Source organism: Caloenas nicobarica, chromosome 2, assembly GCF_036013445.1.
Source record: "Caloenas nicobarica isolate bCalNic1 chromosome 2, bCalNic1.hap1, whole genome shotgun sequence".
Lineage (NCBI taxonomy): Eukaryota > Metazoa > Chordata > Aves > Columbiformes > Columbidae > Caloenas > Caloenas nicobarica.
In genome coordinates, this window is record NC_088246.1 from 165,713,463 (window position 1) to 165,851,849 (window position 138,387).

A 138,387-nucleotide genomic window follows, 5' to 3' on the forward strand; every position below is an offset into this window, starting at 1 on the left:
GAACTGTGAGGGGAATGAAACAGGCAGTGAGACTTCTTCAATGTCTGTCAGCAAAGAAAGGTTGAAAAATCAAAGACTGGAGACTTACAAATTCTTCAGTGATATACAAAGCATGCGTTCACCGCATAAAAAATAACTTCGCTGCTGAGTGCCAGTTACTACCTGGGAATTCTTGATACTGAGTTGAAATAAAACCAGGCAGATCTTGCTAAACAACTTCAGACTACAAAGACAGAAGGGAGAAAGTGCGGCTGCACTTAACCCGGAGAACGTAATATATACAAATAAAGTATCCGGAACAGATCGAAACCAGAAGCGTCAGAAATGATTAGTCACAGATGTTAAGTCAAAAGGAGCATTCACCACCTTCTCTTCCATTATAACAGAGTCTGGGGGATCTGAAATGCAAAAGTAAGCGACTCAAAGAACAGGATGAGTTCCTGTTCTGCGGGTCCCAGGTCACTCGGGCTTTGTCTTGTGTCGTCTTTGGGGTCGATACCGGATCTGTGTGCGGCTTTGTCTTGTGTCGTCTTTGGGGTCGATACCGGATCTGTGTGCGGCTTTGTCTCGTGTCGTCTTTGGATCTGTGTGCACTGTGGGTGATCGCAGAGGGACAGCTGCTCTTGGATGGCTGGGGAGCCAGCGGCCAAGCGCCACGACGCGGCCTCACCAGCGCCCAGGCCACGGGACCAGGGCGGAGCGGCGGCAGTGGCAGACGGGGCCGGGTGAGAGTCCAGACCCCCAGACAGGCGCAGATCTGGGGGCAAGCCGGCAGGTCAACCCAGCGGCCAGGGCCGGGCCCAGTGGTGCTGCCCGGGCTCAGACCGGGGCCGGCCCACGACGCCCGGGGGTGAGATGGCGCCGGGCCGCCAGCCCCGGGCCGGGCCCAGCGCTGAGGGCCACGGCAGGCACAGGCGCGGCCGCTGCCGGGCTGCACACCAGGACCGGTGCCGCTCAAGCAGGACAGAAGGCCCAGGTTCGAGGTGGAATGCAGATCCGGGCCCGTGGGCGGAAGATACGGCTTAAGGCCACGGGAGATGCTGGTGAGGGCCATTGGTGCCCATCCGTGCACCCAAAGCCTGGATATTTACACTGGATGTTCATCAGTCCACTGTTCTCCTGTGTTGCTCCTTTGGATATTGTATGAAAAATGTCCTTCCCATCTGAGAATTATTCCATCGTCATTGCTCTCCATTTATAAAATAATGAGATCTGTGAGGTTCTGATTTTAACTCTGATATGGGTATGGTTAAATAGTTTTAGAGAAATGAAAAAATTTGAAGGAAGGCAATCAAGCATGACGCACCATGCAGAGCAGAATCACACACCATCTAGAAATACAAACTAGTGGATTCATTTTGTTCAGGGCAAAACACAAGTCCCTGCTACAGGTCACCTTTAGTCAGTGTTCAGAAAATAAAGATCTTCTCAGCTAGTCCAAAATCATGAAACTGTAGGGCCTATTCCATCGTAGGCTCTAAAACACCGACAATCTCCAAACTTTCCTTCTTTCCAGTTTCTCTTCCAGGAAAACTGTTTATTCCCCACAGCTAGAAACATCCTACCAAGCAGCATCCTGCTGTAGGCCCCTGGCAACTGTCTTTTCAGAAGGACGAACGCTAACCGCTTTGCTTTGAACAATGGCACAGATAATACCTTCAAATAAACCAAAGACAATTCAATTACAGAGAAAAAGAGAAGGGAAACATTGAATAAGTTAATGACAACAGTACTATGAATAAAACTAATGCCTTTCCAGTTTCTACTGCCCTTCTAACTTGCTAACAACAGTTTTCGGCCGGGACAGGCAGCGGACAAAATAAAGAGAGAGCTGCCAGGTCCCGCACCAAGGGAGTGGGGACATGAGAACAGACAAGCTCCTGTCAGGACACGTTTCCATGGTGCGATCCAGCCAGATAAATCACTGGTGAGAATGGTTCTGCCTAACTGGCTTCCTGACCACAGACTGCACCTCGGTCAGGCAGAGGCAGCAGTGCTTCCAAGCACAGCTCTCGTTTTCTCCCAGTCCTTTGTGATTTCCAAAGGAAAAGGACGAGCATTAATACCCTAGAGGCAGGTGCTGATGTCTTCCTCATGCATTTTGGCCAGATTCATCTACGTGGTACGCCAACAAAAATCTAGAATTGGACTGACAACAAGACAGCCTTGGACATGCGTTCCCATGTTATAATTTGCTTCTTTCCTTTCCTGCCAGGTGTGGCAATGCACTCGTTATTATCTGAACTGGATCAGGAAAGAATTCAGAGCTTTTAAAAGTTTTAAATAAAAATTTTATTTAACAAGAGGCAGATGTATCGGTGCAGGTGTTAGAAACAAAAAATTCCAATGAAATACAAGATGCAATCCAGTGCACAACAGCACAGAGCATTTTATTACTGTGGACCACTCAAGGAAAACCAGTAACATTTTTCATGGAATAATTGTACTTTAAGCAGCTTTTTCAAATTCTGAATGAATTATTTCTGTCTTCCAGAAATGGAAGCTTTGTGGCTCCATGGACTCTTTAACTGTATGGCTTATGTGCATAAGATAGTGGAATGTTTTTATGTATGTTAATTTAACAATTACAAAGAAATAACTTAATGTAACTTCACCGACATAACTTGATGCCTCAGCATCACATTCATGCTTCTTGTCACAACTGCTGTTAACTCGTGAAGGTGAATGTGTGTGCAATTTACTGGACATACTTATTCCTTTGCGGATCAGAAGCCTGAATGTCCCTAAGCGAAAAGGAAAACAGAGTCACTGCCAAATAAGCACAAACTTTAAAGATCCAAGTGTCAATTTTGTGGCACTTCAAAACACAAATTTGTGCACGACCCTCCTAAAAGCTGCTAGGATCCCTAATAGTACCTCTGTTCAGGCTATTGCCAAAAATAGAGCTCACATATATACTCCAGCACGCACCTGATCAACAACTTCGTGTGCTGTGTTGCTTCCTTAAAAGAGCAATGCAGCAAAGCTCTCCTGGCTGTTCCACAGCGTTTTCCACCCGTTCTTACATTTGCCATCACAGAGACACTACCGGCATCGCTGATGGGCTCAGCTTTGGCCAGCGGCGGGTCCCTGGAGCCGTCTGGATCTGGCACCATCGGACACAGGGGCAGCACCTGGTGTCTTCCCAGAGAAGCCGCCCCTGCAGCCCCAGACACAAAAACCTTGCCGGGTAAACCCAGCACAACATTACTGGTCACGGTTTGTGATACACGTTAGGCTCAGCTCAGTGCATCATTACTGGTCACACACAGGTTTTGTCACGTGTTAGGCTCAGCCCAGTGCACCACTACTGGTCACACACAGGTTTTGTCACGTGTTAGGCTCAGCTCAGTGCACCATTACTGGTCACACACAGGTTTTGTCATGCATTAGGCTCAGCCCAGTGCACCACTACTGGTCACACACAGGTTTTGTCATGCGTTAGGCTCAGCTCAGTGCACCACTACTGGTCACACACAGGTTTTGTCACGCGTTAGGCTCAGCTCAGTGCACCACTACTGGTCACACACAGGTTTTGTCACGCGTTAGGCTCAGCTCAGTGCACCACTACTGGTCACACACAGGTTTTGTCACGCGTTAGGCTCAGCCCAGTGCACCCCCAGGCAGCAGAGCAGCCCCCAGACTCAGCTCTCCAGGACAGCGTGGAGCTCGGGCTGGTGAGACCGAAGGCGGTGGCCCGGGCACCTTCCCCGAGTGTCCCGTCGGTGACATGTGCTGCTCAGCCACAGTGCCGGAGCCCAGCAGCTGTCGCCACTGCTGCAATCTGAAATCGGCTCGCTCATTTCCCATCACCTCTTTGCTTTATCCCCCCATCGCATTGTGTCATTAACCCAGATTATAAGCAATCTGGGGCAGCAAATGTCTCTTTACCACCGTCTCTTTGTTTGAAGGCAGTTAGCATAAAAGAGCCCTGGTAAGGACATTAGTTACAAATAGTAATTATCTAGATGCATTACTAAACTAATCCGGTATAGGAATGCATACGTACATTATAATTAGTAAAAAAAGCAAACAAAATTTACAAATGAATGCAATGGCTGGGGATTCTTTAAAAATAACCAATATTATATTGGAAATAACAAAGAAAGATAAACACAACCAACCTTCAGAATAAAATTAGTAAAATTTCACAACTAATTACCAGCTGGAAAGATGTGGGTAACACCATCATGTTACAGTGTGATCATGAGGGCCTTTCCAGACCATTAGGAATACTCTTCTTGAAATCAGCATTCTAGATAATTTTGACTCAAAAGTACAACGGAAACTGGCTCAGGAAACATCAAACCTACTCACGTTTATAGACCTTGGAACAGCACTATAGTTTTGCTGATGTATTTGTGTATACAGCAATAGTGAACCTGCAAGTAATAATAAGTGTCTAGCTTGAAAATCAAATTATTAAATTAGTTAGTTGAAAAGCTGGAGTAAAAAGGTTCACAAATACAGTTTAAAGGATAGGGGGAAAGAGAAAAAGAGATATTTAAATGTTCACTTTATTTAATAAGTTAAAGAGAAGATTGAAAAGTGATCTGTTTATTTTAGTTACACTACTGAGAAATATTTCAGTCAAATATAGGTTATCAGACTCAATGCAAAATTAACTAATTAAACTCTATGTATGGTATGACATAGAAGGCTGAAACAGAAGAGTGATAGAGTTTGTTTTGACCATAAACTCCGTGAAGGCAAATGCCATTACACTGGCATTTTCCTCATGTAAGAAATATCCAAAAAGAATAATTCAAATAGGACCTTGCTTGCTGACAGAATCTAGAGCCAAAGTTCGCATGGATTTCAAGTTCATTTATAGATCATTTTAGACTCTTTTAAAAGGAATAAAAGGTTTGAAAAGCCACACACCGAAACCTTGTAGAAATTTTTTGTGAAACAGTCCAGATTTGACCTTCTGGGGGATTTCAACATTCATATATCAATATCATACAGGGAAAACCCCCAAATCCGTATTGAAACTTGCTTTCCTTACAGTCATCTTCCCTTCAACCCCCTCTGGATCTCGGCTTCAGCCTGGGAGTGCTATTTATCCGATCTGGATTGAGGTCTCTATACCTGAGATGGATGGTTCGGCTCCCTCTGTACTCAGTGGGGTTTAGTCGCAGTTCATCTTTCTGGTTTTGAAGGTCTGATTGCATCCATGGACATTTTGACAAGCCCTCCAAAGCCCATGAAACGAGCGTGGGATGACTCACCCTTGTGCAGTCACCAATGTTCCGTCTGATAAATTCTGCCTTAACCATCCATATCATAACCAAGACACTACCAGGAACATAATCACTTATTTGGGCCTCAAAAAAGATCCTTTGCAGTTTTCTGACCCCAGAAAAGATACATTATCTCATAGATTTAAATAATCAAATAAAATACTTCATTCTATTAGAGATCAAAAATCCTCTGTCCACAGGGAGAGAAGCCAAAAGAACTGATGAATTGTTACCTCAGCAGATCTGCCTCATAGAACCACAAAATCATTAGGTTGGAAAAGATCTTTAAGATCGTCAAGTCCAACCGTTAACACTGCCCAGTCCACCACTGCCCCGTGTCCTGAGAACCTCATGTCCGTCTGTCCAACCCCTCCAGGGACGGTGACTCCAGCACTGCCCTGGGCAGCCTGTTCCAATGCCCCACAGCCCTTTGGGGAAGAAATTGTTCCCCAGATCCAACCTCAACCTCCCCTGGCGCAACTTGAGGCCGTTTCCTCTGGTCCTGGCGCTTGTTCCTGGGGAGCAGAGCCCGACCCCCCTGGCTCCAAGCTCCTTTCAGGCAGGTCAGAGATCAGAAGGTCTCCCCTCAGCTCCTGTTCTCCAGCTGAACCCCCAGCTCCCTCAGCCGCTCCCATCACACTTGTGCTCCAGCCCCTCACCAGCTCCGTTCCTTTCTCTCAACTCGCTCCAGCACCTCAAGGCCTTTCTTGGCGTGAGGGGCCCAGAACTGCCCCCGGGATTCGGGTTTGGCCTCCCCATTCCCAGCACAGGCCGGTCACGGCCCTGGTCCCGCTGGCCACACCAGGGCTGGTACCGGCCAGGATCCGGTGGCCTCTTGGCCCCCTGGGCACACGCTGGCTCATGTTCCGCCGCTGGCACCAGCACCCCCAGGGCCTTTTCTTTTCCAGCCGCTCTTCCCCAGCCTGCAGCGTTCGTGGGGTTGTTGTGGCCCAAGTGCAGGACCCGGCACTTGGCCTCGGTGACCCTCAGACAACTGGCCCCAGCCCATCGACCCAGCCGGTCCAGACCCCTCTGTATGGCCATCCCACCCTGCAGCAGGTCAACACTCCACCCAACCTGGTGTCATCCGCAAACTGAGGGTGCACTCGATCCCCTCGTCCCGACCATTGATAGATTAAACCGGCCCCAGTACTGAGTTCTGAGGACACCGCTCCTGACTGGCCGCCAGCTGGATTGAACTCCACTCGCCACAACTCCTCGGGCCCAGCCACCCTGCGCATTCTTTACTCAGTGAAGCATACACTCATCCAAGCCGTGAGCAGCCAGTTTCTCTGGGAGAATGTTGTGGGAAACGGTGCCAATGGTTTACTAATATCCAGGTAGACAACATCCGCAGCCTTTCCCTCATGCACTAAGCAGGTCACCTTGTCATAGAAGGAGATCAGGTTGGTCAAGCAAGACCTGCCTTTAACAAACCCGTGCTGCCTGGGCCTGATCGCCTGGTTGTCCTGTCCGTGCTGTGTGATGGCACTCAAGATGATCTGCTCTATGACCTTCCCCAGCACCGAGGTCAACTGACAGGCCTGTAACCCCCCAGACCCTCCTTCTGGCCCTTTTTGTAGATGGGCATCACATCTGCCGACCTCCGGTCACCTGGGACCTCCCCAGGGAGCCAGGACTGCTGACGAATTACTGAAAGTGGCTTGGTGATCACCTCCGCCAGCTCCCTTGGGTGGATCCCATCTGTCCGCATAGACTTGTGTGCATCTAAGCGAAGTAGCAGGTTGTTAACCATTTCCCCTCGGATTACGGAAGCTTCGTTCTGCTCCCTGTCCCCTTTTCCAGCTCAGAGGGCTGGGTACCCAGAGCACAACTGGTCTTACTATTAAAGACTGAGGCAAAGAAGCCACTAAGTACCTCAGCCTTTCCCTCATCTGTCACCGTGTTTCCCTTGGCATCCAATAAAAGATGGAGATTCTCCTCAGCCCTCCTTTTGTCGCTCATGTATTTATAGAAATGTTTTTATTGTCTTATACGTCAGTAGCCAGACTAAGTTCTAGTTGGGTTTTGCCCCTTCTCATTTTCTCCCTGCATAACCTCATGACATCCTTGCAGTTCTCCCAAGTTGTCTGCCCCTTCTTCCAAAGGTCAAAAATTACCTTTTTTTTTATTTTCCTGAGTTCCAGACAAAGCTCTTTGTTCGGCCAGGCCAGTCTTCCCCGCTGGCTCGTCTTCGGGCAGACGGGACAGCCTGCTCACCTATGACTGTTAGCCTTCAGGTAGTTCCCTCCCGCCCGACTCCATGCATCTCCATTTTCTAGCATCCTGCAGCAGATCAATACAAAGGAGAAGAAATTGGATACTCAGTGGCTGAATAAAACAAAATAGATCTATGCAGGAGCTGTACTGCAGGCCTGAAGCCTTCCAGTCAGCTTTCAAGTGCTCTGAAGCAAATTTCAGACCCAAGTATCCAAAACTCAAGTGTAGTTATCTGTTCAGTCAACCAGGAGACCTAATTACCACAAAAACTAGCCAAAGGTGAAGATTTAAGCACAAAACTCTGCATTTTAAGACAGACAAAAAAACCCCAACATAATCATAATACCTGGAGTACGACTTTGAAAAATATTTTCTGCATAGGAAAGATGGAAACGAAGGTAAAGATCACAGGGCAGAAATTATATGTGCAAGTGCATGATGTAAAGAAACCAAATAATAGATAGCGCCATCTCTTCAGATGCATGTAAATCTGAGGAAAAAAGTCTACCAGGAGTTTGCAAACAGCATCAAAAGGAGGAATAATGCTACCGAGAGTTATGAAAATCTTTAACTTCCCAGACACAGCTCAGAAAACAGACGGTATAGCAACAATGGCTGGGTCTGAGCAGTCACACAGGTGATCACCAACCGCTCCCTCACAGAATAACCCCAGAACCAGCAGAAAGAGATATACTTTAAAACTTTGTTTTGCTAAGTAAGGGAGATTTTATTGCAGCTCTTACCATAAAAAAGCGCACACCTCCATTTGAATGTTGATTCAGTTTAAATTAAATGGAAGGAAGAATAAAAACAGGCCTGTATCTAAGCTGCTCACTTATTAAAGGGAGAAATTCTGACAAAGTAAGAGACGAGTGTAACTAGTCAGACTTAATGAATTTAATATGAAAGAACCTTGAAATTTCTTTAAGACAAAGGTGCTAAATCTGCTTTTTTAGCACGGGCAGCAGAGAACCGGGTAACTCGGGACGTGTGTCCGAGGCTGTGCTCCCGTCTGCGAGTCTGACGCACATCCCTCGTCGCTCCGGAGCTGCCGCGTTGCAACTGTGGTGCCAGCTGTGCCCGAACTGCTGCTAACCTGTCAGGGGAGGAACCACCGGCACCTCTGACACCGACCGCTCACCTACAGCGTCTGTGTTCTTTGTACTCGGGGAAAATGGTCAGATGACACAAAGACGAGCAGCACGCAGTGACACGCACAGCCCTGCCTGTCTTTTGCCACCACCTGGCACATCATCAGGACAGCACAGGAGGTTCAGATCAGCTCATGGAGGAAAAACTGTTAGTCACAGCAGAACCTGAGCAAGAAACTGGTTATAAAGTCAGGTAAATTATTTTGGAAAGCTTTCTATCACGTGTACACTTCTTTGGCTGAAGTTACACACAATTGGAGCAGTCGGTGTGTAGTTTACACGTATTATCAGACTCTCAGACATAAGCAGCTTTAAAGAAAACTCCCATTAAATATTAGGGAAAAAAAAATCACTGTGAGGGTGTCAAGCATGGGAAGAGGAGCCCACAGCGCCTGTGGGACCTCTGTCCTCGGACATACTCACAAAACAAACAAGCAATGCACTGAATAACTCGATCTAATGACTTCTGCGTGGAGTAGGGGTGTTGGCTCAGATGGCTCCCAAGAGATCCTTCCAACAAAAATTATTCTGACTTTATTCTGTCATTTCTTTCTTAAGCTATACTCTCAGATAACAGCAACAATGAATAACACTCTCCTAGAGGGTTCAGTCCTATGCCAGTGGATGATGACTTGGATTAAGCAATAAGGCCCTAACTTTACAGAATCCTGCAGAGCATTTCCTCAGCAGTCTTCTAACCACAAGAACATCAAACTGACCAAGTACTCTTTGCACTGGCTTCTCTTCGGACAAACACCCAAATTCAAAGTTGGGTGCACACAAAATCATCTGATGTTCTAAACTGTGATACTGTCATCATCATCCCAATGGCACAACAGAACTTTCTATCAGTGCAAATTCGCTAATGCTTACTTGTATTTCAAAACACGCTACTTTGATCTTGCCTTTTCTAATACAGATAGCAACCTGCACATTAAAAATAAGGACAGAACATAAAAGGCCTATCAAAGAAAAATACTCCAGGACATACATGATTATATGCGAGAGGAAGCTAAAAGAACAAGGCAGAGAAGACATTAGTCACACAATAATGTGCCACTGGAAAGCAGGTACTCGAGGCTGAAACCACTGGAAAAAAAAAAAATTACAGAATTAAGATTGTCTTATGTGCATAGATGGCCATCCAACCTGCATTACTTATATCCCTGACTGCTAGAGACCCTAAAAGGTGTGATTCTTGAAACCTTGAACTCATTACTGAGTAGAGCATTTTAAATGTAATATTGCTGTGCTAGTTCCTTTCCTGCAAAATAGGGATAATCACACCATCACGGGCCAATTGAGCACTGAGAAGTTAATTGATGTTTGTGAGGCATTCCGGTAGGATACTGATGAACAGCATGGCAACATCTACGTGGAAGTTAATAACTCCATTCAATGTGGTGTTTAAGTGGCATGTGGTGGTGAATAATGCCCAAGGCAACACAGTGAGGCATGATTAAAAGTAATATTGACTGGTTACCTCCTCACTTGCTGCTCTCCATCCTTCACACTGAGTCAAATAAGTTCTTCTAGAAAAAAACAGCCCACAAATATGTAATTGGAGCCTGTATCATCACGCTTATTTCCAAATTCTGAGGACGCCCCATCTTATCTTGGCACCTTAATATTAAACTACCTTTTTATAACACAGTAAATTACCACACACGGCCCCATGGAAGGCAGCAGCACCGGGAGTGGAGCCCGGGCCGTGTGGAGGCGCACCGGCTGCGCTGCGCGGCCCCGGGACCCGAACCGGAGCGGCCCCGGCCCCCCAGCCTGAGCGGCCCCGGGACCCCAACCGGAGCGGCCCCGGCCCCCGAACCGGAGCGGCCCCGGCCCCCCAGCCTGAGCGGCCCGGGGACCCGAACCGGAGCGGCCCCGGGACCCCAACCGGAGCGGCCCCGGCCCCCGAACCGGAGCGGCCCCGGCCCCCCAGCCTGAGCGGCCCCGGGACCCCAACCGGAGCGGCCCCGGCCCCCGAACCGGAGCGGCCCCGGGACCCGAACCGGAGCGGCCCCGGGACCCCAACCGGAGCGGCCCCGGGACCCCAGCCTGAGCGGCCCCGGGACCCCAACCGGAGCGGCCCCGGGACCCCAACCGGAGCGGCCCCGGCCCCCGAACCGGAGCGGCCCCGGCCCCCCAGCCTGAGCGGCCCCGGCCCCCCAGCCTGAGCGGCCCCGGGACCCGAACCGGAGCGGCCCCGGGACCCCAACCGGAGCGGCCCCGGGACCCCAACCGGAGCGGCCCCGCCGCCCCAGCGCTGCCGCGCCGCTGTCCGGCCCCGCTGCCGCCGCCCGGGCCGGCCGCGCCCTGCGAGCGCCGAGCGGCGCCGCCTCCCCCGCTGCCGCAACACGGCGCCCGTGGCGTGCCGGCCCCGCCAGAACCGGGCGGCCGGGCCTGAGTCACCGCCGCCTCCCGCGGAGCCGCCCCCGCCGCGCCCTCCCGCCGCCCGGGCACCGCCCGGCACACGGCGGCCGCGGCGGTTGCCAGGCTGAATAAGATACAACATGAAAGGCGAAATAACAGGAGCTGCCACGCCCGGGGCTGCGGGGAATCTCGCTTAACCCTTCTCCGCCTGTGCCTGCAGCCGGGCCGGCTCCAGGAGAGGCCCCTGTCAGCGGGTCGGGGTGTGACAGTTTGTGGGGCAGCAGGGAGGCGGGGGCACCGGTGCGGCTCAGGTACCCTTCGCATGGCACCCCAGGACATGGGGGCACCGGTGCGGCTCAGGTACCCTTTGCACAGCACCCCAGGACATGGGGGCACCGGTACGGCTCAGGTACCCTTTGCACAGCACCCCAGGACATGGGGGCACCGGTACGGCTCAGGTACCCTTTGCACAGCACCCCAGGACATGGGGGCACCGGTACGACTCAGGTACCCTTCACATGGCACCCCAGGACATGGGGGCGCAGGTGCGGCTCAGGTACCCTTCGCATGGCACCCCAGGACATGGGGGCACCGGTACGGCTCAGGTACCCTTTGCACAGCACCCCAGGACATGGGGGCACCGGTACGGCTCAGGTACCCTTTGCACAGCACCCCAGGACATGGGGGCACCGGTACGGCTCAGGTACCCTTTGCACAGCACCCCAGGACATGGGGGCACCGGTACGGCTCAGGTACCCTTTGCACAGCACCCCAGGACATGGGGGCACCGGTACGGCTCAGGTACCCTTTGCACAGCACCCCAGGACATGGGGGCACCGGTACGACTCAGGTACCCTTCGCATGGCACCCCAGGACATGGGGGCACCGGTAGGGCTCAGGTACCCTTTGCACAGCACCCCAGGACATGGGGGCACCGGTACGGCTCAGGTACCCTTTGCACAGCACCCCAGGACATGGGGGCACCGGTACGACTCAGGTACCCTTCGCATGGCACCTCAGGACATGGGGGCACCGGTTCCCCTCGCAGGCTCGCCAGCACACTTCTGTGGAAGAGGAAGGCACAGGGCCCAGCGCCCAGAGCACTCCTGCTGCAATGGTGCCATGGCCCAGGAGCTCCTGCCGCAGCACGCCGCTGTCTCCCCATAGCGGACCCTGGAGCAGTCCCTGACGAGCCCAAGCCGTCCTGGCCGGGCTGTGCCGGGCTGTGCTGGGCCGGGCCGGGCTGTGCCGGCCGGGCAGTCCTGGCCGGGCTGTGCCGGGCTGTGCCGGGCCGTGCCGGGCCGGGCCGTGCTGGCCGGGGCCTGCCCGGCCGCCTGCGCTGCGCCTGCTGACGGGCCGCTCGCAGCCAGGCCCGAGCTGGTCTGACAGGCTCCGGGCAGACGGGAAGGGAGAGGCCGCCTGAGGCTCAGGAATGTGCAGCCCTTATCTCTGGCTCCCCTGCAATCCTGGGGAGGGAATAACTCTCCGGAGTTTGCCTTTCTCTCGCTCTTACTCACCCTCTGCCCTGGGTGGAGCTTTGTTCTCGCTGCTCCGAGGTGCCCGTGAATCAGGCTGCAGGCACGTCCAGGGAGCGGAGCGGAGAGCGCGGCCCACCTGCCCTGGCTCACCGGGGAAGGTAGGAGAAGCTCGGGCACCTCCTGGGGTACCCGAATGGCTGCGTGAGGCGACGGGCAGGGGCCTGGAGGTCCCGTCCTGCTCCTCCGCACGGGGCTGGGCGCCCGGGATCCGGGGCAGCGACTTCGCGGGCGGTCACGGGCAGGAGATGGCTGCTCCAGCATGGCAAGGCTCCGGCAGCCGGAGCTCCCAGCCGCACCACGGCTGCCCCGTGGGCGAAGGGAGCGTGGCAGCAGGAGACGGGCGGGAGGGGCGAGGAGAGGGAGAGTGTCCCAGCACAGGCGGTGGGCATTGTGGCTGGTGAGGGAACAGACCTGCCGGTCCTCAGGTAGCCTGATCAAACCTGCCTAGTGAACGCTTTCCCGAGCTTGCGTCCCTTCTCCTTGAGAAGGCCCCAAGGAGTGGATATTTCCAAACTTATCCCTGTCTTCAGGAAGAGATCCGCCAGCCTATCTCGGCTTCCCATGGTAAGCCGGAGCCGGCCTTCTCCTCGGATAGGAGACGCTGTAGGAATGTGTGGTCAAGAGGCTGGGACAAAGAGGACTTCAGTGGCAGTAGCGCCGGAAAGGCCGAGGTCTGCAGCAGCAGGACGCAGCTCCTGCGGCCCACTGCGCTTCTCCCTGCCGTGCCCTCGCTCTGCGCATGGGTGTGTAGCCGCCCGTCTGCCGACACGGCCCGCGAGCAGCGGCACAGACGTTCGTGCACGTACATGCAAAGGCAGACGGGTGCATGCGGACACATGCGTGCACAGGCAGACGTGCGTACACTCAATGTTGTTTTCCACCGACGTGAGCTGTCTAACAGACCTCAGGTTTGGTGTGCGAGCAGAGTGGAAGGGGAAGGGCTTGTGTTCCCGTCCCACTAAACTGACTAAGGTCAGTAGGGGTCAATTATGGCTTTTGTCTGGCCTGAGGACCTGGGTTCTCCATCTTCTAAAACAGTTAGAGGGGGAGGAGACACTTGTAAAAGGACAGAAGTGCCTATAGCATCCGTCTTGTGCTAAAAACATCTAAATCGTGAAAGTTGCAATAAGCTCAGCTGTGGCGGAGGCCAAACACACATGAGTAACAACTCTAGACAACAAACCAGCCCCCGAACAGAGCAGCGACAGATACGGCAGCGTAGGACACTGGTGGCCCGGGATCCCCGCGCACAGCCGACGTGAGCACGCGTTTGCATTGCATGAAGTGGCAAGCGACAGAAAAACCAGCCTGCCTGCACCCTGTTGTAAGGCCACAGAAAGGCTGCGGTGTGGGGAGAGAAATTTGTCTCATTGTGGCCTAACTCACATTTTCTGAGGGGCTTCAGCGTTGTATTTGAGGCATTGAGAGTTGAATTTGCTGTCACCTGGCAGTGGAAGTAGTAGTATTCCGAGGAAAAAAATGTTACATTATTGTTGTGCTTTTAGGGAAAATTGCATGTCAGAGGAAAAAGTGAAGATGTCATGTACCACAGTCTGGTGTGATTGTGCCCAATTAGTGTCATGGCTGAGGACAGAGACGTCTGTGTTCTATAAATAATTTTTTCAGGAAATCACAACTTTCCAAGCAACTGAAATTCACCTCTGAACCTTGCAGGATTGGACTTCTTTGTATTTTATGGTTAAATGGGACACTTTTGGACTGCTTATCAGGTCCCACTTGGCTGGATTTTTGTAGCCCTAATGAGGAAGAGGAGTTTCATGAATGTATTTCTAAAATCAGGATGTGGGGAAAGTAAAAGTCAAGGCCAGTGTGCAGCTCTGCTTCTCCAAATTATACCTCATACTGTTGGACCTTTTCTTGAAGTTCTGTGTTTTAGACTTCCTTGTATCCGTTACCTAGTAAATAAAAATCCAAGGAAAGGGATCGATTGAGAGTAAGCTTGGCATGAGCATTGCTATCGCAGACGTGGTGCTTAGGGACATGGTTTAGCGGTGGACTTGGCAGTGTTTGGTTAACAGTTGGACTTGATCACCTGAACGGTCTTTTCCAACCTAAATGGTTCTATGATTCTATCTCTTCAGGTAATCTGCTCTCTGTAAAAGGCCCCTTTTGCACGCAGGATCACATTTCATTTTTCAGTAGCTGTAAACATCAGGGTTTGCCCTAGTGACTCCCGACAGATTGGATTTACACGTGTCACTCCATACCTTTTATTGCATAGGACAGGTAAGATTGACATGCTGACATGCTGCCTCAACAACCACTTCCCCAGGAAAATTACGACATGTAATTTTTCTGCTACTTTTCCTTTCGTCTGGCCTGTAGGAAGATCCCCTGAACATTCTGAATGTCTGGCTGATTCGCTGTTCTCCAGCAAAAAATACTTTGTGGGATCCCTTGCACTGACTAATAAGCAGAGGTGAGTGGGAGTCCAGTAGCTGTTCCGAGGTGCTGACCTGGCTCCCCGTTCTACTGCAGCACACGCCTGGAGCATTCAGGACATTTACATCTCGCCTTAGAGACAGATTTTATTATGCCAGTTCATAGGGTCAGCTGACAAATGTATGTAATATGTAAGATAAAGTTATAATCTCTGAAAGCTCAGTGAATGAATTGATTAAATTAATTGAAGCAGTTTCTCTTCAGCAGGCAGACATAACATTTTTTTTTAAATGATGACTGAGATCCATGCAACACCAGCTAGAATAAAGAATGGGATGACATTCACTCAGGTGCTTTAACGTAGGGTGATAGACCAGTAGAGGCGAAAAAGAAAAGGCCTGGGTGTTGTATATGTGACATTTTAACAGGAATAACAAATTCCATATTTTCATCTTCCAAACAGAAACTTTAACCCAGGCTTTGAGCCTGCAGCCTGAAACTGAGAGAACATTGAGAATGAGAACACAGAGAGGCTTCAACAGAAAATACAGAAAGGAAAATCAAAAAGGGAAAAATAATTGCTGTGAGGACTTCGCAGGCACAGTCGTGGCTGAGAAAGGGTCTAATTCAGCCTGTTACCCACATTTCACCACGCAGTTCTTGGGAACACGTCTGAGCCTTGCCTGGTGAGAAGAGCAGTTAACAGGAAAGTATCCAGCATCCTTTGCTATAGCACTTGTAAAATTTCCATGGCAAAGTATGATAGCTAAACCAGAAAATTCTGGAGTACACTCAGAAACAAAAAGTGCTCCAGGCACATCACTGTGAGACTGGCAAGTCTCAAACCGAGAGATCCTTTCTGACAGTCCAGTCCTCAGCACAGAACTAGCACAGGTAGGAGCAGCGTCTGGAGGGGCTGAGCGGATCCGTCATTGTCGACGGAGGTTGTTCAGTCTGGTGCAGCAGGATTAGAAGTCACGAGTTGTCCCTCGACCACACAATGCAGACTTAAAAATAAAACACGCCTTAAACCATATTCCAGGAGACAGGCCCCTCTCAAAGTCATTTACCTAGTACAACATTTTATTGAGAGCAAACCAACATTTTCCATGTTTTATTGTCCTGATGTCTGCTCAGATAGTTTTACCTTAGGCATTACTGTCCTCTCATAAAACTGTCCCTTCCAGAATATCAGCAACCTATTTTCATATAATGTTTTCTATTTTATCAGGCCAAATAGATATTTTTAAATAATTTATTTAAAACCTTTGGGGGTTCTAGACAGTTTGGAAACCTGAACATTTTTCACAGTCCACCGTAAGAGATGTGAGTGGTGCCACCGAACGTGGTGCCTGGGCCAGCTGCTGGACCACTGTTTGGAAATTGCTGCTTTACATTTTTCTCCTGGATGTACCATTTACTGCTTCTCTGACTCTCAAAAACGCCTTGATTCATCTCTTGACCAGGGTTTGGAAGTTCTTTGGACGTTCATAGCACTGAGGGGGGTCGCGGCTGTCTGTGGAGCTCAGCGGGCCAAAGTAAATTCTTCTGTGTTGCCGTCGCCTCCTTGCTGGTAGCCAGGGCAACGCAGAGCTGGGGCGCTCCAGCCCAGCCAGGTGAGCCTGTGTGTGCTCGTGGGGTCCCGGGCAGCGGCGGCCCCGGGATCGCTGTCCCGCGGGGCGACGGTTGCGCGGACCCGGCACGGCCCCGCTGGGAGTGTCCCGAAGCGGAGGAGCAGGTCCGGCGGGGCCGTCACCTGCGAGAGGCAGCCCGGGAACTTGCTGTGCAGGCAAAACGCGTCACAACAAGCACTGGAGTCAGCATGGGAAGGGAGATAGAGCCAGCCCCAGGTGCTGAGACATCAGGCGGCAGCAGATGAGAGAGAAAGGAAACACGGAGCCGGTTTCCTTCTGCTTAGACCGGGTAAATACAGCCCATGGCTCTTGGTTCACACCTGGCACAAAGAATCAGGAAAAGTGCAGGTCCTTTTATTTATTTATTTATTTTAATCTGCAGGGCTTTGTGGTGATCACCTCGTCAGCATAGCTGAAACTAGAATTTCGTGCCACTCTTTTAGAAGAAAACCAGTTAAAGTCCATTGAAATGGAACATAATATGGACAGGCAGTAAATGATGCACAGGCCAACAGTTCTATACTTTTTCCAATTTCTGCTTTTACTGTTAATCTAGAGGTAAAGGGAGAATATTCCACCTAGCTTCATCTGTCAGGTACTTTTCCCTGCTGTGCCTACATGAAATATTTTCCTTATGGTTGAACATTTTTCTGTGCAGAGATAGTTGCAGAGTGTGATCACATCACTGCCGACTCTTTCCAGTATTAAGAGGGTCTGACGGTTTTTGCGGATCACAAAAACCGAATGCTTGTGCAGGTGTCAGGGCTTGTGAGGTCGCTCCCGATTGCACCAGCGCGAACAGCAGCAGACCGCAGGCCAAGCCAAAGGGCAATTCCTGTTGGAGATTCCCTTCTCAAAGAAAGCTCTGGGTGATTGCGCATGGACGGCTGCATCTCCTTTCTCTCCTCCTCATTCTCCCCCGCTGATGTTTTTTGGGCTGAGGAGGCAGTGATTTGTACAGCGGGCACTGGCACGGCAGCAACCAGCCCAGTGTCTTTGGGACAGCCCCAGCGACGGGTGGAGGAGACGTTTGAGCCCTGCCTCTCATCAGCCCATTAGATCAGCATTCATCTCCCACTTGTTAGGTTTTCAACAAGCTCCTTCGTGCTGTATCCACTGCCCCTGAGCATGGGAGGAGTTACTCACACACACCTACAAAGCCGACCTTCTTTTTCTGCTTCAGCTTCCTGCTGAAGAAAACCCAACTATCCCATATTAGCATGCTAAAAAGTAAGTTCTAAAGAGCCAGTGTGCTGAATACTCATTTCTTTCTGTAGCCTTCTCTATGCCTGGCTGTGTTCATCATTGTCCCATCTGCTACACTTAGAGGAAGGATTTCTTGGGAAGGGGCTACATTTTGTAGTTTTGGTTCACTCTCTATCTAATGTGGTAGGGTTCTGATGATGACTGCTGTTATCAAAACTTCTAAATTTATAAACATGATTTTATGAAATTATTGCTTAGGGTAGCAGGGAACTGCATGAAATGCCAAATAATGATAACAGCCTTCTAGAATGCATGGAGGGAAGACACTGTATCAGTGCTTTTTTTCCTGACTTCATGAAATACCAATTCTGAGTGACTGCAACATCAGAGGAACAGTAAATGTAAAGTACTGCAGGGCTTGTATGGAGATGGGAGACAGTGCAGTGACTTGTCAAACGAGGAACGATGGTGGCACGCATGGACCAAGTACCTGGTTCTTTAGCAGACTTTATCTGTCTGATGCCAGTTACTTTGCCTGTCCTTTGGGCACAGCAATGGTTCTCCCATACTTCTCCTTAAGAAACTGCATCAAAAATTCATTTTTCAAATGTCCCTATAGGAGCTTTCTGTGGTACAATGCCTATAGACCGCTTAATTCCACAGCTGATTGCATGTACAGTTGTAAATTTGCACATCTCCCAGTTATTCCTTTGTACCTCTGGGCTCATTTTTCTCTTTCACTTGTTTATCATGTCTAATCAGGCCTAGATTATGAGACCTTCTTACGCAATAACCGATTTAATATTGCTGGTGCTCCGTCTTGTACAATGGGATTCTGACTCTTCATCAGTCTTCTACTGTAAATTCCACCAAACCAGCAAGGCTGTTTGCCTGTAGCCTCTTGGGATTCAGGAAAATCAACTGGTTGTCACTGGGGCAGTTCAGCAACAGCAGAACTAAAAGAAAAAAACACAAAGCATAGTAATCCTATCCTACAAATCAGCAGGACGCTCAAAAAGCCAATGGCAAATTAAGAAAGGAACAGAATGTAAACACTGTCTATAAAACCATATTTCACTTCCATCTTGAAGCTCCAGTGCCACCATCTCAGAAAATAATACAGGAGAGTGAAACAAATTCAGAGAAGAGAACAGACCAGGGGATCATCAGGGACAGAGAACAGTTTCCGTATGGGCAACGGTTTCCATATAGGGAACAGTTGAAAAAGGTTGGGTTCTCCATCTCGAAAGGTGATGAGCAACAGGAAGGTTGACCTGTATAAAATCAGAGTGGCACGACAAGGGTCAATAGATGTTGATTTTCCTATCCAAAGCAAAAAAAAGTTCAAGCAGCAGATTCAAAAGAGAAGGAGACTGTTGGTGACTGTATTGCTGAGCTGTAGAACTTGCCTCTGGCTGTTGTACATGTTGAACTTTATACGGGTCTAGGGAAACTCTGAGGTTATGATAGCAAAATCCTTTGCAGCTATCTACAGTCATTAAAGCATATCTAGGTGAGGAGGTTCTTGAGCCTCAAGTGGCTAAACTTGGCCTAAAGAACCTGGTGAAGCATCGTAAATACTTGGCCTGTCTCCACATGTTTTCCACATCATCTGCTCTTAGTCCCATGGAGGTTGGTTTTTTCTTGGCTTGGTACACAGAGCACCTTGGATCCCTTGGTAAACTGGTGCATCACAGTTACGACATGTACTAAGAATCCATTCTATACGTACAAGGACACGTATCCTCAGAGCCATTGCAGGAACTGACGGTATCGTGGTCGCCGGCGAGCTCAGTGCGATGCCGTGGCCACGTCCCGGAGCTGCGGGCGGGAGGGGACGCAGCCGCGTCTCAAACACAGCGAGGACCGCCGGAACGCTGGTGTCAGCCCAGCGGCCCGCACCGGAAAATGGACCTGGAACAGGGTACGAAAGAACTGTCAGCGCGCTCCGATGGCTCGCAGAATGTTGTAGGATTCGTCAGCCTTGATGTGGGTGTCTAGTTTAGTGCGAGACAATTACTGACTGCACCGTATTGACTAGATTTTGGTGGCTGGTAATAGTGATATGGGCATCAGATGTCCATGGAGATGTTCTGCAGTGAAGATGCCTGGAACTGACTGAGACTGATTGCCCTACTGTAGAAGCTATGTGTGAAAATACAACTGAAAAGGTAAAAAAACTGCTCCAATTTCATTATTAGCCATTTAAAGACTTAAATTCTGGAACCACCCATCTCCTAGGCATGTTCTGGCATAAGGTATAGGATGGATTGTATAACAGGATAAAGGTAATCTTGGAGTTAACAAAATTGAAGACAGCACTGAAGCTTTGGAAATCTGATTTGTTAATGTCTCTGGGAGAAAGATTAAGAGAAGACCTGGCCAAATATAAGAATCTATATTAGAAGATTAATCTCATCCCATACGGCTTTGATTTTGTTCCCTTATTCTCCAACAGCTATGAAGGGGAACAGAAGGCAATCAGCTTGCACGTAGGCATGTTAGAGACCTGCGTTTAGTTAATGAATCTGACCCTTGAGGAGCAATCCTGGTTCCTAAACTTAGGTGTTTAGTGTCATTTTAGGTGCCTTGGGGTATCTGAAACACAGCAGATGTGGCACGAGCGCTACGCGACTCGCGCCCTCTCGACCAGCAGCTGGAGCGCGGGCGAGACCTTCGGGCATCTCCAGTGACACCAAACACCTGTGTGTAGACACCTGAATTGCTCCCCTGGTTACAGTTTGCACTTTATTTATATTTAATTTACCCAAGGCTTAAGAGCTAGTTGCTGGGAAGAAAGTAGAAGTTTTCCTCGCTACCTAATTTGGCTTCTGGAATTTTTCTTTCAGCTTCCTCTAACAAGAGGGACTGGACAGCACGATGAGTAGTGGCATATGCCAGTATACCCAGTGGTCTTAAAGAACTTTTCAGGTCCCATATTGGTGTGTTCTGCTCATGAAATCAAGTTTAAAACAATGAGTGGATTTTTTTCCCAGGCCGTATTGGCAGGATGCAATAGGAGTCCGTAGCTGTCTGTACGATGCAGGGGTGTCCTCCTCCTGGGACGCTTCTCCCGACAAAGCTGCAGCTGCTGCGGCTGTGGAGGACACGGGTGATGTGCCTGAGCTTTCCTGTTCCCTTCTGGTGGTACCTTGTAGGTTTTATGGCTCTGGGGCTTGTGTACCAAGAGTCTTCAGGGTCTTGCTTTTTCAGTACTTGTCAATGGACAGAAGGATGTTCAGTGGTTCCTTTTGGACTGATCATATGTCATATAGCTGCTCACAACTGCAGATCTGGATTTATGTGATCTCATCCTATAACCATATACAATTCAGTTCCTGAACTATACCTGGGCTACAGAATATCTTATTACCCTTTATATAGACCCTCAAGGGCAATGGGGTGGTGCCACGTATTATTCTTTTTAGCATCTTCATTTTTCACTAGCATCTTTCATTTTCCCCATAGCTTGTGTCATAAAAATTTGTAAACTGTGACTAGCAATTAAAATAAAATTCCTAATTAAATAAAATAAACAAGCATATAAATAAGTAAAATTCTGTATTAACCAGCAGTTGCACGCTTCTGTATACATTAGGTATATTTTCAGTTTGTGACTTACTTTGCCAGTTATAGTGGTTTGGATTTCTAAAAATAAGATGTCTGTCTTTTTCTGGGGTGAATGAAGCTGCAGAAAACAGGTTTGCAGGTGAATTTCAAGCAAGGAGGCAACCCCTTCTTGGAGTTCCTCTGCTGTTTTAGATGCCACCATAATCTAGGAAAATTCAGCAAGAATGCTCATAAATCATGTGTGCCTAATCTTCTGTCAGTCTGAACTGAGGAAATGTGACAATGCATTTGGTGTATTCCTGTTAAAGGAACCAAGGCAGAAAAGCAAAGAATTGCTGTCTAGTGAGAGCTTTTGACAATCGATCCTAAGAACATAAGGGCCCACATGGGCTGTGCATGTCACGCAGCTCTCGCCCAAATTTTGCTGCTTCTGCCAAATATTTCCGTCATTTTGCTCTTCCAGGCCTCCTACATAACAACTGTCGAAGGTTTAAGAGAGAACGAGAAGGTACTTACCTGCCTCTCCTGGCATTATACATTTTGAGTACTCTGCAGAATAAACAGAATACACAGTTCTAGTCAAACAACAAGGCAGCACGGCATATTTAGTAATATATCGCATCTTCTCTAAGGCACATGAATTGGTACTCCACAAAATTCAGGATTTCACTGTGATAACTGACACATTTGAATGGATCAAAACTAGTTAACACAGATGTTAAGAGACAGTAGTTTAAAAAAAACAATTACATCTTAGAAACCTCACTATGGCAAACAGCTACTAGCCATATGGTATGCTATAATTTTCAGCTAATTTGTAGGGGAATTACTTATCAAATAGTGAACAGAGACACAGCCTTGCAGTTGGCAGCTTAACAACATCACATTTGAACCAGCATCTCAAAGTTCTGCCAGTTGCAGATAGCTATTCCTCAGAGTTGTAAATTTGCAAAAAAACCACCAAACCAAACCAAAACCACACACACAAAACCCCCAAACAAAACAAAACAGAAACACAAAAGGAAACAAACAAACAAACAAACAAATCAACAACAACCACCCAACCAACCCCAGCATCAACTCAGTGCGGATGCAGGTGAACCCCACAGCAGGGGCAACGGCAGGATTGCACCTGCGCGGACGGCACGCGACGGAGCCCAACGGCTTCGCGGTGAACTGGCATTCCCAGCAGTGAATGCCCAGGAGACACCTCCAGCACTTCTGTGAAGTTTTATTTACTCATTGATCAGCTCACACCATAGTTTTAAAAGATAACGACATTCGAGGTTCCAGTTAACTCCTCCCTTTCTGCTTAAATTGACAGAGCGGCAGTGTAAAAGACTACTGAAACAGTATCAATCAATTTGTGCATCTCTTATCATGCAAAGTGTGGAATATATTCATTGTAGATAGCAGCATGTGAGAAGCTGGAGGGAGATTATTGGGATGATGCCAACGCGACATGTTCCTGAGAGATTTCTTCACAGAAATTGCCCATGCTTTTTAGGGCTTACAAATGGTGTAATGCGAATACACCATATCAATTATATGTATATAAATAGACACCTATATAAAATGACATTCTTCATGCAAGCTGAGAAGTCATCAGCCTAGTATTGTTCTTGTTGCAGATCAGGGAATTAAGCATGCCAAACAATAGAATCATAGAGTCACAGAATGTTTGTGTTGGACAGGACCTTCAAAGACGATCCAGTGCAGCCCTCCTGCGGTGTCGGGGCATGTCCCACCAGCCCAGGCTGCTCAGCGCCGTCCGGCCTGACCCTGAGCGCTCCCGATACCGGGGCACCCGCAGCTGCCCTGAGCGACCTCCCCGGAGCGGCTTGGAGCCGTTCCCGGGCGCCTGCCCCTGGATCCCAGGGAGAAGGGTCTCAGCACCTTCTCCACGTCCCCTCAGGACGCTGCAGAGCCATGGGCTCGTCCTGCAGCCCCTTCCTCCAAACGAGACAAACGCAGAGTCCTCAGCTGCTCCTCACAGGACATGCTGTCTAGCCCTTCACTGGTTTTGTTCCCCTCTTCTGGATGCATTTGAGTCACTGAACACCCTTCTTACATTGTGGGGTGCAGATCTGCAGCCAGTACTGACGGTGAGGCCACACCAACACTGAATACAAGGGGACAATCCCCTCTTCTGTCCAGCCGGTCGTGCTGTGTTTGATGCCCCAGGATGGCATTTGCCCCCTGGTGCCTGGGCCACTGCCGGCTCCTCTTGAGCTGCTGCCACCAGCACCTGGATCCCTCTGCAGGGCTGCTCTCCAGTTACTCTGTCCCACGTGGAGAATCTGGCATTTGTGCTTCTTAAATTTCATGCCATTAATGATCACCCAATGTTCCAATCTCTGTAGATCCCTCTGCAAGGCCTCATGTCTCTTGAGAGAGTGACCACCTCCCAGTTCAGTGTTATCAGCAAACTTGCGAATGGTGCATTCAGCTCCTGCATCCAGATCATCGATAAAATATGGAGCAGCACTGGCCCAGGATTGAGCCCTAGGAACACGGCTGGTGACCGGTCACCAGTCACATGTAGCCCCTTTCACTGTGACCCTTCAAGCCCTGCTGTCCAGCCAGTGCTTCACCCAGGACACCGTGTACCTGCTCATCCCACAACTGGACAACTTCTCCAGAAGGATGCTGTGAGGGACAGCATCAGAAGCCTTACTAAAATCCAGAAAAACTACATCTATTGCCTTCCCCTCATCCACTGAGGCATGACCTTAGAAGGATATTAGTTAAAGCATCAGTTAAGTATTGAAAGCCCCTGCCGAGCCTTCTCCAGGCTGAACCCCCAGCTGTCTCAGCCTTTCTCCCCAGAGCTGTTCAGCCCTCGGCCCATTCCCGTGTCCCTCCTCTGTCCCGCTCCCACAGCTCCGTGTCCGGCTGGTGCCGGGACCCCGGGGCTGGACGCAGAGCTCAGGGGGTCACAGCAGAGCAGGGGGGAGAATCGCTTCCCTCCACACGCTGGACACGCTGCTCCTGGTGCAGCCCAGGATGCAGTTTGGCTCTCTGGGCTGCAAGCGCACATCGCTGGCTCCTGTTGAGCTTCTCCTCTCCTCCCTGCAGATGCTCTCCGGTGCGTGCACAGAGTGCAGTCTGTGTGGGCGGCTGGAATTGCTGCTCTTGCTTACTTGTGCTATCCACGCAGCCGTCACAAGTGTCACGCGTGTGTCGGCCTCGCTGCAGACACGATTTCTGCCCAGCGCTGCTGCTCGGGCGCTGCCCGGGGACACCGAGCTCCTGGGGACCCGCCGTGGGGTTCTCGTGGACACGCTGCCCGCTTGGGCAACAACTGCTGCTGTGAATCCAGACAAAGCTGTGACATGTCCAGATTCTTCCTGAACTTCATTTCTGAAATAAAAATGAGGATCTATTCAGGGGAATCAGAGCACATGGCAGCTATACTTTAAAAGTGAGCAAACTCTAGATAATTGCCTTACACTTAGGCTCAGCCTAATCTAGGGTATTCTTAGGGGAAAAGGATACTTTTTTACAGTTTTCGTGCCTTTCCTTGGGAACAGTGTAATGGTCAAACACCCCTGTAGCTGCTCGTGTTAGGCACTTGTTCTTATATCCTTGCAGGTCATGAGTTACTTAGGCTCGCGGTGGCAGAACCGTAATTTCTGTTTTCTGTTTCACCGTTGTCAGATTTCTGCGTCTATTTTGGAAGGAATTAAAACCACCTGAGGGAAGTGAGGAGGCCTAAGGAGCTGCGCGCCGAGCCGCCGGGCCCGGCCGTGCTGATGGGCCATGCTCCTGCCGCCGTTCTGCGCCGGGACCGGGACCGGGACGCTGCGTGTCCGCAGCGCTGTCGGCCAGAGCGCTGCTGAGATCCAGTTCAGGTGTTCGCGGCGGCCCCGGGACCTGTCGTGGCAGGTGGCGGTGACGAGGCCGCCCCGCCCGGCGGCTCCCGGGGCGCACCCGGCCCTGGGCCCGGCGCTGCTTGAGCAGCAGGGCCTGCGGAGGCTCCGCGGGCGGCTCCGGGGGAGCTGGGCCGAGCCGGGCGGTCCCCGGGCCGGTGACCCGACAGACACCCCGGGCCGGGGGCCGACAGACACCCCGGGCCGGGGGCCGACAGACACCCCGGGCCGGGGGCCGACAGACCTGGCTGAGCCATCACCCGCACAGCGGAATGGCGGCGCTGGGGCCGGGGCCGAGAGGGCCCGTGTCCCTGAGGGGCCGTGTCTGTGAGGGCCCGTGTCCCTGAGGGCCCGTGTCCCTGAGGGGCCGTGTCGTGAGGGGCCGTGTCTCCGAGAGGCTATTCGTGGGCCCGTGTCCCTGAGGGGCCGTTCGTGGGGCCATGTCTCCAAGGGGCCGTTCGTGGGGCCGTGTCTCAGGGGCCATGTCTCCGAGGGGCCGTTCGTGGGGCCATGTCTCCGAGGGGCTGTTGGTTCGTTGGTGTCCGCGGCGCCCTGGGCGGTGTCTGCAGGCCCCGCTGCCCCTGGGCACCCCTGGCAGGGCCCTGAGCCCCCGAGCCCAGCCGTCCCGTCCCCCCGTGGCCACGGTGTTCGGTCACCCTGCGGTCCCTCCAGTGCTGTCTTTGGTCCTTCTCAGTGGCTTTGAGAAAACCACGAGGCTCATTTTGCGTTCGCGTCAAATGTGTTTCTTCACTGGTACCATTTTTCCTGCTTATTCATTAATCTATTGATTATCATAAATCATTAGGGAACTAAAGTGACTCCTCTTACTGAACAGACCACCCCTCGTAGCGCTGCCCCTTTTCCTGACCCACCGCAAGCCATGGGGCGGTGGACGGGTGTTGGACAAGGTGCTGTGTGCCTGTCCTGTTGGGACATGCTCCTGCAACCCCCCCGAAACATCCTGCGGGAAGTTCTGCAGAGTAAGTACAACCGAGAAAAAGTATTTCTTGGTGTTGGATCTGAGCCTGCTGGTTTGATCTCAGGCACCTTTAGGTCTTGAAGCGGAGGAGAAAATGGACAGCTGTCCCTGGTCAGGTTTGTAGATGTCTTCTCTAGGCTAAAGGATCAGAGTTCAGATTTACAATAGGCTTTTTGAAGATGTGAGGAGTGAGACTTTCATATTCACAACATATTCAGGTTTTGGGTTCCCTCTGAATCTGTGTAGTGGCGTTATTTCCTCTGTTCCTTACCTAATAATGCTTTGCATTAGCTGGCTACTTGAAAGGTCTGTGTTCTGCTTGATTTAAACCAGTATTGAAACAATTGTATTGATCAATAAAATATAAAACTAAGGTTGTTTCACCACTTTATCATTGTTATATTCCCTCTGACACTTTGATTGTCCAGTCAGTATCATAAGGTTCTTCTGCTTCTTTGCTTTTTGTTTCTGTAGTTGGCTCCCATCATTACTATTCTGAGTAAGCATTATGAGCAGTTCGCTGTCTGCATGACCGTTCATCCCCTTTATTGGTTATATCTGAATATGTTGAGTATGTTGGTCTTATATCCAAGAACGAATGGAACTCCGGGAGCATTTCCTTAAAATGAAAGGCTCAAGACACTTCTAAACCAGTTAAACACAGGTATGTACGTGACTTGAACACACCAAAATGGAAGTATACAGTGGACTGCGTTTTAAGAGAAAAGGATAGAATGAGAATTAGAGTGGGAAGATAAATCTAGACAATTCAGACTACAAGTAAGTCTGTATGTGTAGACTATAAAGATGATTATTGGAGTACTTCACAGAGCGACCTGTTAGATTCAGTTGCTATCTTTAAATTAAGACCATATTTTTTCCTGTTGTATCGTGCAGCTCTACTAGGAGTTAGTTTGAAGGAGGAGTAACTTGTGGGAGTTTGAGGCAGCAGTAACGTAGTACTGACCATGCTATGCAGGTAGTCAGATAAGAAAGTCCACTCAGGCTTTATCTTGAAATGATTCTAGCATATACTTAGGGCAGTTAACGACAGCGATAGTATGGGCCCAAGGTCTCCCACACGCATGGCAATCGTTGCAGTGTGGGAGCAGAAGTGCTGGATGGCAGTGCCAGCAGCCACTGTCACCTGCACTCGCACTCCTGTAGTGTCACTGTGCGTGTCAAGCGCGGCCACGCTCTGGTTTCTGGTGCTGAGCAGCCTCTGTCAGTGCTGGGCCCAGGGGAGACACGTCCAGGCATCCGGTTCATTGCGGGTCAGGAGCCAGAGTGCTTTGGAGTTCTTTGCAGATCAGTAGGATATTATTTATTGAGTTGTATTTGTGGCACAACAAGCTTTTCTTCCAAATATTGGTTAGAATCAAGTTTGTCTTTAGTCTCAAATAATAGGTTCCCAACAGACAATTGTCAAATATTGAATATGAGCCCCTTCAACTCATACTTTTCCTAACATCAAGAGACTGAAGAAGGAATCTTACGTCCCTTGTGTTTTATTTCTTCACAGATCTCATGAAGACTTGTCTGACTTTTGACCATGTTAAAACAGCAGGATAGCCTTATACGTGCCTGCGTTCCACTGCTTCAATTCATATGCTCAATTTATAAGGATTTAGAGGGCATTTATAAGGATTCAGAGGGTGCATTTGCATACATGCATATGCTTTTTGGTTTAGTGCCGTATTACAGGCAGTAAATTTTGTAGCATTTGGAGATGTTTTAATGGAGCCCAAATAATAACCAGCAGCATTATTCTTTGGGGAGGGGTGGGGGGGGGAAAGGTAGCTTTAAAACAAAAGACAAAATTAAACTTAGCAGTCGGCAGGCTGAAAAAAGAAAGGTGGGCATTCTGTTTGATGTATCATCCTTGTTCATCACAATGCTGCCCAGTTTCATTTGTTCCTTATTTTGCCCAAAACTGTTTAACTGTTAAAGTAATGCTTTAAATGATTACCACCTTTTCCTAATTTCAGGTTCCCCATCTATTCAGAATGAACTTTCTCCAGCATTACTCTGTGTGCTTTAAATCTCCTCCCTTCTGATTTTGCCATTGTGAACCCCCAGCTGTCACCATTGATGACAATGGATGTGTCGCTGGAGTGAACTTGCTCTCATTGTTGATTATTCTTTTCTTTTCTTACAGCTCTCCATCCCCTCATGGCTCGTCGGTCTCAAAGCTCCTCACAGGGGGACAACCCCCTTGACCCGAACTATCTCCCCCCCCACTACAAGGAGTATTACCGCTTGGCTCTGGATGTGCTTACTGAAGAGGGCAAAGAAAGTTACCAGCGCTTCCTGGCAGAGGAAGGAGCCCCCGATTTTCTTTGCGGCTCAGAGGTGGATCACATCATACAGAATCTCCAGAAACCCCAGTACGCCAACCAGGAAGGCAGCACAGACACCAGTGGCGACAATGACATGGATGGATCCTCTGGGACTTACTGGCCCATGAACTCAGACCTTGCTGTTCCTGAGCTTGACCTGGGCTGGCCAATGGTCTTTGGCTTCAGGGGGACAGAAGTGACAACCCTCGTGCAACCACCACCCCCGGACAATCCCAGCATTAAGGAGGAGGCTCGCAGAATGATTCGAGCAGCTCAACAGGTAAGATACTGAAGAGCCCAACTAGAGTAGAGATAAAATTGTTTGTGTGTGAAAGATGAGTCAGAATGCACCAGGTCCTCTGCTAATTCCATTAATTTTGCTCCCAGGACCTGAGAGAGGGGAAGGATGATTCTAAACCTACCATTTACTGCATCAAAGCTTGCCTCTGCTCTCTGGTTGCATGCAAAAGTGTGTAAGGCCAGGCTAAAATACACCAACAGTTCACAGAATGATTGAGCCTGAAAGGGATTTCTGGAGGCGGTCTGGTCCAGCCCCCCTGCTCAAAGCAGGGTGGATTACAGAAGGTCACTTAGGACATGTCCTTGAGTATCCCCAAGGATGGAGACTCCACAGCCTTTGTGGGCAACCTGTTCCACTGTTCAATTACACTTACTGTAAAAGAGGTTTTTCTTATGTTTAACTGGAATTTCCTATATTTCAATTTGTGTCTTGTGTCTTGTCCTTTCACTGGGTACTGCCGAGAAGAGTTTGGCTCCATCTTTCTTACACCCTTCCATCAGGTATTTGTACTCACCGATAAAATAAGAGTTGGGAAGGACAGGGAGATAGAGCTTTGAAGCTGCTTCCCATATTATCAGCCTATAGATGCAGCTACATAGTGGCTGCCTGCACGTTGGCCAGGAAGTTAAAAATGGCCTGGGTGCGCTGGAGAGGGTGAGCAGGTAGTGACCTGCTCAACACAACCTTCCAGTGTGCTCACGTGGCCGAAAACATACCTGCTGTCGTTGGATTAAACAGTAAGGCAACGCTCAGTGACAGTGAAGTTCTCCCCTCACCTCTCACCCTCATATATAGAATATGCACCTTAGACAGCAATTCTTTTTCCAGTTCTGGGGTCCACAATGTTTAAAGGAACCTTTAATTCGGAAGGTTCCTGTTTAAAAAGGAAATTGAAATGGAGACAGTGCAGCTTTGGAATGTGAGGTGCTGGGGAATGCAATCAGTCGGGGCTCAAGTGGGCACAGATTGCCGATGTCTCTCTTGCATTCTTTTCCTAGGTGGTAGCCATAGTGATGGACATTTTCACCGATGTGGATCTGCTGTTTGAGGTGTTGGACGCTGCTGCTCGCAGAGTGCCTGTGTACATCTTGCTGGATGAAATGAACTCTCAGCTTTTCCTTGATACAGCTGCTAAATGCAGAGTCAATCTTAACTATGTGGAGGTGAGCAAACCAAAAACCCTGCCCTGCCCCTAACTCCCACCCTGAGGGGATATGTTCTGGGACACAGAGGGCTGTTACGGCAGTAAACACCCGTGGAAGAGGAAAGCGGGCCAGAGCCTCGTGAAAGATGGGTATGAAGAAGGCTAGGCGAGCTGGCACAACAAAACCGGGCTGAAGGCTGAGGATGCACTAATAAAGGGGTTATCTACCCATTGTGTTTGCAGACAGAATCACAAGAGCTGAAGTATAAAAACAGTGGCAGGATGGAAGCTAAAAGAGCAAGGGGTAGGGGGAGGGAAGTAACAGCATCCAACTGAGTCAGTGCCTTGTCTGGTTTGCAGTTCCTAAGGGTGAGGACAGTTTCTGGCCCAACCTACTACTGCCGCACAGGGATGTCCTTCAAAGGCCACGTGAAAGAGAAATTCCTCTTGGTGGACTGCATGGTGGTGCTGAGCGGCAACTACAGGTGAGAAGCCCTGCAATGTTACTTGTCCCAGATTCAGTGATAAAGAGGCTGGTTAATTGATAGAGCAGTGCTTTGGCACTTCCCAATGAACATCAGTGACAAAAGTTTTTCTCACTGAAGGATGCTGAGCAGCAGTTTTCAGGAACAATACACATTTGGCAACTGAGGTAGATACACCAGTTAAAAAAGCCCTCAAGCCCAGACACCGAGTCAAGCTTCCTTCACATCAAGAGTGCAAATGATCTGTAAAAAAGGTAGAGTAATTATAAAGTGTCATGGGTTAACTCCAGCAGGCAGCTAAGCCCCACAAAGATGTTTGCTCACAACTCTCAGCAAGATCTGAGAAAGAATCGGAAGGACAAATGTGAGAAAACTAGTGTTTTGATAAAGGCAGTTTGATAGCCAAAGCAAACCTGCATACACAAGCAAAGCAAAATAAGGAATCCATTCACTACTTCCCATTGGCAAACAGATGTCTAGCCATTTCCAGGAAAGCAGAGCTTGACTTGGGAAGAAAAATGCCACAGCGCTGAATGTCTCCCTCCTTCTTGCACAGAATCACAGAACGGTTGAAAGGGGTCTCCAGTGGTCATCTGGTCCAACCCCCCCTGCTCCAGCTGGGCCCCCAGAGCCAGTTGCCCACGACCGTGTCCAAACGGTTTTTGAATATCCCTAAGGAGAGAGACTCCACAGCCCCTGGGCAACCTGTTCCAGTGCTCAGTCACCTGCACAGTAAAAAAGTGTTTCCTTCTGTTCAAACAGGACCTCCTGTGTTTCAGTTTGTGCCCATTGCTTCTGGTCCTGAATTTCATGAGGTTCCTGTCAGCATATTTTCCCAGCCTGTTGGTGTGTCCCTGACTGGCACGTCAGCTGCACCACCCCCCCATTCCCGTGCCATCTGCAAGCTTGCTGAGGGTGCACACTATCCTGTTGTCCAGGTGATTAATGACAGTGTTAAAGACTGTTTCCCCAAGCCCTGACTCCCCAGGAACACCACTTATAACTGCCCACCAGTCAGACTTAAAATCACTGGCCACCACTCATTAAGTCCGACAGTCCAACCAATTTCCTGTTTACTGTGTGGCACACTCATTGAGTCCACAGGGTTCCACTTTGGCTACAAAAGTATTTATGCAAAGGCCATGTGGAAACCCTTGCTAAAGTCAAGACAACCCTCATCTCTGCTGTCCCGTGTCCACGCAGCCTTCTCTCTGCGGAAGGCAAGCAGGTGGGGTCGGGCACGGTTTGCCCTGGTAAATCCCTGCTGTCTGATCCCAGCTGTCTTGCTGTTTTTCCTGTGCCTGGAAATGGCTGCCAGGAAGATTTGCTTCACAATTTTCGCTCAGACTGAGGGCTAAGGCTGACTTGCTGTAGTTCCCTAGATGATCATTTTGCTCTTTTTGAAAAGATGGGCACAACATTTTAGTTATAAAAACCAATTACAACCCAAAGTAATTGCAGGAACATCTACTGCATGTAAGGATTATCATCAGCTCGCTCTCTTGCTGTTGTTACTACTGACTGGCCTTTTTAGAACAGAGGTCACTTATTGCCTTGTAAAATCCTCTGCAAAGATGTGATGCCAAATCGATTCATAACTATGAGGCTTGAGAACAACAGTGCGTAATGAATGTCTTGCTGACCAGTAAATAGTATCAGGACAATTTTCTTCAGGCAAGCAAATGGTTTAATGTAAAGTGGTATGAATGAGTTACTTGATGATAATACCCTATCATTACTTCTGTTTTTCTTTGTAGTTTTATGTGGTCTTTTGAGAAGATCCACAGAAGCATTGCACACATCTTCCAGGGGGAGCTGGTGGCCAGCTTCGACGAAGAATTCCGAATTTTGTTTGCACAGTCAGAACCTCTTGTTCCTCCAGCCAATGTCTTGGCAAAAGCAGAGAACGCATTTGCCATGACTCCCTTTGGCAATAACATGCCTTTCTTTCCAAAGAAAGCACCCCTGATGTTCCAGAGGGATGACAGTCTTTTCCCCTCCTTTATGGACAGAGTTGACCAAGACAGGTACTTCCTGTCCAATTTCAGGCGGGACGACATGTTGCGCCATACCGTGGAGGGGTCGGCCATGCGAATGTATAAAAAGGTAGAAATGGAGAATTCTCAGATGGATCCTGTCAGGGGTTTTCTCCGTTCCAAGCAGCTGGAGTTGGATGCTTTTAAGAGACACAGTTTTGCAGAAGGAACATTTGAGAATTTTGCTTCTTCTAAACAGTATGCCAGGCAGATGTTCATGAACAATATGGATGAATTTAAAATCCAGTCTAGCCATTTCCAGAAGGATCAGTTCTACCAGTACCAGTTTGAACACCCCCATCTTTCTGGGAGACCTCAGGGACTCTTTGAGAGAATCCGAGGTGGTAGGCCAGGATTCAATGAACTGGAAGACTATGGAGAGGGACCCAGATACCCTGAACTTGAATCCGGTTTTCCACAGGAGGGTTTCCCCTTAAGGCTGGATTACGTACCTTCAAATTCTTCCAGGGAAGTAAGACATGGCTCTGATCAGCTGAATCCTGCAGGCAATGGCCCAATGGGAATGATGTTAAGACGACAGAATATAGGACAGAAATTTATTTGCCAGACTTCTCCTACACAGAAACAAAGCCTGGAACAACGCCTGTTCTTACAAGACAAAGATGAGGACCAAGATGAAGACAAGAACGCCCAGGAAAACAGAACGGGTTTACGTAACTGGAGGATTTCTTCATACCTTAGTGCGTACCAGTCCGAACCTGAAGAAGGTCTTCCAATGCCTATGGAATCGGAGGCATATAATGATGTTCTTGGGGATACCCTCACAAAGCACCCCACTGACCTCATCCCAGCATTCAAATCTCCGATGTCTTTTAATAGCAAGTCACTGGGAATTGAAAGTGCCAAAGAATTTGCAGAACCTGACAGAATAGGTGAAGAAACTCCTCTAATGAAACAAGATGCCTTTAGGTCCAGAATAAACCCTTTGATCCAGAGGAGCTCAAGACTCAGGTCCTCTCTGATTTTCAGTGCTGCCAAGTTAGATCAGCCTAACACCACAATAGAAAAGGTCCAGATGATCCAGAAAGAACAAATGTCCAGTGAGTTGACAAAAGACAATGAAACTATAAAGACAGCTGCCTCATCTAAAGTGGCAGAACTTTTAGAGAAGTACAAAGCTGTGGGCAAAGACACAGAGCGAGCTACAGTCACTCATACCAAAGCTGTTTCCAGTTTTCTACAGGAAGAATCACAGAACACAGAGAAGAAATGTACCAAATCTGTGCAATATAAGATTCTGGAGAGTAGGGTACTAGACTCCAAAGACTCCTGCAGTACTTACAAAGTGCACGGAGAGGTTGACAGAGCATTTGGAATGGCCTCATCAAGCCCCCAGCTTGTCGACACATTGAGTAAAGATCCCCTAGCACATATTGGCACTAAAGTGGACAAATTATCATCTCGATTTTACCCCATTGAGAATAAACCTGCTCTTCCAGAGAAGGAGAGTCTAATATTTGTAGGAGAGACTCAGAAATTGACTCTTCCAGAGAAGAAGGAAAGAGTGACATTCAAGGAAGGCACTCAAAAATTAGTCAATACAGAACTGAAGAAACCACAGATTAGGACAAGTACCACATCAGTTCTTGAAAATTTATCTATGAGTCAGGGATCTGACAGCTCTCTCAATAAATCTGAGGAAGACTGTTCAAAACAAGAACAAAATCCAATGGAATTTTTAAGAAAAGGGTCACTACGGCTGAAGCAGCTTTTGAACCCAAAAGGTGAAAAGAAATTGGAGGAGGAACCCACTTCTGAGAGTGGAAAATCTGACAAGCCAGCTGTAGTTCTCAAACGATCTTCTATAGGGGACTGTCAGGAAATGATGGAGGAAGAAAAAACCCATAAATTTTCAACACCAGTTCCTCCCAAAAGCAGCCAGCCAACACAGGGGAGATTTCCCTCATCCACAGCGAACATCCTGTACAGCAGCAATCTCCGTGATGACACCAAGGTGATTCTGGAACAAATCTCTGCAAACAGTCAGAAGAACAGAGCTGAACTGGCCAAACAACTACCATCGACTAGCAATCCTGATCTTTCTAAATCAACTACAAGCTTGGAAAGGAAGGGTGAGAAGGAGAAAAGCTGTAACATCCACAGGTCAGAGAGTTTTGGGAGTCAGAAACGAAATCTTCAGCGGCAACCATCAGAGGATAGAGATACCCTTCTGAAAAAAATGGAGAATATGCGGAAGGAGAAGCGAGTCTACAGTAGATTTGAGGTCTTCTGCAAAAAGGATGAACATACAAGTCAAAGTGAAGAGGAATATGACACAGATGCCAAAGACAAGAAGATGGGAAAATTCATGCCCAAAATCCTGGGGACCTTCAAGACCAAAAAATGATCATAGAAATACTATTTAATTCCATATAATCACTGACTGTCAAAGGGGAATGAGGAAGTAACTTGTTTACGATGGCTATAAGCACCATAGGCAAATACTCTTCGTGGTTAGTGAGTGGAAACGTGTTCAGCATTAGACTCCTATGGCACAATTTGTGGTACCAGGCAACCTTAGCACAGTGTGTTTCAAATAAAATTATTAAATTGCCAAAATGCTTAAAACGAATAAATAAAGTAAGAGTCTCTTTATGTTATGCTCAGGGAATGTTTTCAGCAGACAAAATAATTCCACTTTCAGAAGGAAAGAATAAAAAAATGGAAAATTCAATACTTGAGTTCAGTCCAGGAAAGAAAAATACACACACACGTATACGCATTAACTAGAAAAAGCGTTAAAAACCCCATCGTTTCTCAGATATTGATATCTTTTCATTGTATCTAATAACGAACTTAATATGGGAGGCACCTTTTTGAAGGTATACAAGAGAAAAAAAAATTGTGAACAACTTTTTGCCCTTATCTATGGTTATGGTCTTGTCTAGCAGTACATGCTCAGCTTTCATATTTACCAGTTTCTCAGCCTCCTGGTTCTGTTTTGTTCCTGGTTTGTTTGCCTACGAATAATGGAAGTGTTGCTCTGGCGGGTGAGCTGAAAGCAGCAGTTCAAGTGCCATGGGGAAGGAAAATGACTTGGACAAAGAAATGGACAAAGGCCTCGGTTTAGGACCCCTTTCCAGCCCAGCTGGGAGTTTAATCAGCATCTAAAATGCTGTCTTAGCCAAGTAGTAACTTCCTTGACAATGTAACTCATTAAGTGATGGTAGGGAGGAGGCAGCATTCATTCGTTAGCACATCTTCCCAAGTGAAAACCAGGCAAGAAGGCTGCTGGCATTTTCAAGCTCAGAAGTGTTTTTTCTCCTGTAACTGTCTCGTAGTGGTTTGGTACCAAGCTTAACCAGGCAGCTTTAAAACAATCCAGATTAGGCTGTACATTCATGCTGTTGTGTGTCATGCAGGCCAGAAGGCAGCGACAGGAGCTATCGAGAGAACCCCGTTCATAATGTTGAGTTACTTGGCTGTTTGGTGTTTTCCTCAGCTTGGACTGGCTCTGCTTGGCATCCAGCAGGATTGCCAAATTGGGATTTTTATTTTCCTGATTTTTGTGCTATAGTCAGAGGACAGAGAAGAGTGCTCTCACATGGAACTAAGCTGCTGAATTTCCCATTCCCGTTCACCCAGGTTTCGTGATGACCCACTTGTGACGCTCACTGCACACTCAGCAAACCAGGTCTGGTGGAGGCAAGAGGCTGCACCAGGGCCTGGCGGTAACTTTAGCAGGTCTTTAAAACTTCACATTTGTTTTTTTTAGGGTGCCAGCTCCCATGGTAGCAGGCTCTAAATCATTCAGCAGGCTTTATATATTTTACATATCTGTAGCAATGATTTTTTTTTCTATTTGTTGAAAACCTTGGGTAATGAATGTATGGATAAATAGACTGTCTGATCTGAAAAAAAAAGAAAAAGCTGACTTCCATATTGATACAGACGGTGGTAAAAATCTGCAAGAATCAAGAGGAATTATCATTTTAATATGAGGAGGTAAACCTAGAAATAAAGAGAGGAAAAAGAAGAAAAAAGGAGGGAAGAAGCAGCCAAAATTGGAAAAAAAGCTGAAATTAATTTCTTATGCTTATTCCATATTGTATAAATGTATACAATTTCAGATACAACACATAATCTGCTACATCTGTACAAATTCATCAATGAATGATGTACGTATACTTATTTTGTTTGCTCTTAGTAATGAATCAGATCCAGTTATTGGTGGGTCCCAAAATGAACCATAATGATCAATACAGTTGTTCTCTGCCAGATGATACAGATAGAGATTAGTTTACTCTAGAGAAGAATATCGGATATCTAGATATATATCCTATAATATATATGCTAGCCCTATTTTGTGTAATTCTTACTTGCATCATTCCGTAGCTCCCCAGCCTTTCCCAAACCTACCTGGTCCAGCATCACACTGTAACAGACAAGTTAGAAGTTAAATAATTTCTACAGTAACAGATTACATTAACATTTTAGAATTTTGCTGTATTTGTTTAGATTTTTAGTATTTTATCTTGCTCAGCACAGTGTAAAAGCGTGTTTCTGACCAGAACTAGCATGACTCATCTCCTTTAGTGATCTGTTGATTACCAGATGATGTAGGTGTATACAAACATTGTGGAATAATGAATTCACTTGGTAAAGCCATTTTAAGAATAGAGTTAGTGTTAGAGCCCATCACCTCTCTGGTTCAGAGAGGATCTTAGGGCTGCGTTGTATCGTTGAATTGCCGGGTGTTCGGCTTTCAGCGAAGGCACAACGTGAATTAAGCAGTGGGCTCCTTTCCTGCATGTGAGAACTGGTGTCTTGGACTCACAAGCGCCCACATGCTGCACAGAGCACTCGCCACACGATGTGTTCACCCGTCATTGCCATTTCCTGCGTCTGCCTGGGCCTCAGATAGACAGGAAATGCCTATTTTATGAATAAACCAGAATAAACCAGGACTTCCCTGCGAGCTGCATTCCCAGCTCCCTGGTATTACCAGACTTCAGTGACCACACCTGGTACCAGAAGTGAATGTACTCTCTTTTTACTTAGCTAGCCTTTGGTGTATAGGTACTAAAAGATAAAATGGATATTCTGTCAATGGCAGTGGTACTCACATGTTGGAATTTAGTGCCTGAATCCCCTCTGTTACTGTAGTCCCAGCGTTCTGGAATAACAACCATTTATCAGAGGTGAAGTAAAATCTCAGGGACAGAAACTTCTTGTAAGAACTTCAAGTTAATGTATCAAAAATCAGCATTAAGTCAGGAATATAGTTTTAAAGTTCACTGTAGTCCCGCTGTTGCCTGATAACAACTTCATGATGTTTCAGTGATAGTATCTCTTGGAACATTGCTTTCTGAAAGGAAAAAAAAAGTATTATTAATTGAAAAAGACACCCCTGTATTTTTCCCCCTTTCACACAGAGCAAACATTGACTGAAAGACAAAGATTTTCTGTAGGGCAATATAAAGTATTTATTATTACAATATTGCATGGTAGGTGAGCTATTAAATATTGCAGCAGAACCTATCTATACTTATAATGCTTTTCTACTTGATTTTAATGAAAATAAGTCACTATTGATTATGTTCATTTACACCAGAAGAGTCATTAGTGGAAAACAAAATGAGAGGCTTTAAGATTATCTGTGAAGAGTTTAGTCTTCTTGGTCTTCAGGAAACAGTTAATTACCTATTCTGCTCAAAAAAAAAAAAAAAAAAAAAATCTGCATTTAGGCAGTGCACTCTGAACTGCTAAAGAACCATATAATGGGTTGGAAGAGACCTTTGACGATCGTCTCGTCCACCCCCTGCGGTGTCGGGGCATCTCCCACCAGCCCCGTCCGGGCTGACCCTGAGCGCTCCCAATACCGGGGCACCCGCAGCTGCCCTGGGCAGCCTGTGCCGGGGCCTCGCCACCCTGACCGGGTAAAACACCGTCCTTGTGTCCAATCTAAACCTGCCCTCTCTCAGTTTGAAACCATTGCCGCTGCTTCTGTCACTATAGGCCTTGGTAAAAGTCTCTCTCCATCTTTTGTATGAGCCCCCTTTACTGAAAGGCCGCACTAAGGTCTCCCGGAGCTTCTCCTGCCCAGGCTGAACCCCCAGCTGTCTCAGCCTTTCTCCCCAGAGCTGTTCAGCCCTCGGCCCATTCCCGTGTCCCTCCTCTGTCCCGCTCCCACAGCTCCGTGTCTGGCTGGTGCCGGGACCCCGGGGCTGGACGCAGAGCTCAGGGGGTCACAGCAAAGCAGGGGGGAGAATCGCTTCCCTCCACACGCTGGACACGCTGCTCCTGGTGCAGCCCAGGATGCGGTTTGGCTCTCTGGGCTGCAGGCGCACATTGCCGGTTCATGTCCAGGTTTTCATCCCCCAGCACCCCCAGGTCCTTGTCCTGGGGGCTGCTCTCCATCCCTTCATCCCCAGCCTGGGCTGATACCGGGGCTTGTCCCGACCCACGTGCAGGACCTTGACCTTGTTGAACCCCATGAGGTTCATGAGGGCCCTGAATATGTCTTTGTATGTCTAAAGGCCCTGAATAGTCTGAATATGTCTAAATACATTCAAGTATCAGAAGACTGCAGTTTGCTGTATTTTTTGCAATAATTCAGAGGAGCAATATGAACTGACAGTATTCATTTTTATCATGGTATGGGACCAAATACTGCTATGCCCTTGTCAGGTAAGACTGGAAGGCAAAGGGCTTATATTTTCTTTCCTGTTGGTTTGTCCAGAGGAAAGTAGTACATTGTTCCATGCAATGAATAAAGCATTTCCCTTCAGCTGGGCTGTTAAATGCCTGTTATATTTTGCTCTCATTTGCTGTTACTGGCTCAGTTAGGGGACTGATGAGATGAGCTGTACTCACCTGGTTAGAACACTTCCATAATCACTGCTCGTGGTTTTGGGAGGACTTCAATATTGGAAGACTCTGCAGTGCAGATTTACATATGGTTCCATAGGCCTGGGAGTAACTGCCCATTGATGCTTTCGGATCACCAGCAGCTCCCATATTTGCAGTAATCTGGAACATCTTTTTACTGGACTTCACAATGGGACAAACATCTTTGTTGTGAAACTGAGTATTTCTTGGATTCTGTGCGAGAAAGAAAAGCCAAGATAATAACTTGTGATCAGTTTTCTAAAATACAAACAAGGAACAAAAGATTTTGCTTCAGCTCAGGAGTAGGACAGATCATGAATGTTATATAAATAAGCAAAACAGACTGTTTTGTAAGATCAAGAATAGGACGGCGAGAATCATGTGAGGGAGGAGGTGTTAAGAATGAGTGTATAAAAAATGAGCTCATGGCACTGGAGCAAAAGTCCGAAGGCCTGTTTGGCTAGGATCTTGTTTTCAACAATAGTGAATGCTCTAAATAAATGTACAGAAGACAGATCATCATCATCACCATCATCATTCCCCAGTATGTCCTCCTGCCTTCTGCCAGACAAATGGCTTGGTGACTTTCTGAGTTGGAAGCTGCATATGCGTATTGTGTTTATCAGCCCCTGTGAGGAAAAGTTAATAATACATCAACACATTACAATACATAATACACTACAATACATTTGAATCTGCAGTTCAATAGGAGAGCGGTTTCACTGCAGCTTACGCTTTGTGAACCTCTATAATTATCTGAAAGGCAAGAGTTCCCATTCAGTACTGTGGCACTGGCTGCTGTCACACCAGCCACTACAGGAGTTTCCTGGTCAAATGGCTGAGAACGGGAGTTTCATGAGCCTGACAGGATACTGAAAATGAAATGCAGACTGAGTGCAGAGCAAACCGGAATGTCAGAACTTCTCAGCTCCTGCTCGGGCTGAATGAGAAAGATGGAAAAGTCGACATTCACTTAACGTAAGATCAGCCAGAATGCTGACAACCTTCTACCGCAATACCCTGTCTCTGACACTAGTCAGTGTTCGCCTCTCGGGGAACAAATATAAAGCACGGGGCATGTGTAGAGTGATCTTCTCCCTGTTATGCTCTTCCAGTAACAGAAAGTTGCTCACAATTACCTATAGATTCCTCAAAATGCATTGTTCATAAGTACATCTGCACGTGCAGCAATCTTCACAATCTCATGTTGTGGAATAAATGTTTCCATACTTGCTTCGCACTTGTGGCATAAATGGTTCCTCTCACTCTCAAAACATTTTGAATGAGATTCCAAAGCAGAAGGGCTGAAAGATGGGTTGCAAGTGTGCATGTGGACATATTCAGAAGTTACTGGCATTCATGTCTCCTTTTAGCAATTATTCATATGTATTTCCGTATCAATCACAACAGTAAGAAGAGCTACAGTAATAAGAAGCTTGACAGTGTCTGCAGCTTGTTTCTGGCTTGAAACCGTTCAGATCAATCAGACCTGTATTCAAAGAAATAATTTGCTTTAAGGTAAATGTGATATTGCATGCTGACACAAAACAGGTGATCCCACCCAACTCATCTTTGATAGTGGTGTCTGTCAGAAGTCCCTTCACACAATTGTGCTCAGCGTGCATTGCGAATGGTTTGGAGCTCCAGCACACAGAAACTCCAGTATTCTTTTGTGGGGATATGAGAAAGTCCCATGAGAAACAAGTGAATCTTCATTGTCACAAAAAGGGTCATCTGTGGTGCCTCTTTCCGTATTCCTCCTCGGTCACAATCTTCCTCTGATCACCTTCTGTTGGGTGGACTCTCCTTGAGCTAGTGAGCAGAGAACTAGCTCAGGAAAAATAAATTCTTCGCCACGAGGGTGGTGAGGCCCTGGCACAGGCTGCAGAGCGGCTGTGGACGCTGCGTGCCAGGCCGGGTTGGACGGGGTTTGAGCAGCCTGGGCTGCTGGAGGGCGTCCACGGCAGGGGGATGGAACTGGGTGGTCTCTAAGGTCCATCCCAACCCAAACCATTCTGTGATTCTATGAAAAGGCAGAGGCAAGGAAGTCATTTAAGAACTCCATGAGGATACGAACTTTTACAAGGAAGTTCGGGCAAGAACAGGGAAGAGGGAGGAGCAGAGAGGAGAGGACTCAAACCTTCACTGTTCAGCGACAGCAATCCATAAGGTTGGCTCGAGAAGAGCTAGAGCAAATTCTCCAGCTAAGTTTGGAATACCCAACAGTCTCAATCTGGTTAAAAAGGAATTTGCTGCCTTTGGGCAGGACATACCATCATTGAAGATGATGTAAAAGCAATTGATCTGTGATTCTCAAAGTCAAAGGGAGTTTTTGGTGCTGCTGACAATATGAACAGTGTGCTAATCTGAAATGGTGTTCAAATCCTCACTTGTCTGAAGTGATAAAATTGAAAGTAGAATGGAGTCCAAAACTAGCCTCTCATTTAAAAAAAGAGCCGTGGGAAAAAAGTCAGATATCCCAGCACATCTCAGGAGATGTTGCATTAAAAGCTCAATATAGGAAAAAGAAGTGGAGGCAGAGAATCTGCAGAGATATTTTTCTTTTTGAATCTGCAGAGATACTTTTCTTTTTGATTACAGTTAGCTGACATATACGATCCATGACAATTCATCTTTGTGAAAAAAATACTGCTAATGAGGCACAGACCTAGATTTACAAAAGGGCTGTGTTTCTTCATGTTCTCTAAAGCACCTAACTGCCATACTTAAATTCCACAGTAATTCACAGAACTCCTGCATGAACCTGGAGGCACAAAAATACTCCTGCTGCTCAAGTCACAGATGATCGGGTGTTTTGAAAGACTGGGGTTAGACTTAAAATTCCACAAGAAAGTTAGTGTTTATAAACCCAAACTAGCTGAAGATCAGCATTACGTATGCCGGAGATGTACGATTTAAGCCACATCTGTGCCTTTGGCATTTCCTGGTGATTACTGTAGATGGTCTTCCTCTCAACACTCTGCCTTGTGCACAGAACTTAACGCAAACTTCATTAGTAGCCAAAATACCTGAAATGTAGGTATAGCAAGACTGAAGACGGCAATACGCAAGTTTCTATATGAATCTACCCCGTGTTAGAGGCAAGTTATGTCTAGTTATTTCCCCTACTAGCAAAACCTCTTCAGTTAGCATACTCTTCAGCTCTCTAGTAAAGAGAACGCGCTCTGTCCAAGCCCAAGTGCCTTATCAAACTGGGTTACTGGTACCGTTTGACTGACACCATGTACAAGGAACAAAATTGCAGTGTATCTTTGTCATAAGTAATTTTAACTGATAAAAATTTATTAATTTAGTCACTCACAGAGCAGTAGATCTCGCCTCTCATTTAAGTATCTTTAATTTGCCTATTAAGGTATTTCATGTCTATATCGTTTTGGTCCCTGAAAAGTTAAGGGTGTTCTCTTTTGGTAGCACTGCTACTCACATTAGAAAGGTTCTGTACACTTGCAGGAGGTAGCCGAGCATTTGCATTTGCCCATGTGATTTGTCTCTCCAGTTTCCTATTGTTGGAGATTCTGGTCTGTTGAGAAGGTGGTGCAGAACAGTTCCTGACCACCGCACCAGAATTTACATTACCTACAGAAGAAAAAACATGAGAGAAAGTAGGAAAATCATGAGGACACAGAACACACTGACTGAGGCAGGGACAGAACATAAAAACTGAGTCAGCCCCTGCCACCTCGCTTCACCTCACAAACCGAAGAAAAATACGGAGAAAACAATCAAAATGTGGTGGCAAACGAAACCAGTTCAAAAGGGCATGGGAAAAGATAACAGCAGTAGAGAAGCAAAGAGAAAACAGAAAGGAACATAGAGTCAAAACCGAGGCGGGAAAGGGCTAAAGAGAATGTCATATGCTCAACTCATTTTAACAGTGGTTTGTTCTTAGTTCATTTTCCTCCCACACTTTCGCCCTCTCATTTTGCCATGTAAATTCCCCTCATTTCTTTTTCCCTGCTCGATCTCTTTTCTTCTTTCTTCCCCATAATAGCGCCTCATGGTAGATTACATCCCACTGTAGGAGGGCAGTACCTACTTTGAACAGCAGCGTGTGTTATGGGATTATATATCACGTTGATCTTTGATCTCTGACATAACGTTCTTGCCAACTCTTCACGCCGGCTGGACGCTTCTGGCTGGGCAGTAGTTGTAGTCCCAGCGTGCACATGAGAAGGTTTTAGAGCAGGTGGTGTTGGTTCTCTCTGGCTTTTCCTGGTAGGTAAAGTCACAGAACTGGAATTTGGAGGATGTGGTCTGGATTCAGACTGACTCAGTTGAATGTTTTCTCTCTGCACTTGCTCCTTTGGATGGCTATTTAATTTCTTTTCAAGGATCATCTACAGAAAGGAGAAGTTGGTTAGATATAACACAGCTACACAGCAGAGCAGAGGAACAAAACATAAAACCAAAGAGAAGGACTTGCAAGTAACTGCAATTTGTTTCACAGAATAGGTAAAAAGTATAATTTTAAAATTAATTTAGGGTCGAAAAGAAAATAGAAATATTATCAGTGGAAAGAAAGAATAGGCTGAAGCATTAAGAAAAAGGATGGGATGAACGGGCAATTTCCATATATCCTGAGGGAGAACACCACTAAATAAAATGTGCATTAGCCTTGGAAAAGACAGAATCTATATGCCCAAAAGGTTAACACTGTGTTGTTTCTTACCATCTCTTTCTAGAACTTCGCAAAGCTTATTTTTTAATGGTCAAAGCAACATTCATTCCAGTTAGTTTGTAATTATTTCTCATCAACCTCTACATGCTATTATCTAGCAACAGAATCCTTGCCAAGGTTCTGGGTGTTGGTGCAGACAGTCTGTAACCACAGTTGTCCCAAATTGGACACCCTATCAGTAAGATTATTCAAAACTATTTGCTTGTTTCTTAGCCTTGTACCTAGATTATCTGTGACCAGTCTATTGACATTTAGAATACCTTTTCTACCTGTGCAAGTATTCCCTTTACTAACTGATCTGCTCTATCACAGTCGTTTATTTGTTTCCTTCTATTAAAGACCTTAAAAGAAATTTTAAGTAGGTTCAAGTTTTTAAATTCAATTTTATTTTTTCTTTCTTCAATTTAATTGCTGTTAATAGAAGCAAGAACACTTTTCCTTTCTGTCTGGGAAGGTGGACACCCTTATCAGTCTTTCTCAGTCTTGGATTTTCTGATCTCTAAGCTTCCTTTTCAATCTTCTTTTCCCACTGTCATTCTTTCCAACACCTGTTTTACTACATTTACATTCCAACTCCAGCGCTTCTCACCATCTTCCAGTTCCTTTGCCTCATAACATGGCATTTTCATAATTTCTGTCACTGTTGAAAGGGGGAAAAAACCCCAAACTGAGCCAAAACCAATTTCTCCTTCTGAAGGTTTGATTTACTTCCATTTTTGCTGCTCCTCATATTTCCTTGTTAGAGCATTCACTTGGCCTCGTTTAACCTTATGAGGTTCACACTGGCCCACTTCTTGAGCTTGCCCAGGTCCCTCTGGATGGCATCCTGTTCCTCCGGTGTCCCATCTGCAAACCTGCTGAGGCTGCAATCAATCCCACTGCCTAAAAGGAAAGTGCAGCTTTTTATTTTCCGTGGTTTGAATTCTGGGGTTGTCATATGCAGGGACAGGAGTTGGACTCAATGATCCTTGTGGGTTCCTTCCAACTCAGGACATTCTACGATTCTATGATTTTCCTTTTGATCTTTCTGCATATACTAAATGGCATGAAAAGTACAATCTTTCCTTTTCCCTGTACAACTAAATATTTTGCATTAGCTCCTTTTTATTTATTTGCTTGATTATTGCATTGTATCCTGATTTTTCAAGTCCTACTATTTCCCCATGTTAATGCATTCAGATTATGGCTCCTAAAACACCACTGTCCTTTATTATTAGCACATCAACTACACTGATCCTTCACTTGCTCTTCCTCCTCTGTTAAATAATCTGATAGCTCTGTGTATGTGGTGCAGCATGCAATGGCACTTGACTACACTCCAGCAAAAATCCTCAGTTGGTTGGGTTAGGTGATAACAACTCGTCTGCACAACCCCAGTGGAGCTCAGAAAGACACCGGCAGGATGGGGGCCCCAAATAACGCTCTGCCGAGCCACCCCCTGGCCCACGCACAGGAGCCATCAGCCCATCAAAGGCTGCGAGGAGCACAGGGATGCGCTGCGGCAGGTGGAAACCCAAATCAAGGGCTTCTCAACAACCTGTCTGGGCCCTTCCCAGGGTTGTCCCAGCAAAGACATCAGCCTCATTGTCCAGGTATGAAACTCATCACAAAGAATCATTAGGATTTCTTTGGATCACCTTTCGGACTAAGGGCGGCGGAGGGTGGTGGGGAGCAGGGAGGGTGGAGGTTGCTGCCTAGGGGCTAGACACATTATGGGATGCAGGGAAAAGGGATAACACAGGACTTATGTGATGTTCAGGGTAGGAACCAAAAGCAGGAAAATAAAGGGGTTTATGTGATTTGGGGAGGAACGAGTGTGGGAAATAGGGGGTAAGAGGAATAAAAACGGTCAGTTGTGTAAATAGCTGGCTGGTCAATTGTCTGACCATGCCCTGCACCTGATCAATGCAGTTTGATCCATTTTATTAAATTCCTTTCTCTTTCCTGGAAGAGAGGCTGTCTGTTTTGTCTGCATGTGTGTATGTAGGTGTGAGTGCCAGCAACAGCAGTCAGGTCACAGGGCCTGTGTGTCCACAGTGCCAGCAACTGAAGAGAGTGCAGGTGAACCTGTGACCGCTGGCAAAGATCAGGTCAGACTGGTGGGTGAATAGATCAAGTGCCCGGGAGCAAGGGGGTGAGTGGGTCTGTAGGCGCCAGCTCTGGCTTTGAGGGCACCTGTGTAACTCTGGTGGTGAGGGTGGGAAGGGCAGAGGTTGGCTACGGGTCCTGGAAAGTCCTGGCCAGCCGTTTGTCTGCACGTGTCTGCGATGGCCCGTACCAGCAACCGCAGCAGGGCTGCAGCCCTGGGGTTTGAACAGCCACGTGCCAGCAGCTGCGGAGACCGGGCTCCAGCCAGCGGCTCAGCAGGCCGAGTGTCTGAGACCAGCTGCTGCAGGGATCCACCTTGTACGTACGTACATACATTCTCATGAGCGGACTTCCCTCTTGCTCAGCCAGAGAAGGGAGCAGGATGAGGCTGCTGGTGCTGTCTGTGTTTGTGTGAGTGCTCTGAGTGCCTGTTTGTGATCCATGTGGCCAGCCATGTATATATGTATGTACATAGTGAGTATGTTTTCTGTGTGCATGTGCCTACTAGGAATACACACATCTTCAGCCTTGCTACTGGCTGGACCTGGGGACAAGGAGTGGCAGCAGCCTCGCCTCTCTTGGACTGTTGGATTCAGCATAATACATTTTCCTCTAACACAGTCTGCCTCAGACATCATGCTTTGCAGACTTTTCCCAGTCGGAATCTAGATACAAAGACATCTCAAAAATTATGACGGTATGGAACTGACTGATAAGAAACACCAAGATGTAACCGTAAGACATGGATGGAAAGCCTAGGGGAATGTAAATAGAAGAAAATGACAGAATTCAGTAAGTGTGTGCAAGAATGGCAGGTTACCTGGAGGATTAGGATTTTGGAAAATAGGATAAGAGAAAGTACCTCATATAATTTATTTCGATATTCTGCCACAGACAGCTGGATATCATCACCTAAAGGAAGAATCACATCATAATCCAGAGAGGGCTCCCTGGCAGGACAGTGAAACCTAAGAAGATGATAACACATAATGCAATTCACTGAGACTAAAAACAGTGCTACAGATTAGTATTATGTTAAAAAGGATTGTTAAATCATCTAGTGTGACTCCTAGTGTAAAAAAGGGGTTGGAGGAAATGAAGAATTAGCTTTGCCTTTTTTTTTTCTGTCAGGCATATAAAGCAAAATTGTGCCAAGAGCAGGTCTATAACATCTCAGAGGACATCAGGGGAAACTGCACATTGGTATTACGCTCACCTTTTCACATAAGGATGCTGCAGAGCCTCCTCTGCTGTGAGTCGTTTATCAGGGTTAAATACTAAAAGTTTCTTCAGAAGATCCAAGGCAGGCAATGGAGTAGAGGATGGTAAAATCTCCTCTAATGTTACTCGCTGCCTACAAGTCAGAGAACAGGTGTAACTACTATAAATTCCTGTCTAGTACACTCCAATCAAATCTATTGTGATGTCAAACCCCTCTGTCCCCATGCTGGGTGCCAAAAAGGACTCTGGTGGGTTGACCCCAGGTGACAGCTATGACCCCATCCAGTCACTCACTCTCTCCCCCTCAGTGGGATGGGGGAGAGAATCGGAAAGGCAAAAGCAAGAAAACTTCAGGGGTTAACATAGACAGTTCAATAAGTGGATGGGGAAAAAAATGAGAAATGGAAAAAAAAAAAAAAAGAAGTTGTGCAAAAGCAATCATTTACCACCAGCGCCCAATACTCAGCCAGTGTCCAAGCAACAGCCGCTTTGGAGAAATCCCTCCCCACCCCAGTTTCATTGCTGAGCATGACACTACACTGTATGGAACACCTCTTTGGTCAGAAGGGTCACCTGTCCCAGCTGTGTCCCCTCCCGGTCTCTTGCAAACCCTCAGCGAGAAACAGAGCCAGCCCTGATGGCTGCTCTGCAAGCACCGTTAAGCAGCAGCTGAAACTCTGCCGTGTTAGCAATACCGTGGTGGTCACAGATACAAAACAGAGGCATCTGGGCTGCTGTGAAGGAAATTAACTCCATTCTAACCAAACCCAGTACAGGTGCACAGCAAAAGGATGAGAAGCAACATTCTCAAGCTGCATCACGGGAAACTCCTCTGGGATATTGTGGCCATGCGCTTCCCCTAGAAAAGGTCGAACACACATGCTGTGCTGACAGTCGAATCGGCAGGGACAAAAGCGTCTCAGTTCCTCAGCTGTCTGGCATAGATTGATACCGGAATCCTGGCATCCCTGAATGAAAGGGAATAATGCCCCAGGATGCCAACTGAAGAAGACACCAAAAGACAGCATGAAAACACATATAGTGTTCAAGTGAACAGCAAGGGACCTGCTAAAGCTTACGGTTCAAGCCGCCCTAATCTAAACCTACAAAAACAGAGTAAACATTCAGAGAACTCGTACCACACACAGCTGGGCTGTGTGTATTGCAGACTCCCCCATGAGAACGGATGCCCACTAGTATCATGACAGATACAAGTAGAGAATACTTAGAGACTGCTGAGTAATTTGCTATGGCCATAAGATAGTGTAAAAGCACTAAGTTTACTAATGTTTACTAATTAGGTACGTAATAAATGCAGGATTATGTCGTAGTCTGTGTACATAACTGGGGGATCCAAAAGAACCATAACAGATATATGGAAAAAAACGCCATCGCAGTAAGAGTTGTTAAGCAGCTGGACTAAGGCTGTCAAACTGAATAGATTCAGGCTTTCCATGTGCGAACCAATGACATCAGATACCCAAATGACTCATAATAGGAAAAATTTCTAATTTTGAGAAAGTACACATGACAACAACTTGGAATGTAGGCCCAACCTAATTTAGTTTTGTTATTCCCAGATTATGTCATTGGTCTTCTCATCTTTTTTTTTTCTTCTTTAAACTTTACATCTCTTCCCTAGAGGTGGGTGAATCTGCAGAGAGCAGAAATAATTTCCACCAGTGAACACTGGAAGGTGAACTCAGGGGAACATTTTGTCAACATCATACAGTAAATTGTTGACTTCCGAGACACACCGAACACACAAGGCTTACCCGGAACTCATGCAGTTAATAACTGAGGCCCTGTAATCTGACTGCATAGCCAAAATATCTGCGATAATGAAAAGATACTGTTAAGATCAGGATTACCAGAGCTACACAGTTTATGAAGGAAAGCAAATATTTGATATTAACACAGGAAATTATCCTAATAAAACTCAATAGGAGATCTTATAGAGCGGGATGGAATAATTACTTACAAATTTTCTAAGCTGACTTTCTCAATTCTTATTTGCTCTATCATAGATTTCATAAACTTGCACTCTTATACCTACATATGCAGAAGCACCAAGATATCTGAGGCCAAATGATCTGGCCAGGATCACTTGTGTGGGATACAAAGAACAAGGGATATCAGCTGTTGATTTCCTCATCACATGCTCAGGGGTTCTTCTTGGTTGGTGACAATGGACCATTTTCTGAACATATCTGTCGTACTCTCAGAGAGTCAACAGTTGCTATGGAATAGATCTTGCTTCTTTGATCCCCATAAATCCTATGCAAAGTTGCTGCTCATAGGTTGGTTCTCCTTGTTCGCAATAATGTTTTGAACAAGTGTCTATTTTCACTTGTTTGGCTAAAAGAAAATTATTCCTGTGATACGCTGCAGCCTTGCAGCCATTGTCCTGTGGTAAGGATACAGGACCTGCTGCTAATGCGCCATTTGTCCTGTGGTCTTAGAAAGCAGACCTGGTTACGACATTATCGACAAATTCCTCAATTCTATTGCTGAGAACAGAATAGCATTTTTTGTTATTAGTGCTGGCTATTCTTCTAACTCCTGTTTCGGTGTTTTCGCACACACATTTTCATTCAGATTTGATTCACACCAACCAAATCTCTAATAAAAACTATTAATAAATGTAAGCTTGAATGGAATCCTCCAAAACTGCAATGTCCTTAAACTGAAGGTAGTTATTTTTCTAAAAACTATTTGCTAGCTCAGTTAGAACACATCAACCTGTTGTAAAAGTTCACAAAGTATATGGGTTGTTAGACTGGAACTCATAGAAGACAATAATAATAATGATAATAATCCCTTTTGGATTTAACATGTATTTACTCCAGCTTTCACTTCTGTGTTTACATTTCCAGATTAAAAAAAAAAAAAAAAAAGCCCAATTTACCTTTACTATGCAAGTCCCACTGAAGTATGATACTCTGTTTTAAACTTATCCTCTTATAAATCTCAGAAATGTTTTGATGGCCTGGTTCTTGTTTCTCTTTTAATCAAGTACGGGTTTATTTTCCTCTAACACTAACATTTCACAATTACGTCTTTAATTTCCTCAGAAAATGTTAGAACAACTCACAAGAGATACCTTCTTCCCTGATCCAGCTGGGCTGCTTTCTTTCACTCTTTAATCTCTTCTCTAAATACCTTTCCCCGTAGGAGAGTCCTACCTTCTGGGGACGGGGCAGGAATGACCCTCAAGATCTGCTCTATTTGATTCACTGTTGATGTGCCAGGAAAAAGCGGTTTCCCAAGTAGCAGCTCTCCCAGAATACAGCCAATGCTCCACATGTCCACACCTTTAGTGTAACTACAAATAAGAACATAAACAGTTAGGACTAAATCAAGCAAACATTTTTCTGTACCTAGTATTCACATCATCTACATTAGCTTATTTTGCTAGAAAAACTAGCTTGATGACTCCTTGAATAAGGATGCTCTCAGGTTTTAACTATGAAGTGAATGAGATTTGAGAATCATGAACCTGGCAGGCATAAACCAGAAAGGAGATTTATCCTACTGAAACTCTACAGTAGGAAACCATAAAAGGAAATGTATTAAAGGTAAATGACAGGACAAAGTAACATATACTTTTCATATGACCAACAGTGAAGACACAAGTTGCTCTTTGGAAACAACTGACTTTTCAGGGCATAATGCATCTACGAAGTAGTTGCAATTACTTACGCAAAGTAAATGCCAAACAGTGGGTAAATGACAATTTGCAAAACATCCACATTTCAAATTTGGGATACTAACCAAACCCGTATTTCATTTCCTTTATGATCAATAAGATCTTGTATATCTAACTGAAAAAAAGGACTAAGCCTAACTAACATGCAGCTGATTTAACATTTGACTTCAGAATATTTTCTGAAGGTCTATCAAAAAACTCTCCTTAAATTTGGAGAAGACGACTAAGGCACTCAACCAAATTTTGTAAAGATGCAAATTTAAGGTTAGAAAGAATAAGTATAGTGGAAGAAAAGGTGACTAACAGATGAACTGATTGATAATGTACGTAGACAGTCTAAGAAGCCAGAAAGGAAATATAAATGTAATGAGATATTTTTATGTTGCAGAACTGAATTTTAAATGTATATTGAGAAAATGGACTGCTGACATGACATTGCATGCGGTGACGTCTAAAATGAAAAGATTCAAGACTTTTAGACAATAAATTTTCCAAGTGGTGAAGAAATCATAGCATCCCATCCCTTCACTCATATCAAGCAGTTACCTCCGAGAGGAAAGTAAGATCTCGGGGGCTCGATACCAGCGTGTTGCCACATATTCCGTTAGAGCAGCGTTACCTTGGTCCTCATTCATCTGACACAAAGAACGAGCCAGCCCAAAATCACAAAGTTTAACAAAGCAGTCTGCATCCAGCAAGATATTTGAAGGCTGAATTGGACAAAGGAAAACGAATAAGCTTTTTACTCTCTGAACAGCAGATTATTATCAAGGTTCTTTTACTGGTTTCATTCTTTTCATACTTCTCCATTTAGTGTTTAACAGAAAACTTGAGTGAAAGATAAAGACTGTGACTGAAATATACCTTCTGATCTCTGTGAATAACATTTCCTGAGTGGATGAACTTAGTTGCCTTCAGGAGTTGGTAGAGAATGTAACACTTGTGGATATCTTTCAGCAAATTCCCCTTCTTAATCACAGCATGTAAATCTGTCTCTGTAATATATTACATCAGTAATATATTTACAACAGCAAAGGATTACCAAGTTGTGAGTGTAAGTTCCTCAAAGCAAGGCCAGAACAAACCACTGTCCAAACTGCAGTCTTTCAAGTGCATCCTCAACACAAGTTAACACTGTAATTACTAATAGTACTGCAATCTCTCTGTATGATCAGGTTGACTTGCATCTCATGCTGCAGTAGCTGTTCTATTATTGCATACTTCTGTTACAATAAAAATCACGGTCTTTTCCATATGCAACTCTTCTGTCTCTACAAGCCTTCTGATTTGTTGCTCACTGCTGTCTTTCCTTGATCTCAACCAGACAGTTCTCATATAATTATTACTCTCTTTAAAGTTTCATTGCTATTTCCACCTAATCAGAACCCCACGTGTTCTGCTCCTACTTATATGTCTGCTTAACATGAATATTCATGTAAGTCATCAACACACTACAAGCAAAGTAGGGAACAAAGATAACTCATAAGAGAGGCTGATGCAACGCAGTCTCACCCATGGACTCAAAGACGAGGTAGATGTCCTTGTCGTTCTGAGCTCGAATAACATCAAGCAGCTTGATGATATTTGGATGTTCTCCAAATTCCTGCAGAGGGAAGAGACCCAGCTGTCAAAATCAAGTGTCTTGCTTGTGAATCATAAAAAAGGACAATAACCTATTTCATTTTGTCTTATTGGCTAGGACAAATATTACCATGCTATTTCCTTTGTTAGGTTTCTACTGAAATAAAGAAAAAGGATTTAAGCTTGCTTTCCAGTATGAAAAAAAAATGTCTATTGTCTGAGACATTAGTTCTAAAAATCCCTCTACACCATTTGTGAATAAAATCCAGTCAATTTTGGATATATTGTATTTCCTACTGAAGGCAAAGAATTATTGTGGCAGTGAAAATAGAACAAAGTTCCCGTCAACATTCATAATTAAAAACCCCTATGAGCCAGAAAGTGTCTATTTGAGGGGAGGCTGAAACACTGTACAGGTTGCACTGATTGAACTGACTGTAATGGGAGATCAGACGGTCGGCATAAAAAAGAGATACCTAAATACAGCTATCTTAACCTTGAGGTGAATTCTATCCTCACATTTGCAGACTGACAATACTGTCAAGATTATTCACTTCATGCTCAGCCTTAACAACTCTTAGTTCCTACAGCTAACACTTTTGTGCAGCTAAAGACACGGTAAACGCTTCACAATATACCAACATTTTCATGAACCTTGAGTATAAAATTATAAATAGCTGGACCATAAAATCTATGTTTGCATATAAAATACTTTATTTTTTTTTGTTATTTGAACCAGTAATATAGACTCTTCATCTATTTCCATCACAAATTCAGTTATAAACAGCATCAAAATCGTAATATTAAGCTATCTCCAGCAGTCTTACAACAGCATCATCTTCCTAGATTCTGAGGCCAAGACAAAAATTAGTTATAACGTACAACATCTAGAAAAATCTACAAACCAACACACTCACCTGCAGCAATCCATGAAAATACTCTTACAAAGCAGTAATATATATGCAGGCCATCAAATGCCTTTGTAATTATTCTGAGGAGAATATTCAGAATACCTATTCAAATAATCTAAATAAGGTTTTTACCCAAAAGGGATATTCTTCACATTGAAGGAAAACCCCATTGTCTCACACTGTGTTCCATTGGAACTGATATCAGGAAGTTATAAAAAAGTCTCAATCTCTACAAAAAAACCAACCTACATTGAAAAAAATCTTGTCAGAGCCAGTCCTACTTACCTTTGCTTAAAGAACAATGCTCTCACTAAAGCAATTACCAAAACTGACATTCTAAAATGTGGCCCAAAATGCATCAAATAGTTCTACAGCTATACTGAATAATAAACATAAAACCTGCAAGCAGCATAACGACCAGCATACTACGTATCATCCAGAAGAGAATCACCAAAATGCCCAAATTCTACATCAACACTTCTCAATTACAAGAAACTTCATCTAGTCCATCAAATGCCCTTATGACAAACAGATTAAACTAAGCAATATTTATGCACAGAAACGAATTTACACAGTCAGGCAAATTAAGACAAACATCCAGTTACCACTGAAAGAATATTTCTTACGTTTTTCCCTTTCTGATCTCAGTCCTGAACCTCAAGAAAGAGCTATAGAATGTGTTCAAAAATAGGAGGGGGGAACTAAAATTCTTAAGTCTATTTAGCACCAAAAGTCATAGAAGTAAGGGCTTAATGGCACCTTAGCCACCCTCCCCCAAAATGACTCATTCTTTCCCTTCAGGAGAAATATCCTTCTTTTTCTTCTCCCAACTCCTCCTCCACCCATCTACTCCAGAAGTGCTATACTTTCAGAGATGATCTAACTTACCAGTATAATCTACTTCTAAGGAACCGCTCTCATGTTTTAGCTGTTAAGTTTGCTGCTTCTATTTCAGGCTTAAAGAATGATCAAAAAGTAAAAAAAAATCTCATCTCTTTACTACATAAACTTGACAGTCTTAGGAAATAACTCTTCCTATGAGCCCAGCCTGGCTTATGTCCTTAGAAGGTCGCGGTTGTAACATTATCACTATTCAAAAACATCGATGTCTCTACATGGTAAGCCTGTGGAGGAATGGACAGATAAATTCAATGCCACTGCCACTGATAAGGTAATTAGGTGTAGTGTGCGGTCAATTATAACAAAACAAGAGCAGCCTTAAGTAGTTCCATACAGAACTTTCCTTTTAGTTTTGTTTTGATTATTTCAAGCGGTCAAGTTGCTTTCCACAGGGCAGAGGAAAAAGCTTTTGGCATGTAAATCTCTTCCACACCCCAGCCCCACCTCTGAATCACTGCATTTAAAACCTAAGAAAAACACTTTCTGTCCACGAAGAAGTAAGAAGTGACAGAAAGTGCAAGTCTATATGGTGATCCTAGAGTAGACATACTGCTAAAAATGGTGAAAGAACCAGGCATGTCTCGAAGAAAAAATAAGACCAACTCTTCATTTCATACAGGTGTTTTTTCCCAGTCAGGAAAAGACTGTTTGCCAAGATGGTGCAGAAAATAAATGAATAGAGTTGTTGACACTGATCATTGCATTTTGAGAAAGAATGGGAAGAAAATATGTGAACAACTTCCGAGATAATTACAAATCAGAGAGGAGGTGGGAAAATGGACATTACCTGCAGGAACATAATCTCTCGAAATGTTCTCTGGAAATAAAGAGACAAACAAAACTTTATTATCACCTCAACAAAATGACAGAACAGAGTATGGACTTCCAATGTGAGGGTAAAATCCATTCTAATCTCTAAAGCAGAGGAAAACTTTATAGGGTAGACAGGCTAGGAAAAAGCCAGTAGCTCACTAAAAAGTGACACGTGCTCTCTGTGCTTAGACACTGTAGCATAACAGCAAGAATCAAATTGTGCATGCCTATGAAGATACTTGTTTCTCAGGAACATCACAGTATTTTGTAGGTGCATGATATACAAAGCTTGACATTTATTGCTCTGTTGTATCCTAATATATGTGTAGACCGTATTATTACATGCATAATTGTCAAATAACTAACATCTTTCAGAGACATAAATCCTGAAAATATCTATGAACTCCCACCACATCTTTCGGGACATGTTAGAACAACGATTTCTTACCTGAGCATCTGTTCTGTTCCTGAAAGCATCAAAAATCTTTTTAACAGCAACTATTTCCCCTGTCCTGCGATCAATTGCTTTCCACACAATGCCATAAGCCTAGGAGACGAAAAGACAGATGAACAGGTTCAGACCTTCAGCGTGGAAGCAGAATGTACTGAAAGAAGATGTAATCACCACTAACTAGAACAAAGAGAGATTAGGCCAGTGAGCAATACTTGGTTGAGTCAAGGACTAGGAACATCAAGACAGAGTCTGATCAAAGGCCCACACGGTCAAGCATCCTGGCCCCCAAAGCAGCCAATAAGCATGTACATGCTCATGAAGATCAGCAAGGTCAAGGTCCTGCACGTGGGTCGGGACAAGCCCCGGTATCAGCCCAGGCTGGGGATGAAGGGATGGAGAGCAGCCCCCAGGACAAGGACCTGGGGGTGCTGGGGGATGAAAACCTGGACATGAACCGGCAATGTGCGCCTGCAGCCCAGAGAGCCAAACGGCATCCTGGGCTGCACCAGGAGCAGCGTGTCCAGCGTGTGGAGGGAAGCGATTCTCCCCCCTGCTCTGCTGTGACCCCCTGAGCTCTGCGTCCAGCCCCGGGGTCCCGGCACCAGCCAGACACGGAGCTGTGGGAGCGGGACAGAGGAGGGACACGGGAATGGGCCGAGGGCTGAACAGCTCTGGGGAGAAAGGCTGAGACAGCTGGGGGTTCAGCCTGGGCAGGAGAAGCTCCGGGAGACCTTAGTGTGGCCTTTCAGTAAAGGGGGCTCATACAAAAGATGGAGAGAGACTGCTACCAAGGCCCATAGTGACAGTATCACAGAATCATGGAATCATTTGAGTTGGAAAAGACCCTTAAAATCATTGAATCCAACTGTAAACCAAACACTGCCATCTTCACCACTAAACCATGTCCCTAAGTGCCATATCTACACATCTTTTAAATACCTCCAGGGATGGTGACTCAACCAGTTCCCTGGGCAGCCTGCTCCAATGCCCAACAGCCCTTTCGGTGAAGAAATTTTTCTAATATCCAATCTAAATCTCCCCTGGCACAACCTGAGGCCACTTCCTCTCATCTTATCACTTGTTACTTGGGAAAAAAGAAAAGAGACCAACAATGTACTATTATAGCACTTATCTGAGACGCTTTATACTCTGTTTGTACTTCCTGATGCACAGCAAAGGACCTGAACCCATACCCCAGGACATGCATATTCTTGGGAAGTCTGCCTCTGAGTATTTAAGCATGAAATCACTTAGTATCACATATTTCAAATGTTTTACTTTGGATGAGTATTTCATAGAATCACAGGCTGGTTTGGGTTGGAGGGCCCTTCCCAGCTCCCCCAGTGCCCCCCTGCCATGAGCAGGGACATCTGCAGCAGCTCAGGTTGCTTAGAGCCCCGTCCAGCCTGGCCTGGGATGTCTCCAGGGATGGTTCAGCCACCACCCCTCTGGGCAATCAGAGATGTTTAAAACAGGTGATTAATCAGAGATGTTAATGTTTAAACATTAACTGCATTTCTGGGTGAGAAATTGCCCAATTGTGCAGATATAAGGTATATCCTAGAATGTGGAAAGTTAAGATTCAAATCTATGTACCCTAAAAATAAGAGAATTGGATCTGTACCACAAGGGAGACTGAGTAATCACCATTGGCAAGCATCGCACAGTCATCCAGAATAGGGAAAACTCGAGTAGAAGTTCTTGTGCCCTTAACAGACAACACGGCTTTTAATTAAACAAAAACAAAACCCAAACAAGACAAAAAAAGCCCCAAACAACAAAAACCCAAACCCAACTCTTTGAATTGCCTCCCTGTAGAGGAATAGCTTATTTCCTTTACTGCTGCACTTCTCAGCTCTATTTTTTGGGCAGTCCTCACCTGTTTCAGAGACTCCAACAGTCTTTTAAGTGCTCAGGTAAGTACATCAGCTGTGTACATACTGAACTTTCTGCATACAAGAGGCAGAAAACACAGATATTTAGGAGACTGGAACTGCTGGAGTTAGGAGCTCAACCAGTAGTTTGGGTAATGTCGGTGATGCCTAGATGATGGGCCTGAAGCCACTATTAAAGACTGAATGTAGTATGTAAAACCATCTCCAAAGAGAACTCTCAAACACTTTGATATTTCAGATGAAACAGTAATGTCATTCTGTTTGAAGAACCTAGCACGTTAAAAGATTTAACATACTACATTCAGTCAAAGGGAGAAAGCTGATAACTAGTAACAAAACGGCAGAAAACATCAGGTCAGGGGCAAACTTAGAGTGAACTACAGACATAAGAAAGACCAGTGTGATTTCAAAAGGAGAAAAACAAAGCATTGTCTTAGAGGATGAAGAAGAAAATGAGCCTCTCTCACGTGCCCCTTACGCATGAAATTCTTAACTACTAATATCAACACAAGTAAACAACGGCAAAGAGCTGCCAAATAGAAACGCAGATAATCCGGAAGGGTTTAGAGACTGCCTGAGGAGAAAGAGCTTAGAAAGTAATGTGGCCTCACCTATAAAAATATGTAATTTTAGGGGGAAAAAATACTTGATGTGGCATAATACTTGAAGTAATGGGGTTACAGTAAACGTGAAAGTATTTGGCAGGCACATACAGAATATACTTTGAGAGTCGGATTAATTTTGCTACAAACCAGGTGTACATGCAAGGTCAGTGCTCTGTGCAGCGTTTCTCCTGTAAATCGCAGGAAAAAAAAAAAACCTGATGGGGAATTGAAAGGTATTTTCGGTTTCACATACTACACCGTAACACTTATTTTCCTCTGAAATTTAATCGTGAAACAACTATACGAAGTCACAGAAAGTTATCAGGCTACGACTTATGATTATTTTTCCTCTATCCAGCATCATAAACATCTCAAAGCCCGGTTTTTCTCCAGCTGTATAAACTCCCAGGCCTCCAGCGCTACCCGCGGCTCACACGGGCCGCAGACAGCGCCGGCCCCGCCGCCCGGCTCCCCGGGCCCGCCGAGCCACTCACCCCCTTGCCCAGGCGCCTCTTGATCTCGTACTTCTGGGCAACGAGCGCCTCCACCTCCGGCTCGCTCATGGCGGGCGAGCAGGCCCCGCGCCGGGCGGGAGGGCGGGCAGGCAGCGGGCAGGCCCCGCACAGCACAGCCCCGCGCCGGGCGGGCAGGCGGCGGGCAGGCGGCGGGCAGCCCCGCGCCGGGCGGGCAGGCGGCGGGCAGGCGGCGGGCAGACCCCGCACAGCCCCGCACCGGACGGGCAGGCCCCGCACAGCCCGGCGCCGCCCTCTCCGCTGGCCTCTGCTGCTATGGAAACGGCCGCGCGGCGCCGCGCATGCGCACGGCCCGGCGGGCGGCGGCGCGGGCTCGGCGGTTCCGTCCGCCCGGCCGCCCGCCCGCCCGGCCGCCCTGCCCCGGGCCGGCCGCGCTCCCTGGCAGGGCGGGCGGCGCTGGGGGCCCCGCGGGGCCGCTCTCCGCTCCCGGGAGCGGCGCAGCGAAAGGTGGAACTTCTCCGGCACCTGGCAAACCGGCGTGCGCCGGGGTCGGCACAGCAATTCGGACGTTGCTCCCAGCACCCGGTGGCATTCGAGGGCACCGTAAAGACAAACAAAAAAACCGACATTTTTTTTTAAATCTAGCAACTTCTATTGCTAATACCCACAATACAAATCTTTCCTCGCTAGCACTGAATTCTGCCAGACGCTGACTCCTGCAGCATCCTTGTTGTCCAAGTGGGAAAGTGCCGGCTGGTTGAGAGCCGGCAGGCAGGCTGAAAACTGGCTGAGCCGCCGGCACGCAGCGTGTGTCTCTGGCGGCGTGGGGTGCAGCCGGGGGCCGTCACGAGCGGCGCCGCAGGCTCAGCACGGCTGCCAGGACTGCTCAGCTTCCACACTGACCGGCGGGATGGCAGGCGGGGGCGCAGCCCTGGCACGTTTGCAGATGGTACAGAACAAGGAGTGTGGTTAATACAGCGGTTGGTTCTGCTGCTATTCAGAGGGACCCTGACAGGCTGGGGAAATGGGGCAACAGAAACCCTGTGAACTTATCACTGGAAGATGCCCAGTCCTGCACCTGGGGAGGAATAACCCCGTGCAGCAGCCCGGGCTGGCAGCTCCCCAGCTACAAGACAGCTTGTCAGGAAAGGAGCTGCAGGTCCTGGTGGGCACCGGTTGCTGTGAGCCAGCGACGTGGAGGCAGCAAAGGTGGCGAACACCACCCTGGGCTGCATCAGGAAGAGCCTTGCCCGCTGCACGAGGCAATCCTTCCCTTTCGCTCAGCGCTGAGACAACACATCTGGAGCACCTCGTATGGTTATGGGCCCCCCAGAGCAGGACGGACATAGACATACAAGATTGTGTCCACCAAAGGGCCACCAAGATGGTTAAAGGCTTGGAGCATCTGTGGTGCAGCGAAAGGCTGAGACCTGGTGGTGGTTAGCCTGGAGAAGGCTCAGGGGATCTTACTAATGTGCTTAAATATCAGGCAGAGCAGGAGGAAGATGGAACCAGAATGTTTGGAAATTGAAATTCCATTTCAATGTAAGAAAATACTTTTTCTTTTTTTTTCTTTTTTTTTCTTTTTTTTTTTTTTTTCTGCGAGTGCAGCCAAACACTGGAACAAACTTCACAGGGAGGTTGTGGGGTCTGTTTTATTGAAGATACTCAAAAGCCATTGAAAGTGGCCCTGCTCTGATTGACCTTCAACATTTCTTCCACTCTCAGCTACGGTCTGCTCTGTGGAAAATATCCCTGCATGAATGTTAAAACTGAAGAGTAAGGGTGACCTCTGGTGTCATTGTTGATGAAGTAATCAAAATCCAAAAGTGTTCAACTTGAAAAGTGATTGTAGCTGCAGAGACAGAACTCTTTACCTCTTGCTTCTCAAGTGAAACAGTAAAGCAAGAAAAGAATGAGAAGTAAAAATTTATATGAATATATTCAGTGAATATATTTTGTTGACAGTTATGACCAAGGGTCAAATACTTCAACTGCTTATATTGTTTAAAGGATTTGGTTGCCGCATATTTATTTTCTCTCCTTTGGAAACTAGCAGAAGGTAAGATAAATTAAAGTCTTTGGCACACAGAAGATTTGGGAAAATAAATGTTGCTGAAAGTAAGAGCTGACCTACATTGGTTCACACTATGGTGTCAGTAGATGTAGTTTGCAGTGAAAAGTAACATGGAGATTGCCTCACTATGTCTGAGAATACAATTGTCCATGGAAAATTGCTAATTAATGAAACATCAAAGTCTGATCTCAAAGAGAAGATGTCATTGTTTATTTTGGGATGCGAAGGGATTGCAGTTTCAAATGTCCTAATACAGATGTCATGAAAGTTAAAGCTGAGGTGACTTGTAAGATCTTTGCCGGGGTTGCATGCTGAGCATGAGCTGTGTAAATCAGTCCTCTCATCACTGACAGAACATTGACTTGTGTGTACTGTACCTGACTAACAGTGGCAGCAGCTGACAGTGCAGTTACATCTACCGATCTGTTGGCAGGAGCGAGGAGCGGAGACGTGCTCTTCCAGGCTACTGGGCGCATCTGAAGGAGCTGCGAGAGCTGCGGGTTTTGCCGCTTGCGTCGCGCGCCTCGTGCTGGTGTAACCAGCGGCGCGCGTGGGCCATGTCCTCCATGTGCTGGGTCTCCCGGAGCAGCTGCTCCTGCTGGTCTATCAGTTGAACTTTGGTTTCTTTAAGGATTGTGGAGTATTGGATGAGGCTGAGCAATTCCCGGCGCAGACGGCAATTCTCTGCTTTCACTTGTTGGATATGCTGGATTAGAGACAGTATTGCTGCCTCTTCTGCTCTCTTGGTGAGAAACTGGATCTTCTGTTGAAAGTCCATCTCACAGTCAGCCTTGGCCTTCAGAAATCTGCTCTTGATTGTGTGCATTTGATCTGCATACCGGATCTTTGTGACCAACAATTCCTTCTCCAGCTCTTTAATCCTTCTCCTCTGTTCCAGCTGAAGAGATGGAGCTTTGAAAGGCTGCAGGTCTTCAACCTCCTTGTTCATAACGGAGTACTTTGTCTCCACATCCATCAGATGGCTCCTTACCTCCTTCTCTTTTTCTGTATACTGTGAGATCAGCTCCTCTTTCTCCTTCTGGACTTGAGACAGATCAGTGTGATTCTGATCATTTAATGTTATTATCATATTCTGGCACTTTTGGCTGTGTTTTGTTATGTAGGAGAGATAAGCATTGCTCTCTTCCTGATTCTGTTTGGCTTCCTTTTCGAGGAATTTATTTTCCTGGAGGAAATGCTCCACTCTTCCCATGTATGCATTCACATGATCAGTGAGAATCTTGTCTTCCTTCTGCAAGTACAGCTTCCTCTCATTGACAAGTGTTTCCATGTCGCTTATTTCTTTAGATACATCTCCATTCTTGGCTGTTACTCCTTGCTTATTTTTCCCAGCACCTGTGTCTTGTTTCGTTGACTTCGTCTTGGTTGCCATATTCCACACTGGAGGTGTCAAGCTCTGCTAAACTGTAACAGAATGAAAAATCACAAATTCTAAGTGAGCATTTATGGGGCATGTGTGACCGTTGCTTTTTTCCCCCATCATGCCCTCTTATGTTCTTTTGTTTTCAACTGCTTATTCTGGCAGCTGAAACGTTTGACCTAAAATTTCCCATGTCTGGCCCAAGTCTTGAGTTGAAGCACATGTGCACATATGTGTATTTGCATTTTTACATTCCTAGTTAACTGAGAAGAAGTAGTTCTGCTAATCTAAAAATACACATATTTTTAATATTTCCTTTTTGTCATATAATGTTATTTCTGTAGCTCAGAGTATGAAGTCAAATTCCACTGGTGAATTATTACAGCTGTACATTGTGTGCTGTCTCTCTGTAGGCAGTAAATCTTGTCCATAAAACTTTAGCAGCGAGTAAGCATGGAAGTGCTAATAGAGGCATGCCTGAAAACTTAAAAATTCATAAAGCACATTCTAAAATATAACTGCTAAGCCATCATGCTGGACTGGAAGCTAGCTGTAGGAAATCTTAGTAGTATAGATTAAGCCCTGTTCATCAAAGATAGATTCCTGTATTTGTATTTATATTTGAAGAAACAGCTGCATCCTTTTCCTGGATTTAGAAAGTTAAGTCAGTATGGTCTTACAAAATGAGAGCAGAAAAGGAAATACAGCGACCACTTTTAACCTAGGGCTTCGACGATCAATCAAGGTATTTGCTTTGTGGAGTGAGCACCTTTGTATCCTTCCACTGCCTGAGGCAACATAAACCGATATCCTCTTGGACATAATCTTAACTACAGTGTCACTTGAGATATGACACAGAAAACTAAATATTTAAGAACACAAAGAGAAAGAATGACGATAAAGGGGATAATGGCTGAAGAAATATCCCCCTCGATCCGGCTGTGGAATGTGTTTCGTGGATTTGGTGGAATGTGGAAAGTGCCACACAGGTGCGATCTTGCCAGTTGCCCAGGACTGCAACTCTTCCTTCGGAGACGGTGGGTGGGGGACACGTGCGGAACATTGCGGGCTGAACCGCCATTCGGCGTCTGCTGAGGCCACGGGTTACTCATTTGGAGATTAGTCATCTGGGCTGGTTTATCTGTGTTATATTTTAGTTTTGTTAGAGGTGAGTGACCTGAAATTTGCTTTGGTGTTTTGCCAGATTAAGGCAAAGTGTTTTACTCTATGATAAGAAAGATGTTATGGCTCTATGGGAGAACATCGGTATCCAAGCTCATGCCTTGGTTTTCTGTGCTGTTAGAAGTTGTTCTCTCTGGGTCCTCTCTTGCTGAGGAGATAACAGTCCTTTAATAAGAACAGTTAATTAAGGCAGGATGAGAGGCTTCTATCCAGGTGTAGACACTTGGGTGGAAAGCTGGTCACAGAGGATTCCCTTGGATCTACCCACACTATGCCTGCAATCCTATATTAAGATTTTGCTATTTTTTAAAGCGGTCATTTCAGGAGAGGATTCAAGTTTTTTTAACATGCAACATTATGTTTTGAAACTGCTGAGATACCTGCAACATAAGAGGCACAGTTAAGTCCACAACAGATACTGAAGGAAGGAAAGTACATCAGTATTAATGATTCTTGCAGACATAATCAGAAAGTAAAGGAGTGAATTTGCATGCTGAATTTCTAAACTACTTTTTCAAAAGAGGAACAGTGCAATCAAGGATTTAGAACTGGAGAGAAGTGTGATAAGTCTAACAGTTTTAATGAACATTTATAACTAAAATGTACTGTATCCTAATACAACTGGTGAACCTTTTAAAGAAAATATTCTAAATTCAAGTAGATAGGTGAACAAAATAGAATAAATATACTAAAATCGCCTGTCGTAGTAATAGCAGAACAGGTTCCAAGCTGGGAATGTGGCAGCTGCATCAGAAGTAGGGTGAGTACAAGGGGACAAGGATCTGTATGGAAATCAATGCAGTTGTGTTCTGGGAAACAGACCTGAAGAGCTAAAAGGATGTCACAACAGACAGGTAGTAGAACTGTGTTAATAGCAATTGTGTAGTTTTGAGGGAAAGGCAGATGCAGAGCTGGAAAAAAACAGGCCTTGCTAAAGCTGGTACTACACAAAATGTGTTGTTCTTAAAACAAAACAAAACCAAAAAAGCGCTGACCTTTCCTGCTCCTGCGGTCTTCACGGATTTTGCAAAGAGCTGCCTCTGGCTCACTGTTCCTGGTTTGCGGGCAGCATCCGCGGCAGCGCCGCCGTGGTCGCTGGGGGAGCGTGGTGTTTGTGGTGTCCGTGGTGATGAGGCGCGCCAAGTCACAAGAGAAGCTCCGCGGCGAGATTCTCGGGGCCGCTCCGGTTCCCAGCTCGGTTGTGAGGCCTGGCTTTGGCGTGCTGTGTTACTCTTGGTGTCCGTTACGCAGAAACACACGGCGGTTTGGCTGATAAGAATATGATTTATGACTTAAGACGTGATCCTCCTTAAAATTAGGTGCCAGTATCTACTCAAGCATTTCTGGTCGTATAGCTGGGTTTTCTTTCCAAGAGGTTGGCAAGCAGTCCCAGGTCCCACAAAGTTAGGAAGGGGGGTGTGTATGGGAACATTTGTCACGTTTGAAAGGCAGATGCTAGAAAGGATTTTTGTAAATGGCAGTCCTTATTTATGGAAGGGTTTCTTGTTTTGGAGAGGAAATGAATAGTTTGGGAGGCACCTCCTGCATTTTGTAGGGAAAATTAGCTGATCCTCATATATGAGAAATTTTGTTTCTGTAGATGTGTAGCAGTATAGATTGGGCATCTCTGTGCCATCGGGTGTGGAATTTCACCGGTTTACTTATTCATCTAACCTGACTATTTGTGACTAAAGTACAACTTTCTAGAAAGGTATTTAAACTTGAATACAATAACAATGGATAATATGCTACTTCCTTTGGTTGTTTTTTGCAGTGGTTGATCATTTCACATAAAAATTTGTGGAAGTTAAAGCAGCTTTACAGCTTCAGATTTTACTGATTTCCCGACAAATTAAGAGACTATTGCATTGTGTTTACCTGGCAAGGTTTTGGTGTCTGGGGCTGCAGGGGCAGCTTCTCTGGGAAGACACGAGGTGCTGCGCGTGTCTGATGGAGCCAGTTGCAGACGGCTCCAGGGACCCGCCGCTGGCCAAAGCTGAGCCCATCAGCGATGCCGGTAGCGTCTCTGCGATCACATATTTAAGAAGGGGTAAAAAAAGCTGTGCAACAGCAGCTGAGTGAGGGAAGTGAGAAGATGTGAAACAATTCTGCAGACACCAAAGGCCGTGTCCCGTGGATGGGACCCCAGCGTGCTGGAGCAGGGAAGAGTGTGAGGAGGAAGGAGCGGCAGAGACGAAGCGTTACGAACTGACCGCAACCCCCATTCCCATCCCCCTGCGCCGCTTGGGTGGAGGATGTAGAGAAGTCGGGAGTGAAGTTGAGCCTGGGAAGGATTGGATATTAGGAATTAATATCCATTCACCCAGCTGTACCACAATGCTGGGCTTAGTTTCTCCACAAAGGCTTCTAACACTCTCATTTCTTGCATGCCCGAGATTGTGTTAAGCTTTTCCTCAAAGCAGTTTCTTCTCATATTCAGATGGAACTTCCCCTGTTTCAGTTTGTGCCTGTTGCCGTTTGTGCTGCCCTTGGGCACCACTGAAAAGAGTCTGGCCCCATCCTCTTGTCACCCGTCCTTAAGATATTTATAAGCATTGATAAGATCTCCTCTCAGCCTTCTCTTCTCCAGGCTGAACAGACCCAGCTCTCTCAGCCTTTTCTTGTAAGAAAAACGCTCCAGTCCCCTCATCATCTTTGTAGTGCTCCAATGGACTCTGTCCAGTAGTTCCTTGTTTCTTGAACTGAGGAGCCCAGAACTGGACAGAGAAGGGGCCTCACCAGGGGAGACTAGAGGGGAATGGGAATTTGGGGTGCAGTGCTGATGTTGCCAGAGAAATAAATCCTGAAATGGCAATAATAAATTGCTGCCCTGCCTGTGCTGGTGCTGCCCTGCAGAGACATGGGGCCAGGCCCTCCGCAGCTCCCAAGCGCTCCCCAAAACTGCGTGTGGGGGCCAGGGGGTGCACGAGCTGTGGAGGGCTGAGCTCCCCCCACCCCTCAGCATTGCACATGGGGACTGCGAATGGGCCAGAAAGCAGACAGGGTCAGCTGTTTGGGGGCCAGAAATGGAGACGAAGCTTTCTGTTCCAGGGGTTTGAAAACAGGCTCATGTGGCTGATTTTGGGGCTCAGAAACAGATTGAGTTGTGTTGCTTCGGGCTCAGAAACAGATCAAGTCCTGCATTTTGGGGACTGGAGAACAGGCTCAGCAGCTGGGTTTTAGGCTCAGGAATGAGCACTAAGCGAGCTGGCTTGGGGCGAAAAGCAGAAGGCAGTTGGGCCGGTTTTGCAGCGGGTGGGAGGGCAGTGGAGGCTGGAGTGCAGGGGGGAGCAGGGACTGGGCAGCGTGCGTGGACCCTCCCGGGGGTGGGGGTCTGGTAGGTCACACCCCAAGGGTCAGGAGGCCGGCGGGCACCGGGCCAGACTCAATGTCTGAGACGGTCTCCGGGGAAAAGGCTCTTTTCAGACCCCACGCGTCCTCTCCGAGCGCAGCTCTTCCGTGTGCGCTGCTGGGAGCAGCTGTTGACCCCGCGCCGCCGCCCGGTGGCCGGAGCGCGGTACTGCAGCCCGGCGAGGGGGCATCGTTTCTGCTGCTAAAAATTGGCTTTTGTGTGTTTTAAAAGCCAATTTTTAGCTTAAATAAACCCTCAGGCGCGCCTTTGTGTGTGGGCTGGACAGTGAGGGTTTCAGGTGGGGGAGAAACATCCTGCTCAGTTTTGTTTGGGGAGGAAAAGCCTCTTTTCAGAGTGAGGAAAGTTATGAAATGGAAGAAATGAAATGATGAAATTTTATCCCAGCAAACTGGGATAAAAAGAGGGGCAAAGTCTGATGGGGGAGGGAACTGGGCAGACTGATGACACTGGAAGGGATTTTTTCCCCCTTGTGGGCATTGCACTGGGGTGGAAAATCCCCATTTCCCAGTGCTCTGGGGAAAATGCCCCAAACGGGAAAAATCTCCCCAAAACCAGAGGATTAAAAGCCCCAACACCTTCCCCTTCCCTCCGCATCCCCCTGCCCGACCCTGTTTGTGCTGGAGCTGTATTTTGGGGCAAAATATGCCCACATTGATGTCCTTTTGGTATAACCAGCTGGTGATTAAAAGAAGAGCCTTTGGAGCCCCGTTGTCATAAACACCCGCCGACGATTTACCCGAAGAGCTGCAAACCCGCCCCCCGACTCCGCCTTTTTCCACTTCGAATGGACCACAGCGAGGAGCGGGGAGGTCGCGCGGCCTCGGAGGGGAAGCGCAGTCCTCACTCAGGTCCGCTCCTGGGAACATTAGTGGGCGGGACTGTGTGGGGAGGAGCAGCCAATAGGACGCGGCGGTGGGGGGGAAGCAGCCAATCAGAGCGCCCTGGGTGCTTAAAGAAAGCGAGGCACGAGGTTAGCAGGAACAGCAGCACCATGGCGCGGGTGAAGCAGGTGGCTGGTAGGAGATGCTCTGAAAAGGCTCCTTTTTCAGCCCTGAATCCCCCCAAAACATGCCTGCATTGTCCCCACCTACCGGGGCTGTGGAAGAAGCTTCGCCGCTTGCAGAAAAAGCCTCTTAAGTTACTTCCTGCAGCCTTTTGTCGTGGGCTGGTGCAGCTCTTCTCCGACACCTGGAAGGGTTTTCAGGTCCATGGGGCAGCTGTGGTGGCTCTGCGGGAGGCCTGCGAGGTGCATCTGCTGGCTCTGTTGGAGGAATGGAGGCTCTGTGCCCTCCACGCTAAGCGATCCACTGTCCAAACCTCTGATGTGAATCTTGTACGGTGCCTTCAAGTGAAAAGAGATTGAATTTCCACCCCAGTGCTGGAGAGCTGGCTCTGGGCCTGCTGAGCTGTGCAGAAAGGTATTTTTGTTGTTTAGGCTATTTGGGTTTTTTTTTTTGCCTGGACTTTCAAATTAAACCTTTATTAAGCTTTTCAGAGGAAAAGCAGAAGAAACGGAGCGTTAGGAACAACTTTGTTGAAGCAGGATGCTGTGAAGAAGCACTTTGATTTACACTCAGGACATGAAGTACCACTGGACCTTGTGCTGTAATGAGCTCTTGTGTTTTGAGCGTGACTTCACTTATGATCTACCTCACTGTGAGTCAAGTGGGAAAATGACTAATTCCACAACCAAGCCAGGCTGTGATTTGGGTTTAGTGGCGATCTGTGGGTTTGTCAGGAACCTTGTTTAAAATTAGGGCTCTGAAGATGAAAGCAGCTGCCCTTTCTGTTGCTTTTGCTGGTGGTTTCTCCTTTTCCTCGGGCTGATGTCACAAGTCTTTGCAGACAAGAGGAAGTAAGTCTGGCAGCGGAGCCAGCGGGATTGGGGCTGTGAGAGACAGAGACCTGCCTAGTCCTGCCTGCACTACCTGGTAACAGCGCTTTATTGTGTGGTTTAACCCTAGTAATGACTCTCTGCTGCCTCAACATGCTGGCTTTATTTTTTTCCCTTTGATCACTTGTAGGTGGTGAAATGGGGGATAAAATCCCACCTGTGGTCTCTTTCCTCATCTGCATCCTGGCATCGATTGCAAAACCATGGGGAGGTCCCAGCCTGAGCAATCCCAGGAGGCGCAAGAAGTGGTTTTATCCCGTTTTCCCCTAATTTCTGTGCAAATCTTAAGCAGTAACTTGCAAAACCTTCCTACGAGATGTCTACCAGCAGCAGCAAGGCCCCCCCCCCCTTTTTTTTCTCAAATGAAGCTTTTGTTTGTTTGGGGTTTTTCTTTTTTTTTTTTTTTTTTTTTTTTGGGAGGGGGGCTGTTCTCCCTGTTTTTCTGGGTCTTATTTCTATTGATAAATAGCCAGTGAAACAAAAATCTCCCTGTTCTCCTATTGAAACTATTTTCTTGTGGAGGAATGCAGTGTGATGGGGAGGGAAAAAATGAACAAAAAGCATTAAACTGGCAAAATATAGCCCTCAAGTGCAGCCCCTCTCCCCAGCATTCAAAATCCTGCTCTGCTCTGGGTCTGTGTGTAATTTTATCTTCTTTCGTTATTTTTTTTCCCTCTTTAAAGAATAATAATTGTGTGGGGAAAATGTGCATTCGGAGTGAGTTTTGCTTTGGAAAAGGGATTTGGGATGAGTGCTGCAAAGCTGTGGTGGAAAGCAAGATATTCCATTGGGTTTTTCCCACTTCAAGGCAGAGCTGCAAAAAATGGCATTGAAGGGAAATTTTGAGTCTGTGAAAACCTGGTGAGGAACAGGAGGATGAAATTTGAATTAATTTTGCTAAAAATTAAAAGGAAAAGCAAATGGGGCTGCAGGGGGAGGGTTAGGGCTGTTATTTGAGCAGGGGGTTTGTTGGGGTGGTGGAAGGGTCTGGTTTTGGGGTGTTCAGGGTGGTTTTTTGGGGGGTTTAGGGACAGAGGGTGAGCAGACCTGGCCCCTCACCCAGCCAGAGCAACAGCTGGAGTCATTCCCTGGTGAAAGCAGCTGGGGGGAAGGTAAAGATTTCAGTCTTGCTGTTGATGTTGTTGAAATCCACCTGCCCATCGGCACAATGTAAATCCACCTTGAGGTGTTGGGGCACGTGGCTGTGGGGCACAGATGTGGGGCTGGGACAGGTGAGTACCTGAAGCTGCCGCAGCCACTGGCCCACAGCCCAAGCCCCTTGTTCAGGGCTGAGACTGAAACAAACTTTATGGAACACGAATTCCCGGGCCACCCCCAGCACCCAGTAGGCACTAGGACAAACTTCCATGGCCCGGCAGTGCCACCCCCTAGCAAAGCTGTGCAGCCTCAAAATGCAACGGAGAGACTCAAAATGTTTGGTTCCTGGGGGGATTCCCGGTGTCCCGCAGTCCGACTGTTTGCTGACACCAGGATTTAGGGGTGAGCTGTGGCTGGGTCCAGTGTTAGTGGGGTTTGGTGCACCAGGGTGTCAGCCCTGGGTGCTGCACTGGAGCAGCAGCTCCAAATCTTGCTCCTAATTATCAGCTCTAATTGTTATACTGGAGCATCAGTTTCAAATGCTGCTTCTCAGCATCAGTCCTGGATGTTGCACCTAGTTATTAGATCTAAATCTTGCACTGAAGCATCAGCCCTGGGAATTGCAACTGAGCACCAGCTCCAAATATTGCACCTAAGCCTCAGCATGAAATGCTGCACCTGAGCTTCAACCCTGGGCTTTGCACTGTATCACCAGCTCCAAAAGTTGCACGTGATTATCAGCTGTAAATATTGCACTGGAGCATCAACCCTGAGTATGGTACCTGGATGTTGCACTCAAGCATCAGCCCTGCATGTTACACCTAATTATCAGCTCTAAATGTTGCACTGGAGCATCAACTCCAGACTTTGCAGCTCGGAATGCTGAATCCGGGCATCAGCCACAGGCACTGAACCCAAATGTTGGCCCTGAAGCCCAACTCACCTCTCCAGTATCGCCCCGAATCTGCCTCCAGTGGGAACCTCAAGATGTCTGGAAAGAGAAGAGGAGCCTGGAGGTTTGTCCCCCTGGGGCTGCCCTTTGCGTCCCCCGCTCCCCATTGCATGGAGAGGGTCAAACTGCCAGAGGTGGGAGACTCAAACTTCCTCCACAACTAATTAATGTCATAATTAACAGCCAGCAGCCCTCTGCATCTCCCACCTGCAGCTTCCCAACCCCTAAGGCTGCTATAAAGTGGCTGAATTCCTGTTGTTGGTTTTTGTGTGGTGTGGGGTTGGTTTTAAACTAAAGGGGCCTGAATGATGCTTGGACCTACCAGCCAACACTGGGATGTCTCTGCCCTTCCCCAAAGCCTACAACAGATACCCATTTCAGCTCTAGCTTTTAAAGGATGTGTTGCATTTCAGGCTGACCTGTTCACCTGGAATCCTTTGTTAGCTCAACTGCTCTCCTGTCCCTTATTCTGACAGAATCCCTCTACTTTCTTCTGTGCTACTTTTTTAATATGCTGAAGTCCCATTTGGAATTTTTGTTTTTCAGAGGGGGTGTTGTGAGCGTCACTGCTCAGCGGATCCCCCAGCCCAGGAGGGCGAACGTGGCAGAGCAGAGCTTGAGCAAGAGACGCGGCACCATCCTCTGTCCCCCTCCCGCCGTGGAGCAGCTGCCGGTCTGCGGGATGGGGGCTGGGGGGGCTGCGACCATTTGGGCGCTGCCCCCCCTTTATATTCCAAGGAGATACCCTGTTCTGGGGGCTGCGGTATGTACATATGCAAATGGCATTATTAAAGTAATGAGCTGCCAGTTGGCACTCTTTCCCTTGTTTCCTGGGGTTTTTTTGGCGGGGGGAGATGGTGAATAAAAAGGGGGGACTTTGTGGGGTGATGATGTCATTTGGGGCACCCCAATGTCACTGGGGTGTGCGCTGATGCTGTGGAGGAGCCGCTGAGTCAGAGATGGTTGGATTCACTTCAAAAAGGGGGGGCGTACAGTCCAAAAATGCCTGAAGAATCTTGAGTGGGGTGTTTAGCAGTACTGTGGGGAGGAGAAATTTCCCTGTCTTCTGTGGGGGGAAAAACAAAAAAAACTACATCAAAGCTGTCCTGGAGAAATAGTTGCTGTTTGTCTTTCAGGTTCTGGAACTGCCCAAGGTCCTGCGAAGGGTTGTGGTGGTGCAGGTCAGGGATCCCCAGGCTGTGCCGAGACCACAGGACGGCTGCTGGTGGAACAGAAGCCAAGGACAACTTCTCAGAGGCAAGAACCTTTCGATTTGCTCTCCTCAGGACACATCCATTTGCCTCTGGGCCTCCCAAAAGCTTTTTAGCAGCCACCTTGTTCCCTCAGAAACCCGTTTCCTTCCAGTTCCTCTGTGATTGCCCCGCCTGCCTTTTGGTCCCCACAGGCTCTTTGGTGGCATCAAAGTTCCTGTTTGACCTTCTACCCCATTAAATTTCCCTCTTTTTCCCTCTCTCTTCCCCTCAAAACTTCCCCATTTGCTCTTGGCACACCCCAGAGGCCTCATTTTTCCCTCTTTTCCCCTGAAGACCCCCCTCTTTGCCCCCCAGTCCCCTCAGAACTCCTCTGATTTCCACCTGCTCCTCTCGGGACAGCTGAGCTTGTCTTTTGGGGCACCTCGGAGCCCCCATTTACCTTCCTTGTAGCCGCCCCCCGTGTTCTTGTTGCCTGGGGACCTGTTTGTGTATTTTGCAGCCCAGAGGCCTCTGTTTGCCTTTCTTCTGACCCAGAGCCCTTCACGTGGCCTCCAGTTGCTGCGGGACCTCTCCTTTGGGCCGCGTGCCCTGGAGCCATCGCAGGCACCCCGATCAGCTCCCCACATCCCTCCGTACCCTTCGTGTGCCACTGTCCCCTCATGTCCCCTCCATTGTCCTTCCAGGCACCAGAATCAATGTGTGTGCCAAGTGGCCTCGTCAAACCACGTCCCTTCCAAGTGCCTCTGTCCCCCACATGGTCCTCTCGGGAGGAGGGCTTTAGTATCGCTCTCTGTGGACTCGTTCGTCTTTCTTGACAGCTCTCCTGAGGGGTCTTGTCATTTATTTTTGTTTGAGTCGCTTAAGTGTTAAGGAAGGTGCTTGGCACCGTTTCTGATGTGTGGGGTTTGTTGTTGTTTCCAGCCTATCCTGGTGTTTTCTGTCCTTTGGGACTCGTTTATTACTGTTTGGAGAGGCAGAGAGAAAATGAGGAGTCTCTGTGACTTATAACTGTCATTGTTGATGTACGGTATTTTAGAGAAGGATTCTTACAGGATTTATTTCTGCTTTGTCATTCACTCCTCTCCAGAACGTAGCGCATGGATCCCAGGATCTCTGGAACCTTACGCCAGCCCCAGGGAATTCCTGGAAGGGACCGCACATCATCTGACCAGCCTGGGATGCGGGTAAGACCCCATCAACAGAGAGAAGGTTCTTGTCTTTGGTGGTTTGGTTTAGATACTGCCTACATAAAACGTGTGGTGACCCCAACGCTGTAGGTGGGTTTGTATATTCCGCAGAATTTGGATATTGATACTTTTTATCTGCGTGTGGGAGAGTGCGTTCTAGGGAAACTGGGGCATCTGTGGAGTTTAAAAAAGCGCCCGATTGTCTAAAAAACACAAACGCTCTAATGGCCTGTATCCATAGCTCTACCAAAGATGGTGCAGAATAAGTTTTCCTCCACTCGGTTGTGGCCTTCATTTAAAAAAAAAAAAAAAAGAAAAAAAAAAAAAAGGAAGCAAGGAAGCTTAAGATTCTACCCATCTTTATGCTGAAGGTTTTTTTTCCCCTTTCAGCTGGATGTCCACTGCCACCGTCTCACCGCGGTTGCCCCATCTTCTGCCGTGAAAGTACAAGACAGATGGAAAGAATCCAGAGTGGTCTGCAGGTAGAAGGTACGTCTGATGTGCGTCTGCATTCTTCCTTAGGTACTTGTAGAGTGGACTTTAGAGTAAACGTGAAGAGTGCGCCCACTCTCCTATCTTTTCAATACGCAATGTTTTAACACACGTACTAAACATAAGGCCTGTTCCGCAGCGTGGTGTGCCTACGCAAAGTTTCCTTCTCTCTGTTTATTTTACCTTCCTGAAGGAATAATCGCCTGTTTCTGTGTGCTTACTATTATATGACAGAGTGGAAATGATTTTTGTCCTAAAACAGGAAAGCCAGCTGTTAGTAAGAGCTCAGATGTTCAGAAGAAACAGACTGTTTTAATGATAAACGCTTTGTGCTTGTTCAGTCAGTAAGTTTCTAAAATATCTTAGGGTAGTAGTCGAAAAGCTGACTGAGATGCAGGCACCTGCACAGATCGGCTTTGCTTCTTGTGCGTTTGCTTGTTTCCCAAGAAGCGCTAGCAGCCTTGTAACCGGTGACAGTGAGTCCCGATGTGGTTTTGGTGAGTTATTGCTTCAACAATGTCCTTGTTCCTTAACCTACAGCGCGGAATTCTGGATTCGGTTGGAAAGCGATCTTCCAAAATGGCAATCTTCCTCACTCCGAGAAGTTGCGTTTTATGAACCTTCCTCAGATGGATCTTCCGAGGTGATGTACTTGCAGTAGAAGTCATCAGCAACAAGAGTGCTGGCTCTCTTTAGAACAAAAAAACCCCAAGTCCATTTCCTTCCAAAGAGCCCAGCACAGCAGGTCTTGGAAAGGTATTGGTGGCATCGCTGGTCTTTGGGTTCTCGCTTGTAACAGTGGAGATGTCACAGAAACCTGTTCCTCTGCGTGCTGCAGTACAGCCTGCTGCCTTAGCGAATCTGCCGGTCCTTTTCGGTCGCCTGATAATGGACTGCAGCGCTGGAGACTTTTTTTTTTTTTTTTTTGAAGTAAAGCCATGTTTCATGTCTCACTGATTTTTCTTTCTGTCATAAAGGAGACTTTAAAGAGAAAGTGAAAATGGTCTAATTTACACGTTGGCTTGCATTGTTTAAAGTGTGACTGCCAAAGAGGCGCAGCTTATAATTGATGAGGTGTACTTGAGCAGGTGCGTGTTAGTTCTAAACGTTTAAAAAGAGAAGGCTAGGAGCGTTTTTCCCGACGCTTTGCCAGAGGGCTCCCAGGGGAACCGCAGCCCTCACTCGGATCAGCGTCTCGGCGGGGCGCTCGCCCATCCCCACCCTGCTGGAGCGCAGCCCTCGCTCAGGTCCGCTCCTGAGGAGGGCCGGTGGGGGCAGAAAGAGAACAAACATATTCCCCAAATCCAGCTGCAGATGGATGAAGAGGCATAAGAGTAAACGTCAGTGCTATAGAAGGTTTTTAAATGCAAAGACACCCCGTTTATAGAAAGGATTTAAAAACTCAAGCTGGCTCAATATGCTTCTGAAGTAAAAAGAAAAAAAAGATATAAAAGCACTTTGAAAAGCTGCCACCTCCCCCTTCTCCTTTTCCCTCTATTCTCACCCCCATTAGGGGGGAATCAGCCCCGAACGGGGACTTGTCCGTGCGGGCCCCCGCACACAGGGCGAGAGCCTCCGCCAGAGCACAGGCGTGCCCCGGGCCGCCTGGAGCTGGGTGTGCCGCGGGGGCGGGGGGAGCAAGGCGGAGCGGGGCAGGGCGGCAGCCCGAGCCCGGGGCCGGGAAGAAGCCCCCGGCGCCGCCCCTCCAGAGCCGCGCATGCGCAGTGCCGCTCTGCGCCCGCGCCCCGCGTTGCCACTAAGGGCGGGGGCACGCAAATCAGAAGAGCGGTGGTCGAACGGACCGCCGGGAAGAAGGAATCTTACCGAAAGCAAAAGGAAAGGAAGAGCTGGACGTGGAAACAGACACGATCTGGGACTAAACGAGGTCGAATGGAACAGAAGCAAAAGTCGCGCGGAATACGCGAAGCGTCTCGGGGCTCGGGCAGGGAGGCGAGTGGGCGGGGAGAACGCGAGTCGCCGTGCGGGTGCTGCCGACGAGGCCGCCGAGAGGGAGCAGCAGGGGCGGGGCGGCGCCGGGGCGGGGCGCAGGCAAACCCGAGGCGCGGCTACGCAAATAGCGCCGCCGAGGGCTCGCCGGGCCGCCGGGAGGCCCCGGCGCGGAGCTGTCCGGGGCTGGGCGGGGGCCAGCGGCCGCGAGCCCGTGGGAGAGAGCGAGGGGCGGGGGGCGGGGCGGGGGGCGGGAGGCGGGGCGGGCGCGGGGAGTGTGACCGCGAGGTGGAGCGTGTGGAAGTGTGTGGGGCGGCGCGGGGGGGCATCGCTTCTCGGCCTTTTGGCTAAGATCGAGTGTAGTATCTGTTCTTATCAGTTTAATCTCTGATACGTCCTCGATGAGAGGACTTTATATTAAACGGTTTTTGGGCCTGGGAGTTGGATCCGGAGCTTGCTCCCTCCGCTCCGCGCATCGTCCCGGTATTGCAGCACCTCCGGGAACGGTGCACCCCCCCCGGGGACCTTGCACTGGTGAAAAACAGAATTGGGTCTTTTGTCTCTCTTTGCTCTTTCGCTTGCGGCTTTCTCCCCGAAATGCAGCCCCTCCGTGGGTCTTGCTTTGTCTCAGTGGGAGGCGTCGCCGCGGATGATCCGCTGTGGATTCCCCGCCGTGGCTCGGGTCCCCGCAGCGGCTTCTCCGGTGCGGCTTGGCCCGGGTGAATCGTCTGCCGCGGGTGATCCCGCCTGGCTGCCCCGCTGCAGGGCACCCCCGCGCACGTCCTACCCGGCCCCCGTGCACCTCGCTGCTCCCCGTCCCGGAAAATCGGCAAAGTAACGGCCTCTTCAAAAACACCCTTTTGGCTTTGAAATGCACCATTTCTTAGTCAGCCCGGGGACGGACCGGGGGTGTCCCTTCATAGGTCCGCCGGCGGCCACTTGCTCATACACGCCTCATATTGGCAGAAAAATTGCATAGTCCTTACTAACACAAGCCATCTGTTTAAGCAATGCCAAGTGGCGTTCTCATGATTCTCAGTTACTTCTCAGTTACCTGTTTTCAAAGCCTATGTTGTAAATCTATGCCGATTTTACGGGTCCGGTTACGAGCTTGGTTGCTCTTGAAAGGTCGCTACCTCAATATTCTCCTGAACTCTTGAGTTCTCTGGTTCCTTCAAATACAGTCTAAGAGTTAGAAACACAGGTATCGCTCCCACACGCCGCCGCCGTGCTCCGCGCTGCCGTCCGCCCGGAGCGGCCGTGTGGTGCGGCGCGGCCCGTCCGGCGCGGCCCGTGCGGCGCTGCCCGTGCGGCGCTGCCGTGCGGCGCTGCCGTGCGGCGCTGCCCGTGCGGCGCGGCCCGTGCGGTGCTGCCGTGCGGTGCTGCCCGTGCGGTGCTGCCGTGCGGCGCTGCCCATGCGGTGCTGCCGTGCGGTGCTGCCGGTGCGGTGCTGCCCGTGCGGTGCTGCCCGTGCGGCGCGGCCCGTGCGGTGCTGCCGTGCGGCGCTGCCCATGCGGTGCTGCCGTGCGGTGCTGCCGGTGCGGTGCTGCCCGTGCGGTGCTGCCGCCGCGCCTGTTGCCGCCTCTCGCGTGCGGGGGACTGCAGCCCGGCCGTGACGTGCCGGCTCTGGCGCCCGGCCGGGCGTCATTTCTGCTGCTAAAAAGCCCTAAAAGCCAATTTTCAGCTGAAGTGAACCTTCAGAGGGGAAAAGGCTGGTGGGGGTGGGAACTGGACATACTAGGGATACTGGAAGGCATTTATTCCCCCCCCCCAGCAAGATTTGGGTTAAATCCGGGTGGTTTTAGGAATGTTTTTGGAGCCGTTTCCTCCCCACCTCCACTGCTGGTGCTGAAAACACCAAATATTTTTATTTTCATTTAAAAGGAGGAAAGTCCAAAGAAAAAAAGGGGGGTGTTTTGGGTTTTTTTTCAGCACTTCTGCCTCAAGGCAGTAGCATGAAACTCTTTTATTAACCATTTCGTCCGCAATTTGGGGTTCTCCAAGCTATCCCATTTCCCAGCATGCTGTTGAAAATGCTCCAAACAGGACAAGCTTCCCCCAAACCACAGAATTAAAAGCCCTGACCTTCCCCTCCGCCTCCCCATTTGCGCTGGAGCTGTATTTTGGGCCAAAATATGCCCAAATTTGTATCTTTTCCGCATAATGGGCTGGCGATTTTAAAAAGAGCCTTTTGAGCTCCGTTGTTATAAACACCCACTGATGATTTACCCAAATAATTGCAACTCCGCCCCCCAACTCCGCCTTTTTCCACTTCAGCTGGACCCCTCCGAGGAGCAGGGGAGGTTGAGCGGCTCTGCCCTCTCCAAGGAGCCACAGCCTTCACTCAGGTCCCCTTCAACTGTCAATAGCTGTGTCTGGAAGCGTGTTCGTGTCTCGGTGGATGCTGTGCATTAACGGGGAGGGTGAGGGGTGGGAGGCTGCGGAGCGCTCGCTGCGGCCGGCTCCTGGGGGCTGCAGGCAGCCGGCTCAGGGCAGCCCCCGGGGAGGTCCCCGGAGCCGGCGGAGGGGCAGGAGGCGACAGCCGGCGGGGGCAGCCGTCCCCTGCTCGCCAGAGCTCCCCCTGAGCCTCCTCCCGCGGCCCCGCTCGCCCCGCGCAGCCGCCCCCAGCTCCGGCAGCTCCTGCGACCCCGTCCCGTGTCCCCGGGCCGCTCCCGAGCCCCGTTGCACGCCGGCCCTCGGCGCGTCTCCGGCGGCCCCTGTGGCGGATGCACTCGACCCGTCCCCCCGCCGCCAAACCAGCAGCAGTTTGGTGCGGGCTCCAGAGGAGGTGGGGGCCTGAGCTCCTTCCAGGGCCAAGGACCAAGAACTCCTTCCAGGGGATCCACAAGGAAGCAGAACGGCAACTGAACGCCGCTGGCTTGTGGGCGCACCGAGTCTCGTGCAGACTTTTCCTACTGTGTGCAATTGGACTATGAGTCAACCACTTCATTCTATAAATATGACAGCCTGGATGAGCCCACTTTGAGCTCTCCCTGCTAAACAAGTGAGCTGTATGGCCATGGTTTTACTACTCAGAGCTCGGTGGATGAGCCCAATTTAAGTTTAATATTAATCATTTAGTTTAAATAGACGCACACTAAATATAATGAATTATTTGGAGATATAAGGTTGTATGATTTTTAATATACTCTTTGCTTCATGTTACTTGTTAAGCTGGATTTGCTAAAATTTTAAACTGTAAAGTTCTGCTTATATTTACCAAAAGCAACTACAAACCACACCGAACACTCGCAAGATAAGGCCTTGTTTGCATTTTGCTGGGAAAGTAACGATCCAAGGCTAACACAGAGACATTACAGACATCTGCAAAAGAGGGCCTATTTCGCACTTCGCTGAGAAGAAAGGATTTATTCAGACAAAACAGTACCTGCAAGGCTGTGGACCATAAACGATGTCTACAGCTGAACAAAACAAAGGCCCATGTGGAATCAGAGAAAAAGATCCCAAGAGAAGCAAGAAGACCCCAAAGTAAAATATTGCTGTTGGACTGAATCATGGTATGAACGGTTTGTAAAGATATAAAAGTTTATGGTTTACTATGCTCGGGTTGGACCTCTGTGGAGGCACCCAGCTTGTGCCAGCCCTCCCGCTATTCTACTCCATTAATTTTTCCTTTCCTGAGAATTTTGTCTCCTGAAAGTCTGCTCTGCATATGGTTCTCGGGTCTCGCAGCCGTGGGGCTCAGCAGCCACGTGTCCCTGTGCTGGCACTCGGCAGCTGCTGCGGGGGACTTTGAGCTTTTCTTTTGTTTCATGCAGTAGTTTACACCTTTGGACAAGAACTGTGACACCGATCGGCCCGCAGATTTGCAAAACGTATGTATTATATTACTGCAAATCTTTAATAATCCAAGCGTTTGATCAGAGCTCACTGGGGCAGGGGTGCGTAGGCGGGGGGCAGCACCCGCCGAGAGGGGTTGCGCACCCAGGGGTGCTGCAGCACGTCCCGCAGGGGCAGGCGCTGGGCCGGGCTGCGGCGCAGCAGGCGCGAGATGAGATCGCGGGCACCCTCGGGCACGGGGGGCGGGAAGTGCAGGTCCACCTGGCGGGACACGGGGGGACTCGGGGACCCCAGAAATAGAGGGGGCACAAGGACACCCCCAGCCAGCACTGGGGTCTCTGGTCCCCCCCAGCCGTGGGTCTCCCCCACAGTGAGACTCGGGAGTGTGGGGCAGGGGCTGTGTATGTGGGGCCCCCCAGATGCTGGAGTCCTGCCCAGCCCTTGGGTTCCCCAGCAGCATGTGGGGCAGGGGCTGCTCCCCAAAGGGAGGGCCCCCATGGCAGGAGGTTCCAGGGGGTGTGAGCTCCCTAAACATGGGGTCTCTGAGGCAGGGTCCCCCTATGAAAGCACAGCATGTGAGGCTGGGGGGTGCTCTGGGGTCCTTGTGGGTCCCCAGAGGTGCTCCCCAGGTGGGTGGGGGTCCCTAGGGTGCAGTCCCCACCTTGGTGATGCGGTGGTAGGTCTCATTGTGGGAGGGGCTCTCGAAGGGAGGGTGCCCGACCAGCAGCTCATAGCAGAGCACCCCCAGGCACCACAGATCCCCCTTCTTGTTGTGCTCGCGCCCCTCCACCATCTCGGGGGGAAGGTAATCCAGCATCCCACACAGCGTCCTCCGCCTGGGGGGCACCCGATGAGGAGACACTCCCACGTGTTCACGCGCCCACCGCCTCTCCGGAGGTACACGAATGCAGCTCTGTGTTAGGGGGAGCCCCCCCTTGGCACGTTGGGGCTCCCTGGGGTGCTTGGGGCTCATGTGTCACCCCTCTCCCCCAGGTTGATGACACCATCCCCATGGGGTGTCCTCGGCCCCTGCCGTGTCCCTGTCCCCACAGGGTGCCCCATGGGGGACCACCCATAGAGCTCCCCCAGCCCTATAGGGCCCCTCCCCAGGTCATACCAGAGGGGAGAGGGTGCACAGACCACACAAAGTCAGTGACCTTCGGCTCCTCCAGTCCCACGGGGTGCTTCCCCCACACCCACGGGGCCCCCCACAGCCGGACTGGAGGGAGGGGGCGTGCACAGACCACCCGAAGTCGGTGATCTTCAGCTGCTCCATCAGACCCAGCAGCAGGTTCTCAGGTTTGATATCCCGGTGGATCACCTTCTTCCCGTGGCAGTAAAGCACTGCGTCTGCCGCCTCCTCCGTCAGCTGGGGGAGAAAAAACGAGGGGGTCGGGCCACCCCTAAGGGTCTCCTAAATGCTCCTGTGCCATCCCAGGGTCCTCCACATCCTCCCTGGCTGCATATGGGGTGGATGCCATGGTGGGGCAGGTAACAGCTCCTCTATCACCTGGGGGGAATTCTGGGGCCTCAAGGCACCCCCAAACTGGTCAGGGAACCCCCATGCAACCCCAGGGTCCCCCACTGAACAGAGGGTGGCCACTGTGGGTGGGGCAGCAGCTCCTCCATCAGCTGGGGATAGGTCAGGACACCCTCAAACTGACCAGGGGGTGCCGCGTTTTGGGGTGACCTGACCGTGGCAGTGTGGGTGGCATCGAAGCAGCCTTGGCGCTGCAGCTCCTTGTAGAGCTCCCCCCCGGGTGCGTACTCCAGGATGAGGAACACCCGCCACTCATCGTGGAAGTAGTTGTAGAGGCGCAGGATGTTGGGGTGCCTGAGGGGAGGGGGGACAGACGGTGAAGCCCCAGGACCCCCACTACCACCACCCCAGGGACCCCAGAACACCCCCTGTGTCACCTAGAGAGCCCCAGTGCCACACACCATCACCCCGGTGAGTCCCAGGACCCCCCTCTGCTGTCACCCCAGGGTGTCAAGGACAGTCCCCACCATCACCCAGGGGACACCAAGACTCCCCCACTGTCACTCCAGTGCCACCCACCACCACCCAGGAGGTCCCCAGGACCCTACCACCACCACCCAGGGTCCCCAGGCTCCCCCCGGACACCCCATGCTTCCCGACTGGAGGTGTGCCATGATCTCGTTCTCTCGCTGCAGCTGGTGCTCCACCCCTTCCTTCTCCACCTGGGACTTGAAGAGGACCCTCAGGGCCACCAAGAATTTCGTGGTCCGCTCCCGTGCCAGGTAGACGCTCCCGAGCTTGCCCTTCCCCAGCGGCCACCCGATCTCAAAGTCATCCAGCGTGAAGGTCCATCTGCAGGGTGGGGGGCAGAGACACACGATGGCAGGGGCACCCGTCACCCGTGGGGGCACCCCATCATAGGGGGAACACCCTACCATAGGGGGGACACCCAGCACCCGTACCCACACATAGTCAACACCAGCCCTGGTGTCACCCACCAATGCCCAGGGGTCACAGGACCACTGCACTGTCACCCATGAGGTCTCTGGAATGCCCTCCCACTGTCATACTGGGGGTAACTGGGCCCCCCAGTGCCACTCGAGGTGTCCTTGGACCCCCCACGATCACCCCAGGGTCCTCAGGACACCCCACAGTGCCACCCACCATCAGCCAGGGGGTCTCTGGGACCCCCCCCCCACTTATTATACTTGGCTTCCCAGGATGCCCCCAGGCATCCTCACTGTCACCCCATGGATCCCAGGACCCCCCCCTCATTACCCCAGGGTCCCCTCAGTGCCACCCACCATCCCCCAAACACCCAGAAGGCCCCAGGACCCCCCCCACCCCCCAGGGGGTCTCTGGGACCCTCACACTGTGGTCCCCAGAAGCTCCCCAGGACCCCCCCCACTGTCACCAGTGGGTCCCTGGCACCCCCTCCCCATCACCCCAGGGTCTCCAGTGTCCCACATCACCCCAGGGGTCCCTGTTCCCCCCAGACCCCCCAGCTCTACCCCCCCCGTCACTCACTGGGGCGGGGGGAGAGGCCGGCAGGGCAATGGGGCTGCAGGGGCTCGGCTCCTGGGTGGGGAGGGCTCGGCTCACCAGCGGGAACCCCCACACACACCCCGGGGGCCCCCCGAGGACCCTCCCGTGGGACACAGGCGTCCAGGGACCCCCAAGTAACACCCGCGCCCCAGGCCCAGGGACCCCGGGACCCCCATCTCCCCGGAACCCCCGATCCCCCGGGACACTCTGTCCCTGGATCCCCAACCCCTCGGGAGCCCCAGCCCGCCGGGACCCCCAACCCCTAGAGACACAGCGCGTCACCACGGGACACCGCACCCCCGGTCCCCGCCCGCCGCGCCCTGAGCCCCCTCCCGCCGCCTCCAAACCCGCCCCTCGGCTGGCGCCCGCCACGCGCCGCCCGCCCATTGGTCCCCGCCGCGGACGGCCCCGCCCCCGCCGCGCTTACGCCGTTTGTCATTGGCCGGCTACGCCGCCCGCCGGGCGGGACGGGCGGGAGCTCAGCGCTGATTGGCTGCCGGGCGCAGTCAGCGGTTCGAGCGCGTGCGGGGAGCAGGCGGTCGGCAGCGGAAGCTCGTGGCCCCGGGCGCGTTTGCGGGAGGTACCGTGGCTTCCGGGGGTGCAGACGGGCCGCGGCGAGGGTGAGGCTGCTGAGCAAAGAGCAGCTGTGCGGTTAGAGAGTGTTTAAAGGGGAACAGCGGGGCTGGCAGCTCGGGTTGGGCAGAGGGAAACTGGGGCAGCGCAGGGAATGGCGTGAATTGAGACAGGCTGCAGAGGTTAAATAAACCGCAGCTTCGGGGGAAGTGATGAGTCGCACAGCTCACAGATGCACCTGGCATTAAGTAAAAATTCCCTTCAAGCATTTAATTTTTTTTTTTTGGTCATTACTACTTTAAGCGAAGCACCTGATTTCATTTTAATCCCTGTCTGGGTAGGGACACTTTCTGCAGGAGCGTTGGTGTGAGTGTACCAGAGGCCTGGGTTCCTCCCTGCCCGAAGACTCGGGCTTGTCAGCGCCCCAGCGCTGGGCAGGACACGGTGCAGTACAGATGTTGAAGAACAATAGCATCGAGTGTGTACTTTTTTTAAAAAAATCTTGCCATTTAATGATGAATCCTATTCTAGTTGTTGCCTTGTCATGATTTCTAGAGACTCTGGCTGTTTTTCTCTTCCCCCTTTACTGGTAAAGTTGTGCTTTGGTTACTAATAGGTTACAATTAGGTGTTGATTCTGGAGACTGTTGAACATGCCTGAGGAAAGCTGTAAATAAAGTGAAATTGGTGATTTATAGAGTACAGTGATATTGACTGCATCTCTAGTTTTCAGTATTTTGTTCTGAGTGGCATTTGGGGAACGTATAACAGGAAAGCCCAATTGCAAGAATTTAAAACTGACTACAGGGTTGTGAGGTTTTTTTAACAAATTTAATTGGACTGTGGAAATAATTGTATAGATGCTACAAAGGTAAAAAATATAACAAGATTTGCAGAAACTGTTGTCAGCCATAATAGGAAAAAATGCGGAAGTAGCTTTTACTTTGGTTTAAAGGAGGTATTCCAGAGCTAGAAATGGAGATGAAGCTTTGTGTGGGAGGGAGATCAGCTCGGCATTAGGGAAGCTCCTTTTCCCTGGGTTTCCTGCAGCAGAGACTCAGGCATGGCTTCCAGAAATTCTTCTAAAATAAACAATTTATTTGCAAGGCACAGTGTAGAGCAGCTCAAGCTGCTGCCTCCCAAAGAGGGAACCCCAGCAGAAACAGTCTTGGACAGTTCTGCCCCCACAGTCCCGTCAGTCCAAGTTCTGATCTTCGGTTGGTGTTTTGCACCTGCAGCTCTCGGTGAGCCCCGGTCAGACGCGGTTCTGTGCCCTCGCGTGTGTGACGGACGCGGCTCCGCTCCCGGGGACGTGCTGGTCCCCGCGGCGCAGAGCCGGGCACCGCTCTGCGCTGTGGCATCCGCGCTGGGGATCAGCAGCGCCTCAGACTCTTACCAAAGAGACTCCTTTTCCCACTGTAATCTCATGGGGGGATAAGGGGGAAAGATGATAAAAATGTCAAAAGTAGCTAGATAGTTCAACATGTTTCAAAAAAACCCGAACATACTAAAGCCAACTGCCAAGCCAAACGTATTCCTTTACATGTGAGTTTTTCAGGCAGTTCCAGTAAACTAGAGAGTCTTTTAAAAAAATATAATAAAGGCAGCAAGCATGGGGACCACCAGCCAGTAACAGGAATGAGGCAAATATTTATTAGTTAAATCATCTAATCTCAAATTCTGATAATGTTCCCCTAACTTTCCAACACGAGTGGAGTACGACCCTCCCACATCCCGTCCATCAGCTGCAGCACGCTCGGCCAGGTGTGCTTGTTTGTTTGGCTGGTTTCTTGTTTTATTTATTTTCTTTTATATATACTTGTTTTAAACAGGACTCAAAATGAATGGGGCAAAAGAGAAGAAGGGAAAACTGGAAAAAGTAGGCCAGGCCTGATAGAGACACTTAGAAAATAAATATTTAGGAATGGCAATGGCACTTGCCACAATAATTATCCACATTTCTTACAGGTCTATTCTAATTATATACTAATAATTTATCTGTTTCCTTCAATAGTTTCATGAAGGAATATGTTTGGAAAATATTTTATTCTGAAAAAAAAATTATATATTTCAGTAGTATTTTCCTGCCCGCAAAGAAAAGCTACTCTTACAGTTCATCTTACGATTGTCTGGCTGAAAGACACGATTTAAATACAAGTTTCCAACAAAGCTGCAACAAGCCAGAATAAGTAACGGAGTGTTAGGGAATAGGCTGCCTTAGCTTATCAAGTTACTGAGTATACGGCTTCATACAGAACCTGGTTAGAAGCTGCTTATCTAGAATTCGCTCAGCATGAGTGAGTTTGCCTAACACAGCTGTGAGCTGTGAATCCTGGAACTTTCTGCTTTGTTAAGGAAAAAAGGCCTCAGAGTCTTCCAGATGAGGGGAGCTGCTGAGAGAAGGAACAGAACAGGTCTGACGGGACGAGACACAGAGGGATGTTTTGGCTATTGCAAATAACTTTTTTTTCTCCAGGTGCAGGTGCAAAATAGGAACTTGCAGGTCAGGACTGACTGATGGCCCTGTCTGACGAAAATGAGGAGATTCACCTGAGAACAGGGAGAGCCCGGATTCTAATTGTGCAGTTGGCCGCGAGGGACGCGCAGGGGCTGGGGCTGTGGGGTAGACCTGTCCAAGATGTTTCTGCAGAGGGTCCCTCTGCAGGAGACACCCAGCTCAAGGTGCTCTACGCAGTGCCTTGCAAATCTATTATTTAAGAATAATTTCTGGAATTTATGCCTGAGTGTCTGCAATGCAAAGCCCTAACTTGTGTGCTTTGTCTCCATCCCCAGACTCATTGAATTCAAGTCTAATTAAAACAAAACCAACAACAAACCAAACAGATATACAAAAAAAATCCACCATAAGACTCAGAGGTGCTCCAGCTGCTGTGATTTACCTCTTTATCAGGTCTGTATGTTGTGTTTGGTAAATTCTTGCCTGCTTCCTGAGATGGCATTTAGGCTTGCAGGTCTCTCTGTGAGCCTGTTTAACCAGAAGGCCCGAAGTAAAAGTTGTGAAAGAAAACTAACAGCTAATATAGATAAATGTCTGGTGTGAATTGTTCTACTTCTCCTTCAGCCGCTTTTCTCCTCTGGGTCTCAGCTAAGACCAGCTGATTCACTGGGTAATGTAAATTGCACTAATTAAAGAAAGAGCCAGTTGACGAAGCTCTGATTTTAGTTATCTGCTGAGCACTTAAAGATGTTAAATGCAGTGGAGTTACAGCCCCTAGAATTGCTCATAGTGTTCTTGCTGTTAGGAATGCTGTAGTTGAACTTGTCTGTGCTCAAGCCAAGGGTGATGTGTTCGGTGGGTAAGGTTAAAGCGGGCGCTTCGTGGAGGCGTTAACACCCTGAGAGATGCTGCTGAGAAACCCGTAATCACAGCTTGTCCGGGCAGGTAAGGAGCAGCAACAACACGGTGTGTCAAAATCCGCGTGCTCCGCGGGGTCCATCAGTTCGGGGTCTGCGGGCAGCGCTGTCCGAAATGGGAATTTTGGAAAGCTCTGCTGTTGATTTGTGGAGAGTCAAGCCTTACGAAAGCACGAGAAGTTCCTTGAAGCATCCGCATGTCTGTGACTGTCACGTTTCTTGTTAGGATGGGCTTTCTCCTGAATTGGGAAATGGTGGGTTGAGTTCTATCATTTTTTGTTTAGTCTCTACAGAACAAGTGACTTGGTAATGGAATTGGTAAATAAACCCATGAAGAGACTGGGAAGGAAAGGTCGAACAGCATTTTTTTCCTCATGTTGACTTTTGACTTGTATACAAAATGAAGACAGTTACTTCACACTGTATTTTGGTTCACGTTATGTGATCATGCAGTTGAGGAGGAGAAATCAGTGAAACAGGAGTGAGTGTGCTTGTAGAGGTAACCTCAAAAAAGTGTCACCTGCCAAAAAACCCACAAACCTTTTTTTATTATGAGGCAAAAAGTGGCAATAAAACAGTTTTCTGGAATATGAATTTCAAAGAAAAGTGGTCTGTAGAAGTGAGCTAGGAACAGTGGGAAATGCTGCACGCCTGGACCGTGTCAGAAGGATTTTAAATGTCAGTCTGTCCTTTCTCTGTCTCCCTTTACAGTAAAACTTGTTATTCCTTAAATAAAGGATTTTCTCTTATTCCTCAGGATGTGCTATTGAATGATGTTAAGGTGGGAGAAAATCTGTCATGTAGTCCATGCTGTTTTCCGATATTAAAAGCGATACTTCAGGGCAGACTAAAAACAACATCTACTTATTTAGCAAAGGCAACTTCGCCCCCTTTTAATCTTCATAGTGTACAGGAGTGCACAATGAATACTTGAAATCCAAACATTTTCTGTGGTTTTTTTATGTTCATGGCCTGTATGTGTCAATTTTTAAATGTTCCATTTCTGTAAGTTCATTCCCTTGGCAGAAAATCTGGTAAGTAATGGATGGGAATGCACTGTACTCTTTTGCCTTCTTTAACGGTGGCATTAGGGTGTTTATGTAACTGACAAGACTTGTATAAACACTTAATTGCAGGGAGTTTTTTGCCTCTAGTGTCACAGGGTCACTGTAGTCTTAATATTTTATCAGCTTGCAAATAAACATGTAGTGTGACCTTCACAGGGGTTTACTGTGTTGTGGCTAACATGGATCAGCTTTGACCAAACCAATTTTGATAAGAAGAGAAACCTTTTATGACTGTTTATGTAATTGTAAATATTTAAAAAAAATAAGTTGTTTGGCAATACAAAAACTATGTTTTAACCTTAAAAAATAGGTTTTCTGGTAACCTTTTGGCTACTTAATATTTCCATTTGTTTCATGGATGAGAATGTAAGAAAGATCTGCTGACCAGGACAAAAAGAAAAAAAAAAGGTTTTTGACTTCCCGCTGTCCAACTTCATGCTCTGGTTGTGCAGAATCTCTGCTGAGCTCCCCCAGCCCTCAGCATCGCACATGGGGATGCAAAGGGGCCAGAAAAGGAGATGAAGTTTCTGTTCCTGGGCTTGAAAATAGACTCATGCAGCTGGCTTTGGGGCTCAGAAACAGTTTGTGTGGCTTCAGGCTCAGAAATAAAGGTCAAATCCTGCATTTTTGGGACTGGAGAACAGGCTCAGCAGCTGAGTTTGGGCTCAGAAATGGACACTAAGTGAGCTGGTTCAGGGCCAAAAGCAGAAGCTTACACTCCTTAGAATAGTTGTTAACTGATTAATCATACAAACTCAGTAATATTTATACAATGTACAACTATGATGTTTAATCCCAATACTCAGTTTTTTGCAGCAATTGGTTTAGAACTTTGTCAAAAGCCCAGACTGTTGGAAGCAGCTGGAGCTTGTCAGGAGAATTATAGAATCATTTTGTTTGGAAGAGACCCTCAGGATCATGAAGTCCAACCGTTAACCCACCCCTGGCACTATCCATGTCCCTGAGAACCTCATGTCCGTCTGTCCAACCCCTCCAGGGACGGTGACTCCAGCACTGCCCTGGGCAGCCTGTTCCAATGCCCCACAGCCCTTTGGGGAAGAAATTCTTCCCCAGATCCAACCTCAACCTCCTTCTCCAGCCCCTCACCAGCTCCGTTCCCTTCTCTCAACTCGCTCCAGCACCTCAAGGCCTTTCTTGGCGTGAGGGGCCCAGATCTGCCCCCAGGATTCGGGTTTGGCTGCCCCGTTCCCAGCACAGGCCGGTCACGGCCCTGGTCCCGCTGGCCACACCAGGGCTGGTACCGGCCAGGATCCTGTGGCCTCTTGGCCCCCTGGGCACACGCTGGCTCATGTTCAGCCGCTGGCACCAACACCCCCAGGGCCTTTTCCTTTCCAGCCGCTCTTCCCCAGCCTGCAGCATTCGCGGGGTTGTTGTGGCCCAAGTGCAGGACCCGGCACTCGGCCTGGTTGAACCCCCGACACCCATCCAGGCCATGAGCTGCAGCTGCTCCAGGAAAATGCCGGGGCATACAGTGTCAAAGGCTTTGCTGAAGTCTAAGTAATTCTTTAATAAAGGTAGTTGAAATGTCCCTTGGAAAGCAAAATGCAGGAAAGAGGTAAAGCTTGAATCTGAACCTTTTCCTCTGTGATTACTGTGATGTATTTTATCTTCTGATAAAATACGAAATCTCAGTAAAACAGGGGAAAAGACAACAGGTCCGTTTTGAGACTTTTTGTAGGAACTTTTTCTTCCCTTTGCCCATGCTGAACTGCCCCATCCCAGCTGAAGCACAATTTGCCAATTTTTAACTGTAATTTTATTGTTAGGTATTTTTAGAGGTAAATTTAGTAATGAAGTATCAGAAATATAGGCCACAAAGATGATTAAGGGCCTGGAACACCTTTCATATGAAGAGAAGCTGAGGGAGCTGGGACTGTTCAGCCTGGAGAAGAGAAGGCTCGGGGGGATCTTATCGGTGCGTGTAAATATCTGACGTGCAGAGTGAGCAGGAGGGAGCTGGACTCTTGGTGCCCCGTGACAGGGCAAGAACAAATGGGCATAAATTTAAAAACAATCCAAACACAAGAAAAAAACTTTTTTAATCTGTTTTTTTTTAGTTATGTGAGGCTGCTCAAAGCTGGAGCAAGTTGCCCAGAGAGGCTGTGGAATCGCTGTCTGTGGAGATGTTGAAAACCTGACACAGCCCTGGACAGGCTGCGGCGGTGACTCTGCCTGCGCCCGGGGCTTGGACCAGCCGAGCTCGGGAGGGTCCTTTCCAACCCGAGCAATACTGTCATTCTGTGAAATCCTGAAAACTGTTGTCCTTAGTTTCCAAACCTGACTTATTTTTTTATTTTATGTTGGAATCTTGTGTAATGGATAAAAATTTCCACTTCAACCAGCTTTGTGAAACCCCAAAAACCCCTCAGCATTACTGGATTTAAAGAAATTGCTAACAAGACAAGAGCAGCCATCTGATCCCTTTTATTTTTAACAGCCTCAAGATATTCCAGCTGGGCACCGAGCACCTCCGCTGGCTCGGCGTAGCAGCGGTACCCGCGGCGTTGGTACCCGAGCGCCTGACGGAGCAAACAGGAGCAGTAACAACAGCAGCTGCTCCCAGCCAGGGTCTCCAGCCTCATTTCTTACCATCTCGAACAAAGGCAGTGAAGAAAGTCCATGTTCTACAGATGATCTTCTTGCTGATTCCAGAGATAAAGGTACTGTGTAACTCTAAAAGTTTAACAGTGCTTAACTTTAACCCGTTGCTATGTGAATGACCATGTAGTAAAAGAGGGACTTTGTTTCCCACATCCATGGAGAAATGGTAGAATGTTTTTTATTTTGTAAGTGATCTTTTTTTTCTGAATTGTTCCAAATACTATGTGTGCACACATATGTAGTGCTCTGTAATTGGAGCTGGATATGACTGAGCAATATGCTTCCCAGACAAGTTTTTAGTTTTAAATAATAGATTCTTCAAGTACTCTGAACAAGGTGAAGAATTAAGAGTGTACAGCAACAGGTGGAACAGCAAAAATAGGTTAGTCCTGTTGCTTGTGTCAGGTATTTTTTTGATTTCAGACAAAATGGGCAACCTTCCAGCATTTCATGCGTGCACCCATAAAAGTTTAACTGTCTTTTTCTAATTTTTCTTTTTAACTAGAAATCTTCTGAGATACACTGGGAGAATTTCATAATTCCACATAAGCTTGTTCTGGTTTTTAAGGAATATGATTTCTATCTGTTTCTTTTGGCTAGGTGGTGATGGCACAGACCATAGATTCAGGTTTGCAATTACAAACAGAAAGCGGCCAGGAATTAACAGAGATTGCAGAGAAGCGTGAAAAATGATATGAGGAGAAATGGAAAGGAGGAAAGTGATTGAGATAAGAAAGCCTATTTGCAAATGAAAACTTCAAGGTGACTGAAAACGTTCCTTAATTTTATAACATTGGTAACGATGTGTGTTTCAATTTGGGGGACATACAAAGATAGGTATTGGTTTTTTTTAATAGTGTGACACACTGAAGTAATGAGGTGCTCTCTTCTTGCAGAGAATGGGAATAATTCTCCCTTGCCAAAATATGCTAGCTCACCGAAACCCAATGACAGCTACAAGTTCAAGCATGAACCACCAGAGGGCTGTGAAAAGGCGAAAGTCTTTGAGGAAAGCTTGTAAGGTGATCTTTACTACAGAATAAGTAACATTCGACATTCAGAGTTACTTATTGGTTTATTGATTTTTGTCTCAGATCAGAATTATTGGTCCAGTTGCTAAAATCGTGCTAACACCTTGATCTCTGTTGTCTTGTGTGACTATATGCTGGTATATGCGTATGTATTTTATAGCTGGAATTTCGTGTTAAAATAAAAATCTTGGGAGACGTGGGTTTTTTTGTTTTTAAAAGCAGCATAACTTTAGAGGACTGTCTGTTACCTGACAGATAGTTGGGGAGGAACTCAAATATAATCAGATGCAGAGAGAGGTCATGGGAAGCTGTAATGCAGGTGTATCAGCTCATCTACGTCACAGCTTTACAAGGACAGCAGTAACTATACTCTGAAGACCGTGCTCTCTTCAGCTGCATCCATGAAATTTTGAAACTTTTAGTGACAGAGTAGTGAGTTTGACCTTGACTATGTGATGCTTTGGTTATTCTGAAAAAGACAGCTTTTGCCATTTGGGAATATTCTGGGAGTTTTATGTTTTATTATTTTTTTCAGTGGAGTTTTTCTACCCTTATGTCACCTGGATGCAAGAATCTTAATCTATAGAAAAAATTTGATTTCACCACACAAGGAGTGTAATTTGGTTGTAATTCTTTTATGCCTGTATTATCTCAACAATGCCATCTAGTATAAGTAGTAACTAAAAAAAATACAGCTGCCTTTTGTATTTCCTGTCTCTGATCTCTGCAGGTGGATTTTGAGAGGCCTCTGTGGCCTCTCCATAGCGATGTGTGAAGGGTGACAGTAACTTACGTTACCTGTCTCTGGTTTAGTGTGTGTAAATTATGTTGCCAACAGATTAGAGAATCTTCACTTGCTCCAAGAACATACTCTATTGTAATTTTACTTGCATTTGTATTTATTTTTGGATGTCCTTGCTGCATAGCTATAGGATTGTTCTGCCATAGGGTGAAACAGGCTTCTACAGAAGTTTTTACCTAACTGTGGTGGTTCTTAGACCCTGCAGTCTCATGCAAAAATCTTTCTCACATCTGGTACTTGCGTTCCACATGCACATGGAATACACAAGTGTAACTACATAAAGCTCAAGTTTTGTTTGACATGATTTCTATTTGAAGTTTAGAATCATAGAACAGCGGGTTGGAAGGGAGCACAAGGATCATCTAGTCCAGCCTTTCTTGGCAAAGCCCGGTCTAGACAAGCTGGCCCAGCACCCTGTCCAGCTGAATCTTAGAAGTGTCCGATATTGGGGAACCCACCACTGCCTTGGGGAGATTATTCCAAGGACTGATCCTTCTCATAGTGAAAAACTTCCTTCTTCTATCCAGTGAGTATCTCCCCAGGAGTAACTTGTTACAGTATTTTAATTTGTTAAAAAAAAAATTATAACTGTGGATGAATTTTCTGGACACTTGGAGAATCAGCTAATATGGAAATGTATCCTATTTCTTGAACAGAATTCCTTTTCAGAGTAAAATATCCCCTACCAGAGTACACTGAAAGACTGGCCTAGTAGAAAGAAGGTGACTCCACCACTGCCCTGGGCAGCCTGTTCCAATACCCGACAGCCCTTTCCAGGAAGAATTTTTTCCTAATATCCAATCTCAACCTCCTCTGGTGCAACTTGAGGCCATTTCCTCTTGTCCTGTCACTTGCTACTTGGGAGATGAGACCAACACCCTCCATGCTACAACCTCCTTTCGGGCAGTTGCAGAGAGCGAGAAGGTCCCACCTCAGCCTCCTGTTCTCCAGGCTGAACCGCCCAGGTCCCTCAGGACCCCCCCAGGTCTCTCATGCTAGAAGCTCACTTCTCTGGGAAGAGCCCAAAACTCCTCCCAGGCATCTCCTGGAGTATTTTGACCTCTGCTTTAGGGACAGAAGATCCTCGGTGGCAGCCTCAGACTCTTCCAATGAATCTACCCGAGGTGATTTTTCTTTCTGAGTGGAAACTCTGTCCTGCAGGATCCACCCAAGACTCCTCCCAGGGTCTCGCAGAGTCACCTCACTTCCTATAGGAAGCTGAGACGCCAGGTGGAAGCCCCAGACTCCTCCAGTGAAGCCACCTGACATGATTTTTCTCTTTTGGAGAAAACTCCTGCATCTGGGACCTACCAGAGACTCCTCCCGGTCTGGTCGTGTCTGGTCCCTGCCCCACGGTGTGTCGCCAGCACGTGTCCCTGTGCCACCGCAGCCCTGGGTCAGGCACCGTGCCCTGCGGTGGGGTCACAATGCCTGGGTTCTATCTCCTCCTCTTGGGGCTGGCGTTGCCTTGGTTCCTCGTGGTGTTTGAGGGAGGAGAACCTGGTGAGAGGAGAGCGTTGATCTGGGAGATCTGCAGCCATGAGGCGTATGAGGGCGCTCCGAGGTGAGGGGCTGGTGGGAGGTTGGGGCGTCTGTCCCTCCAGGTGCTGGGGGCCGTGTCCCTGTCACCTCCCCTCCCGTCCTGCTGCCAGGCACCTCCCCAAGGGCTCCGGCTCCGTCCTGTCCCTGCCCTCTGTGGTCCAGCCCAGCCCAGGCTGGTGGTGCTGGGGGAGGCTGGGGAGACCTTCACCCTCCCTGCTGGAAGCTCTGCAGCCAGCAATACCAGTTCCTTCTTTCCTTCCAGCTCTCTGTCCATGTGTGTGTCCCCCGTCCAGAGCCGCCAGTCCTGAGGACAGAGGCCGGGCGGCAGGGACTGTCCCTGAGGCTGTTGACACCTTTGTGGCCATCGGGACTTCTCGGCTGAAACAGCTGCAAGACCGTGAGGTGAGGCAGGGGGCGAGGGCTCCCCTCCGTGCCCCGGGCTTCCCCGGGGCCGCGGCAGAGAGGGATCTTGTCTGATGGCATCTCTGCCCTGCAAGCTGCGTCCCCAAGCGCTGATCCTACCGCTCAGGCGGGACGAATGTCGCTGCTCCCTCCCTCCTGTCCCCAGGAGCTCTCAGCTCTCTCCTGGGCAGGGCAGAGCCTCTGCCATCAGCCCCAGCTTCTCCCCAGTGCCTTTCCCCAGGTCCCCAAGGCCCCTGCCGAGCTTTGGTTTGGAGCTGTCCCAGCAGCCCGGGGCTCCTGCCTGTGCGAGGGGCGGCACTGGGTGCAGGGTGCTCGTGGCTTCTCCCTCTCAGGTCAGGGGCTGGTGCCCACGCCTTCCCCTTGGCCACCTGGCACCTCCCCTCTGACCTCCACCTTCCCCGTCCTCAGGAGTGACCCCCACGGCCTCTTCCCCTGGTGGGGTCTGTGTCCCTCTCTGGCTCCCTGCTTGTCTCAGAGCTGCCGCAGAAGATCTTTCCGTTCCCTGTGGCCTTCCCGACGTGATACCTGCAGCTCGTACCTCGTGCCCGTGTCCCACGGATGGTTTGAAGGACAGCGGGTCTCTCTGGTGGCTCCCTGGGAACGAGAGCAAAGCGAGTCCCATCACTGCCCTTTGTGGTCTGTCCCCAGGGCGGCCGGGTGGACACGTACCGGGAGCTGGAGCGTGTCTTGCAGGGACAGGATGGCTGCTTGCCCAGTGGTGTCGTGAACCGCCTCATAGCAGAGGCCTCGGGTGACTTGCGAGCAGCCCAGGTGAGCCTGTTCTCCCACAGAGTCACCAAAGCAGCCTGCCTCCACCCCTGGTTTTTGGGGAAATACAGAGATGTTCCTCGGTTATTCAGACCCAGCGGAGGTCCTCAGAGAGAAGCTCTGGGGACTCCTCATGACAGAGAATTTGAAGAGGGGACACAGAGAGCTGTGCAGAGAAGTGGACTTGGGGTTGTTTCGAACTGAGCAAGAGCTGGGGTCAGGCTCAAGGTTACTTCTTGAATACTGTGTTCTACCTCAAATCCTGGGGTCACTTTTGGGCCCATCACTGCAGGACAGCCCTTGAGGTGCTGGAGCGAATTGAGAGAAGGGAGCTGGGGAAGGGGCTGGAGCACAAGTGTGATGGGAGCGGCTGAGGGAGCTGGGGGTTCAGCTGGAGAACAGGAGCTGAGGGGAAACCTTCTGATCTCTGACCTGCCTGAAAGGAGCTTGGAGCCAGGGGGGTCGGGCTCTGCTCCCCAGGAACAAGCGCCAGGAGCAGAGGAAACGGCCTCAAGTTGCACCAGGGGAGGTTGAGGTTGGATCTGGGGACCAATTTCTTCCCCAAAGGGCTGTGGGGCATTGGAACAGGCTGCCCAGGGCAGTGCTGGAGTCACCATCCCTGGAGGGGTTGGACAGACGGACATGAGGTTCTCAGGACATGGGGCAGTGCCAGGGGCGGGTTAACAGTTGGACTCAATGACCTTGAGGGGCTTTTCCAACCAAAATGATTGTGTAATTCTATGCGGCGCTTTTTTCAGGGTGTGATGGATGATGTGAGGATGGCCGCCAGTGACTTCTTGGTGGCTCTGGCCCGCTCCCACTTCTACTTCGTCATGGCTGAGCTCCAGAGCCACCTGAAGGTGGCAGGGAAGGTCCCTGATGAGGTTGTGCTCGTCACCTTGGGCAAGATGGCCAGCAGCTACGGTACGGCACCCTCGGCCTGCTGCTTTTGGCAGGGGTCCGTGATAACAGGGAGAAGGGATCCCCCCGCTCCCTAAATGCCCTGTCTTGAACTGGGGGGAACTCTGGAGTTGCTGCGCCTCCTCGCTTGGTGCCAGGACCGGCCAGCAGCTCTGCCTCAGCAGCCCAGTCCTGGTGCTTGGACAGTAGGAACCCACTGGAGACAAACCCACAGGGTCTCTGTCCCCCGCTGTCCCCCCTATTTCCCCACAGGTCTTCCCCATGTCCCCCTTGGGAAGGCCACCCTCCTGGCACCCTTTGGCATGTCCCACACGGCCCAGCAGCTCCAGCCTTGCCAGAGATGGACCCTGGTGTCCCCTGTGTGTCACTGACCCTCTGGCTCCCTCTGTCCCTTCTCGGCAGCCCCGCGCTGTGTCCCCTTCGCGGGAGCGACGCTGCCGGCGCTGCGGAGGACGCTGAGCCGGGCGGGGAGCAGCCGGACCCTGCGCGCTGTCTGCGGGGGTGAGTGTCAGCTCTGCCAGGGCCCGCGCAGGGGCTGGGGTGGCCTTTGGTGGCTCCATGTGATCCTAGAGGAGAGGTGCTGGGTGTCAGCCCACCCTGGGATCCCAAACTGCTGAGTATGCAGAGGAGCGGGGGAAGCCTGGGAGGTTTCTGTGGGCAGGACACATCAGGAGCTCCCGGGTCCCTTCCCGTGGCTTCTGTTCCTTACAAAGAGAAGCTACAAAGATGCTGAGGGGTCTGGAGCATCTTTCTTCTGAGGAAAGGCTGAGAGAGCTGGGGCTGTTCAGCCTGGAGAAGGCTGAGAGGGGACCTTATTTATTCTGGTAAATGTCTGAAGGGTGGGTGTCAGAGGATGGACCAGACTGTTCAGTGGTGCCCAACGCCAGGGTGAGGGGCAACGGGCACAGACTGAGACACAGGAGGGTCCATCTGAACATGAGGAGAAACTTCTTTGCTGGGAGGTGCCAGAGCCTGGAGCAGGCTGCCCAGAGCACGTGTGGAGCCTCCTTCTCTGGAGACTCCTTCTCTTCTCCCCTCAGTTCCAGAAGGACAGGGAACTGCTGGAGAGAGTCCAGCGCAGGGCAACGAAGATGCTGAAGGGAGTGGAGCATCTCCCTTATGAGGAAAGGCTGAGGAGCTGGGGCTCTTTAGTTTGGAGGAGACGGAGGGGTGACCTCATGAATGTTTATAAATATAGAAAGGGTGAGTGTCACGAGGATGGAGCCAGGCTCTTCTCAGTGGCAACCAATGGTAAGACAAGGGGCCACTGAGGAGGAACAGGTGCAGTGGGGAGGAGGGAAACAGCGGGGTGTTAGAATCCAGACACCTCCAGAGCACAGCTTGTCCTTGGACCCAGATCTGGTCCTGGACTGGGCCCTGCTGAGCCTGGGGCTGTACTTAAAGCAGGCTTGGGCGAGGGTGCAAGGACCCTTCCTTGCTGCAGACTCTCACGTGCTCCCTTGTCCTTTCTCCTGGTGCAGTTCTGGAGCGATGGTCCAAGGGCATCACCATGTACTTGTGCAGCCGCAAGCAACGCCCCTTTCCTCGCAGCAGGGCAGCACAGCTCTGTGGAGACATTTACCCGCTCTTCCATCACGCGGTGGTAAATTGGCTGGGCTGCAAGGAGGAAGAGGTGAGAAGGGCCGCAACAGGGGTGTCCGCGTCAGTGGGTCCGTCTGTGCCCCGTGGGGTCGAGCAGAGGGAGGCGGGGAAGGGAAGGGGTCTGCGGGGAAAGCCCCCGAGCCGGGAGCCTGCTGGCACTGTGCCTGAGGCTGGGGGCTCCCTGGAGAGAAGCAGCCGAGTCCTGCAGCCCTTCTGCAGGAAGGGCTGGGCTACCAGCCTGGGGAAACGCTGGCTCTGCTCTGGAGTGAGTCCCTTTCCCGCGGGGCAGAAGGGAAGGGGAGCCCCTTCCCAGTGGGAAGGGCAGACTGGTGTCCAGGGGGTGCTGAGCACCAGGCAGAGCTTCAGCCGCCCAAGCAGAGCCTCTCCCTTCCCTCCCCAGGATAATCGGGCTGTCCTCCGTGCGGTGGCTGCCATGGTTGGCGTCCTTGTGTGTGAGGAGCGGCACTGCCAGCGTGCCCGGGAGCAGCTCCTCCGGCTCCTGCGCCGGCACCAGCGGGTCCAGGACACGTCCCGGGTCACCAAGGTGAGGACTCACGCAGGGCCCGGCGTGGCTGATCGGCGGGTCTCTGCCAGTGCCACACGGTGCTGGGGAGCTGTGGGGTGCCAGGGGACCTGGGAAGCCCTTAGAGAAGGAGCAGGGAGAGCAGAGGAGGCCTGAGGCTTCCTGGGCTCTTTGGGCAAGAAAAGCGTGATGGGGGGGTTGGGGACAGGGGGAACCAAGAGTCCCTGGGGCTCATCTTCTTGGGAAGGGAGGCACTGGCACCTCCCTGGGGCGCTGTGCGTGGGCAGAGCTTTGCCGTAACGTCCAGTGCCGTCCAGTGAGGGACAAGGTCTGAGTGGGAAGTGTTGGGAGGAGACATTTCTTCCTGGAAAGGGCCGTCGGGCACTGGAACAGGCTGCCCAGGACAGTGGTGGAGTCACCATCCCTGGAGGGGTTGAACAGACGTGGAGATGAGGTTCTCAGGGACATGGGGTAGTGCCAGGGGTGGGGTAACGTTGGACTTGATGAGCTTGAGGGGCTTTTCCAACCAAAATGATTCTCTGATTCTGTGAATCTGAGTTGTCAGCAATGGTCCTGTGCAGAGGCCAGAGACCCTCTGGTGCTGCTCTGAGGCGGGGCAAACAAGGACCCCGGGCAGGAGGGTTTGGGGATGTCCCTGGGAGCTGACATCAGGGGCTCCCCTCATCCCAGCTGTGCTGGGCTTCTCCTTTTCCTGGGGCATTGCGGTGGCTTTAGTCTCCTCTTCCTCACACCTCCCCGTTCTCTTGTAGAACCTCGGCCACGTCCTGCAGATGCTGCAGGGAGGTCAGACCCCAAGCCCACGGGGCTCCGCTCTCACCACCCGCCCCGCTGGGCACCGCCAGGTAAGGGGAGCCTGCGGCGCGGGGCAGGGTGTCCCTCCGCCAGGACCACCTGCAGAGCAGCACGCCAGGTGGTGAGCCAGGTGCCATGGAGGTGCCTTAAGGCTGCAGGAAGAGCAATGCTGGGATCCCAGGGAATGGCAGGAAGATGTGCTGGGGAGGATCAGTTGGACATGAGGAAAAGGTTCTTCACCCAGAGGGTGCTGGACACTGGAACAGGCTCCCCAGGGAGGTGTCACGGCCCCAACCTGACAGTGTTCAAGAAGAGATTGGACAACGTCCTCAGACACACGGTGTGACCTGTGGGGTGTCCTGTGCAGGGACAGGAGGTGGACTCGAGATCCTTGTGGGTTCCTTCCAACTCGGGACATTCTGTGATTCTGTGCTTGGAAGGGGCTGGAGGGGCAGCCTGGTTCCCACAGCGATTTCCCTCTCAGCCAAGCTGCAGGAGGAACAAGGGAGGGGGGGAAGGCAGAGAGCACCAATTCTTTTCAATCCCTCTCAAGGCTGATGCACATTTCTCTCAAATGACCCTTGTTCCCACAGGTCCCTGATGTGACTGAGGAGCCTGGCCCAGCCCGTAAGGCAAAGCCATCCCGCCACATGATGCTGCAGGGTAAGGAGAGGGGACGGGGCGATGTCACCGTGCCGTGGCAGCTCTGTCCCTGTCCTCGGCAGCCAGGGGCAGCCGCCTGCTAATGCAGGACGCGATTTCTTCCCTGCAGCCCAAACCTGCCCTGCGGCGGTTCTGCGGTCCCAGCTGAGGCACAGGAGCGAGGCCCAGCGTGTGGCAACCCTGAGCGTGCTGGGAGAGCTGGCCCGCTCTGACGGTCGGTGCTGGGGCCGGGGACACACGGCAGGGGCTGGGGCTGCTGGGCTGAGCGCAGGAACAGGCTGGAAGTGGTGCAGCTGCACCCGAAAGGAGCTGTAGGGTGCGGGTGGGTGGGAGATGCTCGTACCAGTGCCGTTTCTCTCATTCTCTGTGTTACCAGAGCTTTTGGTGCCCATAAAATAGCCGCGCCTCTAGAAACAGAGTCACTCTGGGCACACCGCTGGCTCCTGTGAAATCAGAGTCAGGCCTTGCTTTTCTGTCCCACCAGTGTATGTAAAGCTTGGAAGCTTCAAGGGAACCTTGTGCTGTCAGGGCTCTGCCTCAACGCACACCTCTCTGTGTCTCTTCCAGCTCCTGCAGCAAGGAAGAAGCTGCCCCAGGTGGTGGTGGCCGTGCAGCTGGTGCGCAACGACCCCAGCGCCCAGGTGAGCTGGTTTGGGAAGGGACAGTGCTGCCAGGGAAGGCAGAGAAACCCTTTCCCTTGGGGCAGAGCCTGGCCAGGCCATGGCAGCAGCAAAAGCTTCTGCCGTGCTCTCGTCATCTCCCCGTGAGCCGCAAAGGCTGTCCCCAGGTGAAGGCGGCTTCCCTGTGGTTTGGAACAGGAGGGTGATAACCATGCTCTCCCCGGCAGGTGCAGAGGGCAGTTCTGGAGTTCACCCGGGAACTGCTCAGCTACGGCTCCCAGAGCTGCTGGCCACAGGATGTGGTGGGGCACATCTTCAGCGAGTACAGCCGGAGCTCGGGCAGACTGGTAAGGGCAGAGCAGGACACCGGGGCTTCAGCCAGTGCCTGGACCGTGCTGAGAGCTCCTGCAGGCACCCTTGCCCATGGAGAGCTCCACGCTGCAGGGCCATCGGTGCCAGCACGGCCATCGCAGCGGCCTCCACAGGGCTGTGCCATGGTGGTGGAGATGTCTGGGTGATGTGGGTTTGCACCTGGACACGCCACCCAGGACTACCTGCACGCCCCACGGGCTGAGCCGTGCCCACACGCACCTCCAGCAAAGCTGCCTTGGGAAGGGAGGGACAGACTTGTGGGGACAGGGCATCATCCATCCCAAAATGCTGATGGGCCATCAGCCCAACGCAGCCCGTGCACACAGGTGGGCCTGGCTAGAGGAGCTTTCTGTGGCGTTCTCGTGCTCTGGCTCTCCAAAGCACGCCCTGCCCATCCCATAGCAGCCCAGGGGCCCACATCCCTTCTGGCAAGGGGACAGGCTGTGTGGCAGCCCCTTCAGTGAGTGTTTCCAGCTGGGCACCCAGGAGATGAAGGCCAGGGATGGCCCAGCCTGCTGCTGGCTTGCCAAGGATCTTCCCTCTCTGGCTGGAGCATCTGGCTGTCTGGGAGATGTGTGTGTGCCACTCTTCTCCAGGGCTCCAGGAGGCTGTTTTGGGAGCAGGGCGAAGGAAAGGGCTTCTGGATTCTCCTTCGGGAGGTCGCTGCTCCCAGGATGCTGGCGCAGCAGCAGTGCTGGGGCCGTGCCTGAGCCTGGTCGATTGGGAGCTGAGAGTAACGGGGGTTTTGCCAACTCTGTTTTACAGGCGGCAGGAGGCCTTTTTGCCTGGCAGCCTCAGGAGCACAGAGCTCTTCGAGCCCCGTGCGTGGACATCCTGGGCTCGCTGGATGTCTCTCAGAGAGGGATGTCCCAAGTAAGTTGCTCTCTGGCCTGCTGCTATGGCCACTTCTTTCCTTCAGAGTGTTTCTCATTGCTCTTCCTCATGCCCTGAACCTCTCCCCTCACGTGTGCTCACGAAGCACACGAGGCTCAGGGAAATGTAGACCATCCTTTACATCTCGGAGCTGAGTGGAAATGCGTATGTGCTTCATTGCTCGGTTCTTCTCTGCAGCTCCTGTGGCCCAGGCTGCTGCAGCACATCGTTCCAGCCCAGTACAGTGGTGTGCTGATCTCGCTGTCCTGCTCCCTGCGAGCCCTGCTGGAGAGACGGGAGAGAGCGGGATGTGAGGAAGAGGAGGAGCCCGATGCTGTGGACTTGCAGGAGCAAGGTAGGAGCCCCAGGGGGTGCTGCTGGGTTTAGAAGGGGCTCAGACCAGTCTGTGTCTCTCTGTGCCCCACAAACCCTGAGCAGGAGCCCAGGAAAAGCAAAGGGCAGAGTCAGGCTCTGGCTCCCGGGGAGCTGGGGCTCCTTCCTGGCCGTGCTGGATCTGCCTTCATCCCATGCGGGGCAGCCTGGGGAGCCCGCGGGCCGGCACTGTGGCCGTGCAGCTGCTCTCAGCCCTGTGTGTGCCACGGGAGGTACGAGGGTCAGGGCATGGCGGGGGCTTCTTCGTCTCACCCAGCCTTTCCTGCTCCCCGCAGCCCGGCTGCCGGCTCCCCAGGCGCTGCTGGCTCGACTGCTGGTGAGTAGTGGGGCCCTGGGGAAAGAAAGAGCTTTTGTGGCAGCACTCCCGAGCCCGCCTGAGCCCCTCCGGGATCCCAGTCCTGTCTCGGGGCTGGCAGAGGTGGCTCTGGTGGCTCTGGTGACAGGAGTGACCTGTCTCTCCTGCCCTCGCCCAGGTGCTGTTGGCGGCTCCTCACACCAGCAGCGGCCGCGCAGTCACCGCCTTGCAGCCGCTGCAGGCCCCGCAGGGCTGGACCCATGGGGCCTTGGGGACAGCGTGGGCCACCGAGTTCCCCCTCCTGCCGCAGCACCTGGCAGGTAAAGTGTGGATGGGGGGAGAGGCTGGAGGGGAGGGAGGAGCAGGAAAATGCAGCTTCCCAGCAGTCACGCAGTGGGGATCAGCCATGGTCAGTGCATCCTTCCCCAGCATGAATTCAGTGGCTCTGACAAACGCCCCTGGGTTCCCTCCTGTGTCTGTGGCCTTGCAAGGGCTTTGGCATAGGTGCTTGTGGGCCCTTTCCAGCCTGATGGCCTGGGACTTTTGGGAGGTCTGATGGCGGAGGAGACCACTGGGCCCTTCTTTGGTGTGATCTTGAACGGCAGCAAGAGCTTTTGCTTCCTCTTGCTTTCTAGGAAGAGCCGAGAGCTCCCTGAACTCTGCAGAGTTGGAGCAGCATGTGCTTAAGGTACAGCATCCTCGGGGGGTGTCACAAACAGACGGGTAGAAGAGGGAGCAGACAGAGTTGTGGGAAGCTGGTGAAAAGAGGGCTGGGTTTGGCAGGAGGAGACACTGCCATTCCAGCAGCTCTCCCCCAGCAGCATCTCAAGACACATGGGTGCGGGAAGGGCCCTGGCCAAGGGCAGGGGGACACTCACTTCCTCTCCTCTTCCCCCCAGTTCCTGCGAGCATCCCTGGAGCCCGTTGAGGATGAGACCTGGACCGTGGGCCTGAGCCAGCAGCTGAGCTGGCAGCTGGGCAGCTCTGCCCCTGGCTCCTGGGAGGAGGTTTGTCTCCTGCCCCACACCAGGGCTCTGCCCATGCAGGCAGTTTTCACTGCTTCACCCCCAAAACTGCGCTTCCCCCCGTGCTGCCCCAGCCTGGTACCGTGGCCGCTCTCGCCTGCTCCTGGGGGAGTCGGGTCCGTCTGGGGCCAGCCCTCTCCTGACAGGTCGGGCTGTGACCGCATCTCAGGCTCAGCCTCTTCTCTTTCAGCTTTTCCTCTACAAGGCTCTCGGGAGGGCGCTGGCAGGTTGTCGGGACCTCAGCCATGTCCAAGGGCAGGTGCTGAGATTCCTCCAGGACACAGACTCTGTGGATCTCTCTGAGACCCAGGTGAGGTGATGCTCATGTCCTGCCCCTGTTCCTGGGGCAGAGGGAGAGCTGGTCCTGGCCCCGCTCCAGACCTTGATGTCCCCATCGCTGCTGTTTCCCCCTTATTGCAACATCCTGCTTGGCCATCGTCACTGATCATGGCTGAGTGCCTGGGCTGGAGCCCGCTCCCCATTTCCCTGTGGTTGCAGGGGATGATTTCTGTGGTGTCCCATGTTGCTGAGACCCACTTCAACCTGGTCTTGGACACGGTGACTGCTTTCACCAGAGATGGGTTTGATGAGACTTCCACGGGCTGGAAGGTAAAGGATGCAGGGTTTTGCTCTTTGGCTTTCCTTTTTTGGACCTTATTTTCACTTCTACACCTTCTGTAGCCAAACTGTGGCAGCTGTGTTTATATCAGCCCTCTTGTAAGAGCTGCCCAAGACCTGTGTTTCAGAGGGGATGTCCCAGCGTTGGGGCCCCTGAGATGTGTTGGGAAGGACAGCGGAAAATCCACCAGCCGTGTGTGCAATGCTGGCTGCTCCCTGCTCCCCATCCCGTGCGAGAGCCCCGGCTGCAGGACGGGAACAGCTCCCAGCCCCGGAGCTCGCAGCTCGAGGAGCAGCGTGGGGAGGTGCCCAGGGGAGGAAGGAGCTGGTGAGGGTGCGGGGCAGTACTGGGGCTGACGTCTGGGGGCATCTCTGTTGTCACAGGCACAACCGCCGCAGGGCACAGAGAGACCTTGGGCCACTCGTGCTGCTCTGATGTGCACGTACAGCGGCACCGCTCTGCGCACCCCCAGGGAGCAGCTACTCGCCTGCATGGATAGAGAGATCATGGGCACCATCCTGCGGCTCTCCAGAGTCACACAGAGGGTAGGAGCATGACCCGTGCAGGGACAGGGACGCCTGGGTGCCCTCGTTCCAGCCCCTTGGGGCTGGGGTGTACCAAGATGGACAAACTCTTTCTAAAGATCCCCCAAGGAAGGATTTGTCCTCAACATCCAGATGCAAATCCCTGTGTGTCCCCCTGCCCATACTCCTCTTCCACCTCTCAGCCCCGCAGAGAGTTCAAGGGCTGCTTTGCTCTCTTTGCCCTCAGGAGATGCAGCTCAAGCTCACCCTGGTGCAGAGTGTCACTGAGGTCAGCTCTGCCATCCAGGCTGTGGGTGATGCTGGCAGCTTTGAGCTGTCCTTGAAGCAGGAGGTGACACAGACCCTGCTGGTGAGTGCCTGCAGCAGGGACAGTCACACAGGAGAGCTTTGGGCTGCGCTTTCCCCAGAGAGGTGATGGTCTCTGGGCTTCACGCGAGCTCCTGAAGCTGTGTCCTGAGCTGCAGGGCCCTGCGGTGCAGGGTGGCTGTGGAGCAGGGTCCCTCCTGCGGTGCCTTTGGGGACCCGTGGGGTGACGGGGCAGTGTCTGCCCAGGCCTGGCAGCAGAGCCTGTCCCGGGGGAGGCGGGAGGGCTGTCCCGTGTCCATGCCCACTGGCAACTCTGCACCTTTGTCTCTGGGACTTGCAGGACTGGATCAAGGAGGAGCCTGGGGACTCCCTGGTGTACGGAGTGTTTCAGGCCCTGGAGGAGTTGAGGTGAGGGCTGTTTCCCGGCTCCTAGGATTCCCCGTGTGCCCCGTCCCAGCTGGCCAGGGCAGCCCCAGTGGTGTTGAGCTGCTGGGGCCATGGAGTGGGAGGCTGCTCCCCATGTTGGGTGTCTCCTGAGCCCCAGGGGTTCCTTCAGCTGGGGTGGGGGTTTGCTGCTGCCCGGGGGGAGGCAGGTACTGCTGGAGCTGAGGGCAGCGCTTGCTGGCAGGGGTTGGGGGTGTTAGGTTTGGAGCCCTCGATTAGGAAGAACCCGGTCGTGGTTTGAGCCAGTCTGGAGAGGGCTGGTAATTCCCCTTTCTCTTTTCTCTTCCTTTTTCCTCTGGCCAGCAAGCTGAGGCCAGCGCTGAGCAGGGAGGAGAACCGCGACCTGCTGGCCGTGTGCTGCCAGGCTGTCCTGTCCTTTCCTTCCGAGGAGGGGATGAAGAGGGGCAGGACGGTGCGGGCAGCTCTGAACATGCAGGTACCACGGGGCAGTGCCTGCCACCCTGGTTCAGGATCCCCTCGATGTGCCCTGGCAGCCCCCGTGATGCAGAACCTCAGCTCTCCTCTCCTGCTTCCAGCTTCTGCACAGGAGAAGTGTTGAAGATCTGGGCCACCTCATCGAGACTCTCCTGGCGGCAGAGGAGACCTCAGCTGGCTTTGATGATGTGGTCCTTGTGAGTAGCCATGGGGAAAGTGTCGCAGGGGCAGGGAATCAAGGATTTAGCGGGTGACAGCAGGTGGACACCCCTTTCCTACGGGAACGTAGGGCTGTGGCCCCTCGCCCTGAGGCTGTGTGCCCAGTCAGGGGCTGAGCTGGGGGACAGCAGTGCCAGCCACTGCGGCCTCAGGCTGGGCAGAGGAGTGGTCGCTGCCGGAGGGAAAGCCGAGAGCCAGCCATGGGCTGGGTGACAGCAGCCTGGGGAAGGCTGGAGCAGGGACACGCTGGCAGGGAAGCAGCACCTGGCCCGGGGCAGGGTCGGCTGGAGAGAGTGAGGCAGCGGAGGCTGCAGGGCCAGGGCTCGGTGGGGTTGGGGGCCGTGCCCGGAAGGGGCCAGAGAACGAGAGAGAGGGATCTCCAGGAGAGGAAGATCCCTGTTGTGAGAGAGCTGCACCCTGCCCCAGGTCCTGCAGCACTGGCTGGGCTCCGACAGAGCGTGGGAGCGGGAGAGAGCCCTGCGGGTTTGTGCCCGTGTGCTGGGGGCCTGCAAGGAGCGAGCTGAGCTCACGGTGAGTAGGGACCCCCGCACACCCTGGTGTCCCCTCCCTGCCGTTCCTGGCCCCGCGAGGGAGCCCTGCCCGGCTGGGTGCTGGGTCTGGGGGCTCCTGGGCAGCTCCTGCCGGCCCCTCTGCCCGGCTGTTGCTCAGGGAGCGGGACAGGTGGCCGAGGCGAGTGGGTGCTGGGGCGCCTGTGACCCTTGTCCTGCTGCTGTCCTGCAGAGAGGACGCCCTTGCCGGCAGCTGGGCTCCCTGGTGGGACTGCTGGTCTCTCTGACCACTGACTGCCTGGACTCGTCCCGCTACAGGGCATGGCTCTGCATCAGCTACCTGAGCCAAATGCAAGGTGAGGAGAGCAGGCAGTTGTGTAATGAATAAAATTTTCTTCTTTAAACAGTTTTATGAAACCCAAAACCCCCTCAGCATTACTGGATTTAAAGAAATTGCAAACTAGACAAGAGCAGCCATCTGATAACCTTTTATTTTTAACAGTGTCAAGATATTCCAGCTGGGCGCCGAGCACCTCCGCTGGCTCAGCGTAGCAGCGGTACCCGCGGCATCGGTACCCGAACGCCTGGCGGAGCAGACAGGAGCGGTAACAACAGCAGCCGCTCCCAGCCAGGATCTCCAGCCTCATTTATTACCATCTCGAATGAGGCGGTGAAGAAAGTCCATGCCCACACTATGATCATCTTTGCAGTATTCAAAATCCCTGTGATTTAACAGGACAAATTATTCTACCATCCAACAGTTTCCCACATACGGTATCTTCTCAGCCAGGAACAAGATGGATTTAAGGAGGGGATTGCAAAGTAAAGCGTTACCCACAGTGTGGGGAAAGAAAATCGCTCAAAGTCATGAACTGGTTGAAATCTGAGAGTCCTCAGTCTACAGTCGGTACTCTGCTAATTAGACACTGACGCTAAGTGCTTGAGCAAACTTTCCTATCCATAGTTAGGCCCACCTGGGAGTTGGTTGAATGCATGAACTGTCTTTCAAGAACACATGAATTTATCTGATTCTCCACTGGATTTTTTTTCCCAATAGCTTTATGCCACCGGATTTGTTGCATTAGTATCTTTCTTACATAATTCCCTGAAGACCCACCTCTAAAGCCTTTTGTCATGTTACTTACCTGACACATTCAATGCCTATAAATCTCAGTAACAGTGTGCATCTTTGTACAACACAAACATGTATGTGTGTGTGGACATAGATGTATGTTATTTGGGTCAAATCTTTATGTGTTGTATGTAGGTATGATAACACAACTTGCAGAAAAGTACAACCTACCAATGAAAACAAGTTTCAGCTCTGCTCCTGGATTTTTTATCCAGATGAGTGTTGATTGTTCAGCATTACCCAATGGCCAACTTCCTTTCAAATTCACGAAGGTATCGGTACTAGATTTGTTGTTTCATAATATATTTGTATACTTAATGTATAATATATTAATAAAGTGCACATTATACGGTAATTTAGGCAACAAAATAATTTCAGTGAAGATATCTAGAAGTAAATGAAGGTATAACTGATATATTTTATAGCTGCCCTATTTGTAGTTAATATGGTCAGAAATGTGCAATTACGTTGTGTGTAGATGTGAAGTTGTATACCTTGCTGATAACTGCATTCTAGTGTGTGTTTTTTTCATAAAAATTGATATGGGAAAAATGAAACCAGGTGGTGTTTTTTCCACTCCCCCCCGCCCCGTATTGTTACCAGTTTGCTTTTTATAAACTGTTTCTGATAATACGGCAAGTTCTTATTATTGCTTTGAATTCCCTGTAGATCGCTAAAATGAAAAACACATATAGCTTCACTTCAGCAGATTTATTAAAAATGAATGAAAGATGTCAGGAGTCCCTGGGAGAAATATATCATATGACCTACTTATATCGTGGGACAGGCTGAACTGGTATCGACAGTGCATTTTATCGGCGATCAGACACACTCTGCCTGAAGCTATAAACACGCCAAAACTTTTTGAGATTAAACAGGATTGTAAGGAATCTCCCACTGAGTTTTCAAACTTGCATTATGGATTAGATGCAACAAAAATCCATACTTTTTTTTATCCTTTGCTATACAGGAGGTGGTCGAACTTTTCTATAGCAGATTCAATCACTTGTAGAGCAAGATTGTCATCTCCTGTGAGGAAGCAGGGTAGATTTATCCGTACTCTATAAGCACCATTGATGAGCTATATAGAGTAACAGCTTAAAAACAAACAAACAACAAGAAGCTAATGAACAAAAACAACAAAAAAGGCAAAAAAACCCCAAACAAACCAAACCCAAAGCCTGCATGCCCCCTTCTCAGTGCTGTGATGTCTGTTTTCTGGGGAGCTCGTGGGGTGTCCCCACAATCTCAGACACAGGTGACCCAGCCGGTGGTGCCACCGGAGAACAGTCTGTGTGACCCAGCTCGCTGAGCTGACCTGGGAAAGCCGGGGACAAAGGGCCGGGCTGGGTCAGCAGGAGGTTGGTTCCAGCTCACGGAGCAACTCACAGAGCGACTGCGGAAACAGCCCCGAGCCCGGGACGAGCCCCTGGCCCATGTGCTCCTGTCCCACCGCCATGGGCTGTCCTGTTCCAGAAGATCGTTGTGCAGGATCGTTTGAGAACCTTTTCTGAAGGATGTGAAGCATCCAGAGCAGCAACCCCTGCCTGGCTGCTGCTCAGCCAAATTATTGCTGCAAACAAGACACAGGGCACAGAGAAAGGCGATATATTTTATTAGTCTAGAAGAAATCCGTAGGAAAAAAATATTTTTAGGTATGTCAGGCTTTTATTTTTTATCTGTGTGTCTGTCATCCCCGCGGCTCTGGGAAAGCGCGTTCCAGGGCAGCTGAAGCTGCCCACGGGTCAAGAAGAAGGGCCGGGGGTCTGAAAAGAAGCGGGCGCGCCGCGGCGGCGTGGGGGGCGCGGCGCGCCCGCGCTCGGTGCTGCCGTCTGGTGGCCACAGGCCGGTACTGCAGCTGGGAAGCGGCGCCCTGTGCCCGTGCCGGGGCGGGGCCGAGGGGGGCGCTGCCGCTGCGGGCGGGGTCGTGGCCGTGGCCGTCAGAAAGCGGGGGGGGCAGCGGTCGGACCGGCCTCCGGGAAAAAAAGAGAGGCCCCCGGCTGTCGTGGGGCAGCCCCGCTGCGAGGGGCACGGGCGAGGTGGCAGCAGGAGGTGGCGGCGTCTTCTCGGTCCCGGGCAGAGGGGGGAGAAACCTGCCGGCCGGCGCTCCTTGGGGTTGAGCATTTCTCTTGTCTTTGTTCACAGTGAATTTATGGGCACGCTGCTGTTGGTCTTTGCTTTCATTCGTTTCCCCACCGCTCCCTAATGTTCAGGAGCTCCAAGTCAGTTTTTTTTTTTTTTTTTTTTCCAATCACTAAGACGTGTTTTTCCCCCAGGAGAAGCTATGCTTCAAAATGAATTTGTTTCCTCACAAATGTGCAGTTCTGTTGGTGTAAGAGAAACAGAAACCCACCCTAGTCAAGTTCTAAGCGTGTGTCTGGGAGATGGATGGTTTAATTTTATGAGTTCACACCTATGCAATTTTAGTGCCGGAGGAAAATGGAAGATAAGGGCTTTTTCTGGTGTACGTAGTAATCCGTCCAGCTTTTTAGTATAAGTGAATGAGCGCGGTTTGTTCTTTACTTTTTAGTTTCCATCTTTGAAGCTGCACGGCCAAATGCGCTCGGGGTCCCCGCAGGGCGGCGAGAAGGCGAGTGAGGATGCAGAGCGGGCCAATCAGACGGCGCGAGCAAGGTTGAGGGGCGGAGCGCTGATAGGCGGAGAGAATGGCGATTGACGTGCGTAGGCAGCCAATGAGGTTGGTGAAGGGGCGGTGCTTGTGGTGGTCCTACTGCGCATGCCCAAATGGGAGCAGTCCTCAGTCAGGTCCGGCGCAGGTGCGGGTTTGTGGGGGCGGAGCGCGGGAAGGAGCATCCAATAGGAGGACAGCGCGGTGGGGTGGAAAGCAGCCAACGAGAGCGCGCCGACTCAATCCAGTTGGAATAGCTAGCTCCCTGGCAAGCGTGTCCGTGGTGTCGGTGGAAGGTGGCGGAACGGTGGGAGGGAGTGAGGGGAACGGAGCTTGCATGCTGCCGCGGGCCGGGGACAGCTGGGGTCGGGACTCAGAGGCGCTGCCTCCGGGTGCCGTCAGCCAGCAGAGCAAGCCAGGCGCGTTAGCCTTCCGGCACCGGGCTGGCGGGCGGCGGTGTTCGTTTTCGGGACTTGCGTCCGTCCCTGCGACAGGGGCGCTTTCCTGCCGCGGCTCTCTGGTTTTTTTGTTTTGTTTTGTTTTGGGTTTTTTTTGCGGGATTCCCGCGGAAGGCGGCCCGACTGCTCGCCCGGGGCTGCCGCGCCGGGTCTCAGTGCTGCCGTCCTGTGGGCAAAGCGCGGTACTGCAGGCGGCCGCCCCAATGCGGTGCCGCGGCGCGCCTCCGTGCTGCCGTCGTGTGGCGAAACTTGGGTACTGCAGCGCACGGCGAGCAAGCGCTGCCGCTGGGCGATGACGCAGGCGCCCGTGCCAAAGGAAATGCCAAAGGAGAATGAAAGAGAAGGGTTTTTTCTGGTGTAGGTAACCATCCGCACGCCTTTTTAGCATAAAGTGAATGACCACGGTTGGTTCTTTACTTTTTAGTGTCACTCTCTGGAGCTGCACGCTTTCAGCTTTACTGACTGAGCCGGATGCGTACCAGCAGCAGCAGCAGCAGCAGCAGCGTGGCGAGGGCCGGAGCTGTGGCGGCGGATCCGTGAGCGCAGATCCCGCTGGCGGCGCGAGCCCGTCCCGCGGCCTCGCTGGGGTTGTCTCCTGCGGCGGTGCCGGAGGGAAGGGGCGAGACGCTTTCTAGCGTCAGCGAGAGCGTTTCCGTGTCTGCTGAGTGTGTCCCAAATGGTGTCAGTTTGTCTTAATGTTGTCTTGAATTGCTCAAATCGCTCTGGCTTTTAAATGATGCCTTGTGTTTCAAGGTGGCCCATTTCCCCCAAATCCTCCGTTAGCTCAGCTGCTCTCCTCTCCCGTATTCCGACTGACTTCCTCTGCTTTCTTCTGCGCTATTTTTTTTCAGACGCTGAACTCTAATTTGGAATTTTTGTTTTTCAGAGGGGGAGCTGTGAACGCCTGATGCTCAGCAGATTGGTGTTGCGGTTGAGACGGACAAACGATATAGACCAAGTTCTTCCAGGATGAAAGTAGGAGATGCCATTTATTGCCACAAGTGCATTTTTATACAGTTTTATGATTTCATTTGTCTCTTCACTCTTGGTTACAAGTTACAGCACTAACATCTCATTGGCTAGTTTTGCTATCCTCAATGTTACTCCCTTCTCTCTCACGAGTACACCTTAATATCTCTGGATACTCCTTTCTTCCCATCTTTCTCACGTGTAGGCCTTAGTATCTTCAAGGCTGATTTCTGTTCCCATGCCCTCCGTCAGGGATTCCACGGACCCACCGTAGTCCCCCACGGATCCCGCAGCCCAGGAGGGGAACGGAACGTGGCGGGGGAACCCGAGCGGGAGACGTGGTGCCGTCCTCCGTCCCCGCCGTGCCGCGGGGCAGCTGCCGGCCTGTGGGATGGGGGCTGCGACTCTTTGGGGCGCTGCCCCCTCTTTGTTTTCCTAGGGGAGCCCCCTGCGCTTTTTGGGGGTTGTGGTACGTACACGTACGCAAATGGCATGATGAGAGTAAGGAGCTGCCCGTTGGGGCTGTTTCCCTTGCTTTGTGTGATGGTGTCACTTATGGCACCCTGGCGTGACTGGGGGCTGGTGATGCAGGTGGGGGAGCAGGTAAGTTGGGGTCAAAGGGAGTCCCCCTGAAAAGAGGGGGTCACAGTCCAAAAATGCCTGAAAATTCATGGGGGAGGATAAAACGTATTAAAACCTGTAAATATGAGTGTGAGATGTCCAAACAGAGAGAAATCTGTCATTTGTATTTATATATTGCAGAATGGTATTCATGTATATATAAAGTGATTTTTAAATGAAAGCTTTTTCTACTATATTATATAAAGGATTCTAGAATGTAAAAAATTTCTGTTGAGGGTTTTAAAAATACAAACGTCTTGTCTATTTGTAAATTTAAATAATGATGGACTTGAAAATGAGAAATTATTTTTTATAGGAAGCAATTTAAAATAGAAAAAAGGGTAGAGTAGATAGAGCTATGTGTAAATACTATGTGTTACATAGTCCCAATAGATATTATATATCATCTCCATATATTCTCTCATGCCTGTATACATATCTTCTCTTTATTAATTGGTGTAAAGAGATACCTCGGTCTAAATAGATCTGATTGTAACTATGTCAAACCGCGCCGGCTATGCAAATCGCCTGGAGGTTCCGGCGAGTGGGTGGAGAGAACGCGAAGGGCGGTGCAGAGCGGGCCAATCAGGACGCGCGAGAAAGCCGGAGGGGCGGAGCGGAGCGCAGCGCGGGGCAAACGGGGAGGGGGGATGATGGGCGGGGAGAATGGAAATTGACGTGCACAGGCAGCCAATCGGGTTGCAGGAAGGGAAGCGAAGGGGCGGGCGGGAGGGGGCGTGTCCCGCGGGCTTCCCGACGCGCATGCGCAAAGATGGCCGCTGGCAAGCGCGGGCGGCGCTCTCGGTGGCCGTGTGCGCGCCCCGCTCGAGCCCGGAGCGGTCCCGCCGCACCGCCGTTCGTCGCCGTTTCTGCGCGGCCCCGGTGAGTGCCCGGCCCGGCCGGCTCCGCTGCGGCTCCGCCGCCCCGGAGAGTCGGCTCTGGGAGCCGTGCTTGTGGGGAAAACGGGCCCCAATGGCGCGGTCCTCGCGCGGCTGCGCCCCGAGGAGGGTTCGTGGGGGCGGAACACGGGGAGGAGCAGCCAATGGGACGGCGCGGTGGCGTGGAAAGCAGCCAATCAGAAAAAACGCCGAAAAAGAGCCCGCTAGGGTGTATTTTAGCTCACCGGGAGGATTGGGGGGCCACCTGGGGATAACGTGAATAGAGAAACCTCGATGACATGTAATGGTCAGTGGCAGAAGTTGATTGACGGGAACCTGAGGAATCCAGCCTAGCAGATGCACCGGTCCTAGTAAAGCCAGGGAAACACAGGAAAGAAGTGGCGTTTTTAATTGATACTGGAGTATCTTGTTCTATTTTGAACCAGGAAACGATACCCTTAGATAAAGATTTTGTAACCGTAGTGGGAGCTACTGGCCAACAAGAGAAAGCTTTATTTTTACGGCCAATCAAATATAAGTTAGGAAAACCAATCGGGATGTATAAGTTCTTATATATGCCTAGGTCTCCAAAACTCTTACTAAGGCGAGACCTATGAAAACAATTGAAAGCGATCATAACATTCAAATGGAGGAAAGTGAGATTCAAGACAAAAGAGCTGAGATTTTAATTGGCAATCATTCAAACTGACAAGCAAAGCCAAATAGCTCGGGAAATATTGGATCAAGTATTTGCAGGGGTATGGGCTTCGGCAGTTCCTGGTAAATCAAAGAATGCAGAACCAGCGAAAATTAATTTGAAAGCTGGAGCTGGACCAGTCAGAACTAGACAATATCCTCTGAAATTAGAGGATAGAGAAGGGGTAAAAGAAATGACCGGTAACTTTTTGCAATTTTGGGCTGCCGCTAGAAGGTGAGTCAGAAGCGAACACTTCAATCCGGCCTGTAAAGAAACCAGACAGTAAAAGCTATAGGTTAGTGCAAGACTGGAGAGCAATAAACAAAATTACCGCAGATTGACACCCGGTAGTAGCTAACCCTTACACATTGTTAGATAAATGGCGAGATAATCACAAATGGTCTGCTGTGTTGGATTTCAAAGATACCTTTGTCTGTCTTGCATTAGCCAAAGAGAGTCAGAAGCTTTTTGCTTCTGAGTGGGAAAATCCCTTTAGTGGGAGAAAGACCCAATTAACCCGGGTCGTGTCACCCCGGGGATTCAGGAGCAGCCCTGTGATTTTCGGAAACCAGTTAGCACAAGAACGTGACGCCTGGGAAGCTCTTCCGGACAACGGGACTTTGTTGTCTCCTTATAGGCACAAAACCCGAAGAGGGTTGTGTGCAATGGACTGTAAGCTGACTGATTTTCTGCGATTAAGTGAGCATCGGGTTTCCCAACAGAAGGCCCGGCTGATGCGGCACCGAGTGACTTATCTGGGACTGGAGATCTCCGGAGGACGGCGAGAGCTGGGGACAGAGCGGAAAGAACCTGCTTGCCGGACGCCGGAACCGGCGACGGTAAAAGGGCTGCGGGCGGACGTTTCTTGAAAGGACAGGTTGGTGCGGGCTTTGGATTTATAATGCTGGACTCTCAGTAAAGCCTTTGTACGAACTGTTGAAAGAAAACAGCTCTGAGTTGAATTGGACGGGAGAAGCCGGGAGGGCTTTTTCGCAACTGAAAAAGGAACTGGCGAGGGCTCCGGCCCCGGGCCTCCCAGGTGTCACCAAACCATTTTGGTTGTACTCACACGAAAGGCAAAGTATTGCTTTGGGTGTTCCGGCACAGCGGTTAAGGTCTCCTAAGCGAGCTGCTGTCTGCTTCCCTAAGCAACCAGACGAAGCGAGCAAAGGCCGGCCTGGCTGTCTTTGAGCCGTGGCAGCTGTCGCGCTCGACGTGCGGGAAGCTCGTAAGCTCACTGTGGGACAGCAAATGACTGTATTAGCGTCCCCTGAAATACCAGGCCGTGTGGGTGGAACAAGATGATGGAAATATTGCTACTACTGACATTGTCAATCCAGCTTCTCTCCTCAGTGGATCTGTTTCGGAGCCTGTGGTGTCCGATTGCTGGGAAACAACAGAAGCTGTTTACTCCAGCGGACCGGATCTAAAGGACCAGCCGGCCACTGGAGGATGCTGAAGGCTCCTGGTTCACCGTCGGAAGCAGCTCTGCGTAAAGCAAGGAGTACGTCAAGCCGGGCATGCGGTGACAACTACCCCCAAGGTAATCGAAACTAAACCTTTACCTGCAGAGACTTCTGCCCAGAAAGCTGCGCTCACACGAGCTTTAGAATTATCCAAAGAGAAGAAGGTTAATATTTGCACTGTTTCAAAGTATGTTTTTAGAATGGTGCGTGCCATTTGAAAAGAACAAAGTTTATTAATGGCACAAGGAAGACAGATTAAATATGATACTCCAATTGTTGGAAGCTGTGCCGTTGCTAGAAAAGTTGCCATCGTGCGTTGCAAAGGGCATCGAAAGGGAGCGGTGATCAGGAAATTGGAAATAAATTGGCAGATCGCAGATTATACTGCTAGACAAGCAGTGTCACGGCCCCCCTGCCCTGCCTGGCCTCGCTGGCTTTTCTGTTGTTCTGTGGCGGTCCTTCTCCCGCCCTTTCTAACTGCTTTCCCCTCCCTCCCCCAGCCAGCCATCCCCTCTTTCTTTTCTCTCTTCCTGGGTGTTCTTTTCTTTCTGCGTATCTCTCTCCAGCGGCCCAGCGCCGTTGGTTTGGTTTGTTTTTTTCCGCTCCGGCGCTGTCCCGCTCTCTGTGCCTCTTTCCCCTGGCTGTCATTCTGTGGTGCTCCTCGTGTCTGTGTTCTTGCAATTCCTCCGTCTCTGTCCTGCAGCCCATGCTATTGTCCTGCTCCCTGTCGTCGTTTCTCTCCCTGCACGCTGCCCCCGTCCTTTTTTCCCTTCCTCGCTCCATCTCTCGGTCCTGCTCCCTGCCCGCCCCCGTTCCTGTTTCTCTGCCCTTCTCCTTGCGTTTCCCCTCGTTTCTCTGTCCCGTTCCCTCTTTGGTTTTGTTTCCGTGACGCTCTGCCCCGCTCCCTGTCCCGTGGCCCGGCGCCCGTTTCTCCTTGGTCTGTCTCTCCCGCTGCCCGTTTTAGGAGTTTTCCCCACCGTCTGTGTCCTGCTGCTTGTCTCTGATCTTGGCCTCTCCTTCCCTTTGCCCTGCCTCCCTGTCCCTTTTGCCTCTCTCTCTGTGTCGCCTTGTCTTGCTCCCTGTCCCTGTCTTTCTCTGACAAGCTGACCTGCTCCTTGCCCTCCTTTTTCGTGGAATCACAGGCTCGTTCTGCTTGGAAAAGACACGTGCAGTTTTATAATCTCTCGGCTGTTTCAAGAAACTGCCTGGGAGAGATCATTCCTTTTCTTGTTTTCTTTTCTTTCTTTTTTCTTTTCTGTTCGCTTGTTTGCAGCGAGGCAGCTCGCGAGGACAGGTGAGCTGCTGGACTCTTGAACAAAAACGTTGAGGGCGAGGAAGGGAATCCTGGCTACGCTTAGGCTTGGGGAAGTGTACGTGGGTATGCGTGTCTGTCGTCCGCGCGGCTCTGGGAAAGCGCGTTCCAGGGCAGCTGAAGCTGCCCACGGGTCAAGAAGAAGGGCCGGGGGTGTGAAAAGAAGCGGGCGCGCTGCGGTGGCGTGGGGGGCGGCAGGAGGCGGCAGCGGTGGCGGCGTCTTCTCGGTCCCGGGCAGAGGGGGGAGAAACCTGCCGGCCGGCGCTCCTTAGGGTCGAGCGTTTCTCTTGTCTTTGTTCACAGTGAATTTATGGGCACACTGGAAATAGCCTTGAATGTTTAAACGTAGAACTGAATTTTTAGTGAGAAGCGGCATGGGCATAGTTAATTTTGGAGCACCTGGGTGCCAGTTGAAATGTAAGGAATGAGACGGGATGGAAACTAGTAATCGAACCTGGGGTTTACTTGTGGGTTTTTTTCCTTGTTAATATGTCGATGGCGTGTTGTCCTGCGGCTCGATCCCCGTTCTGTTTACTGGAGTTTTCAATTGAGGACATTCAGGTAAAAAAGTGTCCTTCCAGAAAAGGACTAATCGTTCGTAGGGCTGAGAGAGGCTTTTGAGTACGTGATCAGAATTGAAGCTGAATACTACTTTACGATGCTGCTGTTGGTCTTCGCTTTCGTTTGTTTCCCCGCTGCTCCCTAATGTTTGGGAGCTCCAAGTCGGATTTTATTTTTTTCAATGACTAAGACGTGTTTTTCCCCCGGGAGGGGCTGTGCTTCAAAATGAATGTGTTTGCTCACAAATGTGCAAGTCCGTTGGTGTAAGACAAACAGAAACCCACCGTAGTCAAGTTCGAAGCGTGTGTCTGGGAGATGGATGGTTTAATTTTACGAGTTCACACCTGTGCAATTGTAGTGCTGGAGGAAAATGAAAGCTAAGGGTTTTTTGTGGCGTGGGTAGGCATCCGCACACCTTTTTAGGATAAGCGAATGACGGTGGTTTGTTCTTTGCTTTTTAGTTTCTGTCTTTGAAGCTGCACGGCCAAATGCGCTCGGGGTCCCCGCAGGGCGGCGAGCAGGCGAGTGAGGATGCAGAGCGGGCCAATCAGACGGCGCGAGCGAGGTTGAGGGGCGGAGCGCTGATAGGCGGAGAGAATGGCGATTGACGTGCGTAGGCAGCCAATGAGGTTGGCGAAGGGGCGGTGCTGGTGAGGTCGCTACTGCGCATGCCCAAATGGGCGCAGTCCTCAGTCAGGTCCGGCTCAGGCGTGGGCTTGTGGGGGCGGAGCGCGGGAAGGAGTATCCAATAGGAGGGCAGCGCGGTGGGGTGGAAAGCAGCCAATGAGAGCGCGCCGACTCAATCCGGTTGGAATAGCTAGCTCCCTGGCAAGCGTGTCCGTGGTGTCTCGGGGGGGTACCGGGAATGAACGGGACGGGCGTCGGGGCGAGGGACGGGAGGCTGCAGAGCTCTCGCTGCGGCCGGCTCCCGGGGATCTGGAGGGAGGCGGTCCAGGGCAGGGCAGTCCTTCGTGAGGTCCCCGGAGCCGGCAGAGGGGCATGAGGTGACAGGCGGGAACCTCCCGCCGGGTGTCGGTGCCCGCTGAGCGCGGCGGGACGGTGGGAGGGAGCGAGGGGAACGGAGCGGCGAAATAGGCGGCAGGTGAGTGCAGGCGTGGCGAGGGTGACCGTGACGTTGGAACAGGAGGAACGGGATGGGCCAGTGCGGTGGGGAGGTGTTTAGTTAGGTTTCCCCCTCCTGCCCTCAAGGCCGAGCTCGCGAAGCTGGTGAGAGGCGTGTGACTCTTAGGGCAGGTGGGCTAAAGGTCTGTGGCCTGGAGCCGTGTCTCCGGTGCAGCGCCCGTTCCTGGTATTGCGGTCTCTCCGGGAGCAGCGCAGCCCCCTTTTGTCAGGGGGATGTTTAAAAACAGAGCTAAGGTGTGGTTGCAGGCTCGGCGGCGTGGCGAGCGGGGTGCCGCTTTGGCAGAAGTGCGGAAGCTCAGGGCGAGGCCCGGCGGGTTCTGTGTCTGTACGTGCGATGGGGTGTGTCCACCCACGCCAGGCTCAGGGTCCTTCCCGGCCCGAGCGCCCTCCCCGTGGAGAGGAGCCCTGTGGAGCCGTGGCACCCACGCGCTCGGCTTCCCCTTTCTGGACAACGTGGCACAAGAGAAAGAAAAAGAAAACGCACGCACAAAAAGACAGCGCAAGACCTCGCGCCCAATAGGCACGTGGCTTTGCGCTTCGGGCGGGGAGGCGATGGGCGGAGGGAATGGCAATTCAAGTGCAGAGCGGGCCGATCGCGTGCTTGCATGCTGCCGCGGGCCGGGGACAGCTGGGGTCGGGACTCAGAGGCGCTGCCTCTGGGTGCCGTCGGCCAGCAGAGCAAGCGGGGCGCGTTAGCCTTCCGGCACCGGGCTGGCGGGCGGCGGTGTTCGTTTTCGGGACTTGCGTCCGTCCCTGTGACAGGGGCGCTTTTCTGCCGCGGCTCTCTGTTGTTTTTTTTTGGTTTGGTTTGGGTTTTTTTGCGGGATTCCCGCGGAACGCGGCCCGCCTGCTCGCCCGGGGCTGCCGCGCCGGGTCTCAGTGCTGCCGTCCTGTGGGCAAAGCGCGGTACTGCAGGCGGCCGCCCCAATGCGGTGCCGCGGCGCGCCTCGGTGCTGCCGTCGTGTGGCGAAACTCGGGTACTGCAGCACACGGCCAGCAAGCGCTGCCGCTGGGCGATCCCTTATTCTGACTAATTCCTCTGCTTCTTTCTGCGCTATTTTCTTAAGATGCTGAACTCTAATTTCGAATTTTTGTTATTCATAGGGGAAGCTATGAACACCTGATGCTCAGGAGATCCCGCAGCCCAGGTGGGGAACAGAATGTGGGAGAGCAGAACCCAAGCGGGAGACGTGGCAACATCTTCCCTCCCCACCGTGCCATGGGGCAGCTGCCGGCCTGTGGGATGGGGACTGCGACTGTTTGGGGCACTGTCCCCTGTTTTGAGGAGTTGTAGTATGTACATATGTAAATGGCATTATGAGAGCAAGGAGCTGCTCTTGGGGGCTATTTCCCTTTTCTACCTTTTTTTGGAGAGGAAAAAAGGGGGGCTTTGGGGGGGTGATGATGATGTTACTGGGGGGTGTGCTGATGGTACTGGAGGAGCAGGCCAGTGAGGGATGGGGGGGTTACAGCCCCAAAATGCCTGAAGGATCATGGGTGGGGTGTTTAGTGGTACTGTGCGGAGGAGAAATTTCTCCCTGTGCTCTGCAGGGAAAACAAAATAAAACAATCCTACATCAAAGCTGTCCTGGAGAAATAGTTGCTGTTTGTCATTCAGGTTCTAGAACTGCCGGATGTCCTGTTAAAGGTTGTGGTGGTGCAGGTCAGGGATCCCCAGGCTGTGCCGAGACCACAGGACGGCTGCTGGTGGAACAAAAGTCAAGGAGAACTTCTCAGAGGTAAGAACCTTTTGATTTGCTCTCCTCAGGACACATCCATTTGCCTCTGGGCCTCTCACAGGCTTACTCGCCACCTTGTTCCCTCAGAAACCCGTTTCCTTCCAGTTCCTCTGTTATTGCCCCGTCTGCCTTTGGGTGCCCGCAGGCTCTTTGGTGGCATCAAGGTGCCCGTTTGACCTTTTGCTTCATTAAATTCCCCTCTTTTTCTCTCTTCCCCTCAAAATTTCCCCATTTGCTTTTGGTACATCCCAGAGGCCTCATTTTTCCCTCTTGTACGCTCTCAAGACCACTCTGTTTGCCCCTCTGCTCTCTTTAGAACTCCTCTGATTTCCACCTGCTCCTCTCAGGACAGCTGAGCTTGTCTTTTGGGGCACCTGAGAGCCCCCATTTACCTTCCTTGTAGCCGCCCCCCGTGTTCTTGTTGCCTGGGGACCTGTTTGTGTATTTTGCAGCCCAGAGGCCTCTGTTTGCCTTTCTTCTGACCCAGAGCCCTTCACGTGGCCTCCAGTTGCTGCAGGACCTCTCCCTTGGGCAGCGTGCCCTGGAGCCATCGCAGGCACCCCGATCAGCTCCCCACATCCCTCTGTACCGTTCGTGTGCCCCCTGTCCCCTTGTGTCCCCTCCATTGTCCTTCCAGGCACCAGAATCAATGTGTGTGGCAAGTGGCCTCATCAAACCACGTCCCTTCCAAGTGCCTCTGTCCCCCACATGGTCCTCTCGGGAGGAGGGCTTTAGTATCGCTCTCTGTGGACTCGTTTGTCTTTCTTTAGACCTCTCCCGAAGGGTTTTATCATTTATTTTCGTTTGAGATGCTGAAGTGTTACTTACGGTGCTTGGTACTGTTTCTGCCATGTGGGGTTTTTTGTTGTTTCCAGCCTATCCTGGTGTTTTCTGTCCTTTGGGATTTATTTATTACTGTTGTGAGAGTCAGAGAGAAAACGAGGAGTCTCTGTGACTTAGAACTATTGTTGATCTGCAGTGTTTTAGAGCAGGATTCTTACAGGATGTATTTCTCCCCAGAATGCAGCGCTGGTACAAGTTCACCAGGACACGTATGTCCAGCAGGTCTGTCGGGCTGGGCAGGCGGTGAATGGACGCGCTGGCAGCGGCTGCTGAACCAGCCGGGGTTTGTTTGACCGTGTCCAGCCTCGTACGTGTGGTTTGTTTTCACTTGCGGGTTGAAACAGCAGTTTCCTTAATTAAAAATACCCCAACATGGCCCCCGGCTGTTTATAAATGGAGGTATTAAAAAACCTCCCAGGTAGTAATGATTCCCAACATAACATTAAAAGATTTAGATGCAAAATAAAATTAGAAAACAGTGAGTCATGACTGTCTATATTTAACCACAGCTTTTTTGGGAGGTGTGTGAAAACATCACAGGTATGAATTGCCTCTAAGTAGAGTCAAAATAAAAAGACAGCAAACTACATCTGATTAACAACAGTTAATTTTAATTTTTCACTGTGATATCCAGTCTGGGCTTCTCCTGTAGGGGCGTGTCCTCGAGAGGTCACACCCCCAACTCTGAGGCCCCGCCCTCAACTCCTCCCAACCACCTCCCCTAAGCCACGCCCCCTCAGCATGTCCTGTAAAGCCTCCACCCCCTCCAAAGCTCCTCCCTTGCTAAGCCACGCCCCCTTGGGGGGCACATCCCCTGCTGACCCCACCCCCGAGTGGGCTGTCCAAGGGGGTGATGCCTGCACAGGCTCCACCCCCGGGCTCCTCCCACAGGGCGTGACACACGGAGGCTCCACCCCCTTCCCCAGGCGGGACTCCCCGAGGGCGCGTCCTCTCATAGTCCCCGCCCCTCCGCACTGACCCCACCCCCTGCATGCGGTGCCACCCCCAGCTGTCTCCCCATCCTGTGCCCCCCCCATCTGTGCCCCATAAGTAACCCCATAGCAGCCCCACAGGTACCGCTATAGCAGCCCTGTACCTGCCCCTAAGTGCTCCAGACACGCCTCTGAAGAGCCCCTATAGCAGCCCCACAAGTGCCCCACAGGTACCGCCACAGCCGCCTCATCCTGCCCCGCGGCCGCCGCTGCGGGACCGCCGGAGCCCCCGGCCACACACCCGCCCCGCAGCCTCACAGCGCGCGGCCTCGCGGCCCCGGTGCCGGTGAAGCCACGTCCTGGCTGCGGCCGGAGGAGCCGCCGCTTTTCCCCCCCCACATCCCCCGATCGCCGTTGCTGCTGCGGCCGGAGGAGCCGCCGCTTTTCCCCCCCCACATCCCCCGATCGCCGTTGCCGCTGCGGCCGGAGGAGCCGCCGCTTTTCCCCCCCCACATCCCCCGATCGCCGTTGCCGCTGCGGCAGGAGGAGCCGCCGCTTTTCCCCCCCACATCCCCCGATCGCCGTTGCTGCTGCGGCCGGAGGAGCCGCCGCTTTTCCCCCCCCACATCCCCCGATCGCCGTTGCTGCTGCGGCCGGAGGAGCCGCCGCTTTTCCCCCCCCACATCCCCCGATCGCCGTTGCTGCTGCGGCCGGAGGAGCCGCCGCTTTTCGCCCCCCCACATCCCCCGATCGCCGTTGCTGCTGCCGCTGCTGTCTCAGGAGCTGCCGCTTTTCCGCCCAGCCCCGACTCCCCCCCCCCCCGCCTCAATCGCCGCCGCCGGACGAGGCACCGCTTCCTGCCTCTTCCGCCATCTTGTCTCCCCCCTCCTTTTCGCCGTCGCTATTTTATAGTGAGGTAGGAGGGGGCGCTCGCTGATTGGCTGCCGGCGCCCGGCGCGAAAGTCGCCCATTGGCTCATCCCCGCGCGGGCTTCTCCGAGGGGGTGGGAGAAAGGTGCGGATTGGTGATCGTATCGCTGAGGGGAGAAAGGCGCTGATTGGTCACTGCCTTCCCGCCGAGGTTCGCCCAGCCCGTGCCAGGCGCTGATTCGCTAGTGCCTCTGAGGTAAAAAAGGCGCTGATTGGTCGCCGTCTTCCCGCCGACGTTCTCCCACAGTAACGAGGCGCTGATTGGCCAGCGCGGCTGAGGAGGGCGTCTCGTCCATTGGCCGGAGGGCGGGCGGAGGGCGGGACCGGGCGGGACAGCGAGGTGATAAAGGACGTGGCGGCGGCGGCTGCGCGCGCTTCTCGGGGCTGCCGAACCGGCTGATCCGCCCCCCCACGCGGAACCCGAGGGACCGAGAGCAGCGGGAGCGGCGGCTGGAACCGATTAACGTGCGGGTCAGGGCGTTAATTATCGTGCGGGAGTTAATTGGGGCTCGGCGGGGTGACGAGTGCCCGGCGGGCTTGGGTGTATTTGGGGCTTTGATCGAAACTGGGGGTTTAAAAGCCGCGGGTTTGTGGCTGTTGGGGGGGGGGGGCTGAGGCTCCCGCAGCCGCTTTAACTGTTCGAATCGTTGTGTTCAAAGCGGGAGGAGCCGGTTTGGGGCTTTTCTCGGGAGTCCGGGGAGGTTTGGGTCTAGTTCGGCTTCTAGAAGTTTTTTTTACATATTTTAGGGGGGTTTTGGGTGCCAATTTGTGCTAAAAGGCACCTTTAAAATCTCTTTATTGTCATTTTATCAGGAGAATTAATGTTTAAAGCTCGGGAGGAGGTTTGGGGCTTTTTCCCAGGAGTTTGAGTCCAGATTAGGGGTTTTTTTTTAATGTTATTTTTTTTAATATGTTCAAAAAGTTTATTTGAGGTTTTATTTGGAACATTTTGGGCGGGTTTGAGGCTCCTAAAATTTAATTGTTCGATTTATTAAAGTTAATGTCGAAATGATTGTATTTAAAGTCGGGAGGGGCCATTTGGGTCGAAATCGCATTTTAAACGTATTTAAAGTTGCGGATCCCACTTTGGGGCTGATTCGTGACTTTAAAGCTTTTTAAACTGTTCATTTGAACCGGTTTATGGAGCAGTTCAACCCGGGGATTCGGGTTTCCTGGGTTTGGAGCCGAATTGGGGTTTTTACCAACCGGCCGATTTATTTGGGCTCTTGCACTTCAATGGTTTTTGCGGTTTTATTTCACCGGGTTCGGGCAGTTCGAGGCTCCTGGAGCCGCTGAATTGTTTTAATTATTTAAAGCTGCGAGGAGCCGTTTTGGGGCTGTTTGGGTCTAAATCGGCTTTTTAAAGGTTTATTTAACGCTTCTAAAGCTCGAGGGGCAGATTTGGGGCTTTAAAGCTTTTAGAATCTATTTACTGATAACGAATTTATTCAATAGATTAATATTTAAAGCGCAGGGGGAGATTTGGGGCTGTTTCCCAGGATTACGAGTCCAAATTCGGCTTTTTATTTTAACTGCTTATTAATTTAAATTATTATATTTAAACGGGGCTTTATGAGGTTTTTTTTTAATTGAGGTTTTTAGGGTTTTTTTTAGCTTTTTGGGCGGTTGTGAGGCTCCTAAAGCCGCTTAATTGTTGAAATAATTTAATTGTTTATTGTATTTAAAGTCGGGAGGGGCATTCTGTTGCTTTTTGAGGCGATTTGGGGGCTGAATTCACTTTACCGAACATATCTAAAGTTCGGGGTCCCAGATCTGGTGCTTTTAAAATCTATTTATCGATAATTTACTAAATTAATATTTAAGCGGGAACAAACTCGGCTTTTTTAACCCGCCGCCATTTTGTCTCCCCCCTCACCCTGAGCGTGGTGAGGAGACGCCCGCTGATTGGCCGGTGCCGTCTGACGGGAAAGCCTCCCATTGGCTCAGCCCCGCGCGGCTGTCTCCCAGGGGAGGAAGGCGCTGATTGGTCGCCGCGTCCCTAAACCCTCTTAATTCTTTAAATTGTATTATTTAAGTATTACTATATTATTTAATATGGTAATATATGAATTTAAAAAATATAGATCTATAAAATTAACATATTAGTGTATTAACAATATAATATAAATTATATAATAATATGATGAATAATAAAAATGTATCTTGTATTATATACTAACCATCAATTCCTATTATTAATTAATTAATATATAATAACATAATATAATAATGTGATGTATAATGTATTATAACAACATTTATGATATGTTAATATTCATTAATATTAATATCTGTATTGATATAGTAATATATAATTACTATATAATATATCTAATACATTAATATATATCTTATTCTATTATATAAAGCTGGGAGGGACCATATTTGGGTGGGGTTTTGATATTTTTTGGCTGTTTTTAGGATAATTTGTGCTCCAAGAAGCTTTTAAGATCTATTTTTTTTTTGCAATCAATTTGCTCACCTAGTTAATATTTAAGCAGGGCGGGGTTGGGGCTATTTCCCAGGATTTTGAAGCAAATAACGTCTTTTTTTTGTTGTTTGTTTGTTTGGTTTTTTTTTTTTACAACTGCAGCTCCTGCTCAGAGAACACTGAAGGCAGCCTGGCCACGCCCCCCATCTGCTCCCGCCGGGCCACGCCCCCCATCTGCTCCCGCCGGGCCACGCCCCCCATCTGCTCCCACCGGGCCACGCCCCCATCTGCTCCACCCTGGCCACGCCCCCCTCTCCAGCCGGCCACGCCTCCACTGCCCACTATGGGGGGAGTCACAAGGGTCTATGGGGCGGTTGTGGGGGGTCACAGGGGTGTGGGGTCAATGGGGCTGTTGTGGGGTGAAACACCCCACAAGAGGCTGAACCCCCTGCAGGTGAGTGACCTACACACTGACCCACACCCTGTAGTTCTTCCACTCTGCCCCATAGATTCACAGCACCTCATAGCTCCTCTACTCTGCCCCATAGACCCACAGCACCCCATAGCTCTTCCACTCTCCCCCATAGATGCACACCAGTGCCCCACAGTAACTCATACCTCTTCCACTCTGGCCCATAGCCCCACAGTGTTGACCCACAGCACCCTAGAGCTCCTCCACTCTGCCCCATAGACCCACAGCACCCTGTAGTTCCCCACTCTGCCCCATAGATCCACAGGACTGCCCCACAGCACCGCATAGCTCTTCCGCTCTGCCCCATAGACCCACAGTGCTGATCCACAGCACCCTAGAGCTCCTGCACTCTAACCCATAGACCCACAGCGCCCTGTAGTTCCCCCCCTCTGCCCCATAGATGCACAGCACTGCCCCACAGCACCCCATGGCTCCTGCACTCTGCCCCATAGACCCACAGTGCAGCTCCACAGCATCCCATATCTTGTTCACTCTGCCCCATAGACCCACAGCATGTCATTGCTCCTCCAGTCTGCCCCATAGATCCACAGTGCTGCCCCACAGCGCCCCATAGCTCCTGCACTCTGCCCCTTAGGCCCACAGTGCTGCCCTGCAGCACCCTTTACGTGCTGCACCCTGCCCTACACATACATAGCACCTCATGGCTTCTACATTTTCCCCCACAGATCCACGTTTCTGCCCCACAGCACCCCACACCTCTGTCCACATCACCACCCTTTCTGACCACGCCTCCACTGCCCACTGTGGGGGGGGGCACAAGGGTCTATGGGGTGGGTGTGGGGAGTCATGGGGGCTGTGGGGTCAATGGGGCCGTTGTGGGGTGAAACACCCCAGAAGAGGCTCAACCCCCAGCAGGTGAGTGACCTGACACTGACCCACAGTGACCCATAGCACCCCATAGCCCCTCTACTCTGCCCCATAGGTCAACAGCACCCTGTAGCTGCTCTCACTCTGCCCCATAGATGGACAGCACTGCCACACAGCACCCCATAGAATCTTCACTCTGCCCCATAGATGGACAGCACTGCCTCACAGCACCTCATATCTTGTTCCCTCTGCCCCATAGATGGACAGCACTGCCACACAGCACCCCATAGAATCTTCACTCTGCCTCATAGATGGCAAAGCACTGCCCCACAGCACCCCATGGCTCCTGCACTCTGACCCATAGACCCACAGCAGTGCTGCACAGCACCCCATAGCTCATCCACTCTGCCCCATAGATCCACTGCAGTGCCCCGCAGCACCCTGCTTCCTCCACTCTGCCCCATACATACATAGCACTGCCCCACAATGTCATGGCTCCTCCATTCTGCCTCAAACATTCACACCAGTGCCCTCAGTAGCTCGTACATCTTCCACTCTGCCCCATAGATGCACAGTGCTGCCCCATAACACCCCAGAGCAGCTCCACTCTGGCCTCGAGACCCACAGTGCTGCCCCACAGCACCCCATACCTCCTCCAATCTGCCCCATAGATCCACAACACTGCCCTACAGCACCCCATGGCTCCTGCATGCTGCCCCACAGCAGCCCATAGCTCCTCTACTCTGCCCCATAGTCCCACAGCACCCCTAGCCCCACAGCACCCCATAGCTCTTCCTCTCTGCCCCATAGATCCACACCAGTGCCCCACAGTACCTCATACCTCTTCCACTCTGGCCCATAGCCCCACAGTGTTGACCCACAGCACCCTAGAGCTCCTCCACTCTGCCCCATAGACCCACAGCACCCTGTAGTTCCCCACTCTGCCCCATAGATCCACAGGACTGCCCCACAGCACTGCATAGCTCTTCCGCTCTGCCCCATAGACCCACAGTGCTGACCCACAGCACCCTAGAGCTCCTCCACTCTGACCCATAGACCCACAGCACCCTGTATTTCCCCCCCTCCGCCCCATAGATCCACAGCACTGCCCCACAGCACCCCATGGCTCCTGCACTCTGACCCATAGACCCACAGTGCTGCTCCACAGCACCCCGTATCTTGTTCACTCTTGCCTCATAGAACTGCAGCACCCCATAGCTCCTCCACTCTGCCCCCTAGATCCAAAGCACCCCATAGCCCCTCTACTCTGACCCATAGGTCAACAGCACCCTGTAGCTGCTCTCACTCTGCCTCATAGATGGACAGCACTGCTGTGCAGCACCCCATAGAATCTTCACTCTGCCCCATAGATGGCACAGCACTGCCCCACAGCACCCCCTTGCTCCTGGACTCTGACCCATAGACCCACACTGTTGCCCCACAGCACCCCATATCTTGTTCCCTCTGCCTCACAGACCCACAGCACTGCTGCACAGCACCCCATAGCTCATCCACTCAGCCCCACAGATCCACTGCAGTGCCCCACAGCACCCGTGCTTCCTCCACTCTGCCCCATGCATGCATAGCACTGTCCCATGCCCTCATAGCTCCTCCGCTCTGCCCCATACATTCACACCAGTGCCCCCAGTACCTCATACATCTTCCACTCTGCGCCATAGATACACAGTGCTGCCCCATAACACCCTAGAGCTCCTCCACTCTGCCCTCAAGACCCACAGTGCTGCCCCACAGCACCCCACAGCTCTTCCACTCTGCCCCATAATCCCACAGTGCTGCCCCACAGCACCCCAGAGCTCTTCTACTCTGCCCAATAGATGCACAGTGCTGCCCTACAGCACCCCATACATCCCCCACTGCCCCGTACATCTACAGCAGTGGCCTACTGCACCCCATGGCTGCTGCGCTCTGCCCCATAGTCCCACAGTGCTGCCCCACAGCACCACATGGCTCCTCTACTCTGCCCCTTATAGCCACAGTGCTGCCCTACAACACCCTTTAGCTGATGCACTCTACCCTAGAGATGCGTACCACCCCACAGCTTCTGCATTCTGCCCCATAGATCCACGTTTTTGCCCCACAGCACCCGACACCTCTGTCCACATCACCACCCTTCCCTCCTGACCACGCCTCCACTGCCCACTATGGGGCGGTCACAAGGGTCTATGGGGCGGTTGTGGGGGGTCCCGGGGTCTGCGGAGTCAATGGGGCTGTTCCCGGGTTAGGGGGTAGGGTCATGAGGGTTAGGGAACATGGGGACACAGAGACGCCCATGGGGTGAGTGTGGACATGGGGACACTGAGACCCCTGTGGAGAGAGTGGGGACACTGGAGACCCCCCTGCAGTGAGGGGGGGGGGGCATGGGGGACCCCGACCCCCGTTCCCCCCCGGGTGTCAGCTCTGCGGGTTCTGCCACCAACACGCGTCCCTGACGTGGCACGTGCTGCGCCATGGGGGGGCAGGGGCCATCCCTGCCCTGCCCTTGCTGCTTCTGGACCCCCCAGCGCCTCAAGTTCCAGACAATCAAGAGTCTCCATGAGCTCCCCCGAACCACCCCTGTGGCACCTTGGGGACCCCTGACCCCCCCGGCACCCTGTGCTTGGTGACCCCCAACCCCCCGCGCCCCTTTGCCCTTGGGCCCCTCCTCTGTTAGTTATTTCCTGTTGGCCCCCCGGGGTGTGTGGGACTGGGGGGACCGTGGGGCCCACGGTTTTATCTTGGGGGAGGTTCACCCTTGGGCCCCCCATTCCATTAAAGTGATGGATTTTGCTGCTGTCGTTGCTCTCTGGGGGGGGGGGGCGGGGCGCCATTTGGGGACACAGCTCCACCCCCAGTGCTGAACGCGGGGGATCGGGGGGGCTATGGGAAGAGTCTATAGGGGCAGCGGGACACCCCGAGGATGTCGTGGGGACCCCCCTCCATGGGAGCCAAGGACACAGCAGGGACCCCTTGGGGCCACGGGGACACTGACGGGACCCCCAGGGATCTTCCCGAGGGGACCCCCGTGGGAATCACAAAGGTGCTTGGGTCCCAGTGGGGGTGTCACCTCCAGCGCCCCCCAAATGCCGTGGGCACCCCCGTGGCCCCTTCCCCAGTACCCAGGAGCTGCCCTGCCCCCCACAAGGAGCCCCAACGCCCCTGGGCTGGTGTCAGACCATCACCTGCCCCCCCTTTTTGTGCACCCCCAAATGGGAGTAAGTGGGTTCCCCCCTCCCATCCCCCGAGGGTTGTCCTGGTCCCTGGAGCTGGGGGGGCGCTAGGACCCAGGGGGGAACCCGGACCGAGCCCCGGCTTGGAGGCCACGGCCCCGGGCCCGACAGAAACCGGCAGAGCACGACAGAGCCCGATAAGGGCCGACGGAGCCTGACAGGGCCCGACAAAACTTGAAAGAGCACGATAGAGCCCCACAGAACCTGACCAAAGTCAACAGACCCTGACAGCGCCCGATAAAGCCCGACAGAGCCCAACAAAGTCCGATAGAGCTTGACAGAGTCTGTCAAATCCCGACAAAATCTGACAGAGCCCGAGAAAGTCCAACAGAGCCTGACAGAGCCCGTCAAAGCCCGATAAAGACCGACAGAGGTCAACAGAGCCCGGCAGGGCCTGACAGATCCCAACAAGGCGTGACAGGGCCTGACAAAGCCCAACCGATCTTGACACAGCCCAAGAAACCTGAGAGAGCCCGATAGAGCCCAAGAAAGCACCACAGGGCCTGACAAAGCCCGACAAAGAGCGACGGAGCCTGCCAAGGCCTCACACAGCCCGACGGAGCCTTAAAGGGCCTGGCAGGGTTTGACAGGGCCTGACAGCGCCCGACCGAGTCTGACGGAGGCCTGTAGGGGGGCCCTGGGGAGGAATGGGGAGCCCTGAGGAACCAAGACACATCTTGGGGAGCCCTGAGGAACCAAGACGAGCCCTGGGGAGAACTTGGCAGCCTCGGGGAATCGATGCGAACCCTGGGGAGGACGGTGGATCTCAGAGGAGCCCCAGGGAGACGAGGCGATAGCTGGGGAGGGTCCGGGGAGCCCTGCAAGATGAGGGGGGTCCTGGGGAGACCTTTGGAGTCCTGCAGAGGCAAAGAAAGCCCTGGGTTACTTTTTAGAAGAGATTCTTGTAGAGTCTATTTATTACCATATTAATTATCGACCCCTCCCCTTCCCCAGGTGGTTTGGTCAGGGTGGTGGGTGGGGCCCGGGCTGATTGACCCCACCCCTTCCCCAGGGGATTGTGGGAAGGGGGTGGGCGGGGCCCGGGGTATTTGAGCTGCAGCCCCTGGGCAGGGAGCTCGTTCTGCTCCAGGGCTGCTTTGGTGTTGGTTCTCTGCTGCTCCTTCAGCAGTGGGCAGCTTTTGAGCTGTTTAGTCAGCATGGACAGATGTGTTTGGAGAAGTGGAGGTGTCTGCTAGAGGTAAGAGCTTCAGGAGCAGCAAAGGTTCAACAGCAGCTGTAGCAGAAAGTATGTTTGTAACTATGTTTAATTTACTAAATCAATTTCAGGTGCTTCATGTTTTCCTAGAACTCCTGACTGCAATGAAAATGGAGCATTGTTTTTTTGGTTTTTACTGCTGTATACCAAGCTGCTGGTATAATCTTTTCTCCTAGGACTGATGCTCAGGTTATCTAGCAGGGGTTAGAGTGAGCGTCTTGTATCTGTAGATGGAGTTCTAGCACTTCTGAAGGAAGCAGCGGGGCCATAAGGCAGAGTGTCTTTCTGGCTCTGGGGTGGCTCATCGCCTCCCTGATCACCCACAGAACACGGTGTTGTCCCCAGAACCCTTGCAGCGGGCGGTGGCCCCTGGTGGATCATTCAAATGTCCTTCCCAGAACTCAGCCAAGGTGAGCAGTGGCTATTAGACTAGTACTGGTAAATATTACCCTGGTGCTCAATAGTGTGTGTCTGTTTTCTTTTCTTATTGCAGGGGATGAAGGGGAAACTGGCAACTGCAGGAAGATCCCCATGAGCCCATGTGGTGTTTACCTCTCTTGGATGGATCCGGTCCCTCGGCTCTCTGAAAGCTAAGTGGAGGCATAGGGGCTGGGGAGGTGCTGGGAATTGCAGGGGGGCTAAAGTTCTCAGAGGGGAAAGGGCCGTCCAGGAACAGTCCCCTTTGGGTGGGTAAAGGGTGCAGGGAACCTCACAGTGCGATGCCAGCTTGGGCGGGGCAGCTCCAGCCTGTGTCTGCGTTGTCGTGTACTTCGGAAAGCCTGCCTTGCGCCGTTCAGATGATCCTGGGGTCTCGTCGTGCCCGAGGGGCACGACAGGCATCTCAGGCGCCGTCCCGGGGTCTGGAATGCCGGTGCCGATTGGCCTAGTGCCAATTGGGTGCCGGTTTTCCTGTATCAGCAGCCGAAAGCGTGGATGGTTCTTGCGCCTCGGACGTTTCTGGTCAGTTGTTTTATGGTGTAGTTCTGGGCTGCGTGGGCAGCTCTGCTCTCTACCCATCCAGTCTAAGGGACTGGCACTTCAGGATGCTGGGAAGAAGTTCTTGGGTCTTGCGGGAGCGTTTTGCCAGTGGCGCCGTCTCGGTTGGTTGGTTTGTTTGTGCCAGTGCCACCGTCTCAGTTGGTTGGTTTGTTTGTGCCAGTGTCGCCATCTCGTAAGGGGCCGTGACGTTCGGCTCCTTTTTGTTTTGGGGTTGCAGTAGAGGCTTCTCGCCTCTCTTCTGCCTCCCCACAGGTTCTTTTGATTGATGCAGTCTCTGGTCTTGGAGTCATTCTCATTGTTGTGCGTTTTTGGTGCTGTTGCAGTCGTGCTGTTTGTAGCGTTCTGTGGAGCGTCAGTCTTTGCATGTGCGCGTTTGGCTTGGAGCTGCTCTGCCCGGAGGCGTAGAGTCATGGGTGGGTGCACTGAGCCCTAGGAGTCCATGGTTAATCTCTTGATGTATCTAATAGTGTGGGCAAAGGTTGTTCAGTCATCTAGGATGGAGCAGCTGTGGGCAGGGGCAGTGGGCAGTCCCTTCACCAGTAATTTAGGGGCTCGATTAGAGCTTCTGGTGTTATTTATGAATAGAAAGCAGACCTGTGGAATGGTCAAGCTGTTGATCAGCATCTGGGTGACCTGTTGAATACCTTGATTTCAGATGCAGAGGGAAAACTTGGCCTAAAAGAGCGACGGAAGAGGCAAGCCGAGCGCCGTGAGCAGGTGGGCCGGTGCGAGGTCTCAGAGGGAAGGTGTGCCGTGTGCCTCTAGGTAAGTTTGGTTGTTTCTCTATTTTATAGGTGCGAAGCGAGGAGGGAAGCCGGGTATCGGCACCGCAGCTCCTCGGTCGAGGTGAGCAAGGAGCGCTGGGCCGAAGCAGCGTCTCATTTCAGGTGTTGTGTTTCTGGTGCAGGTACGAGCATCCTTTGCTTGTGTTTTACAGGTGGTAGCTGAGCCGCAACGTGGTCAACAGCGTGGCAGGTGAAGGTGACGGAGGCCAGGTGGGCGAGCAGCCAAGGTAAAGGAGTGGGAGATGGGACCGTCTGCAGGCAGGCTGTGCTTCTGGGCAGTATCTGAGCATGCGCCTTTGTTTTAGCAGGCGCTACAGGCAAGCTCGGAGGGGCGAAGCCGCACGCCGACCAGCAGCCAAGAAGGTGAGGAGGTGGCTGGTGTTCAGGAGCACAGTATTGCCTGGTGACTCGGTTCAGCGTTTCCTTCTTGTTTTGCAGGGGCTTTGTGGACCCCTTTGGACTCAGAGGACCGTTTGCAGTGAGCAGGGGTAGGGGTGAGGAGGAGTGTGGGGCTGGGGACTTGTCCCAAGCACTAGAGCTGTTTTGTTTCCTGCTGTCCTAGGTGCCACGAGTGATGAGGGTTTCTGCCTGCGCCCATGGCACGAGAGGCTGAATGGAACGCCTGGGAACTTCGGGGGAGGTGGGTGCTGTGGATGTTGTCGGTGCTGATGCACATGATATTTAGTGCTGGCACTGCTTAGTGAGTGTGTGTTGTGTTGTTGCAGATGTTGAAGAGGAACCCGGCAATGCAGGAAGATCCCCGTGAGCCCGTGTGGTGTTTTCCTCCGTGGATGGATTCAGTCCCTTGGCCCTCTGAAAGCTAAGTGGAGGCATGGGGGCTGGGGAGGGGCTGGGAACTGCAGGGGTGGGGGGCTAAAGGTCTCAGAGGGGAAAGGGCCGTCCAGGAACAGTCCCCTTTGGGTGGGTAAAGGGCGCAGGGAACCTCACAGTGCGATGCCAGCTTGGGCAGGGCAGCTCCAGCCTGTGTCTGCGTCGTTGTGCACTTCGGGAAGCCTGCCTTGCGCCGTTCAGACGATCCTGGGGTCTCGTCGTGCCCGAGGGGCACGACAGGCATCTCAGGCGCCGTCCCGGGGTCTGGAATGCCGGTGCCGATTGGCCTGTTGCCAATTGGGTGCCGGTTTTCTTGTATCAGCAGCTGAAAGCGTGGATGGTTTCTGCATCTCGGACATTTCTGGTCAGTTGTGTTTTATAGTGTAGTTCTGGGCTGCGTGGGCAGCTCTGCTCTCTACCCATCCAGTCTAAGGGACTGGCACTTCTTCCCAGCATCCTGAAGTCTCTAGGTTTTGCAGGAGTTACTTGCACTTGCGCCGTCTCTGTTTGTTTGTTGTGCCAGTGGCGCCGTCTTGTAAGGAGCTGTGATGTTCGGCTCCTTTTTGTTTTGGGGTTGCAGTAGAGGCTCCTCGCCTCACCACTGCCTCCCTGTAGTTTGTTTTGGTGCCGTCTCTGTTGTTGTTCGCATTGTTGAACGTTTTTGGTGCTGTTGGAGTGGTGGTGTTTGTAGCGTTCTGTGGAGCGTCAGTCTGCACATGTGTGTGTTTGTCTTGGAGCTGCTCTGCCCGGAGGCATGGGGAGTCAGGTGTGGGTGGACCGAGCCCCAGGCGTCCATGGTTAATCTATTGACATATTCAAGTCTGTAGGCAAAATCTGTACCATCATCCAGGATAGAGTATCCATGGGCAGGGGGAGTGGACAGTCCCTTCACTTGTGTTTTACAGTTGATACCAAAGATCATGGTTGACTAGCGTGCTGTTATTTCACAGACAGTGTCTTAAATAATGTTTTTTCTTTGTAGGTGACCACGTTGTCAATATGAGTCTTTTTAGCTAAAGAAAATGCCTCTTAAGAGTATATCACTTGTCATTATGACCTTTGCTTCACGGCAACAAAAGCAGCTACAGACTACGATCGCCACGTGTGAGATCAGGCCCGCATCGCACTTCTTTGAACAAATGGGATTCATTCACAGAAAACACTACATTCAAGGCAGCATGAAGTGCCTATGGACCGTAAACCGTATCTACAGCTGCACAAAGCAAAGGCCTGTCTGAGGTCAGTGCAAAGGATCCACTAAGAAGCAAGAAGACTCCAGACTCAACTGTTGCTATTGGATTGAATCATGGTGTGAGGGGTGGGTAAATAGTGTGTAAGGGTATAAATACCCAGGAATTTCTACACTCGGGTGGGACTTCAGCAAAGGCAGCAGTTTGAGTCAGCCCTCCCGCCATACCACTTTGTTCGGCTACTTGTTTTCATGGACTTTGCCTGAGAGTTTGCCTCAAGAGACCAAGGATGCAGACGGCAATCCACCAGACCCCAGGCCCCTGGAGGGGAGGTAAGGACGTCGAGGTGCAGAATGATGAAACTCTGAAATCCCAGCTAAGTGATATAAGGGGTTGAGGGAGCACGCAATCCTTTGGCCACATATAAATATAATCCCTTAGGTGTTTCCCCTACGCTTTGTGTCTCTTAGACATGAGCTGTAGATCCATCTGGGGCTAAGTTTGGATCCAGCCGCACCTAGACTCTTCTCCGAGGAAGAGTTTAGAAAGCAAGGGGGTCCATTCCGAACCTCACGACAGACACAAAGTGTAGATCCAGCCTGGGGCTGTTTGGACCCTGCCGCACTTAGACTCCTCTCTGAGCAGGAGTTTAGTAAGCAAGGGGGTCCCATCTGAACTTCGACTCAACAGGAGCGCCCCCCTTTAGCTTTCGGCATTTCCCGTCCAGGTACAGATCACTCTGAATCGAATCTCACCTGAATATGCCCGGCATATTTTGTCAAAGCAGTAATAGTCCCTCTTGCCATCACTCTAACGTCGCACGGTAAGCGATCTAAAACTGCTCTCGGCCAGCGGCACCCCGAGTCACTCACCCAACACCAACCGATGGCGGCAGGATGGCAGGCGCCGTCCCCGATTACTGATGGAGGCACAGGGCGAGTTAGAGGTCCAGATTCTCGGAGGAATGAGCCTGTGGTAATTGCCACGATTGGAAAGCTGTGGAAGAAAAGCTCACTATGCTTAAGAGCCATAGGAATGATGGAAAGGGAATTAATAGCAAAGTGTACCTTGGGGAACCAAGACACGTTTTGGGGAGCCCTGGGGAGGAATGGGGAACCCCGAGAAACCAAGACACGTTGTGGGGAGCCCTAGGGGAACTAAGACACGTATTGAGGAGCCCTGGGGAGGAATGGGGAGCCCCGAGGAACTAAGACATGTTTTGGGGAGCCCTGGGGAGGAATGCGGAGCTCTGAGGAAGCAAGACGTGTTTTGGGGAACCCTGAGGAACCAAGACACGTTTTGGTGAGCCCTGGGGAGGAATGGGGATCCCGGAGGAAGCAAGACACGTGTTGGGGAGCCCTGGGGAGGAATGGGGAGCCCTGAGGAACCAAGACACGTTTTGGGGAGCCCTGGGGAACCAAGACACGTTTTGGGGAGCCCCGGGGAGGAATGGGGAGCTCTGAGGATCCAAGACACGTGCTGGGGAGCCGTGGGGGGGAATGGGGAGCCCTGAGGAACCAAGACACATTTTGGGGAACCCTGGGGAGGAATGGGGAGCCCTGAGGAACCAAGACACGTTTTGGGGAGCCCTGGGGAGGAATGGGGAGCCCTGAGGAACCAAGACACGTTTTGGGGAGCCCTGGGGAGGAATGCGGAGCTCTGAGGAAGCAAGACATGTTTTGGGGAACCCTGAGGAACCAAGACACGTTTTGGTGAGCCCTGGGGAGTAATGGGGATCCCGGAGGAAGCAAGACACGTGTTGGGGAGCCCTGGGGAGGAATGGGGAGCCCTGAGGAACCAAGACACATTTTGGGGAGCCCTGGGGAACCAAGACACGTTTTGGGGAGCCCCGGGGAGGAAGGGGGAGCTCTGAGGATCCAAGACACGTGCTGGGGAGCTGTGGGGGGGAATGGGGAGCCCTGAGGAACCAAGACACATTTTGGGGAGCCCTGGGGAGGAATGGGGAGCCCTGAGGAGGAATGGGGAGCCCTGAGGAACCAAGACACGTTTTGGGGAGCCCTGGGGAGGAATGGGGAGCCCTGAGGAACCAAGACACGTTTTGGGGAGCCCTGGGTAACCAAGACACGTTTTGGTGAGCCCCGGGGAGGAATGGGGAGGCCTGGGAAACCAAGACACGTTTTGGGGAGCCCTGGGTAACCAAGATACGTTTTGGGGAGCCCTGGGGAGGAATGGGGAGTCCTGAGGCAGCAAGACACGTTTTGGGGAGCCCTGAGGAACCAAGACACGTCTTGGGGAGCCCTGGGGAGGAATGGGGAGCCCCGAGAAACCAAGACACGTGTTGGGGAGCCCTGGGGAGGAATGGGGAGCCCTGGGGAACCAAGACACGTTTTGGGGAGCCCTGGGTAACCAAGACACGTTTTGGTGAGCCCCGGGGAAGAATGGGGAGCTCTGGGGAACCAAGACACGTTTTGGGGAGCCCTGGGGAGGAATGGGGAGCCCTGAGGCACCAAGACACGTTTTGGGGAGTCCCGAGGAACCAAGACACATTTCGGGGAGCCCTGGGGAGGAATGGGGAGCCCTGAGGAACCAAGACACGTTCTGGGGAGCCCTGGGGAGGAATGGGGAGCCCTCAGGAACGAAGACATGTTTTGGAGAGCCCTCGGGAGCAATGGGGAGCTCTGGGGAACCAAGACACGTTTTGGGGAGCCCTGGGTAGGAATGGGGAGCCCTGGGGAACCAAGACACATTTTGGGGAGCCTGGGGGAACGAAGACATGTTTTGGGGAGCCCTGGGAACCAAGACCTGTTTTGGGGAGCCCTGGGGAGGAATATGAGCTCTGGGGAACCAAGACACATTTTGAGGAGACCTGGGGAACCAAGACACATTTTGGGGAGCCCTGGGGAGGAATGGGGAGACCCGAGGAACCAAGACACGTTTTGAGGAGCCCTGGGGAACCAAGACACGTTTTGGGGAGCCCTGGGGAGGAATGGGGAGACCTGAGGAACCAAGACACGTTTTGGGGAGACCTGGGGAGGAATGGGGAGCCCTGGGGAACCAAGACACGTTTTGGGGAGCCCTGGGGAGGAATGGGGAGCCTTGGGGAACCAAGACACGTTTTGGGGAGCCCTGGGGAGGAATGGGGAGCCCTGAGGAAGAATGGGGCACCCTGAACATGCAAGGCACATTTTGGGGAGCCCTGGGGAACCAAGACACGTTTTGGGGAGCCCTGAGGCGGAATGGGGAGCCCCGAGAAACCAAGACACGTTTTGGGGAGCCCTGGGGAAACAAGACACGTTTTGGGGAGCCCCGGGGAGGAATGGGGAGCTCTGAGGATCCAAGACATGTGTTGGGGAGCCGTGGGGGGGAAAAGGGAGCCCTGAGGAACCAAGACACATTTTGGGGAGCCCTGGGGAACCAAGACACGTTTTGGGGAGCCCCAGGGAGGAATGGGGAGCTCTGAGGATCCAAGACACGTGCTGGGGAGCTGTGGGGGGGAATGGGGAGCCCTGAGGAACCAAGACACATTTTGGGGAGCCCTGGGGAGGAATGGGGAGCCCTGAGGAGGAATGGGGAGCCCTGAGGAACCAAGACACGTTTTGGGGAGCCCTGGGGAGGAATGGGGAGCCCTGAGGAACCAAGACACGTTTTGGGGAGCCCTGGGTAACCAAGACACGTTTTGGTGAGCCCCGGGGAGGAATGGGGAGGCCTGGGAAACCAAGACACGTTTTGGGGAGCCCTGGGTAACCAAGATACGTTTTGGGGAGCCCTGGGGAGGAATGGGGAGTCCTGAGGCAGCAAGACACGTTTTGGGGAGCCCTGAGGAACCAAGACACGTCTTGGGGAGCCCTGGGGAGGAATGGGGAGCCCCGAGAAACCAAGACACGTGTTGGGGAGCCCTGGGGAGGAATGGGGAGCCCTGGGGAACCAAGACACGTTTTGGGGAGCCCTGGGTAACCAAGACACGTTTTGGTGAGCCCCGGGGAGGAATGGGGAGCTCTGGGGAACCAAGACACGTTTTGGGGAGCCCTGGGGAGGAATGGGGAGCCCTGAGGCACCAAGACACGTTTTGGGGAGTCCCGAGGAACCAAGACACATTTCGGGGAGCCCTGGGGAGGAATGGGGAGCCCTGAGGAACCAAGACACGTTCTGGGGAGCCCTGGGGAGGAATGGGGAGCCCTCAGGAACGAAGACATGTTTTGGAGAGCCCTCGGGAGCAATGGGGAGCTCTGGGGAACCAAGACACGTTTTGGGGAGCCCTGGGTAGGAATGGGGAGCCCTGGGGAACCAAGACACGTTTTGGGGAGCCCTGAGGAACCAAGACACATTTTGGGGAGCCTGGGGGAACGAAGACATGTTTTGGGGAGGCCTGGGAACCAAGACCTGTTTTGGGGAGCCCTGGGGAGGAATATGAGCTCTGGGGAACCAAGACACGTTTTGAGGAGAC

General features: G+C 50.9%; 7 protein-coding genes, 2 long non-coding RNA genes and 1 other non-coding gene across 17 annotated transcripts; 5 read left to right on the forward strand and 5 right to left on the reverse strand.

The window, feature by feature from the left end:
- Positions 1 to 6,774: 6,774 nt before the first annotated feature.
- On the reverse strand, positions 6,775 to 12,911 carry LOC135985067 (spidroin-2-like). The gene is made up of 7 exons (XM_065627987.1): positions 12,652 to 12,911; positions 12,502 to 12,556; positions 12,018 to 12,403; positions 10,277 to 11,108; positions 8,493 to 8,559; positions 7,364 to 7,435; positions 6,775 to 6,971 (listed from the first exon to the last, which is right to left on the reverse strand). Exons 1-7 carry the CDS (start codon positions 12,909 to 12,911, stop codon positions 6,775 to 6,777), a joined length of 1,869 nt encoding a protein of 622 aa, XP_065484059.1.
- An 8,938-nt stretch (positions 12,912 to 21,849) lies between these two features.
- On the reverse strand, positions 21,850 to 58,857 carry MAPK15 (mitogen-activated protein kinase 15). 3 transcript variants are annotated; one of them, XR_010605779.1, is made up of 15 exons: positions 58,714 to 58,857; positions 55,714 to 55,812; positions 55,240 to 55,269; positions 52,573 to 52,663; positions 51,925 to 52,055; positions 51,607 to 51,770; positions 50,537 to 50,676; positions 49,127 to 49,184; positions 47,347 to 47,484; positions 46,993 to 47,098; positions 43,401 to 43,701; positions 42,789 to 42,940; positions 39,329 to 39,556; positions 37,579 to 37,820; positions 21,850 to 21,884 (listed from the first exon to the last, which is right to left on the reverse strand). XR_010605779.1 is itself a non-coding variant. In XM_065628602.1 (14 exons), the coding sequence occupies exons 1-13, from the start codon at positions 58,780 to 58,782 to the stop codon at positions 39,350 to 39,352; spliced, it is 1,686 nt and encodes a 561-aa protein (XP_065484674.1). In that variant the 5' UTR covers positions 58,783 to 58,857; the 3' UTR covers positions 36,504 to 37,820; positions 39,329 to 39,349. The 3 variants fall into 3 exon arrangements, 1 of the variants encoding a protein (XP_065484674.1); XR_010605778.1 differs by lacking the exon at positions 21,850 to 21,884 and adding an exon at positions 24,355 to 24,698; XM_065628602.1 differs by lacking the exon at positions 21,850 to 21,884 and having other exon boundaries at positions 36,504 to 37,820.
- On the forward strand, positions 28,345 to 35,018 carry FAM83H (family with sequence similarity 83 member H). The gene is made up of 4 exons (XM_065628603.1): positions 28,345 to 28,805; positions 29,825 to 29,989; positions 30,331 to 30,455; positions 32,213 to 35,018. The coding sequence occupies exons 1-4, from the start codon at positions 28,359 to 28,361 to the stop codon at positions 34,857 to 34,859; spliced, it is 3,384 nt and encodes a 1,127-aa protein (XP_065484675.1). The 5' UTR covers positions 28,345 to 28,358; the 3' UTR covers positions 34,860 to 35,018.
- A 2,375-nt stretch (positions 58,858 to 61,232) lies between the features above and the next one.
- On the reverse strand, positions 61,233 to 62,162 carry CCDC166 (coiled-coil domain containing 166). The gene has a single exon (XM_065627988.1). It carries the CDS (start codon positions 62,160 to 62,162, stop codon positions 61,233 to 61,235), a length of 930 nt encoding a protein of 309 aa, XP_065484060.1.
- A 13,654-nt stretch (positions 62,163 to 75,816) lies between these two features.
- Positions 75,817 to 76,006, forward strand: LOC135986367 (U2 spliceosomal RNA). Its single transcript, XR_010605888.1, has one exon. It is a non-coding gene; the product is annotated as a U2 spliceosomal RNA (small nuclear RNA).
- A 3,364-nt stretch (positions 76,007 to 79,370) lies between these two features.
- Positions 79,371 to 80,263, reverse strand: LOC135985168 (uncharacterized). Its single transcript, XM_065628198.1, has 2 exons — positions 79,952 to 80,263; positions 79,371 to 79,848 (listed from the first exon to the last, which is right to left on the reverse strand). Exons 1-2 carry the CDS (start codon positions 80,261 to 80,263, stop codon positions 79,378 to 79,380), a joined length of 783 nt encoding a protein of 260 aa, XP_065484270.1. The 3' UTR covers positions 79,371 to 79,377.
- A 138-nt stretch (positions 80,264 to 80,401) lies between these two features.
- LOC135985070 (aurora kinase B-like) lies at positions 80,402 to 81,506 on the reverse strand (the record flags this gene model as incomplete). Its single annotated transcript, XM_065627989.1, has 3 exons — positions 80,402 to 80,659; positions 80,986 to 81,124; positions 81,493 to 81,506. Coding segments are annotated over 3 exons (411 nt in total), but the record flags the coding sequence as incomplete, so codon positions are not given.
- A 2,536-nt stretch (positions 81,507 to 84,042) lies between these two features.
- On the forward strand, positions 84,043 to 107,405 carry LOC135986226 (maestro heat-like repeat-containing protein family member 2B). Of its 6 annotated transcripts, XM_065630108.1 has the most exons (31): positions 84,043 to 84,131; positions 85,681 to 85,798; positions 89,788 to 90,010; positions 90,552 to 90,713; positions 90,848 to 90,973; positions 92,107 to 92,310; positions 95,276 to 95,441; positions 95,841 to 95,939; positions 96,920 to 97,071; positions 97,441 to 97,584; positions 98,334 to 98,426; positions 98,970 to 99,039; positions 99,149 to 99,253; positions 99,607 to 99,680; positions 99,887 to 100,006; positions 100,797 to 100,904; positions 101,103 to 101,259; positions 101,573 to 101,613; positions 101,771 to 101,912; positions 102,228 to 102,280; positions 102,492 to 102,599; positions 102,808 to 102,927; positions 103,116 to 103,226; positions 103,620 to 103,781; positions 104,008 to 104,130; positions 104,428 to 104,495; positions 104,835 to 104,967; positions 105,068 to 105,163; positions 105,612 to 105,716; positions 105,927 to 106,050; positions 106,197 to 107,405. In XM_065630108.1, the coding sequence occupies exons 7-31, from the start codon at positions 95,282 to 95,284 to the stop codon at positions 106,244 to 106,246; spliced, it is 2,718 nt and encodes a 905-aa protein (XP_065486180.1). In that variant the 5' UTR covers positions 84,043 to 84,131; positions 85,681 to 85,798; positions 89,788 to 90,010; positions 90,552 to 90,713; positions 90,848 to 90,973; positions 92,107 to 92,310; positions 95,276 to 95,281; the 3' UTR covers positions 106,247 to 107,405. The 6 variants fall into 6 exon arrangements, with proteins under 6 accessions (XP_065486180.1, XP_065486179.1, XP_065486181.1 ...); XM_065630107.1 differs by lacking the exon at positions 92,107 to 92,310; XM_065630103.1 differs by lacking the exons at positions 84,043 to 84,131; positions 85,681 to 85,798; positions 89,788 to 90,010; ... (1 more) ...; positions 90,848 to 90,973; positions 92,107 to 92,310 and adding exons at positions 92,636 to 93,348; positions 93,589 to 93,728; positions 94,398 to 94,520.
- Positions 107,406 to 112,311: 4,906 nt separating this feature from the next.
- LOC135985924 (uncharacterized) lies at positions 112,312 to 114,626 on the forward strand. The gene is made up of 3 exons (XR_010605816.1): positions 112,312 to 112,385; positions 113,801 to 113,955; positions 114,419 to 114,626. It is a non-coding gene; the product is annotated as an uncharacterized LOC135985924 (long non-coding RNA).
- Positions 114,627 to 119,025: 4,399 nt separating this feature from the next.
- LOC135985925 (uncharacterized) lies at positions 119,026 to 120,519 on the forward strand. Its single transcript, XR_010605817.1, has 2 exons — positions 119,026 to 119,299; positions 120,320 to 120,519. It is a non-coding gene; the product is annotated as an uncharacterized LOC135985925 (long non-coding RNA).
- The last annotated feature ends 17,868 nt before the right edge of the window (positions 120,520 to 138,387 follow it).

Excerpts from the sequence above, each read along its gene's own strand:
- CCDC166 (XM_065627988.1), bottom strand. The coding sequence starts at position 62,162 with ATGGCAACCAAGACGAAGTCAACGAAACAAGACACAGGTGCTGGGAAA.
- LOC135985067 (XM_065627987.1), bottom strand. The coding sequence starts at position 12,911 with ATGCCCACCGCCTGTGCTGGGACACTCTCCCTCTCCTCGCCCCTCCCG. Across the intron at positions 12,404-12,501 it reads AGCTCCACCCAGGGCAGAGG|GCGGCCTCTCCCTTCCCGTC; the intron begins GTGAGTAAGAGC and ends CCTGAGCCTCAG. Across the intron at positions 11,109-12,017 it reads CGAGCCTGCGAGGGGAACCG|CCTGGCAACCGCCGCGGCCG; the intron begins GTGCCCCCATGT and ends TATCTTATTCAG.
- LOC135986226 (XM_065630103.1), top strand. The coding sequence starts at position 93,324 with ATGAGGCGTATGAGGGCGCTCCGAG. Across the intron at positions 100,905-101,102 it reads CTCAGAGAGGGATGTCCCAA|CTCCTGTGGCCCAGGCTGCT; the intron begins GTAAGTTGCTCT and ends TCTTCTCTGCAG. Across the intron at positions 102,600-102,807 it reads CCCCTGGCTCCTGGGAGGAG|CTTTTCCTCTACAAGGCTCT; the intron begins GTTTGTCTCCTG and ends CTTCTCTTTCAG.
- LOC135985168 (XM_065628198.1), bottom strand. The coding sequence starts at position 80,263 with ATGAGCCCCAAGCACCCCAGGGAGCCCCAACGTGCCAAGGGGGGGCTC. Across the intron at positions 79,849-79,951 it reads CCTACCACCGCATCACCAAG|GGGGACCCTGCCTCAGAGAC; the intron begins GTGGGGACTGCA and ends GTGCTTTCATAG.
- FAM83H (XM_065628603.1), top strand. The coding sequence starts at position 28,359 with ATGGCTCGTCGGTCTCAAAGCTCCTCACAGGGGGACAACCCCCTTGAC. Across the intron at positions 29,990-30,330 it reads TCAATCTTAACTATGTGGAG|TTCCTAAGGGTGAGGACAGT; the intron begins GTGAGCAAACCA and ends TCTGGTTTGCAG. Across the intron at positions 30,456-32,212 it reads GTGCTGAGCGGCAACTACAG|TTTTATGTGGTCTTTTGAGA; the intron begins GTGAGAAGCCCT and ends TTTTCTTTGTAG.
- MAPK15 (XM_065628602.1), bottom strand. The coding sequence starts at position 58,782 with ATGAGCGAGCCGGAGGTGGAGGCGCTCGTTGCCCAGAAGTACGAGATC. Across the intron at positions 43,702-46,992 it reads ATCGAAATAAATTATATGAG|ATGATCCTTGAAAAGAAATT; the intron begins GTACTTTCTCTT and ends TCCTTTCTGTAG. Across the intron at positions 42,941-43,400 it reads AACACACGCTGCTGTTCAAA|GTAATGTAAATTCTGGTGCG; the intron begins GTAGGTACTGCC and ends TTTCTTCTGTAG.